General features: G+C 46.2%; 4 protein-coding genes across 4 annotated transcripts in view; 2 read left to right on the plus strand and 2 right to left on the minus strand.

The window, feature by feature from the left end:
* tmem170b (transmembrane protein 170B) overlaps window positions 1-13088 on the plus strand; it is a 13916-nt gene extending 828 nt beyond the window's left edge. The window contains exons 2-3 of the mRNA XM_072447216.1: window positions 12528-12698; window positions 12824-13088. Of these exons, the coding sequence (XP_072303317.1) occupies window positions 12528-12698; window positions 12824-12954 (302 nt within the window). The 3' untranslated portion in view covers window positions 12955-13088. The remainder of the gene's footprint in view (window positions 1-12527; window positions 12699-12823) is intronic.
* Window positions 13089-52521: 39433 nt separating this feature from the next.
* hivep1 (HIVEP zinc finger 1) lies at window positions 52522-97441 on the plus strand. Its single transcript, XM_072448311.1, has 8 exons — window positions 52522-52631; window positions 79581-79634; window positions 82481-88029; window positions 89230-89360; window positions 90515-90690; window positions 92190-92291; window positions 94572-95077; window positions 95789-97441. Exons 1-8 carry the CDS (start codon window positions 52592-52594, stop codon window positions 96734-96736), a joined length of 7506 nt encoding a protein of 2501 aa, XP_072304412.1. The 5' UTR covers window positions 52522-52591; the 3' UTR covers window positions 96737-97441.
* Window positions 97442-97895: 454 nt separating this feature from the next.
* LOC140361541 (uncharacterized) lies at window positions 97896-102550 on the minus strand. The gene is made up of 4 exons (XM_072447252.1): window positions 102217-102550; window positions 101718-101891; window positions 101217-101370; window positions 97896-100616 (listed from the first exon to the last, which is right to left on the minus strand). Exons 1-4 carry the CDS (start codon window positions 102548-102550, stop codon window positions 98681-98683), a joined length of 2598 nt encoding a protein of 865 aa, XP_072303353.1. The 3' UTR covers window positions 97896-98680.
* Window positions 102551-104302: 1752 nt separating this feature from the next.
* On the minus strand, window positions 104303-105856 carry LOC140362220 (uncharacterized). Its single transcript, XM_072448313.1, has one exon. It carries the CDS (start codon window positions 105805-105807, stop codon window positions 104308-104310), a length of 1500 nt encoding a protein of 499 aa, XP_072304414.1. The 5' UTR covers window positions 105808-105856; the 3' UTR covers window positions 104303-104307.
* Between the last annotated feature and the right edge of the window lie 12868 nt (window positions 105857-118724).

Genomic DNA, 118724 nt, shown 5'->3' on the forward strand with positions numbered 1-118724 from the left:
GTCTCCTGTGTGGTCTCCTGTGTGGTCTCCCGTGTGGTCCCCGTGTGGTCTCCCGTGTGGTCTCCTGTGTGGTCTCCCGTGTGGTCCCCGTGTGGTCTCCTGTGTGGTCTCCTGTGTGGTCTCCCGTGTGGTCTCCCGTGTGGTCCCCCGTGTGGTCTCCCGTGTGGTCCCCGTGTGGTCTCCTGTGTGGTCTCCTGTGTGGTCCCCGTGTGGTCTCCCGTGTGGTCCCCCGTGTGGTCTCCCGTGTGGTCCCCCGTGTGGTTTCCCGTGTGGTCCCCGTGTGGTCTCCTGTGTGGTCCCCCGTGTGGTCCAGGCTGGTGTTTTAGAGTCAGTTTTTTCTGATTTTTCATAGTTGACTTTCCACATTTAGCCAATTAATATTTGCAGCTTTATTATTTCTATTGAACATTGAGATTTTGTTTCACATTTTCAAATAAAGGGTGAAATATGCAGAAGTGTGAGATATTTACATTTTAAGTGCATTATTCATGAAATTCGGAAATGGTTTATTCTGGTGACATTTTGGTGTAATAAGTGTCGTTGTTATAAACGAGTTGTGCACCTGTGTCAGCCTAAAGACAAACTAACTAATAATAATAATAAATATAGCCGCAAGCGGCAATGATCAGCCCTCGCCACGCCGCCGCCACACCGCAAGAGGAGGGGGCGCTGACGCGCCCCAATTGTCCTTTTATTACGCCTACTGCTGAATCTGTGACGCTTTCACATCTTCTCCCCTTTGTTTTACCATCAAAAAGCAATTTTATTTTGAATTCTTGGCAAAATGTGCGGCTTTGCCGCACAGACACCGTGACTCTTTGAATGAAAATGTGGATAACTTTTGATGGTCCACCCCTGAAGTTGAGTCTCACCAAATTTCAGGTTAAAGGCGGTATGGACGATTTTTCGGCGATTTGAGAACGCAGGCGGAAGTGCACATGCCCCTCCCCCGTGTGGACTGATACAACACACACGTGCATCACATCGCTCGTCTCCCGTAGATTTCTGTCCACTTCTGCGTCAGCTCGAACTGTCTTTCTCCATCTTCATTTTGCCCCGTACACTGAGGGAACTATATTATGATAGATCCATGCGCTTAGGCACGCGGAAACGTGGGGACGAGCCTGACGCAGCTGCAGGTGAGCGATAGGTGCGTTTTATGATTGATACGTGGCAGGACAAATGATTTATCCACGCCACGAGGAAATATGATAAAAATTTGGCTGAAAAAAATCGGCCATACCACCTTTAATATGTCTAACGCCCTGGGAGGAGTTTGTGAAAGTCTAAAGTGTAAACATGTTCTGGCAATTTCCCCATTGGAATAACATGGGAGGTTTTGGTCATCGCTACGGCAACGCCATAACAATTATGACATGGGTCTCATTGACTTTTTTGATGGGGCTAAAATTGAGTTGTGTGTCAAATTTCAGATAATTTCGCAAAACTAAACTTTTAACCTCCATATAAAAGCTGTAGGGGGCGCTGTGGCTCCAAATTAATTTATTTCACTTCAAGTAGGTTTAGGGCAAAGAGTTTAACAACTGATTCTAATTTGACGCAATTCGGACTTTATCTGCGCAAACGGCAGAAATGTTAAATTTGGGAGATTAAGATAAGATAAGATATTCCTTTATTGTCCCACATGGGGAAATTTCATTGGTGCAACGCAGGTAGATACAGAGGTAGATCCAGAAGAACAGATCACTTATAGGAAGTCTGAAAAACACTTTCAGTAGAAGATCTCCTATAAATAAATAAAAACTCCCATAGACAAATAAATAATTAAAGAAGATATAAATACATAAATACCATTGCATGTGATCCCGACAGTAATTGCACATGAATATGTGTCACGACAGCACATAGATTGCACATGAATTTCACATGAATTGCACATATGACAGAATTGCACATCAGTATTAGGTTAGGTCAGTATTGCGAGTGTTCAGTACTAACAGTTTTTGTTATAAAGTCTGACAGCAGCAGGAAGGAAAGACCTACGAAACCTTTCCTTCACACAGCGAGGGTGGATCAGTCTCTCACTGAAGCTGCTCTCCAGAGTGGACAGAGTGTCCTGCAGGGGGCGACACTCATGGTCCAGCATAGATGTGAATCTAGCCAGGACCCTCCTGTCCCCCACCTCCTGCACCGAGTCCAGAGCACAGCCCAGGACGGAGCTGGACTTCTTGATGACTCTGTCCAGCCTCTTCCTCTCCCTCTCTGTGATGCTGCTGCTCCAGCAGGCCACACCTACAGGAGCTGATGCCACCACAGAGTCAGAGAAGGTCTTCAGGAGTGGCCCTGTCACTCCAAAAGACCTGAGTCTCCTCAGGAGGTAGAGCCGACTCTGGCTCTTCCTGTACAGTGCGTCTGTGTTATGAGTCCAGTCCAGTTTGTGGTTCAGATGAACACCCAGGTACTTGTATGAGTCACTCTCTCAATGTCCCGTCCCTGGATGTTCACTGGTGAGGGGGCAGTGGGGTGGCGTCTGCGGAAATCCACCACCATCTCCTTGGTCTTCCCCGCGTTGATGAGGAGGTGGTTCCGCTGACACCAGTCCACAAAGTCCTGCTCCAGTCCTCTGTACTCCGCGTCATCGTCGTCCGTGAGGAGTCCGATGATGGCAGAGTCGTCAGAGAACTTCTGCAGGACACAGCTGTCCGTGTCATGTCTGAAGTCTGCAGTGTAAAGGGTGAAGAGAAAGGGCGCGAGGACAGTGCCCTGGGGCGCCCCCACACTGCAGGTCCGAGTGTCAGACACACAGTCCCGGGCTCTCACAAACTGGGGTCGGTCTGTGAGGTAGTCCAGGATCCACTCTGCCAGGTCATACCCCACACCAGCCGTCTCCAGCTTGTCCCTCAGGAGCAGCGGCTGGATGGTGTTGAAGGCGCTGGAAAGATCGAAGAACAGAATCCTCACAGAGCTGCCAGGCTTTTCCAGGTGAGAGAGAGAGCGGTGCAGCAGGGAGATGACAGCGTCCTCCACTCCGATGCCAGACCGATATGCAAACTGCAGCGGGTCCATGGCTGAGCTCACGGTGGAGCGGAGGTGGTCCAGGACTAGCCGCTCCAGTGTCTTCATCAGGTGGGACGTGAGAGCCACTGGCCTGAAGCTGTTGAGGTCTTTGGGGCGCGGTGTCTTAGGCACAGGTACCAGACAGGAGGTCTTCCAGACCTGTGGTACCACCCTCAGCTTCAGGCTCATGTTGAAGACATGCTCCATAACTCCACACAGTTCATCTAAGGACTTAAGGAGCCTGGGGCTGATGCCATCAGGTCCTGCTGCCTTCCTCACTTTAATCCTCTTCAGCTCACTCCTCACCTGTGCTGCTGTGACAGTCAGTGGTTGGCAGGGGGACCGTGTGCTGGGGGGATGGGTGAGTCCAGGCGAAGTGGGGAGCTGATGGTCCGGGGCAGATAAGCGAAGAGGAACAGATGCAGGGCATTGTCCAGCTGTGGAAGAGGGAGCATGCAGCTGTGCAGGGGGAGGGGCGGGTGACCGATCAAACCTCAAGAAGTGAGCATTTAAATCATTCACCCACTGTAGATCCCCCTCTGTCTGGGCAGGGGGGATTTTGAAGCCCGAGATGGTTTTCAGGCTCCTCCACACTCCCTGAATGTTCTTTTGCTGCAGCTGCTCCTCCATCCTCCTCTTGTAGCCGGCCTCAGCCTGCCTGATCTTCCTCCTCAGCTCCTTCTGCACAGTCCTCAGCTCCTCCTTGTTCCCTGACCTGAAGGCTCTCTTCTTCTCCTTCAGCAGAGCCTTCAGTTCACGGTTAATCCATGGCTTGTTGTTTGGAAAACAATGTTCTCAAAACAGAAGTTGATGTAGTCCGTGATGCACTCTGTGATGGTGTTGATGTCCTCCCCATGTGGGTCATAAAGCTCAGTCCAGACAGTGGTGCTGAAGCAGTCCCTCAGAGCCTCCTCGCTCTCAGCAGACCACATCCTCACCTCACGGGACACCACAGGCTGCCTGCGCACGATGGGTTCATACACAGGCCTCAGATGTACAAGGTTGTGGTCCGAGCTGCCCAGGGGAGGGAGGGGGGAAGAGGAATAAGCCTCCTTGGTGTTGGCAAAAAACAAGTCCAATGTTCTATTCTCTCTGGTGGGGCAGGTAACATACTGGGTGTATGTTGGGAGAACAGAAGAGGGAGAAGCGTGGTTAAAGTCACCAGAGATGAGGAAGAGAGCCTGTGGATGCTGTGTTTGCAGCCTACAAGTGCAGGAGAGCAGTGCTTCACAAGCATTTTCAGCATTGGCAGACGGGGCCACATAGACTGCGATCAAAATCACATGTGAGAACTCCCGGGGCAGATAATATGGCCTCATGCCAATAGCCAATAGTTCAATATCCTTGTTACATAGCTGCTCCCTCACTGTGCAGTGTTCGGGTTTGGACCAGCTCGTGTTCACATACACCGCCAGACCTCCACCTCTTTTCTTCAAGCATTCTTTCGTTAAAATTATGAAATTCTAGCTAAAGTTTGCGGCTTCGCCGCTCAGAGACCGTGACAGGTATCAATGTAATTTGAATAAGTTTTGATGTCCCACTCCTCAGTACCATTTTCACCAAATTTCAGCTTTTTAGAGCCAACGCCCTGGGAGGAGTTCGTAAAAGTACGACGTTTGGAAAAACTCCTGAATCATGCTTAGCCATTTTTGAACCAATATGGCCGACATTTGGTTGGGTGGACGGCGTTGCCGTAATAATATTTTTTACTTCTCTTGTCACCATCTACCTCTGCGCCAAATTTCATGATTCTAGGATCAGATTTTTTTTGGGTCATTTCCTATCTCAATGCATTTTTGGTACATTTGGGGGCGCTGATGCGCCAATTTTTTTTTTATTTTAGAAAAGAGAAATAGCCAGAATGTAGAGAGGCACGATTTTTATAGGTGTGCAAATTTTTGTGACTTTTCGTCAATGTTCACTGGGTGAAAAATAGGGGGGTTGGTCCCGAGAAGAAGAAGAAGAAGAAGAAAGAAAGAATAATATTCCGATGCGAAAACAATGTTTCCCATTTCTCAAATATCATAAACTATACATTTTCGGAAAGCGCTCGCGCTTTCCTACCTCATGGTGTGGGTCCCTGGTCACTGACGGGTACTTTCGTTAATTTTGAGTGGGCTCCGCCCACTTTGTGTTTTGGCCCTCTATACAGTAATAATGTTCAATTTTTGCATTACATGCTTATATGCACGGAACATGCAAGAGATGGGGAACGTATTCGTGAGCTACTTAGGGCAAATGAGTGCTTTATAAGGGGATGACGACCGCGATCGTCTGCACGGGGCGTGCGTGAGTGAAGGAGTGCGTTAGTGAGTGCCTGGAAGTGGGCGAGCGCTTCGCGCTCGATTTTGTGCATACAACGTGCGCACTTTCACAGCCGTGCTTCGCACGGCCTTACGAGATTAATAGGCCTCTCGCCAGCTTGTGGCGCTCGGGCCTAATAATATTAATAACTATAGCCGCAAGCAGCGATGATCGGCCCTTGTCACCGTGATGCTGTCGCGTCTTCTTCCCTTTGCTTTACATATAAATGGAAAGTTTGCGGCTCCGTCGCACAGAGACCGTAACTCTTGCAATAAAAATGTTGATATTTTTTGATGGACCTCCCCTAAAGATGAGTCTCACCAAATTTCAGGCTAATCGGGCTAACGCTCCTGGAGGAGTTTGTAAAAGTATGAAGTGTAAGTATGTTCAGATTTGGCGATTTCCCCATTGGAATAACATGGGAGGCTCCTGTCATCGCTACGGCTACTCCGTAACAAATATGACATATGTCTCATTGACTTTTGGATCGGGATGCCAAAATGGAATTTTTGTGCCAAATTTTGTAAAATTTCAAAAAAGTAAATATTTTACCCTCCATGTAAAATTAAATTTCACTCTGTAGGGGGCGCTATCGCGCCAAAATAATCAGCTTCACCTCAAGTAGGTTTTGGGAAAAGTGTTTAACAATTGATTCAAATTTGACACAATTCAGACTTTATCTGCGCAAACGGCAGCAAATTTAAAATTCGGGACATTTCTGAAATTCTAGCAATAGCTTGCGGCTTAGCAAATTTTGATCCAATATGGCCAAAATTTGGTTGGGCGAACGGCGTTGCCTTAATATTATTTTTTACTTCTCTGTTCACCATCTACCTCTGCGCCAAATTTCATGATTCTAGGATCAGATTTTTTTTTTGGCCATTTCCTATCTCTCGATGCATTTGTTCATTTGGGGGCGCTGACGCGCCATTTTTTTAAAATTTTAGAAAAAGGAGATTTATAGAGGTTTGCAATTTTTTTGTGACTTTTGGTCAATGTTCACTGGGTGAAAAATACGGGAGTTGGTCCTGAAGAAGAAAGAATAAAATTTCGAGGCGAAAATAATGTTTCCCATTTTTCAAATATCATAAACTCGCGCTCGCGCTTTCCTCCCTCATGGTGCTGGCCCCGGGTCACTGTCGGGTACTTTCGTTAATTTTGACTGGGCTCCGCCCACTTTGCGTTTCTGGCCCTCTAAACAGTAATAATGTACATGTTTATATGCACGGAAAGTGCAGGAGATGGGGAACATATTCGTGAGTTACTTAGCGCAAACGAGCGCTTTACGTGGAGATGACGACCGTGTAAAGCGCTCGTTTCGCACGGGCTTTGCCCGTTTACAACAATAATGTTCCATTTTCCTATTGCTAATTAGTCTGCACGGGACGTGCTCCGCACGGCCGACAGAACTAAGAGGCCTCTCGCCAGCTTGTGGTGCTCGGGCCTAATAATTTAATTAAAACATAGTAATAATAATAATAATAAGAAGAACATATTAATAATGATGATAATAATAATAATAATAATGAGCTGATGTAAAGAAGTCAGTCATTTTAGAGGAGAAGAACTTTACAAACATGGAGGAGCACTTTGTTGATGTGTAAATAAAGACACAAGGAACAAAAGGACTGTTCTTCTTCTTCTTCTTCTTCTTCTTCTTCTTCTTCTTCTTCTTCTTCTTCTTCTTCTTCTTCTTCTTCTTCTTCTTCTTCTTCTTCTTCTTCTTCTTCTTCTTCTTCTTCTTCTTCTTCTTCTTCTTCTTCTTCTTCTTCTTGGTTGACCACTTCCTCTCGGCTCAGCACATTCTATTTGTGTCTGAAGCGTTTCTTATTCCGCAGCAGCTGTTAAATAAATGTTCGCACACGTAAGCGCGACAAACACGAGCGAGAAATAAGTTTCGACGTGCAAATTCTGTGACCCTGTGGGGCTGTCTGACCCTGTGTGGCTGTCTGACCCTGTGTGGCTGTGTGACCCTGTGTGGCTGTCTGACCCTGTGTGGCTGTGTGACCCTGTGTGGCTGTCTGACCCTGTGTGGCTGTGTGACCCTGTGTGGCTGTCTGACCCTGTGTGGCTGTGTGACCCTGTGTGGCTGTGTGACCCTGTGTGGCTGTCTGACCCTGTGTGGCTGTGTGACCCTGTGGGGCTGTCTGACCCTGTGTGGCTGTGTGACCCTGTGGGGCAGTGTGACCCTGTGTGGCTGTCTGACCCTGTGGGGCTGTGTGACCCTGTGTGGCTGTCTGACCCTGTGGGGCTGTGTGACCCTGTGTGGCTGTCTGACCCTGTGTGGCTGTGTGACCCTGTGGGGCTGTCTGACCCTGTGTGGCTGTGTGACCCTGTGGGGCTGTCTGACCCTGTGTGGCTGTGTGACCCTGTGTGGCTGTCTGACCCTGTGTGGCTGTCTGACCCTGTGTGGCTGTGTGACCCTGACCCTGTGTGGCTGTCTGACCCTGTGTGGCTGTGTGACCCTGTGTGGCTGTCTGACCCTGTGTGGCTGTGTGACCCTGTGGGGCTGTCTGACCCTGTGTGGCTGTGTGACCCTGTGGGGCTGTGTGACCCTGTGTGGCTGTCTGACCCTGTGTGGCTGTGTGACCCTGTGTGGCTGTCTGACCCTGTGTGGCTGTGTGACCCTGTGGGGCTGTCTGACCCTGTGTGGCTGTGTGACCCTGTGGGGCTGTTTGACCCTGTGTGGCTGTGTGACCCTGTGGGGCTGTCTGACCCTGTGTGGCTGTGTGACCCTGTGGGGCTGTGTGACCCTGTGGGGCTGTCTGACCCTGTGTGGCTGTGTGACCCTGTGGGGCTGTCTGACCCTGTGGGGCTGTCTGACCCTGTGTGGCTGTGTGACCCTGTGTGGCTGTCTGACCCTGTGGGGCTGTGTGACCCTGTGTGGCTGTGTGACCCTGTGGGGCTGTGTGACCCTGTGTGGCTGTGTGACCCTGTGGGGCTGTCTGACCCTGTGGGGCTGTGTGACCCTGTGTGGCTGTCTGACCCTGTGGGGCTGTCTGACCCTGTGGGGCTGTGTGACCCTGTGGGGCTGTCTGACCCTGTGGGGCTGTGTGACCCTGTGTGGCTGTCTGACCCTGTGGGGCTGTGTGACCCTGTGTGGCTGTCTGACCCTGTGGGGCTGTGTGACCCTGTGGGGCTGTGTGACCCTGTGTGGCTGTCTGACCCTGTGGGGCTGTGTGACCCTGTGTGGCTGTCTGACCCTGTGGGGCTGTGTGACCCTGTGTGGCTGGTCAGTCAAAGACACGTCTCGGCTCTGAACGAGTGTCCCACAGGACGACGTCACAAATGAAGATTTGCGCAGCAGCTTCTTCTTCTGTGGAATTCAACAAAGGCTTTGGGAGTTTGCAGTGATTGAAAAGGACATGACGCTGCTTCACTGCAGCTGGAGCAGTTTTACAGAAACGCTGCACATATTTGTGCCAACGAACATTCTCAGTCATGAACTTTAACTTTGACTGAGGTCAAGGATAAGTGACCCCCAGTGACCTCTTTCCTTAGATCTAGACCTCAGTATCACTCTTCACATTAGTGTCATACGCCCCCTGGAGGACACGCCCTCTGGAGGACGCTCACATGTGACACGCCCCCTGTAGGACGCTCACATGTGACACGCCCCCTGTAGGACGCTCACATGTGACACGCCCCCTGGAGGACGCTCTCACATGTGACACGCCCCCTGGAGGACGCTCACACATGTGACACGCCCCCTGGAGGACGCTCACATGTGACACGCCCCCTGGAGGACGCTCACATGTGACACGCCACCTGTAGGACGCTCTCACATGTGACACGCCCCCTGGAGGACGCTCTCACATGTGACACGCCCCCTGGAGGACGCTCTCGAATGTGACATCCCCCTGGAGGACGCTCTCACATGTGACACGCCCCCTGGAGGATGCTCACATGTGACACGCCCCCTGGAGGATGCTCACATGTGACACGCCCCCTGGAGGATGCTCACATGTGACACGCCCCCTGGAGGACGCTCACATGTGACACGCCCCCTGGAGGACGCTCACATGTGACACGCCCCCTGGAGGACGCTCACATGTGACACGCCCCCTGGAGGACGCTCACATGTGACACGCCCCCTGGAGGACGCTCTCACATGTGACACGCCCCCTGGAGGACGCTCTCGAATGTGACATCCCCCTGGAGGACGCTCTCACATGTGACACGCCCCCTGGAGGATGCTCACATGTGACACGCCCCCTGGAGGATGCTCACATGTGACACGCCCCCTGGAGGACGCTCACATGTGACACGCCCCCTGGAGGACGCTCACATGTGACACGCCCCCTGGAGGACGCTCACATGTGACACGCCCCCTGGAGGACGCTCACATGTGACACGCCCCCTGGAGGACGCTCACATGTGACACGCCCCCTGGAGGACGCTCTCACATGTGACACGCCCCCTGGAGGACGCTCTCGAATGTGACATCCCCCTGGAGGACGCTCTCACATGTGACACGCCCCCTGGAGGATGCTCACATGTGACACGCCCCCTGGAGGATGCTCACATGTGACACGCCCCCTGGAGGACGCTCACATGTGACACGCCCCCTGGAGGACGCTCACATGTGACACGCCCCCTGGAGGACGCTCACATGTGACACGCCCCCTGGAGGACGCTCAACAGTTAAAGCGAGTCTCAAACCAGAGGAACACGGACGGAACAGGCCTGTCCCTGATTGGCTGATCCACCTGTCAATCACGTCGATCTGAACTCTCGGATCCTGGCGACTGTAACTTAAAGGTGGAATGGACGATTTTTTCCAGCAAATTTTTATCATATTTCCTCGTGGCGTGGATAAATCATTTGTCCTGCCACGTATCAATCATAAAACGCACCTATCGCTCACCTGCAGCTGCGTCAGGCTCGTCCCCACGTTTCCGCGTGCCTAAGCGCATGGATCTATCATAATATAGTTCCCTCAGTGTACGGGGCAAAATGAAGACGGAGAAAGACAGTTCGAGCTGACGCAGAAGTGGACAGAAATCTACGGGAGACGAGAGATGTGATGCGCTCCGTTGCGCTAATAAACAAACGCACGTGTGTGTTGTATCAGTCCACACGGGGGAGGGGCATGTGCACTTCCGCCTGCGTTCTCAAATCGCCGAAAAATTGTCCATACCGCCTTTAAAATATAACAGTGCAATTTAAAAAGCAGTTCCAACGCCGCTCTAAAGCCATTCCAAAGCCATTCCAAAGCCATTCTAAAGCCGCTCCAAAGCCGTTCTTGTGTGCTGTGTCCGAGGCGGTCGAGGCGTTCAGAAAAGCACAATATACTTTAAACTATTGTCTATAGATATTTTAGTATGAGAATCGATACTTGTACAAATATACTATGTTGGTATTACTTCGCTCATCACAATCTGAACCTTAAAGCCTTTAGTAAGTGGCACGACTGTACCTCTGTTACACCTGCAGCTCCTGCAGCTGGTCTCTGAACTGCTGCAAGAGCAAATATCACTTCATGCCCTTGTGAGTGTACTTCACATACTGTGTTCTTAATGTACAAATATTTGACTCATCTTTGATATCGTTCCAGTTAAAATGTTAAACACCGTTTCACAAACTGTGGTTCTTGTTTCTTCTGATTATTGATGGAAAATTACTTCCTGTTTATAGTTTGAGTCTTAAAGGAAAAAGAAAAAAGAGGATCAAACGTGAGCTGAACTTTGGCCTGGTTTCGAAATGTACCAAATGTACAAAACAGAAGTAAAGTACATTTACAAGTCAATACTCGTGATGGATGTGTGAGGGCGGAGCTTCCTGTTTGTATTAAAGCCGCTCCAAGTCTGTTCAAAAGCCGCTCTAAAGCCGCGTGTGTGTGTCTTTCAGAGATGTGGTACTGGGTGTTCCTGTGGACGCGCTAAAGCCGCTCTAAAGCCGCGTGTGTGTGTCTTTCAGAGATGTGGTACTGGGTGTTCCTCTGGACACTCTAAAGCCGCTCTAAAGCCGCGTGTGTGTGTCTTTCAGAGATGTGGTACTGGGTGTTCCTCTGGACACTCTAAAGCCGCTCTAAAGCCGCGTGTGTGTGTCTTTCAGAGATGTGGTACTGGGTGTTCCTCTCGCCTCTCTAAAGCCGCTCTAAAGCCACTCTAAAGCCGCTCTAAAGCCTGTGTGTGTGTCTTTCAGAGATGTGGTACTGGGTGTTCCTCTCGCCTCTCTAAAGCCGCTCTAAAGCCACTCTAAAGCCGCTCTAAAGCCTGTGTGTGTGTCTTTCAGAGATGTGGTACTGGTGTTTCTCTGGACACTCTAAAGCCGCTCTAAAGCCACTCTAAAGCCGCTCTAAAGCCGAGTGTGTGTGTCTTTCAGAGATGTGGTACTGGGTGTTCCTCTGGACCCTCTAAAGCCGCTCTAAAGCCACTCTAAAGCTGCTCTAAAACCGCTCTAAAGCCACTCTAAAGCCACTCTAAAGCCGCTCTAAAGCCGTCTGTGTGTGTCTTTCAGAGATGTGGTACTGGGTGTTCCTGTGGACGCTCTAAAGCCGCTTTAAAGCTACTCTAAAGCCGTTCTAAAGCTGCTCCAAAGCCGCTCCATAGCCATTTCAAAGCCGTTCTTGTGTGCTGTTTACCAGGCGGTCAAGGCGCCTGTGTGTCTTTCAGAGATGTGGTACTGGGTGTTCCTGTGGACGCACTAAAGCCGCTCTAAAGCCGTGTGTGTGTGTCTTTCAGAAATGTGGTACTGGGTGTTTCTTTCGCCGTTCTAAAGCCGCTCTAAAGCCACTCTAAAGCCGCGTGTGTGTGTCTTTCAGAGATCTGGTACTGGGTGTTCCTCTGGACACTCTAAAGCCGCTCTAAAGCCGCTCTAAAGCCGCTCCAAAGTCGCTCTAAAGCCGCTCTAAATCCGCTCTAAAGCCGCTCTAAAGCAGTCTGTGTGTGTCTTTCAGAGATGTGGTACTGGGTGTTCCTGTGGACGCACTAAAGCCGCTCTAAAGCCGCTCTTGTGTGTTGTTTTTGTGTCTTTCAGAGATGTGGTACTGGGTGTTCCTGTGGACGCACTAAAGACGCTCTTAAGCCGCTCTAAAGCCGCTCTAAAGCCACTCTAAAGCCATGTGTGTGTGTCTTTCAGAGATGTGGTACTGGGTGTTCCTCTCGCCGCTCTAAAGCCGCTCTTAAGCCGCTCTAAAGCCGCTTTAAAGCCGCTCTAAAGCCGCTCTAAAGCCGCTCGTGTGTTGTTTTTGTGTCTTTCAGAGATGTGGTACTGGGTGTTCCTGTGGACACTCTTCTCGTCGCTCTTCGTCCACGGCGTGGTCGGGCTCCTCATGTTCTTCATGTTACAGAGACACAAACGAGGACGTCTCATCACTGTCGTCCTCATCAGTGTCGGCTTCATCGTTTCTCTGTGCGGAGCCGTCATCACCAGTGAGGAACCAAGCTCTGATCCCCTCTGACCCTTTGACCCTCTGACCCTTTGACCCTCTGATCCTCTGACCCTTTGACCCTCTGATCCTCTGACCCTCTGACCTTCTGACCTCCTCTCTCTTCAGGTGCGGCTGTAGCCGGCGTTTACCGCGTGGCCGGTAAAGACATGGCGGCGATGCAGGCTCTGGTCTTCGGCGCGGGTCAAACCACTTTGTCCATCATCATCTCCTTCTCCCGCGTCCTGGCCACGCTCTGACCCCCAACTCAAGCACAGGCAGAACATCTAACGTCCTGACCAAGAGCTGGACCGAGAGCTGGACCGAGGTCTGGCCCAAGAGCTGGACCGAGAGCTGGCCCAAGAGCTGAACCAAGAGCTGGACCGAGGTCTGGACCGAGAGCAAGAGCTGGACCAAGAGCTGGACCAAGAGCTGGCCCAAGAGCTGAACCAAGAGCTGGACCGAGGTCTGGACCGAGAGCAAGAGCTGGACCAAGAGCTGGCCCAAGAGCTGAACCAAGAGCTGGACCGAGGTCTGGACCGAGAGCAAGAGCTGGACCAAGAGCTGGACCAAGAGCTGAACCAAAAGCTGGACCGAGGTCTGGACCGAGAGCAAGAGCTGGACCAAGAGCTGGACCAAGAGCTGAACCAAGAGCTGGACCGAGGTCTGGACCGAGAGCAAGAGCTGGACCAAGAGCTGGACCAAGAGCTGAACCAAGAGCTGGACCGAGGTCTGGACCGAGAGCAAGAGCTGGACCAAGAGCTGGACCAAGAGCTGGACCAAGAGCTGGACCGAGAGCAAGAGCTGGACCAAGAGCTGGACCAAGAGCTGGACCGAGAGCAAGAGCTGGACCAAGAGCTGGACCGAGGTCTGGACCGAGAGCAAGAGCTGGACCAAGAGCTGGACCAAGAGCTGGCCCAAGAGCTGAACCAAGAGCTGGACCGAGGTCTGGACCGAGAGCAAGAGCTGGACCAAGAGCTGGCCCAAGAGCTGAACCAAGAGCTGGACCGAGGTCTGGACCGAGAGCAAGAGCTGGACCAAGAGCTGGACCAAGAGCTGGACCGAGAGCAAGAGCTGGACCAAGAGCTGGACCGAGGTCTGGACCGAGAGCAAGAGCTGGACCGAGAGCTGGACCAAGAGCTGGACCGAGAGCTGGACCGAGGTCTGGACCGAGAGCAAGAGCTGGACCGAGAGCTGGACCAAGAGCTGGACCAAGAGCTGGACCGAGGTCTGGACCGAGAGCAAGAGCTGGACCGAGAGCTGGACCAAGAGCTGGACCAAGAGCTGGACCAAGAGCTGGACCAAGAGCTGGACCGAGAGCTTGACCGAGAGCTTGACCCTCAGTTGACCCTCAGTTGACCCTCAGGCTGCCCCTCAGGCTGCCCCTGGCGGCTGTGACCAGAGACACTGAACTTCTCCTCTGACATTAAACTTTTATTAAACTGTCATTTAAACTCAGTGCTGGAAAGTGGAACAAAGTACAAAAGTAAAAGTACTGCACTCAAGTATCATTGTTAGGTCTCTGTACTTTACTGAAGTATCTCTGGATCCTTCTGAGATCAGTGCTTTCGTCTCCATGGTGACAAACTTCTCCCGTCGACCAAAAACAGCACAATTCATCGAGTCTTGATGAAAATCGCCGCATTTTACGCACAATCCAACGATTCTCCAAATATATGTGAAAACTTTTTGTTACTCATCAAGTACTTTTTAAACCTTTTTGTTTTGGGGAGAGCTAATTTTCTGGTTTCATACGGGTTGTGACCGCCAGGGGGCATTGGCAAGAATGCACTGGGAGAGATGATCCAGGGTTTTCTCTTTATTAAAGTTTTTAGTCAAATAATACTGGTGGTTGGTATTTACAGAGCAGTTATTGATCATGCAAATATGTGTGTGGTTCTGTAATATAAACAAGGAGAATATAAATTATAATAAAATCTGTAAAACAATAACATATAATGCACAAATATACATGAGCTCCGTCGGAGCTACTGCTGTTAGCGCTTAGCTCGAGGCACTTAGCATTCACAAATACAAAACAAGGTAAATATATAACTTTAACTACACTATAAAACAATTCGAATAGCATGCAACACTTTATACACTCATGGAACAAATGGTGTGTCTATGTCTACTTTTGTTTCTAACAAATACTCACTTTTTATCACGCACACCAAACAACAACCACAAGCTCTACACGATGTGGGGGAAAACAACTAAAACTCTGCAAACTCGTAGCATCCTCAACCTAACTTGCCTATGCTAACGCGTGATTGGCTACTCGACCTGTCAATCAGGCACCTGACAGAAACGGGGCGGGTCCTTCGTCACACTTTTACTCAAGTCGATTTGTACCAGAAACTTTAACTTTCACTTGAGTTGTTTTTGCTCTTGTTTGTGTACTTTTACTCATGCGGTCGAGTACTTTTACTCATGGGGTCGAGTACTTTTACTCATGGGATCGAGTACTTTTACTCATGGGGTCGAGTACTTTTACTCATGCGGTCGAGTACTTTAACTCATGGGATCGAGTACTTTTACTCATGGGGTCGAGTACTTTTACTCATGGGATCGAGTACTTTTACTCATGGGGTTGAGTACTTTTACTTATGGGGTCGAGTACTTTTACTCATGGGGTCGAGTACTTGAGTACTTTTACTCATGGGGTCGAGTACTTTTACTCATGGGGTCGAGTACTTTTACTCATGGGGTCGAGTACTTTTACTCATGCGGTCGAGTACTTTTACTCATGGGATCGAGTACTTTTACTCATGGGGTCGAGTACTTTTACTCATGGGGTCGAGTACTTTTACTCATGGGGTCGAGTACTTTTACTCATGGGGTCGAGTACTTTTACTCATGGGGTCGAGTACTTTTACTCATGCGGTCGAGTACTTTTACTCATGGGATCGAGTACTTTTACTCATGGGGTCGAGTACTTTTACTCATGCGGTCGAGTACTTTAACTCATGGGATCGAGTACTTTTACTCATGGGGTCGAGTACTTTTACTCATGGGATCGAGTACTTTTACTCATGGGGTTGAGTACTTTTACTCATGCGGTCGAGTACTTTTACTCATGGGGTCGAGTACTTTTACTCATGGGGTCGAGTACTTTTACTCATGGGGTCGAGTACTTTTACTCATGCGGTCGAGTACTTTTACTCATGGGATCGAGTACTTTTACTCATGGGGTCGAGTACTTTTACTCATGCGGTCGAGTACTTTAACTCATGGGATCGAGTACTTTTACTCATGGGGTCGAGTACTTTTACTCATGGGATCGAGTACTTTTACTCATGGGGTTGAGTACTTTTACTCATGCGGTCGAGTACTTTTACTCATGGGGTCGAGTACTTTTACTCATGGGATCGAGTACTTTTACTCATGGGGTTGAGTACTTTTACTCATGGGGTCGAGTACTTTTACTCATGCGGTTGAGTACTTTTACTCATGGGGTCGAGTACTTTTACTCATGGGATCGAGTACTTTTACTCATGGGGTCGAGTACTTTTACTCATGCGGTCGAGTACTTTAACTCATGGGATCGAGTACTTTTACTCATGGGGTCGAGTACTTTTACTCATGGGATCGAGTACTTTTACTCATGGGGTTGAGTACTTTTACTTATGGGGTCGAGTACTTTTACTCATGGGGTCGAGTACTTGAGTACTTTTACTCATGGGGTCGAGTACTTTTACTCATGGGGTCGAGTACTTTTACTCATGGGGTCGAGTACTTTTACTCATGCGGTCGAGTACTTTTACTCATGGGATCGAGTACTTTTACTCATGGGGTCGAGTACTTTTACTCATGGGGTCGAGTACTTTTACTCATGGGGTCGAGTACTTTTACTCATCGGGTCGAGTACTTTTACTCATGGGGTCGAGTACTTTTACTCATGCGGTCGAGTACTTTTACTCATGGGATCGAGTACTTTTACTCATGGGGTCGAGTACTTTTACTCATGCGGTCGAGTACTTTAACTCATGGGATCGAGTACTTTTACTCATGGGGTCGAGTACTTTTACTCATGGGATCGAGTACTTTTACTCATGGGGTTGAGTACTTTTACTTATGGGGTCGAGTACTTTTACTCATGGGGTCGAGTACTTGAGTACTTTTACTCATGGGGTCGAGTACTTTTACTCATGGGGTCGAGTACTTTTACTCATGGGGTCGAGTACTTTTACTCATGCGGTCGAGTACTTTTACTCATGGGATCGAGTACTTTTACTCATGGGGTCGAGTACTTTTACTCATGGGGTCGAGTACTTTTATTCATGGGGTCGAGTACTTTTACTCATGGGGTCGAGTACTTTTACTCATGGGGTCGAGTACTTTTACTCATGCGGTCGAGTACTTTTACTCATGGGATCGAGTACTTTTACTCATGGGGTCGAGTACTTTTACTCATGCGGTCGAGTACTTTAACTCATGGGATCGAGTACTTTTACTCATGGGGTCGAGTACTTTTACTCATGGGATCGAGTACTTTTACTCATGGGGTTGAGTACTTTTACTCATGCGGTCGAGTACTTTTACTCATGGGGTCGAGTACTTTTACTCATGGGGTCGAGTACTTTTACTCATGGGGTCGAGTACTTTTACTCATGCGGTCGAGTACTTTTACTCATGGGATCGAGTACTTTTACTCATGGGGTCGAGTACTTTTACTCATGCGGTCGAGTACTTTAACTCATGGGATCGAGTACTTTTACTCATGGGGTCGAGTACTTTTACTCATGGGATCGAGTACTTTTACTCATGGGGTTGAGTACTTTTACTCATGCGGTCGAGTACTTTTACTCATGGGGTCGAGTACTTTTACTCATGGGATCGAGTACTTTTACTCATGGGGTTGAGTACTTTTACTCATGCGGTCGAGTACTTTTACTCATGGGGTCGAGTACTTTTACTCATGCGGTTGAGTACTTTTACTCATGGGGTCGAGTACTTTTACTCATGCGGTCGAGTACTTTTACTCATGGGGTCGAGTACTTTTACTCATGGGATCGAGTACTTTTACTCATGGGGTCGAGTACTTTTACTCATGCGGTCGAGTACTTTTACTCATGGGGTCGAGTACTTTTACTCATGGGGTCGAGTACTTTTACTCATGGGATCGAGTACTTTTACTCATGGGGTTGAGTACTTTTACTTATGGGGTCGAGTACTTTTACTCATGGGGTCGAGTACTTGAGTACTTTTACTCATGGGGTCGAGTACTTTTACTCATGGGGTCGAGTACTTTTACTCATGGGGTCGAGTACTTTTACTCATGCGGTCGAGTACTTTTACTCATGGGATCGAGTACTTTTACTCATGGGGTCGAGTACTTTTACTCATGGGGTCGAGTACTTTTACTCATGGGGTCGAGTACTTTTACTCATGGGGTCGAGTACTTTTACTCATGGGGTCGAGTACTTTTACTCATGCGGTCGAGTACTTTTACTCATGGGATCGAGTACTTTTACTCATGGGGTCGAGTACTTTTACTCATGCGGTCGAGTACTTTAACTCATGGGATCGAGTACTTTTACTCATGGGGTCGAGTACTTTTACTCATGGGATCGAGTACTTTTACTCATGGGGTTGAGTACTTTTACTCATGCGGTCGAGTACTTTTACTCATGGGGTCGAGTACTTTTACTCATGGGGTCGAGTACTTTTACTCATGGGGTCGAGTACTTTTACTCATGCGGTCGAGTACTTTTACTCATGGGATCGAGTACTTTTACTCATGGGGTCGAGTACTTTTACTCATGCGGTCGAGTACTTTAACTCATGGGATCGAGTACTTTTACTCATGGGGTCGAGTGCTTTTACTCATGGGATCGAGTACTTTTACTCATGGGGTTGAGTACTTTTACTCATGCGGTCGAGTACTTTTACTCATGGGGTCGAGTACTTTTACTCATGGGATCGAGTACTTTTACTCATGGGGTTGAGTACTTTTACTCATGCGGTCGAGTACTTTTACTCATGGGGTCGAGTACTTTTACTCATGCGGTTGAGTACTTTTACTCATGGGGTTGAGTACTTTTACTCATGGGGTCGAGTACTTTTACTCATGCGGTCGAGTACTTTTACTCATGGGGTCGAGTACTTTTACTCATGGGGTCGAGTACTTTTACTCATGGGGTCGAGTACTTTTACTCATGGGGTCGAGTACTTTTACTCATGGGGTCGAGTACTTTTACTCATGCGGTCGAGTACTTTTACTCATGGGGTCGAGTACTTTTACTCATGCGGTTGAGTACTTTTACTCATGGGGTCGAGTACTTTTACTCATGCGGTTGAGTACTTTTACTCATGGGGTTGAGTACTTTTACTCATGGGGTCGAGTACTTTTACTCATGGGGTCGAGTACTTTTACTCATGGGGTCGAGTACTTTTACTCATGGGGTCGAGTACTTTTACTCATGGGATCGAGTACTTTTACTCATGGGGTCGAGTACTTTTACTCATGGGGTCGAGTACTTTTACTCATGCGGTCGAGTACTTTTACTCATGCGGTCGAGTACTTTTACTCATGGGGTCGAGTACTTTTACTCATGCGGTCGAGTACTTTTACTCATGGGATCGAGTACTTTTACTCATGGGATCGAGTACTTTTACTCATGCGGTCGAGTACTTTAACTCATGGGATCGAGTACTTTTACTCATGGGGTCGAGTACTTTTACTCATGGGATCGAGTACTTTTACTCATGGGGTTGAGTACTTTTACTTATGGGGTCGAGTACTTTTACTCATGGGGTCGAGTACTTGAGTACTTTTACTCATGGGGTCGAGTACTTTTACTCATGGGGTCGAGTACTTTTACTCATGGGATCGAGTACTTTTACTCATGCGGTCGAGTACTTTTACTCATGGGATCGAGTACTTTTACTCATGGGGTCGAGTACTTTTACTCATGGGGTCGAGTACTTTTACTCATGGGGTCGAGTACTTTTACTCATGGGGTCGAGTACTTTTACTCATGGGGTCGAGTACTTTTACTCATGCGGTCGAGTACTTTTACTCATGGGATCGAGTACTTTTACTCATGGGGTCGAGTACTTTTACTCATGCGGTCGAGTACTTTAACTCATGGGATCGAGTACTTTTACTCATGGGGTCGAGTACTTTTACTCATGGGATCGAGTACTTTTACTCATGCGGTCGAGTACTTTAACTCATGGGATCGAGTACTTTTACTCATGGGGTCGAGTACTTTTACTCATGGGATCGAGTACTTTTACTCATGGGGTTGAGTACTTTTACTTATGGGGTCGAGTACTTTTACTCATGGGGTCGAGGACTTGAGTACTTTTACTCATGGGGTCGAGTACTTTTACTCATGGGGTCGAGTACTTTTACTCATGGGGTCGAGTACTTTTACTCATGCGGTCGAGTACTTTTACTCATGGGATCGAGTACTTTTACTCATGGGGTCGAGTACTTTTACTCATGGGGTCGAGTACTTTTACTCATGGGGTCGAGTACTTTTACTCATGGGGTCGAGTACTTTTACTCATGCGGTCGAGTACTTTTACTCATGGGATCGAGTACTTTTACTCATGGGGTCGAGTACTTTTACTCATGGGGTCGAGTACTTTTACTCATGGGGTCGAGTACTTTTACTCATGGGGTCGAGTACTTTTACTCATGGGGTCGAGTACTTTTACTCATGCGGTCGAGTACTTTTACTCATGGGATCGAGTACTTTTACTCATGGGGTCGAGTACTTTTACTCATGGGGTCGAGTACTTTTACTCATGCGGTTGAGTACTTTTACTCATGCGGTCGAGTACTTTAACTCATGGGATCGAGTACTTTTACTCATGGGGTCGAGTACTTTTACTCATGGGATCGAGTACTTTTACTCATGGGGTCGAGTACTTTTACTCATGCGGTCGAGTACTTTTACTCATGGGGTCGAGTACTTTTACTCATGGGGTCGAGTACTTTTACTCATGGGGTGGAGTACTTTTACTCATGGGGTCGAGTACTTTTACTCATGCGGTCGAGTACTTTTACTCATGCGGTCGAGTACTTTTACTCATGGGGTCGAGTACTTTTACTCATGGGGTCGAGTACTTTTACTCATGCGGTCGAGTACTTTTACTCATGGGGTCGAGTACTTTTACTCATGGGGTCGAGTACTTTTACTCATGGGGTCGAGTACTTTTACTCATGCGGTCGAGTACTTTTACTCATGGGATCGAGTACTTTTACTCATGGGGTCGAGTACTTTTACTCATGCGGTCGAGTACTTTTACTCATGGGATCGAGTACTTTTACTAATGTGGTCATGTGGTCGAGTACTTTTACTCATGCGGTCGAGTACTTTTACTCATGTGGTCGAGTACTTTTACTCATGGGATCGAGTACTTTTACTCATGGGATCGAGTACTTTTACTAATGTGGTCATGTGGTCGAGTACTTTTACTCATGTGGTCGAGTACTTTTACTCATGGGGTCGAGTACTTTTACTAATGGGATCGAGTAGTTTTACTCATGCGGTCGAGTACTTTTACTCATGCGGTCGAGTACTTTTACTCATGGGGTCGAGTACTTTTACTGATGGGGTCGAGTACTTTTACTCATGGGGTCGAGTACTTTTACTCATGGGTTATCATTTTTAGAACATTAGAGAACATTTGAAAATTTTCAACAAATTTTAGAATTTTTTTAGAAAATATTGAGCATATTTCGAACATTTTTAGAACATTAGAGAACATTAGAGAACATTAAAGAACATTAAAGAACATTAGAGAACATTAAAGAACATTAGAGAACATTAAAGAACATTAAAGAACATTAGAGAACATTAGAGAACATTAGAGAACATTAAAGAACATTAAAGAACATTAGAGAACATTAGAGAACATTAGAGAACATTAAAGAACATTAAAGAACATTAAAGAATATTAGAGAACATTAAAGAACATTAAAGAACATTAGAGAACATTAAAGAACATTTGAGAACATTAGAGAACATTAAAGAACATTAGAGAACATTAGAGAACATTAAAGAACATTAGAGAACATTAGAGAACATTAAAGAACATTAGAGAACATTAGAGAACATTAGAGAACATTAAATAACATTAGAGAACATTTGAGAACATTAGAGAACATTAAAGCACATTAAAGAACATTAGAGAACATTAGAGAACATTTGAGAACATTAGAGAACATTAAAGAACATTAAAGAACATTAGAGAACATTAAAGAACATTAGAGAACATTAGAGAACATTAAAGAACATTAAAGAACATTAGAGAACATTAGAGAACATTAGAGAACATTAGAGAACATTAAAGAACATTAAAGAACATTAGAGAACATTAGAGAACATTAGAGAACATTAAAGAACATTAGAGAACATTAGAGAACATTAAAGAACATTAAAGAACATTAGAGAACATTAGAGAACATTTGAGAACATTAGAGAACATTAGAGAACATTAAAGAACATTAGAGAACATTAAAGAACATTAAAGAACATTAGAGAACATTAGAGAACATTAAAGAACATTAAAGAACATTAGAGAACATTAGAGAACATTAGAGAACATTAGAGAACATTAAAGAACATTAAAGAACATTACAGAACATTAAAGAACATTAAAGAACATTAAAGAACATTTGAGAACATTAAAGAACATTAAAGAACATTAGAGAACATTAGAGAACATTAGAGAACATTAAAGAACATTAGAGAACATTAGAGAACATTAAAGAACATTAAAGAACATTAGAGAACATTAGAGAACATTAGAGAACATTAGAGAACATTAAAGAACATTAGAGAACATTAAAGAACATTAAAGAATATTATAGAACATTAAAGAACATTAAAGAACATTAGAGAACATTAAAGAACATTTGAGAACATTAGAGAACATTAAAGAACATTAGAGAACATTAGAGAACATTAAAGAACATTAGAGAACATTAAAGAACATTAAAGAACATTTGAGAACATTAGAGAACATTAAAGAACATTAAAGAACATTAGAGAACATTAAAGAACATTAAGGAACATTAGAGAACATTAGAGAACATTAAAGAACATTAGAGAACATTAGAGAACATTAAAGAAAATTAGAGAACATTAGAGAACATTAAAGAACATTAGAGAACATTAAAGAACATTAAAGAACATTAGAGAACATTAGAGAACATTTGAGAACATTAGAGAACATTAAAGAACATTAAAGAACATTAGAGAACATTAAAGAACATTAGAGAACATTAGAGAACATTAAAGAACATTAAAGAACATTAGAGAACATTAAAGAACATTAGAGAACATTAGAGAACATTAGAGAACATTAAAGAACATTAAAGAACATTAGAGAACATTAGAGAACATTAAAGAACATTAGAGAACATTAGAGAACATTAAAGAACATTAGAGAACATTAGAGAACATTAGAGAACATTAAAGAACATTAAAGAACATTAAAGAACATTAGAGAACATTAGAGAACATTAAAGAACATTAGAGAACATTAGAGAACATTAAAGAACATTAAAGAACATTAGAGAACATTAGAGAACATTAGAGAACATTAAAGAACATTAGAGAACATTAGAGAACATTAAAGAACATTAAAGAACATTAGAGAACATTAAAGAACATTAGAGAACATTAGAGAACATTAGAGAACATTAAAGAACATTAAAGAACATTAAAGAACATTAGAGAACATTAAAGAACATTAGAGAACATTAGAGAACATTAGAGAACATTAGAGAACATTAAAGAACATTAAAGAACATTAGAGAACATTAGAGAACATTAAAGAACATTAAAGAACATTAGAGAACATTAAAGAACATTAGAGAACATTAGAGAACATTAGAGAACATTAGAGAACATTAGAGAACATTAAAGAACATTAGAGAACATTAGAGAACATTAAAGAACATTAAAGAACATTAAAGAACATTAAAGAACATAAGAGAACATTAAAGAACATTAGAGAACATTAGAGAACATTAGAGAACATTAAAGAACATTAAAGAACATTAGAGAACATTAGAGAACATTAGAGAACATTAAAGAACATTAAAGAACATTAGAGAACATTAGAGAACATTAAAGAACATTAGAGAACATTAGAGAACATTAAAGAACATTAGAGAACATTAGAGAACATTAAAGAACATTAGAGAACATTAGAGAACATTAGAGAACATTAAAGAACATTAGAGAACATTAGAGAACATTAGAGAACATTAAAGAACATTAAAGAACATTAGAGAACATTAAAGAACATTAAAGAACATTAAAGAACATTAGAGAACATTAGAGAACATTAGAGAACATTAAAGAACATTAGAGAACATTAGAGAACATTAAAGAACATTAGAGAACATTAGAGAACATTAGAGAACATTAAAGAACATTAAAGAACATTAGAGAACATTAGAGAACATTAGAGAACATTAAATAACATTAGAGAACATTAAAGAACATTAAAGAACATTAAAGAATATTAGAGAACATTAAAGAACATTAGAGAACATTAGAGAACATTAAAGAACATTAGAGAACATTAAAGAACATTAGAGAACATTAGAGAACATTAAAGAACATTAGAGAACATTAGAGAACATTAAAGAACATTAGAGAACATTAGAGAACATTAGAGAACATTAGAGAACATTAAAGAACATTAAAGAACATTAGAGAACATTAGAGAACATTAAAGAACATTAGAGAACATTAGAGAACATTAGAGAACATTAGAGAACATTAAAGAACATTAGAGAACATTAGAGAACATTAGAGAACATTAGAGAACATTAAAGAACATTAGAGAACATTAGAGAACATTAAAGAACATTAGAGAACATTAAAGAACATTAGAGAACATTAGAGAACATTAAAGAACATTAGAGAACATTAGAGAACATTAAAGAACATTAGAGAACATTAAAGAACATTAGAGAACATTAGAGAACATTAGAGAACATTAAAGAACATTAGAGAACATTTGAGAACATTTGAAAATTTTAGAAAAATTTAGGAAAAGTTTTGAAAATGTTTAGAGCATATTTCAAACATTTTTCGAACTTTTTTCGAAATTTTTTCGAACATTTGAGAAAAAAAACGTCCAAAATGTCTGGTGTTTGGAGGTTTGAATGTGACACTAAAACATTCTTTGATGTTGAATATTTAGTTTTTGGATGAACGAGAAAATCTGAGTGAAAAGTGCCAAAAAAATCTGACTCAGAATCAGATCTGAACAAATGTTTCAGAGTCTCAGACTTTATGTGAGCGACTTTATGTCTTTATGATCTTTATGTCTTTATGATCTTTATGTCTTTATGATCTTTATGTCTTTATGTCTTTATGATCTTTATGATCTTTATGTCTTTATGTCTTTATGATCTTTATGATCTTTATGTCTTTATGATCTTTATGTCTTTATGGTCTTTATGTCTTTATGTCTTTATGATCTTTATGATCTTTATGTCTTTATGATCTTTATGTCTTTATGATCTTTATGTCTTTATGTCTTTATGATCTTTATGTCTTTATGTCTTTATGATCTTTATGTCTTTATGTCTTTATGATCTTTATGTCTTTATGATCTTTATGTCTTTATGTCTTTATGATCTTTATGATCTTTATGTCTTTATGATCTTTATGTCTTTATGGTCTTTATGTCTTTATGATCTTTATGTCTTTATGATCTTTATGTCTTTATGTCTTTATGTCTTTATGTCTTTATGATCTTTATGTCTTTATGTCTTTATGTCTTTATGATCTTTATGTCTTTATGTCTTTATGTCTTTATGATCTTTATGTCTTTATGTCTTTATGTCTTTATGATCTTTATGATCTTTATGATCTTTATGTCTTTATGTCTTTATGTCTTTATGTCTTTATGATCTTTATGTCTTTATGATCTTTATGTCTTTATGTCTTTATGATCTTTATGTCTTTATGATCTTTATGTCTTTATGTCTTTATGTCTTTATGTCTTTATGATCTTTATGTCTTTATGTCTTTATGATCTTTATGTCTTTATGTCTTTATGATCTTTATGTCTTTATGATCTTTATGTCTTTATGTCTTTATGTCTTTATGATCTTTATGTCTTTATGTCTTTATGTCTTTATGTCTTTATGATCTTTATGTCTTTATGTCTTTATGATCTTTATGTCTTTATGTCTTTATGATCTTTATGTCTTTATGATCTTTATGTCTTTATGTCTTTATGTCTTTATGATCTTTATGTCTTTATGTCTTTATGTCTTTATGTCTTTATGTCTTTATGATCTTTATGTCTTTATGATCTTTATGTCTTTATGTCTTTATGATCTTTATGTCTTTATGTCTTTATGTCTTTATGATCTTTATGTCTTTATGTCTTTATGTCTTTATGTCTTTATGTCTTTATGTCTTTATGATCTTTATGTCTTTATGTCTTTATGATCTTTATGTCTTTATGATCTTTATGTCTTTATGTCTTTATGTCTTTATGTCTTTATGATCTTTATGTCTTTATGTCTTTATGATCTTTATGTCTTTATGTCTTTATGATCTTTATGTCTTTATGATCTTTATGTCTTTATGTCTTTATGTCTTTATGATCTTTATGTCTTTATGTCTTTATGTCTTTATGTCTTTATGTCTTTATGATCTTTATGTCTTTATGATCTTTATGTCTTTATGTCTTTATGATCTTTATGTCTTTATGTCTTTATGTCTTTATGATCTTTATGTCTTTATGTCTTTATGTCTTTATGTCTTTATGATCTTTATGTCTTTATGATCTTTATGTCTTTATGTCTTTATGTCTTTATGATCTTTATGTCTTTATGTCTTTATGTCTTTATGTCTTTATGTCTTTATGTCTTTATGATCTTTATGTCTTTATGATCTTTATGTCTTTATGTCTTTATGTCTTTATGTCTTTATGTCTTTAACACTTTAAATCCAAACGAGAACAACATAAACTCGACTCATTTCACATTTGTTCGTTGTTAATTTACAGGTTTATTCTGTTTTTCTGCAGCTTTTCTTTGCTCACTCCTGGTTCTGATCTGAGCCTGGTGAGTTTGTTCTGTTTGTTCTGTTTGTTTGTTTGTTTGTTTGTTTGTTTGTTTGTTTGTTTGTTAGCAGGTGGTGAACATCAGAGTATTCTCAGAGTTTATGTAATCCACGTGCCAGCGCCAGTGCCAGAACCGGCCACCAGAGGGCGCCACCAGCTTTACTAAATATGTTTTATACTTTTTTGCCCCACGATTTGTATTAAATGTTTTTGTCTTTATGATTTATCTAATACAAACCAGGTCTAAGCCAGGACTAAATCAGGACTAAACCAGGTCTAAACCAGGTCTAAACCAGGTCTAAACCAGGACTAAACCAGGACTAAACCAGGACTAAACCAGGTCTAAACCAGGACTAAACCAGGACTAAACCAGGACTAAACCAGGTCTAAACCAGGACTAAACCAGGACTAAACCAGGACTAAACCAGGTCTAAACCAGGACTAAACCAGGACTAAACCAGGACTAAACCAGGTCTAAGCCAGGACTAAATCAGGACTAAACCAGGACTAAACCAGGTCTAAACCAGGACTAAACCAGGACTAAACCAGGACTAAACCAGGTCTAAACCAGGACTAAACCAGGACTAAACCAGGACTAAACCAGGTCTAAACCAGGACTAAACCAGGACTAAACCAGGACTAAACCAGGACTAAACCAGGTTTAAACCAGGACTAAAACCAGGACTAAACCAGGACTAAACCAGGTCCAAACCAGGACTAAACCAGGTCTAAACCAGGACTAAAACCAGGACTAAACCAGGACTAAACCAGGTTTAAACCAGGACTAAAACCAGGACTAAACCAGGTCTAAACCAGGACTAAACCAGGTCTAAACCAGGACTAAACCAGGTTTAAACCAGGACTAAAACCAGGACTAAACCAGGACCTAAACCAGGACTAAACCAGGACTAAACCAGGACTAAACCAGGTCTGGATCAGGATAGTCCTGGTTTAGTCCTGACAGTGGATCAGATTAGCCCTGGTTTAGTCCTGGTTTAGTCCTGACGGAGGATTAGATTAGTCCTGGTTTAGCCCTGGTTTAGTCCTGGTTTTAGTCCTGGTTTAAACCTGGTTTAGTCCTGGTTTAGTCCTGGTTTAGTCCTGACGGAGGATCAGATTAGTCCTGGTTTAGTCTTGGTTTAGTCCTGACGGAGGATCAGATTAGTCCTGGTTTAGTCCTGACGGAGGATCAGATTAGTCCTGGTTTAGTCCTGACAGAGGATCAGATTAGTCCTGGTTTAGCCCTGGTTTAGTCCTGGTTTTAGTCCTGGTTTAAACCTGGTTTAGTCCTGGTTTAGTCCTGACGGAGGATCAGATTAGTCCTGGTTTAAACCTGGTTTAGTCCTGGTTTAGTCCTGGTTTAGTCCTGACGGAGGATCAGATTAGTCCTGGTTTAGTCCTGACGGAGGATCAGATTAGTCCTGGTTTAAACCTGGTTTAGTCCTGGTTTAGTCCTGACGGAGGATCAGATTAGTCCTGGTTTAGTCTTGGTTTAGTCCTGAGGGAGGATCAGATTAGTCCTGGTTTAGTCCTGACGGAGGATCAGATTAGTCCTGGTTTAGTCCTGACGGAGGATCAGATTAGTCCTGGTTTAGTCTTGGTTTAGTCCTGACGGAGGATCAGATTAGTCCTGGTTTAGTCCTGACGGAGGATCAGATTAGTCCTGGTTTAGTCCTGACGGAGGATCAGATTAGTCCTGGTTTAGTCCTGACAGAGGATCAGATTAGTCCTGGTTTAGCCCTGGTTTAGTCCTGGTTTTAGTCCTGGTTTAAACCTGGTTTAGTCCTGGTTTAGTCCTGACGGAGGATCAGATTAGTCCTGGTTTAAACCTGGTTTAGTCCTGGTTTAGTCCTGGTTTAGTCCTGGTTTAGTCCTGACGGAGGATCAGATTAGTCCTGGTTTAGTCCTGGTTTAGTCCTGACGGAGGATCAGATTAGTCCTGGTTTAAACCTGGTTTAGTCCTGGTTTAGTCCTGACGGAGGATCAGATTAGTCCTGGTTTAGTCCTGACAGAGGATCAGATTAGTCCTGGTTTAGCCCTGGTTTAGTCCTGGTTTTAGTCCTGGTTTAAACCTGGTTTAGTCCTGGTTTAGTCCTGACGGAGGATCAGATTAGTCCTGGTTTAAACCTGGTTTAGTCCTGGTTTAGTCCTGGTTTAGTCCTGGTTTAGTCCTGACGGAGGATCAGATTAGTCCTGGTTTAGTCCTGGTTTAGTCCTGACGGAGGATCAGATTAGTCCTGGTTTAAACCTGGTTTAGTCCTGACGGAGGATCAGATTAGTCCTGGTTTAGTCCTGACGGAGGATCAGAATAGTCCTGGTTTAGCCCTGGTTTAGTCCTGACGGAGGATCAGATTAGTCCTGGTTTAGTCTTGGTTTAGTCCTGACGGAGGATCAGATCAGTCCTGGTTTAGTCCCGGGTTATGAATTCATTCATAACTTGTTGTTTCATGGTGTGGACTTCTCTCTCCCTCCAGCAGAGGGCGCTCTCCTCTCTCGTGGCTCTTCCTCGGGGATTCCCTTGGGGTCTTCCTCAGTTAAAGTCACGACACGATTTGAGGCTGATTCAAATGCTGCATCTGTCATCAAGTTAGTCTAGTTTTAGTCCTAATTAGAGTTTGTTTACTTGTCCTGGTTTAGTTCTTCTGAGCCTTTTAGACCCTTTGACCTGAGATGGACAAGTCCTGGTTTAGTCCTGGTTTAGTCCTGGTTTAGTCCTGGTTTAGTCCTGGTTTAGTTCTGGTTTAGTCCTGGTTTAGTCCTGGTTTAGTCCTGGTTTAGTCCTGGTTTAGTCCTGGTTTAGTCCTGGTTTTGTCCTGGTTTAGTTCTGGTTTAGTCCTGGTTTAAACCACACATTGAGATGAAGTCTTTCCTCAGATGTTGAAGTCTTTCCTCAGATGATGAAGTCTTTCCTCAGATTATGAAGTCTTTCCTCAGATGATGAAGTCTTTCCTCAGATAATGAAGTCTTTCCTCAGATGATGAAGTCTTTCCTCAGATGATGAAGTCTTTCCTCAGATGATGAAGTCTTTCCTCAGATGATGAAGTCTTTCCTCAGATGATGAAGTCTTTCCTCAGATGATGAAGTCTTTCCTCAGATGATGAAGTCTTTCCTCAGATAATGAAGTCTTTCCTCAGATAATGAAGTCTTCTCAGATGATGAAGTCTTTCCTCAGATGATGAAGTCTTTCCTCAGATGATGAAGTCTTTCCTCAGATGATGGAGTCTTTCCTCAGATGATGAAGTCTTTCCTCAGATGATGAAGTCTTTCCTCAGATGTTGAAGTCTTTCCTCAGATGATGAAGTCTTTCCTCAGATAATGAAGTCTTTCCTCAGATGATGAAGTCTTTCCTCAGATAATGAAGTCTTCTCAGATGATGAAGTCTTTCCTCAGATGATGAAGTCTTTCCTCAGATGTTGAAGTTTTTCCTCAGATGATGAAGTCTTTCCTCAGATGATGAAGTCTTTCCTCAGATGATGAAGTCTTTCCTCAGATGATGAAGTCTTTCCTCAGATGTTGAAGTCTTTCCTCAGATGATGAAGTCTTTCCTCAGATGATGAAGTCTTTCCTCAGATGATGAAGTCTTTCCTCAGATGATGGAGTCTTTCCTCAGATGATGAAGTCTTTCCTCAGATGATGAAGTCTTTCCTCAGATGATGAAGTCTTCTCAGATGATGAAGTCTTTCCTCAGATGATGAAGTCTTTCCTCAGATGATGAAGTCTTTCCTCAGATGTTGACGTCTTTCCTCAGATGATGAAGTCTTTCCTCAGATGATGAAGTCCTTCCTCAGATGATGAAGTCTTTCCTCAGATGATGAAGTCTTTCCTCAGATGATGAAGTCTTTTCCTCAGATGATGAAGTCCTTCCTCAGATGATGAAGTCTTTCCTCAGATTATGAAGTCTTTCCTCAGATGATAAAGTCTTTCCTCAGATGATGAAGTCTTTCCTCAGATGATGAAGTCTTTCCTCAGATGATGAAGTCTTTCCTCAGATGTTGAAGTCTTTCCTCAGATGATGAAGTCTTTCCTCAGATGATGAAGTCTTTCCTCAGATGATGAAGTCTTTCCTCAGATGATGAAGTCTTTCCTCAGATGATGAAGTCTTCTCAGATGATGAAGTCTTTCCTCAGATGATGAAGTCTTTCCTCAGATGATGAAGTCTTCTCAGATGATGAAGTCTTTCCTCAGATGATGAAGTCTTTCCTCAGATGATGAAGTCTTTCCTCAGATGATGAAGTCCTTCCTCAGATGATGAAGTCTTTCCTCAGATGATGAAGTCTTTCCTCAGATGATGAAGTCTTTTCCTCAGTTGATGAAGTCTTTCCTCAGATGATGAAGTCTTTCCTCAGATGATGAAGTCTTTCCTCAGATGATGAAGTCTTTCCTCAGATGATGAAGTCTTCTCAGATGATGAAGTCTTTCCTCAGATGATGAAGTCTTTCCTCAGATGATGAAGTCTTTCCTCAGATGATGAAGTCTTTTCCTCAGTTGATGAAGTCTTTCCTCAGATGATGAAGTCTTTCCTCAGATGATGAAGTCTTCTCAGATGATGAAGTCTTTCCTCAGATGTTGACGTTTTTCCTCAGATAATGAAGTCTTTCCTCAGATGATGAAGTCTTTCCTCAGATGTTGAAGTCTTTCCTCAGATGATAAAGTCTTTCCTCAGATTATGAAGTCTTTCCTCAGATGATGAAGTCTTTCCTCAGATAACGAAGTCTTTCATCAGATGATGAAGTCTTTTCCTCAGTTGATGAAGTCTTTCCTCAGATGATGAAGTCTTTCCTCAGATGATGAAGTCTTCTCAGATGATGAAGTCTTTCCTCAGATGATGAAGTCTTTCCTCAGATGATGAAGTCTTTCCTCAGATGATGAAGTCTTTCCTCAGATGATGAAGTCTTCTCAGATGATGAAGTCTTTCCTCAGATGATGAAGTCTTTCCTCAGATGATGAAGTCCTTCCTCAGATGATGAAGTCTTTCTTCAGATGATGAAGTCTTTCCTCAGATGATGAAGTCTTTTCCTCAGTTGATGAAGTCTTTCCTCAGATGATGAAGTCTTTCCTCAGATGATGAAGTCTTTCCTCAGATGTTGAAGTCTTTCCTCAGATGATGAAGTCTTTCCTCAGATGATGAAGTCTTTCCTCAGATGATGAAGTCTTCTCAGATGATGAAGTCTTTCCTCAGATGATGAAGTCTTTCCTCAGATGATGAAGTCTTTCCTCAGATGATGAAGTCTTTCCTCAGAATACAGTTGGGCAAAAACAGGAGGATCTAAAAATAGCCGCGCTCTGTATGACTCACTGTTCACGAGGATATAAATACATGAATGTGCTTATGTAAAGTGAGACCAGGGGAAGACCAGACGGAGTCCTGGTTTAGTCCTGGTTTAGTCCTGGTTTAGTCCTGGTTTAGTCCTGGTTTAGACCTGGTCTAGTCCTGGTTTAGTCCTGGTTTAGTCCTGGTTTAGACCTGGTTTAGTCCTGGTTTAGTCCTGGTTTAGACCTGGTTTAGTCCTGGTTTAGACCTCGTTTAGTCCTGGTTTAGACCCCGTTCAGACCTGGTCAGTCCTGGTTTAGTCCTGGTTTAGTCCTGGTTTAGACCTGGTTTAGTCCTATTTTAGTCCTGATTTAGTCCTGGTTTAGTCCTGGTTTAGTCCTGGTTTAGTCCTGGTTAAGTCCTGGTTTAGTCCTGGTTTAGTCCTATTTTAGTCCTGGTTTAGACTTGGTTTGGACTAAACAAGGACTAGAACCACAATTACCAGAACCAGAACTAAACTAAACAACCAGAACTAAAGAACTGGAAGTAAAGAACCAGAACGAGACAAGGACTAGAACCAGAACCAGAACTAAACTAAACTAAACTAAACTAAACCAAACAATATAAGTATAAGTATAAGTATAAGTATAAGTATAAATATAGTTTTTGTTGTCTCCTTTGTGACCAGGTCAGATTTTAGTTTTGGACTTTGGACTCAAGACCAGGATAGACTTAATTTAGACCCGGTTCAGCCCCGGTTCAGCCCCGGTTCAGACCCGGTTCAGACCCGGTTCAGACCCGGTTCAGACCCGGTTCAGCCCCGGTTCAGCCCCGGTTCAGCCTCACACACAGAGACAGTTACATAAAGACGAGTGGGAGGAATCTGCTGCAGCCAGAAAGCATCAACATCAACCACTGAGTTAGAGGTTTAGTCCTGGTTTAGTCCTGGTTTAGTGCTGGCTGGTTTAGAGCTAGTTTAGAGCTGGTTTAGAGCTGGTTTAGAGCTGGTTTAGTCCTGGTTTAGTCCTGATTTCGACCTGTTTTGGACCTGGATTAGACCTGGTTTAGACCTGGATTAGACCTGGATTAGACCTGGTTTAGACCTGGTTTAGTCCTGGTTTAGTCCTGGTTTGGACCTGGTTTAGTCCTGGTTTAGACCTGGTTGAGTTCTGGTTTAGTCCTGGTTTAGTCCTGGTTCAGATCTGGCGGCGTTGTCATGGAAACAACCTATTTTTTAAGTTGAGTCCTCAAGTCTCAATTATTATAATTTCACTCTGATTTTAAGATTTTTAGAGTGGAACTTGTTTTTTTTACCTGTGTCTCTTATTTTAGTTTCTTTTTTAGCTATAAAGTTCCGTACTGGGGCTTTAAGAGGTCCTGTCGTTAGTTTACCCACAGTATTGGACCGCCCAGTCTCTTTTCACTGGTTGAAGCCGGACATCAACGCCCCCTGTGGTCCCGCCCCCTGCAGTCCCGCCCCCTGCAGTCCCGCCCCCTGCAGTCCCGCCCCCTGTGGTCCCGCCCCCTCCAGGAGGTACTGCAGGCGCGCGAGAGTAAAACGACCCCGGTTCATGGTGCGTCTGGCACGTTTCTGTCGTTCACGTTCGTCAGAAAGTGTCCAAACAAAAACGAGAGGAACAAATAACCTTCTGTCGGAGTCGAGCTTGAATGAAAACGACTTTGAACCAGGTGAAACGGAGCAAAGGATGAACGAGTCACGGTCCAGAAGAAGAGGCAGGACCGTCCTTCAGAGTCGCTCTGCGTCCACTCGTGACCACGTTCAGAGCTTCCATCCGCCGAACCGCGATTAGTCTGAGACGAGAGAACAAAGAAGGGTTTTTCAGAGAGAAAGAGCCGTGAAAGGAAAAGTTGCGGACGGAACGTGAAATCGTGGAGCCGGAACGTTCCACGCCGTGACACCAACGTTACGCTGAAGAAATTCGAAACGGACGCGTTTAATGCCGAGAACATTCCGGAAAAGATACACCGTCTGCTGTTCAAGAAATATTGCTTTTTTTTTTAGCTTTGACGCCGTTTTAACTTCGTTCTTCGATTGTTCACGAGCTCATCCTCTCTGAGCCTCGGTTGTGTGTTTGAGGCGTGGCTAGAGTAAACAGGAAGCTAGAGGAAACAGGAAACTACAGGAAACAGGAAAAACAGGAAACAGGAAACTACAGGAAATAACAGGAAACAACAGGAAACAAGAGTAAACAGGAAACTAGAGAAAACAGGAAACTACAGGAAACGGCAGGAAACAGGAAAAACAGGAAACAGGAAACTACAGGAAACAACAGGAAACTAGAGTAAACAGGAAACTAGAGCAAACAGGAAACTAGAGAAAACAGGAAACTACAGAAAACAACAGGAAACAAGAGTAAAGAGGAAACTACAGGAAACTACAGGAAACAACAGGAAACAAGAGTAAAGAGGAAACTAGAGAAAACAGGAAACTAGAGGAAACTACAGGAAACAGGACACTACAGGAAACAGCAGGAAACCGGAAACAACAGGAAACAACAGGACACAAGAGTAAAGAGGAAACTAGAGAAAACAGGAAACTAGAGAAAACAGGAAACTACAGGAAACGGACGGAACGTGAAATCATAGAGCCGGAACGTTCCACGGCGTGACACAAACGTCACGCTGAAGAAATGCAAGACGGACGTGTTTAATACCGAGAACATTCCGGAAAAGATACACCACCTGCTGTTCAAGAAATATCGGGAAAATGTACGTTTTTTTAAGCTTTGAAGCCGTTTTAACTTTGTTCCTGGTTTGTTCACGAGTTCTTCTTCTCTGAGCCTCACAAAAACACTCCTGCACTGTTTTTAAATCCATAAATTATTAAATGTCTTGGATTATTATGCTCATACAACACAAATATGTTTTTAAAAACTCTAAACTTTAGAGAGACTACATGCCTTTTTTTCCTTTTGTTTTGAACGTTTTTTGTGTGTTTTATGTTTTACTTTAGATGTTTTAAGATTGTTGTGTTTGCAGCTTATTATACGATTTATAAAAGCCTCTTATTTTCATATTTCGTGTCATTTTCACTTTTACCACACGGGCGGATAATGGCCTTTGTTGCTGTGGGGCAAGCTAGCTTTTGTACTTCCCTCTGCCGCCAGTAGATGGAGCGCTAAGACAAATCCTGATGAAGGCTGGAAAGAGACGACTGTTTTACGTTCGAAACCACGAGACGCCAAAAGCAAAAGAACGAGTTTGAAGGACGAGAAGAATGTGACGTTCCAGAGAGTTCATCAATATTTCACGGCACTTCAGTTACGTAAAAGGTTCAGCGCGAGTTTCATGGAGCTTTTCTCTTAGAGTTTCATGAAGCTATTCACTTAGAGTTTCATGGAGCTATTCACTTAGTTTCATGAAGCTATTCACTTAGAGTTTCATGAAGCTATTCACTTAGAGTTTCATGAAGCTATTCACTTAGAGTTTCATGGAGCTATTCTCTTAGAGTTTCATGGAGCTATTCTCTTAGAGTTTCATGGAGCTTTTCTCTTAGAGTTTCATGGAGATTTTCCCTTAGAGTTTCATGAAGCTATTCACTTAGAGTTTCATGAAGCTATTCACTTAGAGTTTCATGAAGCTATTCACTTAGAGTTTCATGAAGCTATTCACTTAGAGTTTCATGGAGCTATTCACTTAGAGTTTCATGGAGCTATTCACTTAGAAGAAAAAGCTTCATTTGTAGTCATCTGGACTCAGTTTGAAAAAGTAGACGTTTCGACTCTCATCCAAGAGTCATTGTCAATAACAGAATTTAGGAAACCTACACACACGGACCAGTATCTGCTCTTTGGTTCCAACCACCCACTACAGCACAAGCTGGGTGTGATCAGAACCTTACAACACAGAGCTCAAGGTGTGCCCACCAGCTCAGAGGGCAAGAAGAAAGAGGAAAAACATGTCCGTAATGCCCTCTCAGCCTGTGGTTACCCCGCTTGGGCTCTCAACAGAGTGAAGAGAACCAAGAAGCAGGACAAAAGGGAAACTGAACAGAGAAGGAAGGGTGTTTCTATCCCTTATGTGTCTGGCCTCTCGGAAAAACTGCAGAGAATTTTTAGACAACACAAAGTCCCTGTTTATTTTAAACCAAGAAACACTTTAAGACAAAAACTGGTTCACCCTAAGGACAAGTTGCCGACTCAAAAACAGAGCAATGTAGTTTATTCGATCCAATGCAGTGAAGAAAGCTGTAAAGAACGTTACATAGGTGAGACCAAACAGCCTCTACACAAGAGGCTTTATCAGCACAGAAGAAATACAAGTTCAGGACCTCAGAGTGCCGTGCATCTCCATCTTGAAGCCTCTAATCACTCGTTTGAAGACGGTGAGGTGAAGGTTTTAAGCAGGGAGAAAAGATGGTTTGAAAGAGGAGTCAAGGAAGCTATTTTTGTTAAAAAAGAAAGACCTTCTTTAAACAGAAATGGAGGGCTTAGGTTTAATCTTCCTGTTATCTATAATGGGTTACTGAACCCCTGGAAAGGTAAAGGACCAGGGCATTCAAATGCTAATCAGGTACTCAGGGTGGTTGAGCCAGGGTCTCACTAAGACAAAGAGGTTTTAACAGCCCATTAAGATTCTGAATAGGCTAGCTCGGTAGATACAAGGGGGGAGTTTCTGTTGAAACCAACAACTCCTTCTACTTCAGGAAGGCTCCTCCCAATGGGCGGGTCTTACCACAGAACAGTATTAATATCGGAGTTCTCGATCTAAATTCTTTTATTGACAATGACTCTTGGATGAGTCGAAACGTCTATTTTTTCAAACTGAGTCCAGATGACTACAACTGAAGCTTTTTCTACTATGGAACACGCCTGGACGAATGAGGGATTACACCGACCTATTCACTTAGAGTTTCATGGAGCTTTTCTCTTAGAGTTTCATGGAGCTATTCTCTTAGAGTTTCATGGAGCTTTTCTCTTAGAGTTTCATGGAGCTTTTCTCTTAGAGTTTCATGGAGCTATTCACTTAGAGTTTCATGGAGCTTTTCTCTTAGAGTTTCATGAAGCTATTCACTTAGAGTTTCATGGAGCTATTCACTTAAGAGTTTCATGGAGCTATTCACTTAGAGTTTCATGGAGCTTTTCTCTTAGAGTTTCATGGAGCTTTTCTCTTAGAGTTTCATGGAGCTATTCTCTTAGAGTTTCATGGAGCTATTCTCTTAGAGTTTCATGGAGCTTTTCTCTTAGAGTTTCATGGAGCTATTCTCTTAGAGTTTCATGGAGCTTTTCTCTTAGAGTTTCATGGAGCTTTTCTCTTAGAGTTTCATGGAGCTTTTCTCTTAGAGTTTCATGGAGTTATTATCTTAGAGTTTCATGGAGTTATTATCTTAGAGTTTCATGGAGTTATTATCTTAGAGTTTCATGGAGCTTTTCTCTTAGAGTTTCATGGAGTTATTTTTTTAGAGTTTCATGGAGCTATTTTCTTAGAGTTTCATGAAGCTATTTTCTTAGAGTTTCATGGAGCTATTCTCTTAGAGTTGCATGGAGCTTTTCTCTTAGAGTTTCATGGAGCTATTCTCTTAGAGTTCCATGGAGCTTTTCTCTTAGAGTTTCATGGAGCTTTTCTCTTAGAGTTTCATGGAGCTATTCACTTAGTTTCATGGAGCTATTCTCTTAGAGTTTCATGGAGTTATTTTTTTAGAGTTTCATGGAGCTATTCTCTTAGTTTCATGGAGTTATTCTCTTAGAGTTTCATGGATTTATTATCTTAGAGTTTCATGGAGCTATTCTCTTAGAGTTTCATGGATTTATTATCTTAGAATTTCATGGAGCTATTCACTTAGAGTTTCATGGAGCTTTTCTCTTAGAGTTTCATGGAGCTTTTCTCTTAGAGTTTCATGGAGCTTTTCTCTTAGAGTTTCATGGAGTTATTTTTTTAGAGTTTCATGGAGCTATTTTCTTAGAGTTTCATGAAGCTATTTTCTTAGAGTTTCATGGAGCTATTCTCTTAGAGTTTCATGGAGTTATTTTTTAGAGTTTCATGGAGCTATTCTCTTAGTTTCATGGAGCTATTCTCTTAGAGTTTCATGGAGTTATTTTTTTAGAGTTTCATGGAGCTATTCTCTTAGTTTCATGGAGCTATTCTCTTAGAGTTTCATGGATTTATTATCTTAGAATTTCATGGAGCTATTCACTTAGAGTTGCATGGAGCTTTTCTCTTAGAGTTTCATGGAGCTTTTCTCTTAGAGTTTCATGGAGCTATTCACTTAGAGTTTCATGGAGCTATTCTCTTAGAGTTTCATGGAGCTATTCTCTTAGAGTTCCATGGAGCTTTTCTCTTAGAGTTTCATGGAGCTTTTCTCTTAGAGTTTCATGGAGCTATTCACTTAGTTTCATGGAGCTATTCTCTTAGAGTTTCATGGAGTTATTTTTTTAGAGTTTCATGGAGCTATTCTCTTAGTTTCATGGAGTTATTCTCTTAGAGTTTCATGGATTTATTATCTTAGAGTTTCATGGAGCTATTCACTTAGAGTTTCATGGAGCTTTTCTCTTAGAGTTTCATGGAGCTTTTCTCTTAGAGTTTCATGGAGCTATTCACTTAGAGTTTCATGGAGCTTTTCTCTTAGAGTTTCATGGAGCTATTCTCTTAGAGTTTCATGGAGCTTTTCTCTTAGAGTTTCATGGAGCTATTCTCTTAGAGTTTCATGGAGCTTTTCTCTTAGAGTTTCATGGAGCTTTTCTCTTAGAGTTTCATAGAGTTATTCTCTTAGAGTTTCATGGAGCTTTTCTCTTAGAGTTTCATAGAGTTATTCTCTTAGAGTTTCATGGAGCTATTCTCTTAGAGTTTCATGGAGCTATTCTCTTAGAGTTTCATGGAGCTTTTCTCTAAAAGTTGAATTCTGTTCTTGAAAAATCGAAACTAAACTATATCTTCTAAATGATACTTTAAAGATCATGAGGCCGATGTCAGCCAATCACAAAAAGACATTTAGTAATGACACGCTTGTGTGTTTGAGGCGTGGCCAGAGCAAACAGGAAACTAGAGTGAACAGGAAACTAGAGTAAACAGGAAACTAGAGTAAACAGGAAACTAGAGTGAACAGGAAACTAAAGTAAACAGGAAACTAGAGTGTACAGGAAACTAGAGTGAACAGGAAACTAGAGTAAACAGGAAACTAGAGTGAACAGGAAACTAGAGTAAACAGGAAACTAGAGTGAACAGGAAACTAGAGTAAACAGTAAACTAGAGTGTACAGGAAACTAGAGAAAACAGGAAACTGGAGTAAACAGGAAACTAGAAAAAACAGGAAACTAGAGTGAACAGGAAACTAGAAAAAACAGGAAACTAGAGTGAACAGGAAACTAGAAAAAACAAGAAACGAGAGAAAACAGGTAACTACAGGAAACAAGAGAAAACGGGAAACCACGAGAAACAGGAAACTACGAGAAACAGGAAACTACGAGAAACTACGAGAAACAGGAAACTACAGGAAACAACAGGAAACAACAGGAAACAAGAGTAAAGAAGAAACTAGAGTTAACAGGAAACTACAGTAAACAGGAAACTGGAGTAAATAGGAAACTAGAAAAAAACTGGAAACTAGAGTAAACAGGAAACTAGAAAAAACAAGAAATGAGAGAAAACAGGAAACTACAGGAAACGAGAGAAAACGGGAAACTTCGAGAAACAGGAAACTACGATAAACAGGAAACTACAGGAAACAACAGGAAACAACAGGAAATAACAGGAAACAACAGGAAACAAGAACCCACATGAAACCACAGGAAACAACAGGAAACAAGAGTAAAGAGGAAACTAGAATAAACAGGAAACTACAGGAAACTGGAGTAAACAGGAAACGGGAGTAAACAGGAAACTAGAGTAAACAGGAAACTAGAAAAAACAAGAAACGAGAGAAAACGGGAAACTACGAGAAACTACAGGAAACAACAGGAAACAACAGGAAACAACAGGAAACAACAGGAAACAACAGGAAACAAGAAACCACATGAAATCACAGGAAACAACAGGAAACAAGAGTAAAGAGGAAACTAGAGGAAACAGGAAACTACAGGAAACTACAGGAAACAAGAGCAAAGAGGAAACTAGAGTAAATAGGAAACTGGAGTAAACAGGAAACTGGAGAAAACAGGAAACTAGATTAAACAGGAAACTGGAAGAAACAGGAAACGAGAGTAATCAGGAAACTGGAGTAAACAGGGAAACTGCAGTAAACAGGAAAATAGAGTAAACATGAAACCAAAGTAAACAGGAAAATAGAGTAAACAGGAAACCAAAGTAAACAGGAAAATACAGTAAAGAGGAAAATAGAGTAAACAGGAAACCGGAGTAAACAGGAAACTGGAGTAAACAGGAGACCACTTCCTGCCCTCCTGACTTCCTGCTCTGTCGCTGTTGCTTGGCGATGCTCTGGAGGTTTTTTCACATTTAAATCAGAGGTTATTTCCGTCTCTAATGTTCCTTAAATAGCTCTTTAGCTGAGCGAGTTTGACAGGTAAAACGCTGACCAGAGGAAGTGTCGAGGGCAGCGCTGGACAAGACGAGGCTCGAGGATGGACGAGCGGTCAGAGGAGGACGATACAAAGGAAAATGTATCATCCAAAACTAACGACTATTTTAGTGATGTTAATAATGAACGGTGACATTTTGTAAATACTTTATTCTGTGGAAATAAAAAGTTCAAACATTTACATGGAAATAAGCTGAAGGAGGCTCCTCCAGGACAGATACGAGTCGGGTTTGTGGAAAGGCAATAAAAACATCAAAATAAAATAAATAAAATAAATAAAATAAATAAAATAAATAAAATAAATAAAATAAATAAAATAAATAAAATAAAAATAAGAACTTTGGTTTTAGTCTATTGCTTCTCTTTTTCTATTTCATGGCAAAAAAGTAACACCAAAAATAATCTCATCTCAACCTCCAAAGCCTGAACTCATGAGGACCAGCTTTAGACTTCTGCTTTGAAAACCCTCAAACTGATGGTCAGAATTCTATTAAGAGTGTTTTTTAAACACTTGTTTATCCGTCCTTTTCCTCTGTATCTACCTGCGTTGCAACAATGAAATTTCCCCATGTGGGACAATAAAGGAATATCTTATATCTTATCTTATCTTATAGAAGCGGCTGAATGTGTAAAGTTCTGTTGATTGCGCTGCCCTGGATCACTTTGTGCCGCCCGTCCATCTGAACATCGCGCCGGTGCAGAAGAGAAGACTCCAGGCTGCAGCAGGATGAGTCACGAAACAACTGCAGCTTTTTAGGAGCGTAACCGTTGGCGACGGGGGGATAACGAACATGTTGGTATTTTTAGGACAAGAATCAGATCGTACTTTCGTATTCCATCGGCGATGTTGTGAGAATGTGCGGGTAAAAGTCTTAAGGTTTCGATCAAGAGAACGTGGTGTGGTTGTGTAATTACACCTTTATTAATAATTCACTTTATTAATAATTCACTAAATCATTGTCTATGGACAAAAAACATGCCTTATGTAAAATACTGACTTAACTCTTTAGGAAAAAGCCTGATACTTGATATTGATTTCAATTTCTTTTATACAGTGTGATAATAAATAAAAAACACAAACGAATGATTTTTATACACAAAAACAGTATTTTACATACGATACCGACTAGATATAGTCGGCCTCACCTCCACGCACAGTTTGGGCTCTGGAACTCATCTCCTCGAGAGGGGCTGGACGCTCCACTTCTCTGGTGTTGCCCGCGGGGAGAGGCGGCGGGCTGGTGTGGGCTTGCTGATAGCCCCTCAGCTCAGCCGCCACGTGTTGGAGTTTACCCCGGTGAACGAGAGGGTCGCGTCCCTCCGCCTTCGGGTGGGGGACAGGTCTCTCACTGTTGTGGCGGCCTACGGGCCGAACAGCAGTGCAGAGTACCCGGCCTTCTTGGAGTCCTTGGGAGGGGTACTGGACAGTGCACCGACCGGGGACTCCGTTGTTCTACTGGGGGACTTCAACGCCCACGTGGGCAATGACAGTGACACCTGGAGAGGGGTGATCGGGAAGAACGGCTTCCCCGATCTGAACCCGAGCGGTGTTCAGTTATTGGACTTCTGTGCTAGCCACGGATTGTCCATAACGAACACCATGTTCAAGCACAAGGGTGTCCATCAGTGCACATGGCACCAGGACACCCTAGGCCGGAGGTCAATGATCGACTTTGTTGTCGTGTCATCAGACCTCCGGCCGCGTGTCTTGGACACTCGGGTGAAGAGAGGGGCAGAGTTGTCAACCGATCACCACCTGGTGGTGAGTTGGATCCGCTGGCGGAGGAGGAAGCCGGACAGACTTGGCAGACCCAAGCGCATTGTGAGTGTCTGTTGGGAACGTCTAGTGGAGCCCTCTGTCAGTAGGGTATTCAACTCGCACCTCCGGGAGAACTTCTCCCATGTCCCGGGGGAGGTTGGGGACATTGAGTCCGAGTGGACCATGTTCTCCGCCTCCATTGTGGATGCGGCTGCTCGGAGCTGTGGTCGCAAGGTCTCCGGTGCCTGTCGTGGCGGCAACCCCCGAACCCGGTGGTGGACACCGGAAGTAAGGGATGCCGTCAGACTGAAGAAGGAGGCCTATCAGGCCACTCTGGCTTGTAGGTCTCCGGAGGTCATCGACGGGTATCGGCAGGCCAAGCGAGCCGCGGCTCGTGCTGTCGCAGAGGCAAAAACCCGGGCCTGGGAGGAGTTCGGGGAGGCCATGGAGGAGGACTATCGGTCGGCACCAAAGAAATTCTGGCAAACCGTCCGGCGCCTCAGGAGGGGGAAGCAGTGTCTCACCAACACCGTTTACGGTGCGGGTGGAGGCCTGCTGACCTCAACTGGGGATGTCGTCGGACGGTGGAAGGAATACTTTGAGGATCTCCTTAATCCCTCAGTCACGTCTTCCGAAGAGGAAGTAGAGACCGGGGACTCGGAGGCTGGCTTATCCATCACCCAAGCTGAAGTCACTGAGGTTGTTCGCAAACTCCTCGGTGGCAGGGCTCCGGGGGTGGATGAGATCCGCCCTGAGTACCTAAAGTCTCTGGATGTTGTAGGACTGTCTTGGCTGACACGTCTCTGCAACATCACGTGGTCGGGGACAGTGCCTCTGGACTGGCAGACCGGGGTGGTGGTCCCTCTGTTCAAGAAGGGGGACCGGAGGGTGTGTTCCAACTACAGAGGGATCACACTCCTCAGCCTCCCGGGTAAGGTCTATTCCAAGGTACTGGAGAGGAGAATCCGACCGATAGTCGAACCTCGGATTCAGGAGGAGCAGAGTGGTTTTCGTCCCGGTCGTGGAACACTGGACCAGCTCTATACCCTCCATCGGGTGCTCGAGGGCTCATGGGAGTTTGCCCAACCAGTCCACATGTGCTTTGTGGATCTGGAGAAGGCTTTCGACCGTGTCCCTCGGGGTGTCCTTTGGGGGGTGCTCCGGGAGTACGGGGTCCGGGGCCCTTTGCTCAGGGCTGTCCGGTCCCTGTATGACCGGAGCAGGAGCTGTGTTCGCATTGCCGGCAGTAAGTCAGACCTGTTCCCAGTGCATGTTGGACTCCGCCAGGGCTGCCCTTTGTCACCGGTTCTGTTCATAATTTTTATGGACAGAATTTCTAGGCGCAGTCAGGGGTCGGAGGGAGTGGTCAGGAGTCGGAGGATGTGGTCAGGGGTCGGAGGGTGTCCGGTTTGGGGACCACAGGATTTCATCTCTGCTGTTTGCAGACGATGTTGTCCTGATGGCTCCATCAAACCCGGACCTGCAACATGCACTGGGACGGTTTGCAGCCGAGTGTGAAGCGGCTGGGATGAGAATCAGAACCTCCAAATCCGAGGCCATGGTTCTCGACCGGAAAAAGGTGGCTTGCCCTCTCCAGGTGGGTGGGGAGTCCTTGCCCCAAGTGGAGGAGTTCAAGTATCTCGGGGTCTTGTTCACGAGTGAGGGAAGGATGGAGCGTGAGATCGACAGGCGGCTCGGTGCAGCGGCTGCAGTGATGCAGTCGCTGCATCGGACCGTTGTGGTAAAGAGGGAGCTGAGCCGAAAGGCAAAGCTCTCTATTTACCGGTCGGTCTACGTTCTGACCTCACCTATGGTCATGAGCTTTGGGTAGTGACCGAAAGAACAAGATCGCGGATACAAGCGGTCGAAATGAGTTTCCTCCGCCGTGTGGCTGGGCGCTCCCTTAGAGATAAGGTGAGGAGCTCGGCCACACGGGGGGAGCTCGGAGTAGAGCCGCTGCTCCTCCACGTCGAGAGAAGCCAGCTGAGGTGGCTCGGGCATCTGTTCCGGATGCCTCCTGGGCGCCTCCCTCGGGAGGTGTTTCAGCCATGTCCCACCGGGAAGAGGCCCCGGGGAAGACCCAGGACACGCTGGAGAGACCATGTCTCTCGGCTGGCCTGGGAACGCCTCGGGATCCCCCCGGAGGAGTTAGAGGAAGTGTCTGGGGAGGAGGAAGTCTGGGGGTCCCTGCTCAGACTGCTGCCCCCGCGACCCAGCCCCGGATAAAGCGGCAGAAGATGGATGGATGGATGGATGAAAACAGTATTTTATTTGTATATTACATGTGCTCTTATACTAACACTAGAAGCTTATTAGGATATCACACACAAAAACACATAAAAATGCATCTTCCAATAACTACAGCTGACCAAAAATGAGAACAATAATTCAAAAAAGCATCTTTTACCGGTAAAAAGAATTACAACCCAGACAAAGATGGAAAATAAAGCCAACTTTTGATATTTTTTTATTAACTGAGATCATCGATATGTTACTAAAAACAATAATGATAATAATTAAAAAAACAAAACAAGATATGCTGGTTTGCTCATACAAAGTATCATTTGTGGTCATATTTCTGTAGATAAAAGGAAAAACTCTGTAAACTCTAAAACCAGGATTTTGCCTTTGTCAGAAATGCTAAATGTCATAATCTGCAGTTTAATCTCCAAAATGCAGAAACATCCGGTGTTAATATGTTAAAAGACTCAATCACACATGTTGTTGTTGTTCCACTTTTACTCCATTCTCGGATTTAGATGTTTTTGTTGACACTTTTAAATGATCTAAATTTAAATTACCTTTTTTTTTTTTTAAACCAAAAGTCTATAAAACATAGGGAGAACCGCGAGCGCAGTGGAAGAAGCGCGTGTCCGGCGGGACGTGGGCTCCGGGGGCGGACTTTGGCCGGAGCTCTGGCCGGGGATCGCGCTCCTGCTGCGGCTGCGAACGCGGGGAAGCCCGGCCTCTCCGCCGCCGCCGAGGGCCACGACCACAACGTGACCTGAACCAGGAAACTCCGGGAAAACCGTCAGCACGGAGAGCAGAGAGGGGGCCTGAGGGGAAGTGGGACGGGCGGAGGGACGGGCCCGGAGCAGCGACGAGGTGGCACGGTGACGTCACGAGCCGTTATTGTGTCTGATTTGTCGGACTTCTTTCCCACGTTAACACTTTTAATATCCACCATCGACTCAAAAAAACGCTATAGTATGAGACGTAAAGCGGACGTTTTATTTCCAGGTATTTACGATGAATCTACGTCAAAGAAGATGATTATTTCACATTTCCCACCGTAAACTGCAACGTTGACCTACACATGACATAGAGTCCTACACATGACATGTTAGAGTCCTAAACATGACATGTTAGAGTCCTACACATGAAATGTTAAGAATCCTAGACATGACATGTTAGAGTCCTACACATGACATGTTAAGAATCCTACGTATGACATGTTAGAGTCCTAAAAATGACATGTTAGAGTCCTAAACATGACATGTTAGAGTCCTACACATGACATGTTAAGAATCCTACACATGACATGTTAAGAATCCTACACATGACATGTTAGAGTCCTACACATGACATGTTAGAGTCCTAAAAATGACATGTTAGAGTCCTAAACATGACATGTTAGAGTCCTACACATGACATGTTAAGAATCCTACACATGACATGTTAAGAATCCTACACATGACATGTTAGAGTCCTACACATGACATGTTAGAGTCCTGCACATGACATGTTAGAGTCCTGCACATGACATGTTAAGAGTCCTACACATGACGTGTTAGAGTCCTACACATGACGTGTTAGAGTTCTACACATGACATGTTAAAGTCCTACACATGACATGTTAGTCCTACACATGACATGTTAGTCCTACACATGACATGTTAGAGTCCTACACATGACATGTTAGTCCTACACATGACATGTTAGAGTCCTACACATGACATGTTAGAGTCCTGCACATGACATGTTAGAGTCCTACACATGACATGTTAGAGTCCTACAAATGACATGTTAGAGTCCTACACATGACATATTAGAGTCCTGCACAAGACATGTTAGAGTCCTACACATGACATGTTAGAGTCCTGCACATGACATGTTCGAGTCATACACATGACATGTTAGAGTCCTGCACATGACATGTTCGAGTCATACACATGACATGTTAGAGTCCTGCACATGACATGTTCGAGTCATACACATGACATGTTAGAGTCCTAAACATGACATATTAGAGTCCTGCACAAGACATGTTAGAGTCCTACACATGACATGTTAGAGTCCTGCACAAGACATGTTAGAGTCCTACACATGACATGTTAGAGTCCTGCACATGACATGTTCGAGTCATACACATGACATGTTAGAGTCCTAAACATGACATGTTAGAGTCCTAAACATGACATGTTAGAGTCCTACACATGACATGTTAAGAATCCTACACATGACATGTTAAGAATCCTACACATGACATGTTAGAGTCCTACACATGACATGTTAGAGTCCTGCACATGACATGTTAGAGTCCTGCACATGACATGTTAAGAGTCCTACACATGATATTTTAAGAGTCCTACACATGATATGTTAAGAGTCCTACACATGACGTGTTAGAGTCCTACACATGACGTGTTAGATTTCTACACATGACATGTTAAAGTCCTACACATGACATGTTAGTCCTACACATGACATGTTAGTCCTACACATGACATGTTAGTCCTACACATGACATGTTAGAGTCCTACACATGGCATGTTAGAGTCCTACACATGACATGTTAGTCCTACACATGACATGTTAGTCCTACACATGACATGTTAGAGTCCTACACATGACATGTTAGTCCTACACATGACATGTTAGAGTCCTGCACAAGACATGTTAGAGTCCTACACATGACATGTTAGAGTCCTGCACATGACATGTTCGAGTCATACACATGACATGTTAGAGTCCTGCACATGACATGTTCGAGTCCCGCACATGACATGTTAGAGTCCCGCACATGACATGTTCGAGTCATGACATGTTAGAGTCCTACACATGACTTGTTAGCGTCCTGCACATGACATGTTCGAGTCCTACACATGACATGTTAGCGTCCTGCACATGACATGTTAGAGTCCTGCACATGACATGTTCGAGTCCTACACATGACATGTTTGAGTCCTACACATGACATGTTAGTCCTGCACATGACATGTTAGAGTCCTACACATGACATGTTAGAGTCCTACACATGACATGTTAGAGTCCTACACATGACATGTTAGAGTCCTGCACATGACATGTTCGAGTCCTACACATGACATGTTTGAGTCCTGCACATGACATGTTAGAGTCCCACACATGACATGTTAGAGTCCCGCACATGACATGTTAGAGTCCTACACATGACATGTTAGAGTCCTGCACATGACATGTTAGAGTCCTGCACATGACATGTTCGAGTCATACACATGACATGTTAGAGTCCTGCACATGACATGTTCGAGTCCCGCACATGACATGTTAGAGTCCCGCACATGACATGTTCGAGTCATGACATGTTAGAGTCCTACACATGACTTGTTAGCGTCCTGCACATGACATGTTCGAGTCCTACACATGACATGTTAGCGTCCTGCACATGACATGTTAGAGTCCTGCACATGACATGTTCGAGTCCTACACATGACATGTTTGAGTCCTACACATGACATGTTAGAGTCCTGCACATGACATGTTAGAGTCCTCCACATGACATGTTAGAGTCCTACACATGACATGTTAGAGTCCTGCACATGACATGTTAGAGTCCTACACATGACATGTTAGAGTCCCGCACATGACATGTTAGAGTCCCGCACATGACATGTTAGAGTCCTACACATGACATATTAGAGTCCTGCACATGACATGTTCGAGTCATACACATGACATGTTAGAGTCCTGCACATGACATGTTAGAGTCCCGCACATGACATGTTAGAGTCCCGCACATGACATGTTAGAGTCCTGCACATGACATGTTAGAGTCCTACACATGACATGTTAAGAGTCCTACACATGACATGTTAAGAGTCCTACACATGACATATTAGAGTCCTGCACATGACATGTTCGAGTCATACACATGACATGTTAGAGTCCCGCACATGACATGTTAGAGTCCCGCACATGACATGTTAGAGTCCCGCACATGACATGTTCGAGTCATGACATGTTAGAGTCCTACACATGACTTGTTAGCGTCCTGCACATGACATGTTCGAGTCCTACACATGACATGTTAGCGTCCTGCACATGACATGTTAGAGTCCTGCACATGACATGTTCGAGTCCTACACATGACATGTTTGAGTCCTACACATGACATGTTAGCGTCCTGCACATGACATGTTCGAGTCCTACACATGACATGTTAGCGTCCTGCACATGACATGTTAAGAGTCCTACACATGACATGTTAAGAGTCCTACACATGACATATTAGAGTCCTGCACATGACATGTTCGAGTCATACACATGACATGTTAGAGTCCCGCACATGACATGTTAGAGTCCCGCACATGACATGTTAGAGTCCCGCACATGACATGTTCGAGTCATGACATGTTAGAGTCCTACACATGACTTGTTAGCGTCCTGCACATGACATGTTCGAGTCCTACACATGACATGTTAGAGTCCTGCACATGACATGTTCGAGTCCTACACATGACATGTTTGAGTCCTACACATGACATGTTAGCGTCCTGCACATGACATGTTCGAGTCCTACACATGACATGTTAGAGTCCTGCACATGACATGTTAGAGTCCTGCACATGACATGTTAGAGTCCTACACATGACATGTTAGAGTCCTGCACATGACATGTTCGAGTCCTGCACATGACATGTTCGAGTCCTACACATGACATGTTTGAGTCCTGCACATGACATGTTAGAGTCCCGCACATGACATGTTCGAGTCCCGCACATGACATGTTAGAGTCCTACACATGACATGTTCGAGTCCTACACATGACATGTTCGAGTCATGACATGTTAGAGTCCTGCACATGACATGGGTTAGACATGAACTTATAGCGCCTCCTGCTGGTGTCAGTCAGGACCTGCGACTGAAATGATGTTATCCTCTTAAACAAGTTTTGTGATTTTAATACTTTTTTCCTGTTGTGAAGCGTGTTTCCCTGTGTGTGTGTCAATGTGTGTGTGTCAATGTGTGTGTCCGTGTGTGTGTCAATGTGTGTGTCAATGTGTGTGTATCAATGTGTGTGTGTCAATGTGTGTGTCCCTGTGTGTGTCAATGTGTGTGTCCGTGTGTGTGTCAATGTGTGTGTCCGTGTGTGTGTCCGTGTGTGTGTCAATGTGTGTGTATCAATGTGTGTGTCCCTGTGTGTGTCAATGTGTTTGTCCGTGTGTGTGTCAATGTGTGTGTCCGTGTGTGTGTCAATGTGTGTGTCCGTGTGTGTGTCAATGTGTGTGTCCGTGTGTGTGTCAATGTGTGTGTGTCAATGTGTGTGTCCCTGTGTGTGTCAATGTGTGTGTCCGTGTGTGTGTCAATGTGTGTGTCCGTGTGTGTGTCAATGTGTGTGTCCGTGTGTGTGTCCGTGTGTGTGTCAATGTGTGTGTGTCAATGTGTGTGTCCCTGTGTGTGTCAATGTGTGTGTCCCTGTGTGTGTCAATGTGTGTGTCCGTGTGTGTGTCAATGTGTGTGTCCGTGTGTGTGTCCGTGTGTGTGTGTCAATGTGTGTGTCCCTGTGTGTGTCAATGTGTGTGTGTCAATGTGTGTGTCCCTGTGTGTGTCAATGTGTGTGTCCGTGTGTGTGTCAATGTGTGTGGTGCGTGTGTGTATGTGTCCCTGTGTGTCTGTGCGTGTCGATGTGTGTGATTGTGTCCGTGTGTGTGTGATTGTGTCCGTGTGTGTGGTGCGTGTGTGTCGTTTCGTCGTTGCTCCGGTTACTGCGCTCTCGTCCCTCGCGCACCCCCCTCCCGCGCTGACGCCGCTGTCGCTGGGGGCGGAGACGGGACCCCCGCTGACGTCAGTGACTGTTTCCTGCAATAGAAAGTGAAGCGAGGCAGCGCGAGGCAGCGCGAGAAAACACCTCAGCTCCGACACCGCGACCTGGACTCAAACCGGGCCTCGGACCCCGGCGCCGCGGCCCAGAGCCCTCCCGTGAGTACCCGCGACGCCCCGCAAAGCCCGTACGCACGCTCCGTTTCCGTAGTTTTGCGTCAGTGCGGCTGCGGTGGACGTACGTGCGCCTCCGTGCGCTTCCTACACTTCTTTTAGCTCTAAACTTCCCTCACGCGCGCGCACGGCCCGCTCGGACCCGCGCGCCGTCCTCACCCTCGTCCCCGCGCCTCGCTTTGGCGGAACCCGGCGTCACCCCCGCGTGTCACCGCGCTGCCTGACAGTGCTAACCGTGTGGCGGACGCAGCGCGAGCCGCAGACGCACGGGCAGGGCTCCCGTCTGCGTCGGGCCGGCGCTGGCGCAGTCACCGCGCGCGGCGGAGAGGGGTTTTCCCTGGCTCCTCCCCCTTCTCTTCGCAGGGCGTTCACGTGTTGCAACAGGCACGCGCGTACACGCGCGTACACGCACGTACACGCATGCCCATACACCACATTCACGCACGTACACGCAAATGCACATATATGCACGCACATACATTACACGCACATACACGCACATGCACATTCATGCACGCAGTTAAACGCAAATATTTGTGTGTATTTGAGTCTTAATGTAAATATTTGTGTATTTGCGTGTATTTGTGTACCTGTTGTGTACCTGTACATACACGCAAATACACGCACATACACACAAATGCACGCAAATATTTGTGTGTATTGGTGTCTTAAGGTAAATATTTGTTTAATTGTGTGTATTTCGGCCTTAATGTGCATATTTGTGTATTTGTGTACCTGTTGCAACACAAATACACATGCAAATGCACAAAATACACACAGATACACGCTAATACACACACACACACACACACACACACACACACACACACACACACACACACACACACACACACACACACACTGTTCACCCTGATCTTCTCATGAATCAGACGTACACGTGCGTTTGTCGCTTTGTGACGTGTAAACACCCCACGCCCCGCACTTTACATAACACCGCGTCTCCCGCAGCCGCGCGGGCTTCTCCGCACGTCCTGAGCGCGCCCCGGGACCTGATGCACTCCGCTGGCACGCGTGTCGGGCCCGGGTGTTTCCTCCGCCGCGTGTCCCGAGCCGAGGTCCCCGCACGTCTGGTACGCGCGCGTCCCGCCACATTGTGTTTTGTTTGTGTGTGTGTGGAAAATACGCGCCGCGGGGATGATGTCATCGCCGTGGCGCAGCGGACAGTCGGTTGTAGTAAGAGTTATGTAATACTGGACCCGCGCGGGGGACAGTGATTGGCTGCTGACGCGTCCCCGCCGCGCGTAAAGCGGATGCACTTTGCCGTTTGAAGCCGACGATGCCACGGTAAGAAAGAAGGAAAGAAAGAATGGATTTTTATCAATGAACTCTGGTGGTGCGTGCGTGATGCGTGCGTGTGCGTGGCCGTGACCGCGGGCTGCTGCGGGCTCCGTTTGCTGTGGCGTTTCCCACACACGAGCATCCGCGACGCTTTGGCTCCTGATTATTCAGTAAAAACGCGATGAGAAAATGCCCCAGAGAAGTTGCGTTGGTGCGTGGCGGGTGCGTGGCGGGTGCGTGTGTTCCTGACGCGTGAAAGGGGCAGTTGTGGCTCTGGACGTCGCGGTAACACTGCGCTTATTGTCGCGGAGAAGCGGAGATAGAAATCAGCATTCAGGACCAGGTCAGAGCTCCTGCAGCAGCTGAGGGTCAGACACAAGCACACTCTTCTGACCACAGAATGTGTTTATGACACGGTTATGACACGTTCATCACACGTTTATGACACGTTTATTACATGGTTATGCCATGTTTATGCCACGATTATTCCACGTTTATGACATTTTTATGACGCGTTTGTGACATGGTTATGCCACGATTATTCCACATTTATGACACGGTTATGACATTTTTATGACGCGTTTATGCCATGTTTACGACACATGTACTACCAGTTTTAGTCCTGGTTTAGTCCTGGTTTAGTCCTGGTTTGGTCCTGGTTTAGTTATACATTTAGTACTTTTTAATACTTGATAATCGTACATATTGTGACGTACACTAAAGCCTCTGTGTCACTTTTGCCCGTCGCAGATGTTTCCTGACTCCGGGACTAAACGCGTGGCGAGGTCCGTCCTTTAACTTTCCCACGATGCAACAGTGAACCAGAGCGGGCCAAAGATGCCGCGGACGAAGCAGAACCACCCCAAGAACCTCAAAGGTAAAAGCGGTTCTGCTTCAGCCGGAACGATCCAAGTGCTTCATTTGTTTGTGTCGGTCGTGTTGACTTTTGAATGAGTGAATGATTCATGATGAGCTGCAGGAAGTGGATCTGGTTTAGTCCCGGTTTAGTCCCGGTCTGGTCCCGGTTTGGTCCCGGTCTGGTCCCGGTTTGGTCCCGGTTTAGTCCTGGTCTGGTCCCGGTTTGGTCCAGGTCTGGTCCCGGTCTGGTCCCGGTTTAGTCCCGGTCTGGTCCCGGTTTAGTCCCGGTCTGGTCCCGGTTTGGTCCCGGTCTGGTCCCGGTTTGGTCCCGGTTTAGTCCCGGTCTGGTCCCGGTTTAGTCCCGGTCTGGTCCCGGTTTAGTCCCGGTCTGGTCCCGGTTTAGTCCCGGTCTGGTCCTGGTTTGGTCTTGGTTTTCACTCAATCCAAACAACACCAAGAAAGTGGCAGATTTTAGTCGTGATTTTTCTTTTTCCGTCTAAATTAGCCTTGATTTAATCTGTTTTTTCTCTCTGTAAAGGTTTTATTTTGACACTAAAAAACAAGGTTTTTGACTTGAAACAAGGTTCATGTTTCAAGTCAAATTTTGACTTGAAACATGAACCTTGTTTTTTTTAATGTAACTGAAACGATCGTGTCAAAGTATTTGAAAATATATTCATGACTTGAATGAATGATTTGAGTGAAAACTCATTTTGGACGGATCGCCTCCTGAACGTGACATTTAAATATTGAATTAAATCTCGTGAAAAGTCCTAAAACGCCTTAAGATGAAGCTGAAACGCATAAAACACCAGCTGCTTTTAATAACCACAGTTATTACACATGAAGTTGATGATTATGATTGTTGGATTATTTGACTTACAACTGCTCAAATACAAAATACGCAAAATACAAACTAGAAAAAGCCTCTTATGTGTTTGTCCAGATCTAAACTACAGTTATCGTTTTTTATGCAGAATAAAACTGTGTGTAAGTTGTGTGTGTATGTTTGTTGTGTGTTTTGTGTGTGTTGTGTGTGTATGTTTGTTGTGTGTTTTGTGTGTGTTTTGTGTGTGTTGTGTGTGTTTTGTGTGTGTTGTGTGTGTGTGTTATGTCTAGTTCTTGTGTTTCCTTCTGCAATTGTGTTGGATGTGATTAATGTTTTACACAGATTTATTATTTAAAAAAAAAAAAACAACAACAACAAAACAAAATGTTCATTTGTAGAGCACAATTCATTCAAAAGACAATTCAAAGTGCTTCACACGACAGGAAAAAAATGCATTAAAATCACAGTTTAAGACATGAAAGAAAAGAGTGCAAAGAAGATCCTTTCAGTCATATGTCCTGACTCTGGCACCAGCAGGAGGCCGGTCCATGTTTAGTCCTGACTCTGGCACCAGCAGGAGGCCGGTCCATGTTTAGTCCTGACTCTGGCACCAGCAGGAGGCCGGTCCATGTTTAGTCCTGACTCTGGCACCAGCAGGAGGCCGGTCCATGTTTAGTCCTGACTCTGGCACCAGCAGGAGGCCGGTCCATGTTTAGTCCTGACTCTGGCACCAGCAGGAGGCCGGCCCATGTTTAGTCCTGACTCTGGCACCAGCAGGAGGCCGGTCCATGTTTAGTCCTGACTCTGGCACCAGCAGGAGGCCGGTCCATGTTTAGTCCTGACTCTGGCACTAGCAGGAGGCCGGCCCATGTTTAGTCCTGACTCTGGCACCAGCAGGAGGCCGGTCCATGTTTAGTCCTGACTCTGGCACCAGCAGGAGGCCGGCCCATGTTTAGTCCTGACTCTGGCACCAGCAGGAGGCCGGTCCACACACTGATCTGTTGGATGCAGTGACAGAGTGAATCCACTGGTCCAGATTCACCTGCGACAGTGAAACATAGATCTGACTCGTCTGCATCAGTGTGACACATTTTCACTTGCTTATCATCTGACCTAACGGCAGCTTGTAGAGGTTGAACAGAAGAGGTCCCAGGACTGACCCTTGGGACACTCCACAGGTCAGGGGCATGTGGTCTGAGACACAAAGTACTTCCTGTCTTCCAGATAGGACCTTAACCAGTTTAGGGCGGGGCCAGTGATGCCCACCCAGTCCTCGAGTCTCTGTAAGAAGATGAGGTCTAGAATCTGTCCAGCTGCCTGTATTTTGGCACTAATTATTGTTGGTCCTTCACCGTTTATAGTAAAATCTCCAACAGTTAGTTCAAAAGAGAACGTAGCCTTGTGGGTTTGGCCTTCTTTTTTTTAATCTCTAGACTCGGCTGGTAATCCAAGTTTAGCTGCGAGTTCAAAAACCTTGCAGACTTTGGTCTTGTAGTCGACATCCAGTTTTTTCAACAAAGTCGAGATGTATTTCTTTTTCTTATCTTCATTTTTAGGCTTATTTGAATTTAGTGACAGGGTTTATTTGAATAGTTGACAACTGTCTCTGCTTCTTGATCTGAGAGTATATAGTTGAAATGGACTAATGGGGTAATGACGGGCGGGGTATTCCGAGACGTGGAAGGACTGGTCTCTGGTCAAAAACTGGCGCATAGCCATATTGACCAGTGCTGGATATGGAGGACGAGAACGATGGCTCAGTTTCTGAGGAGGAGTCCGGTGGTAGAGCTGGAAGACCAAAGGCTGCAGGCAAAGCTATGGCTTCTCTAGCAGCTAAATCAGAGGATATGCTAGCATGTCTTTGTCTTTCTGGACAGTTTCTTCAGACCTTTGAAAGCTGCCGCAGCATGCGCCCCTGGCCAATCATTAGACACAGCTGGATGGATTACTGTATAGTTTACAAACTTCACAGGCTTTTTCATTAACTTTCAAAACTGCATTAATGACATGTGCAGGGCCGGTGCACACAGCTACCAGAATTGCTTGGGTGTTTTCACATAGAGCATGGCTGTACTTCAGCTTGATAACTCCCCCTGCTCCTCTCCACCCAGCAGACACGTCCACTGACTGGAGCTCACATCTCTCAAGTAAATCCTCGTTCGAGCATCAGCAACAGACTGCGGGAGGCGAGGATCGTTCTCAAGGTCTTTATTTGATGAAAACAGGGAAAAACAGGCAAAACAGAAGCATGTTGTTCGTCTCGCAGCTGCGAGCCGACTTCACAAGATTTAACTGCATTTTATAAAGCTGTTGCTTGGGTTTGATAAAATGGCATGACGTCAGCTTTAAGATTGTTTGTACCAGTCCCCAGATTATCAGAAAGTACACAGAAAGTTCATCGTGATCCATATGCAGTAAGATCATTGTGACCCATGATCAATAGGACACAGAAATATAACATAAATGCATGACAAAAATTTGATCAAAATCCACAATTCCCCCTTTTGATCACATCCACATGTAATCACACAAAGAGGCGCCAGACGCAACCTCACAAAATAACAGATCGTACAACCCCAAAAAACATTAAATGTTCAAAAATCAAATTAAATCATTTTATATTTCAGCAAATCAATAAAAGAAAATATTTAATAAAAATAACCCATCATGGACATAAAACGGTGTGAGACAAGAAGCATGGTGGTTGTAGACCAGATTTTCAGGTGTAGGCTTAAGATATGTCAGTCTTGTCATTATCAGAGTCAGATTCTTGATTAACAGAGTAATAGTCAGCGTGTGTCATCAAGGCTAGAACATGTACAGGTTGGTTAGTAAGAGCAGTTGCTTTTTTTCATAGCAGAGGGAGAAAAAAGGCTGCCAAGAAGAGATGCACGCAGAAGCCGAAACCCAGTCCTAGCCCGGGGTATTGGTCGGTACTCCCATTCTGCCATGTATGCAGTTTAGTCTATAACAGACTGCGGGAGGCGTGGATCGTTCTTCTTTCAAGGTCTTTATTTGATGAAAACGGGAATCACAAGATTTAACTGCGTTTTATATAACTGTTGCTTGGGTCTGATAAAATGGCTTGACGATGGCAGGACGTCAGCTTTAAGAATGTTTGTACCAGTCCACAGATACACAGAAAGTTCATCGTGACCCATGATAAATAGGACAAAGAAATATAATATAAATGCATGACAATAATTTGATCAATATCCACATGTCCAACCACAATGATGGCATCACAAGGACTTGTGCTGAAAGAGGAGCTTGACCATCTTCTGCTTGTCTGCATAACATGGGCTCCCAACTGGGGATGACCTGTCGAGACTCCAACAACAGGAGTCTCAACAGGTGCCTTTTAAGGATATGCTGAACTCTGTGTTTGGACTCGGGCCCTGTGAAGGCAGCAGTGTCTGCCTGATATGGTCTGCAATCTCTGATAAAGTCGGGTCTTCTTCAGGAAGCTCCACACGGCTGGTCTGCCTGTTGAGCAAATATTTCGTGAAGACAGTGTTATTTCCATGAGAAGAGTTTCATTTCTCGTGCTAACGTCACAGTCAATCGAGCTGTATTTCTGTGGAGTTTCCACGACTCATGCTCTGACAGTTGATGTCTCCGTTTGCTGCAGTGAAAGGTCGTCTCTCAGTTGCTCGCTTTGCTCTCAGTGAAATGTGCCTTGTCTCTTCAGAAGGCCTTCTGAAGAGAATGGTTGTTGTTGTTGTTGTTGTTGTTGTTGTTGTGGTTGTGGTTTTATGGCGGTTGGCATCCAAGTGTTGCATTAACGCCAGACTTTATTCTTCAGACTTCATTTTCCCGAGTCCGACCGGCTTCATTCCAGGACCTTCCTCTCCTTCTTTGATGTTCGGTGCTTCCGCTGTACAGCTTTATTCTTTAGGCTTGATTCTTTAGGCTTTGATATTTCCACTGACGTCGTTGCTTGGCAGCCGTGCATCTACGAGACTGGGCGAGGACAGGAGACCGCCCCCACCTCCAGTTCTTCACTCTGATCACTCTGATTCCCAACAAGTAGACCTGCGTCACTCCGACTCCCATTTAGCGCCTTTAGCCTGTTTTCTATTTCTGCCCATTCAAGCTCTTTTGTTCCAAGGAATCTCCCTGCAGCTTTAGCAATGATCCTGATCCTTTCAGTTCTCCTCTGAGTTTAAGCAGCACAGTTTATAACATCCACCATAAAGAGCACAAAATCCTCTCTATCCACAACCAAGGTATTCTCATTAGTTCTGGAACCTCTACACTTGGAACCTCCACTCTTGAAACCTTCACACTTCTTGGGAGCCACGCTGGCCCTTCTCATTTCGCCCTGGCTGGGAGCAGCGCTGGCTCCTCTCTCTATATTTACTCTAAACTCGTTACTTGAAACTTTCTTGACTGCATCTGCATAGGATATACCTTGAGAGACCTTTATTTTCTGCACCTCAGCAGCTCTTTTGCTAAACCTGCATCCCCGTAGGCAGAGCTATGTTCTTCCCCACAGTTACAGCACTTCAGTTTTGCACCCACGTCACACTTCCCATACTCATGATCTCCTGCACATTTACCACATCTTTGCCTCCCTCTACAGACCGCTGCAATATGCCCAAAGCGCTGGCACTTAAAGCAACGCAGGGGCGGCGGAACATATGGCCTGACGCTACAGCACATGTACCCAATGAACACCTTACTAGGCAGGCACCTCCCTTCAAGTGTTACCATTACCGACAAGCTGTCACATCTTACCCCAAACCAGGTCACCTTCAAACGCCTAGCGTCCACCACCGTAGCTCCAGTCAAATTCTCCTTAACTTCATCCACAGACGTCGCCGTAGGGACACCTAGGATAACTCCTCTGACCGTGTTTCTTTCAGCATTAGACACAAGAATGTCCTTTCCACCCAGACGTTTAGTTCCAATCGCCTTCCGTTGCTGAGCCGCGTCCTTGCACACGACCAGCAGCGAGCCATCTCTAAGGACACTCGCACTCTTGATCACTCCCACAGCTACAGTTAGGCTCTTTGACAATGTCACTGAATTCCACTCCTTAAAGGATGCACTATCCTGTGCAAGCTTTATGATCACCTTACAGTCTCTGCTCTCACCCCGGATATCAATAGCTTCAGCCTCATCCTGCTGCTCATTCCCAGAACCCTCGGACGAGCTAAGGGACTTTTTACGTTTCCGGGCACGTGCAGGCAGAAAAGGCTGCTCCTCCACGCCGTCCAGAACGTCTTCCATCCCCGATCCACTCTCCTCCGCCATCTCCCGTCTCTCCAGACCGGGTGTTGAGCAAGGTCTCCTCACAGTTGTTTCGCTGTTGTTATTGCATCCAATTGTTGCATTACCGCCAGCGTTTCGTAGTTGTTGTTGTTCCTGCTTTTAATGACGGCTGGCAGTCAACAGCAAAGGTCAATATAGTGTATCCATAGCGACATTAGGCATTATTTTTTCTTTTATGAATCAGCGTTCTTTTTGCCTTTATGAATCCTCTTTGTGACATCAGCATTCTTTTCCTGCTAAATACAAGACGAGGCCGTTACAAGTTTGGCGGTCTCTGAAACAACAACTATTCTAGTCACAAAGACATATCATGACCTCATGGGCTTTGTAACACCAAAAGCAATGGAAGGAGTACTTTTACGGACTACGACAGAGTCTGAGGACAAAGCACTGGAAGTCAAGGCACTGGAAGAAGAACTTTTAGGACTACGACAAAGTCTAAGGAATAAAGTCTGGCGGTAATGCAACACTCGGATGTCAACCGCCATAAAACAACAACAACAACAAGTTTGGCGGTAAAGTCTGGCGGTAATGCAACAATTGGATGCCAACCGCCATAAAACAACAACAACAACAAGTTTATAGAGGTGGGGGGTGTTGGAGACTGAGCCGAGGATGAGGAGCAAGAGGATGTTCTAACGCGCTTTGACTTCATGGGCCTAGAAACGCCAAAGTGATGGAAGAAGGACTTCTAAAGGATAAAACGACAAAGACGTCCCATGACCTCATGGGCTTTGTAAAACAACAAAGACGTCCCATGACCTCATGGGCTTTGTACTTCCAAAGCACCGAACGTCAGAGAGGGAGAGGAAGATGAAGAAGAGTCTCCCTGGAATAAAGCCGGTTGGTCTCTGAAACAACGACTATTCTAGTCACAAAGACATATCGTGACCTCATGGGCTTTGTAACACCAAAAGCAATGGAAGGAGTACTTTTACGGACTCCGAAAAGTCTGAGGAATAAAGTCTGGCAAGTTATGCAACACTCGGACGACGACGACGACGACGACGACGACGACGACGACACGATTCAGAAATTCGAAGACACGAGCAGCAACCGAACCCGAGAGCGTTGAACTATGTCGAAAAGCTGGTGCGACTACACTTTAGAAGACAACGAAGCACTTTACAAAGGCGACTTCAACCTGGAGGAGGAGCTTGGATGGTCGACCGACGAGGAGAACAGACCCTATGCAAAGACCTACAGAGAGTCAAAGGCCCAAAGGAAGGAAAGGAGTCTGTTGAAAGAGAAGCTCAGACAACCAGAGAAGAAGGATCTTTCTAGAGAGCTCAAAATCCCTCAAGAGCAAAACAAGAGGCTCAAAAATGAGCTGAGCATCAAAAACAACAAAGGGGATTCACAGCACAAAATGAAGCAGACGATCGACACTCATAAGACTGAAGTGGACAAACGGGCCAGAGAAACACAGAAGGTCCAAACTGAAGTGGACAAACGGGCCAGAGAAACACAGAAGGTCCAAAGTGAACTGGAAAAGATTCCTTCTTGACAAGTTCAAGAAACTGAAAAAACAGATTGCCGATATTAAAGACAGGGCCAAAAGGGTGAGGCTGAAATGGATGAGATGAAGGCCACTGCTTTGAATCTGTGTGCAGAAGAGCGCCATCTACTGGAGAAGAACAGTGCACAAGAACAAGAACTGAGAAGGGTCGGCTGTGATCCGACCTGTTCGTCCCAGAGCCCTGGAGACGTACAGGTCCTGCAGAGATGAAAGTCTGCAGCCGATCATCTTCTCAGCAGAGGGCGCTGTAGTCTCTGTTTGTCCTTGGCTGTGGCTCCAGCGTACCACACGGTGATGGAGGAGGTGAAGGAGGTGATGAAGGAGGTGATGAAGGAGGTGATGAAGGAGGTGATGGAGGAGGTGATGGAGGAGGTGAGGATGGACTCAATGATGGTCGTGAACTGCACCATCATCTGCGCTGTCACCTTGTCTTTCCTCAGCTGCTGCAGGAAGTACATTCTCTGCTGGACCTTCTTGATGAGGAGCTGATGGTGGCTCCCACTTGAGGTCCTGGTGATGGTGGGCTCCCACTTGAGGTCCTGGTGATGGTGGCTCCCACTTGAGGTCCTGGTGATGGTGGCTCCCACTTGAGGTCCTGGTGATGGTGGCTCCCACTTGAGGTCCTGGTGATGGTGGCCCCCACTTGAGGTCCTGATGATGGTGGCTCCCACTTGAGGTCCTGGTGATGGTGGGCTCCCACTTGAGGTCCTGGTGATGGTGGGCTCCCACTTGAGGTCCTGGTGATGGTGGGCTCCCACTTGAGGTCCTGGTGATGGTGGGCTCCCACTTGAGGTCCTGGTGATGGTGGCTCCCACTTGAGGTCCTGGTGATGGTGGCTCCCACTTGAGGTCCTGATGATGGTGGCTCCCACTTGAGGTCCTGGTGATGGTGGCTCCCACTTGAGGTCCTGATGATGGTGGCTCCCACTTGAGGTCCTGGTGATGGTGGCTCCCACTTGAGGTCCTGGTGATGGTGGTGCTGAGAAAGTGGAGGGAGTCGGTGATGGTGAGGGGGGCCTGGGGGCTAACGTGGATAAAAGTTCAATTCAATTTATTTTTGTAACACCCAAAATCACACCAACGGTTGCCTCTGAGGGCGACAGTGAAAAACGGATTAAGCAATGTCTGTGGGGACGAGGGACGATGTCCCAGAGTCCTCTGTCCTTAGACCCTCCTTCTCGGCCAGGAAAAACTACAAAATCCTCTTTCGGAAAAAGTATAAACCTGGAGGAGTTCCAAAGTGAAGGAGAGATCTGACTCCATCAGACGGACGCGAGAGAAACAGTGGAGCTGGAGCCACTCAGGAGGAGAACCAGCTCATCAGGAGGAGAACCAGCTCATCAGGAGGAGAACCAGCTCATCAGGAGGAGAACCAGCTCATCTGGAGGAGAACCAGCTCATCTGGAGGAGAACCAGTTCTTCAGTATGGGAACCAGTTCTTCAGGAGGAGAACCAGTTCTTCAGGAGGAGAACCAGTTCTTCAGGAGGAGAACCAGTTCTTCCAGGCAGATAAAGAACCGTTCATATGGAGTAGAGATGTTTCTCCGGGAGAGGATCATCTGGATCCACATCATCGATGAGTCTGTTCCACTCTCGACAGGAAGTGAGAGAAGAAGAAGAAAAGACAATAAACAAACACAAGTGAAATTAAATATGAAATATAGTTTGATAGAAAAAGTGTTTATCAGAGGAACGTGCTCAAGCTGCCATACTTCCCCTCTCTCTCTTTCTCTCTTTCTCTCTGTCTCTGTCTCTGTCTCTGTCTCTGTCTCTGTCTCTGTCTCTGTCTCTGTCTCTGTCTCTGTCTCTGTCTCTTTCTCTGTCTCTGTCTCTGTCTCTGTCTCTGTCTCTGTCTCTCTCTCTGTCTCTGTCTCTGTGTGTGTTTCCGGCTCTTTCTTTGTAAACGGAGAGGGAACTTCTCTGTCCTCGGGCGCTGGCTCCGCCTTTTAGCTTTTAGCAACAGTCGCTACAACAAACTCCACGTCCAAACCGGTTCAGGAGGCTGACGCTCGCCTCCGGAGCAGGTTTATGACTCTAATCACTTCAATCTCTCAAACCAAACCAAACTTTATTTGGTGTATTAATACCTGTTGTACATATAAATTATAGTTTTACACCAATCGAGCAGCAAAATTGACAGGAAGTGACATCACACCAGGGAGTCGCGATTGTGACAATAACAAATAATATCACATAAAAGTATAAGTATAAATACAACTAAGTCGCACCCCGGCCAAAACTATGAAAAAAGGTGCCACTTATAGTCCGGAAAATACGGTAATCAGTTTGGCTCTAATGCTACTTTTTGGACATGAATTCAACAAAATAAAGTCTCATATATTTTCCTTTGTCAAATAAAAAAAAGTGTGACATTAGATGAGTTTTGGCCCAGTGTTTGCTGGGTAATTACAAACAGGAAGTGAAAGGATAAACCTTAAAAATGTGCTGTTCTCTCATCACATTTTCATCATTTTTAGGTAAATTCAAAATATATTTATTTGAACCGCATTTTAGTTCAATGAGTCGTCCGACCTGTAGGGGGCGCTTTAAACTCGCAATGCAAACAGATGTAAACATAAAGTAATGTACATAAACTGCTCTCATCTCTCTCGACCAATCACGCTAACGACGTGTGAGAACGACTTAAGCGTTTTTTTAACCATTTTGTACATTTCAAAGTCAGCGACAGTTTGTCTTTATTTTCTCGCTTGATGATTTCTGTCTCAAAGTACTTTCAAGTTTGTTTATTAAATTATTACCGTATTTTCCGGAGTATAAGTTGCACTGAAGTATACGTTTTTAGTGAAATGTATTTCTTAAAATCCAAGACCAAAAACAGACATTTCCTCTTGAAATGCAGTTTAAAATAATAACAGATGAGAGAACATGGTGAATAGGTGTACGTATGTTAACGCTAACACCTTCAGCTACATGACGTATGCTAACGCTAACACCTTCAGCTACATGACGTATGCTAACTCTAACACCTTCAGCTACATGACGTATGCTAACACCTTCAGCTACATGACGTATGCTAACGCTAACACCTTCAGCTACATGACGTATGCTAACGCTAACACCTTCAGCTACATGACGTATGCTAACGCTAACACCTTCAGCTACATGACGTATGCTAACGCTAACACCTTCAGCTACATGACGTATGCTAACGCTAACACCTTCAGCTACATGACGTATGCTAAAGCTAACACCTTCAGCTACATGACGTATGCTAACGCTAACACCTTCAGCTACATGAGGCACAGACAGAACTGTGGTAAGTGTCTGGTATGTTAACGTAACATATGAACAGTTATTCAGATAACTATAGCATAAAGAACATGCTAACAAGTTTAGCAAAGCATCAGATTTACCCCAAATCACTAAATCCACTGAATTCTTCTTCCTCTGTGTCACTTCTAAACAACTCCACAAACTCCAGAGGAAGAGGAAGTGCAGATTCTTCTTCTGCGTCGCTTAGAGCCTAGCGCGCCCTCTTGTGGTCGTCAGTGTGAAAATAATGAATAATATCACATATAAGTTGCTCCGGAGTATAAGTCGCACCCCGGGATAAACTATGAAAAAAGGTGCGACTTATAGTCCGGAAAGTACGGTATTTATTTGAATGGCAAACGCCAAAAGAGACGGCACATTGAGTTTATCGGTCTGCAGTGTCAAACGAGTAGAAATAAAAGGTTAGACTGTTGAAAAAGGCTGAAAATAAGTCGGCGTAATCTTTCAAAATGAGGTAAATAAGTGATATTCCTGCACATTTCTCATGGTTTGCCAAGAATGTTGTCGTAATATCGTCATTGGGACGTTAATATCGCCCACGTTTACGGTTTGTACACCAAATAGCTTTGTATCGTAAGTTTAAAAAAAAGGCTGAAGTTCAAGCAAATAGCTCCGTGTCTCAGTGAAGGTGCTGATGGAGGATCTGGAGCTCGAAAATGTTCCACAAAACGACATAAAAACAAGTCAAATCCCTTGAAACGCCACAAAACCGAGTCAGACCTTTTGTTTTTGGGCGGTTCTCGTGTAAAAAAGAACCCGCCAGGACGACCAAAGACCAAAGTCGGCGGTGAAATCTCTTAAAACGGGAAAGTGTCCGCGCGATGACCTCAAAAGCCACTGTTAAAACACTGAAATGTCGCACATTTATTTGTCCGAACGGCAGAATAAACTCCAGCGTTCTCCATAAATCTTTAATATCAATAAAAGTATCTCGTGATCGTCTCGTAAAAATCTCCACGAGAGACTTTCGCGCCACGTTCCGGGCAAAAAACGGGAAAAGTGACGCGGTGCGGCTTTAAACCACGTCTCGCTTTTGCACGTTCGTTCATTTCCGTTGCGACTGTGTAAATCATGGTTTAAAAGAAGCGAAAGCAGAGGCGCCGCGTGGACAGGAGGGGGCGCCGTCTGCAGCTCGTGCACGTGTGTGCGCGAGGGCGGCGTTACCATGGAAACGCTCTTAGAACGGGGTTTGAGGGAAAGACTTCCAAACCTTTCATGTTCCAGTGAAATGTTGATGTTGTTTCTAAATAAAATAATGTTCTTTATTTTATCACATTTTATAAAGTGCAACAGTTTTATGTAAAAAAAAAAAAAAAAAAAAGGCAGATCCACCAGAAAAATATTAAAACAATTAAACTAATAAAGCCAAAAAAGACGATGCACAATCATAAGTTATAAACAGATTCAATAAATTAAAATGTATCAAAAAATATGATGTAAAAAAACTTTCAAAATGGCTTCTTTTTGTAGAGAATTATTTCAGAAGTTGTGCTTTAAATAATAATAATAATAATAGTAACGCGTCTGGTTCTGAAGATTGTGTTTGTGTCGATTTAATCGTAGTTTGACTTTTGGAGCAGAAGAACTGGAGACGTTTCTGTTCCAGTGACGTTTCTGTAGATGTTAAAATGTTGTGGGCGAATTCAGCTAAAAAAGAAACACCTCATCCTCTCTCTCCCTCTTTCACTCCCTCTCTCACTCTCACTCTCACTCTCACTCCCTCTCTCACTCTCACTCTCACTCTCACTCTCACTCTCACTCTCACTCTCACTCTCACTCTCTCTCACTCTCACTCTCACTCTCACTCTCACTCTCACTCTCACTCTCACTCTCACTCTCACTCTCACTCTCACTCTCACTCTCACTCTCACTCTCACTCTCACTCTCCCTCCCTGACTCTCTCTCTCCCTCCCTGACTCTCTCTCTCCCCATCTCCCACCCTCTCTCCCTCCCCCCTCCCTCTCTCTCTCGCTCTCTCTCCCCCTCCCTCTCTCTCTGCGTGGGCCGTGCACTTTCGTCACGACCCGCACCGTCCAATCGCAGCGCAGCGTGGAGGCGGTCCAATGAGGGTCCGGCGTGCGTGCGAGCGGGACCACCGCGACACGGAGCAGGCTTTCCCTCCGACGCTATTTATAACTCTGTGTCCTGGAGTTCAATGTGAACGGGAAGAGGAGGTCCTGCTGTCGAGGGACGCACCTCGACAGCAGGACCTCCTCCTCCCGATCCCCACCTCCTGAAGACATGTCGGACGTATCGGACGTATCGGACATATCGGACATATCGGACGTGTCGGACGTATCGGACGTGTCGGACGTGTCGGACGTATCGGACGTATCGGACGTATCGGACGTATCGGACGTATCGGACGTATCGGACACAATGTTTGGATTGATTCATGCTCTGTAGAAAGCCTTTTGTTGTCCTGACGCTGATCTGTGTGATTTATGATGCGGTCACTTGGTTTAATCTGTTTTTTTTTACATGTTTTTAAAATGTGACTATGTTTTTAAAATGTGACGTATGTTTTTAAAATGTGACATATGTTTTTAAAATGTGACATATGTTTTTAAAATGTTACATATGTTTTCATAATTCTAGGCGTGAAACAGCTTCTGAACGTCTTTCATCCTTCTTTAGTTTTATACAAAGCTTTTATGACTTATAAATAATAATAATAATAAATGGTTATGGATCCATTCAGCGACTGGTTTATGGTTCATGCCTCCACTTAACCATCCTCTGTGATCTTTTAAAGCTGCGCTGTGGAGCTTTTCTGCTTGTGGTCATGCTTTTGCTAGAATGTTCCACAGTTTGGCATTAGACGTACCCGTCTCCATGGAGACGAGCGGGCGGAGGCACCAGGCCGAGGAAGAGAGAGAATCCTGTTGCGTAAGAGTGACTTCTGCTGTTGCCGCGGGCGACGAGGAAACAAACACCAGCTCAGGGCAAACTGAAACTAAAAACAGGAGCAGCAGAACCACCCGCCTCCTCAGCTCCCCCTCCTCAGCTCCTCAGCTCCTCAGCTCTCCCTCCTCAGCTCCTCAGCTCCTCAGCTCCCCCTCCTCAGCTCCTCCTCCTCAGCTCCCCCTCCTCAGCTCCTCAGCTCCTCAGCTCCCCCTCCTCAGCTCCTCCTCCTCAGCTCCCCCTCCTCAGCTCCTCAGCTCCTCAGCTCCTCAGCTCCTCCTCCTCAGCTCCTCCTCCTCAGCTCCTCCTCCTCAGCTCCCCCTCCTCAGCTCCTCAGCTCCTCAGCTCCCCCTCCTCAGCTCCTCAGCTCCTCAGCTCCTCCTCCTCAGCTCCTCCTCCTCAGCTCCTCCGCTCCTCCTCCTCCGCTCCTCCTCCTCAGCTCCTCCTCCTCAGCTCCTCCTCCTCCGCTCCTCCTCCTCAGCTCCCCCTCCTCAGCTCCTCCTCCTCTGCTCCTCCTCCTCAGCTCCTCCTCCTCAGCTCCTCCTCCTCAGCTCCATTGATGCGTCACCTTTAAGTCCACATAACTAATATTTAACCCACAAGGCGCCACAAATAATAATACAAAATAATAATAATACAAACTAATTATAATAAAATAAAATTATAAACAATATTATTAGGCCCGAGCGCCACAAGCTGGCGAGAGGCCTATTAATCTCGTAAGGCCGTGCGAAGCACGGCTGCGAAAGTGCAGCCGTCCAAACACTCACTAACGCACTCCTCCACTCACGCACGCCCCGTGCATACTAAGCGGTCGTCATCCCCATATAAAGCACTCATTTGCGCTAAGTAGCTCACGAATACGTTCCCCATCTCTTGCATGTTCCGTGCATATAAGCATGTAATGCAAAAATTGAACATTATTACTGTATAGAGGGCCAAAAACACAAAGTGGGCGGAGCCCACTCAAAATTAACGAAAGTACCCGTCAGTGACCAGGGACCCACACCATGAGGTAGGAAAGCGCGAGCGCTTTCCGAAAATGTATAGTTTATGATATTTGGAAAATGGGAAACATTGTTTTCGCATCGGAATATTATTCTTTCTTTCTTCTCGGGACCAACCCCCCTATTTTTCACCCAGTGAACATTGACGAAAAGTCACAAAGATTTGCACACCTCTAAAAATCGTGCCTCTCTACATTCTGGCTATTTCCCTTTTCTAAAATAAAAAAAATTGGCGCGTCAGCGCCCCCAAATGTACCAAAAATGCATTGAGAGATGGGAACTGACCCAAAAAAAATGTGATCGTAGAATCATGAAATTTGGCGCAGAGGTAGATGGTGACAAGAGAAGTAAAAAATATTATCACGGCAACGCCGTCCGCCCAACCAAATGTCGGCCATATTGCTTCAAAAATGGCTAAACATGACTTCGGAGTTTTTCCAAACGTCGTACTTTTACGAACTCCTCCCAGGGCGTTGGCCCTAAAAAGCTGAAATTTGGTGAAAATGCTACTGAGGAGTGGGACATCAAAAGTTATCCAAATTACATTGATACCTGTCACGGTCTCTGTGCGGCGAAGCCGCAAACTGTAGCTAGAATTTCAGAAATCTCCCAAATTTAACATTTCTGCCGTTTGCACAGATAAAGTCCGAATTGCGTCAAATTAGAATCAGTTGTTAAACTCTTTGCCCTAAACCTACTTGAAGTGAAATAAATTAATTTGGAGCCACAGCGCCCCCTACAGATTTTATATGGAGGTTAAATATTTAGTTTTGCGAAATTATATGAAATTTGACACACAACTCAATTTTGGCCCCATCAAAAAAGTCAAGAGACTCATGTCATAATTGTTATGGCGTTGCCGTAGCGATGACCAAAACCTCCCATGTTATTCCAATGGGGAAATCACCAGAACATGTTTACACTTTAGACTTTCACAAACTCCTCTTAGGGCGTTAGACATATTAACCTGAAATTTGGTGAGACTCATCTTCAGGACCATCAAAAGTTATCCACAATTTTATTCAAAGAGTCACGGTGTCTGTGCGGCAAAGCCGCACATTTTGCCAAGAATTCAAAATAAAATAGCTTTTTGATGGTAAAACAAAGGGGAGAATATGTGACAGCGTCACAGATTCAGCAGTAGGCGCAATAAAAGGACAATTGGGGCGCGTTAGCGCCCCCTCCTCTTGCCGCGTGGCAGCGGCGTGGCGAGGGCCGATCATTGCCGCTTGCGGCTATATTTATAATATTATTATTATATTTTTTTCAATTACTATTAGTTGTTTGACACTAAAATCTATGTTTTGATTAGAGTTTCAGGAAATTTCCAAATGTCTTACCAAAGTTTACTTTTTACCTATTAATTTTGTTTCTGCTCCTCTCTGCTCCTGTCCCCTCCTCTCTGCTCCTGCCTCCTCCTCTCCGCTCCCGCATGCTCCCGCCTCCTCCTCTCTGCTCCCGCATGCCCCTCTCTGCTCCTGCCTCCTCCTCTCTGCTCCCGCATGCTCCTCTCTGCTCCTGCCTCCTCCTCTCTGCTCCTGCATGCTCCTCTCTGCTCCTGCCTCCTCCTCTCTGCTCCTGCCTCCTCCTCTCCGCTCCCGCATGCTCCCGCCTCCTCCTCTCTGCTCCCGCATGCTCCTCTCTGCTCCCGCATGCTCCTCTCTGCTCCTGCTTCCTCCTCTCTGCTCCTGCTTCCTCCTCTCTGCTCCTGCCTCCTCCTCTCTGCTCCTGCATGCTCCTCTCTGCTCCTGCCTCCTCCTCTCTGCTCCTGCATGTTCCTCTCTGCTCCTGCCTCCTCCTCTCTGCTCCCGCATGCTCCTCTCTGCTCCCGCATGCTCCTCTCTGCTCCCGCATGCTCCTCTCTGCTCCCGCATGCTCCTCTCTACTCCTGCATGCTCCTCTCTGCTCCTGCCTCCTCCTCTCTGCTCCTGCATGCTCCTCTCTGCTCCTGCCTCCTCCTCTCTGCTCCTGCATGTTCCTCTCTGCTCCTGCCTCCTCCTCTCTGCTCCCGCATGCTCCTCTCTGCTCCCACATGCTCCTCTCTGCTCCTGCTTCCTCCTCTCTGCTCCCGCATGCTCCTCTCTGCTCCCGCATGCTCCTCTCTGCTCCCGCATGCTCCTCTCTGCTCCCGCATGCTCCTCTCTGCTCCCGCATGCTCCTCTCTACTCCTGCCTCTTCCTCTCTGCTCCTGCATGCTCCTCTCTGCTCCTGCCCCCTCCTCTCTGCTCCTGCATGCCCCTCTCTGCTCCCGCATGCTCCTCTCTGCTCCCGCATGCTCCTCTCTGCTCCTGCCTCCTCCTCTCTGCTCCTGCATGCTCCTCTCTGCTCCCGCATGCCCCTCTCTGCTCCCGCATGCTCCTCTCTGCTCCCGCATGCTCCTCTCTGCTCCCGCATGCTCCTCTCTGCTCCCGCATGTTCCTCTCTGCTCCCGCATGTTCCTCTCTGCTCCTGCCTCCTCCTCTCTGCTCCCGCATGCTCCTCTCTGCTCCTGCCTCCTCCTCTCTGCTCCCGCATGCCCCTCTCTGCTCCCGCATGCTCCTCTCTGCTCCTGCCTCCTCCTCTCTGCTCCCGCATGCTCCTCTCTGCTCCTGCCTCCTCCTCTCTGCTCCCGCATGCCCCTCTCTGCTCCCGCATGCTCCTCTCTGCTCCTGCATGCTCCTCTCTGCTCCTGCCTCCTCCTCTCTGCTCCTTCATGTTCCTCTCTGCTCCTGCCTCCTCCTCTCTGCTCCCGCATGCTCCTCTCTGCTCCCGCATGCTCCTCTCTGCTCCTGCTTCCTCCTCTCTGCTCCCGCATGCTCCTCTCTGCTCCCGCATGCTCCTCTCTGCTCCCGCATGCTCCTCTCTACTCCTGCCTCTTCCTCTCTGCTCCTGCATGCTCCTCTCTGCTCCTGCCTCCTCCTCTCTGCTCCTGCATGCCCCTCTCTGCTCCCGCATGCTCCTCTCTGCTCCTGCCTCCTCCTCTCTGCTCCTGCCTCCTCCTCTCTGCTCCTGCATGCTCCTCTCTGCTCCCGCATGCCCCTCTCTGCTCCTGCATGCTCCTCTCTGCTCCCGCATGCTCCTCTCTGCTCCCGCATGTTCCTCTCTGCTCCTGCCTCCTCCTCTCTGCTCCCGCATGCTCCTCTCTGCTCCTGCCTCCTCCTCTCTGCTCCCGCATGCTCCTCTCTGCTCCTGCATGCTCCTCTCTGCTCCTGCCTCCTCCTCTCTGCTCCTGCATGCCCCTCTCTGCTCCCGCATGCTCCTCTCTGCTCCTGCCTCCTCCTCTCTGCTCCCGCATGCTCCTCTCTGCTCCCGCATGCTCCTCTCTGCTCCTGCCTCCTCCTCTCTGCTCCCGCATGCCCCTCTCTGCTCCCGCATGCTCCTCTCTGCTCCCGCATGCTTCTCTCTACTCCTGCCTCTTCCTCTCTGCTCCTGCATGCTCCTCTCTGCTCCTGCCTCCTCCTCTCTGCTCCTGCATGCCCCTCTCTGCTCCCGCATGCTCCTCTCTGCTCCTGCCTCCTCCTCTCTGCTCCTGCATGCTCCTCTCTGCTCCCGCATGCTCCTCTCTGCTCCCGCATGCTCCTCTCTGCTCCCGCATGCTCCTCTCTGCTCCTGCCTCCTCCTCTCTGCTCCCGCATGCCCCTCTCTGCTCCTGCCTCCTCCTCTCTGCTCCCGCATGCTCCTCTCTGCTCCTGCCTCCTCCTCTCTGCTCCTGCCTCCTCCTCTCTGCTCCTGCCTCCTCCTCTCTGCTCCTGTCTTCACACAGCGTCATTAGCAGACTAATTAGCCTCAGTGCCAGCTCCTGTCGGCTCACAGACGACGCTAACGGTCAGGGGGATATTTTTAGCCCGGTGCCGCGCTACAAGCAGGTTAGCCGCTAATCTGGCATGCTGACGCCAGCTTCCTCTGCACTGGAACACGCATCTGTTTTTAGACGCTTTGTTTGGGCTCGCAGCGTGAGAGCGAGAGCGAGGGGAGGAGGTGCGAGGAGGGGAGCAAGGGCTTTCCCTGAGCTCAGAAAAGGGAGGAGGAAAGTGCTAGGAGGGAGGAGAGGAAGCGACGAGGAGGAAGAAAATGCTTGTACAGTACAGAAGTGAAACCGGAGCGCGCCGAGGAGGAGATCGACTTGTTTGAATGCACTTCATGTGTTCGAGGAGGTAGGGAAGGACGCTAGGAGGTAGGAGGAGTCTAGGAGATAGGAGAAGGAGTCCAGGAGGGAGGGAAGGAGTCTAGGAGGTAGGAGAAGGAGTCTAGGAGGTAGGGGAGGGAGTCTAGGAGTGAGGGAAGGAGTCTAGGAGTGGGGAAGGAGTCTAGGAGTGGGGAAGGAGTCTAGGAGTGGGGAAGGAGTCTAAGAGTGAGGGAAGGAGTCTAAGAGTGAGGGAAGGAGTCTAGGAGGGAGGGAAGGAGTCTAGGAGGTAGGAGAAGGAGTCTAGGAGGTAGGAGAGGGAGTCTAGGAGGTAGGAGAGGGAGTCTAGGAGGTAGGAGAGGGAGTCTAGGAGGTAGGAGAGGGAGAGGAAGGAGTCTAGGAGGAAGGAGAAGAGTCCAGGAAGTAGGAGATGGATTCCAGGAGGTAGGAGAAGGAGTCTAGGAGGTAGGGAAGGAGGAAGTGTACGAGGTATTCCCCCGGCTGCGTGTTTTCCGAGCGCCTGAAGCAGAACGGAGCGATAACGCGCTGCGCGGTAAGGCACAAGTCGTTTTATTTTTAGTTACTGCAGTTTTTATTTCCTGCATTACATCATCCACTTGTTGATTCTTTTTGTAATTCACGTTTTGTTTATTGTGCGGTTTAGTCTTCGCGATGACGTGTTTACATCAGCGCAGTGGTAAATATGTTTGTTTGTTGGTTTTTGACAGTTTTTTACCGCGACGAACAAAAAACAGACACAAAAGAAGATAAAAAATGTGCGACAAATGTTTGGTTTTTTTATCAATTTGCGATGCTTATTTATTTATTTTTGCTTTTTTTTGCGTTACATCTGCCACTTGTTGGATTGTTTTACTCATTTACGCAGTATTTCACGTATTTCTTTTTTACCATCATCGTTTTATATCAATGTCTTTTTCAAATTGTACTTATTTTTCTTAATTTAATTGTGTTTATTTATTAGAAATATCCTCGCATGATTCTTTGTGAGGCTAATTTCGACTTTTATATAAAATGTTTCTACGGCATTACATCATCCATGCACTTCTGCTTTATTTATGTATTTTTATTTTGTGCATTTTATTTCCCACCATCACTTTACAGTGTTTTGGCTTCAATCGATTATTATTTAATTGATAATTTTTTATTATAATATTTAGTTTTAGTATTTTTTTTGGGCATTACATCATTATTATACATGTATTTACTGAACACTAGTCTTCTTCCTTCTTCTTCTTCTCTTTGTAAGGACATGTTTACACCGTTGTCGTGGTTTCTGTCGACTGCAGTTCCTCGATCCACCATTAGGCGGCTCACGTCTGATCTATGGCGTTTGCGCTCTTACATAATTCAGTTGAACGAGTTACATCTTAACGAACAACAAATATTGAATCAGGAATTATGTTTTCCATCAGTCGACTTTTCGATACGTCTATCGAACATTGAGACTTCATAAATACATTTTAAACATCATTTGTCGTTGTCGACTGCAGCCGTACTCAACACTATAATGAAATGACATCATCAGAATAATCATAAAGTTATTGAAGCCGGTTTCCTCTGTGGAAAATGTCTTCTCTGGAAAGAAAAAGACATGGAATAATTTTGTGAATGAAACGGTGGAAAAAAGGAAATGATGTCAGAGGAAATGATGTCAGAGGAATATAAACACTCTAGAATATAAGTTCAAAAGAATAAAACGCGGTCATTTACTTATATTTGAATGATTATATTACTGTGTGCGTAGGGTCGCCCCCTTGTGGTAGCTTCATTAATGGCAGCCTCGTGTAAGGACTCACGTGAGGAGAATGAAGACCACAAGGGAAAGTTTATACAATCATGTTGATTATTGGTAACACAACGCAGTAACGTAACACCTAGAGGTACTTTTAAACGTTACGCTACACAACACTGGTTAGAGGACGTCCTCGGCGGGTGGAGGCGTATGTTAGCGTGTCTGTGACGTCGTGGCGGTTAGAGGACATCCTCGGCGGGTGGAGGCGTATGTTAGCGTGTCTGTGACGTCGTGGCGGTTAGAGGACGACCTCGGCGGGTGGAGGCGTATGTGAGAGTGTCTGTGACGTTGTGGCGGTTAGAGGACGTCCTCGGCGGGTGGAGGCGTCTGTGAGAGTGTCTGTGACGTCGTGGCGGTTAGAGGACGTCCTCGGCGGGTGGAGGCGTCTGTGACGTTGTGGCGGTTAAAGGACGTCCTCGGCCGGTGGAGGCGTCTGTGACGTTGTGGCGGTTGGAGGACGACCTCGGCAGGTGGAGGCGTCTGTGAGCGTGTCTGTGACGTTGTGGCGGCTAGAGTACGTCCTCGGCGGGTGGAGGCGTCTGTGAGAGTGTCTGACGTTGTGGCGGTTAGAGGACGTCCTCGGCGGGTGGAGGCGTCTGACGTTGTGGCGGTTAGAGGACTTCCTCGGCGGGTGGAGGCGTCTGTGAGCATGTATGTGACGTCGTGGCGGTTAGAGGACGTCCTCGGCGGGTGGAGGCGTCTGTGAGCATGTATGTGACGTCGTGGCGGTTAGAGGACGTCCTCGGCGGGTGGAGGCGTCTGTGAGCGTGTCTGTGACGTCGTGGCGGTTAGAGGACGTCCTCGGCGGGTGGAGGCGTCTGTGAGCGTGTCTGTGACGTCGTGGCGGTTAGAGGACGTCCTCGGCGGGTGGAGGCGTCTGTGAGCGTGTCTGTGACGTCGTGGCGGTTAGAGGACGTCCTCGGCGGGTGGAGGCGTCTGTGAGCGTGTCTGTGACGTCGTGGCGGTTAGAGGACGTCCTCGGCGGGTGGAGGCGTCTGTGAGCGTGTCTGTGACGTCGTGGCGGTTAGAGGACGTCCTCGGCGGGTGGAGGATGGCGTTCTGGGCCCGTGTTATGTAAAGCGCCCACAGCCGCAGGTGGAGGCTGTGCTGCAGTGGAGGAGCTGAGGGGGCGGCGGCCAAGCAAACTCCAGCTCAAACTCACACGATCGCCGCGGCAGCCACAGACGGTTTAATGCTTCGGGTGTTCAGTGTCTCGTTCTAATCATGACCACGACTGTCTGAAACACACACAAACCTTTTATAACAAAAAACCTGTCTAAATGTCAAAACAGAATACATTATATATAAACTATTTTTCATCAATAAAGCACTTCATATTCATTCATCGAGTCCAAATCACAATATTTCAGCTTTTATTCTGTTCAAATGTATTTTAAAAGTCTATAATAATACACGTTTCTTGTAAATATGCTTCAGTTTTTATATTTCAATCTTTGGTTTAGAATGTGTTTAAAAGTACAATAGAAATACTATAGAACTCGAGTCTTTTTAATGCCGAGTTCTAAAGACAATCCTCCGTCAGTTCAAGTGGTTTGGAGTTTGTTTTTCCCCCAACGGACGAAAAAATGTTCAATAAGGAAAATGTTCTTCTGGAGTTTCTCTTTATCGTTAAATGAAGCCGTAATTAACCAAACCAAACGACTAATCATTTAACATTAGCAGGACTCGTACGCTAACGCTAACGCACTTAGCCTGTGTTTGCGTTAGCTTCACGGCCGCTCGCTCGGTGTGATCGCAGGTCGTATCCGCTAACGCTAACGTGTGGAGGAGGCGCGCACCGTTGACTCATCGGGTTTGTTTTGAAAAGTCGTCTGTTCGGGATGGTAAAAGGCTTTGTCATCGGGTCTAAAGTACATTCTGTTCTCTGAGTACACGTGCACCCGGGTCATGCGCGCGCAAACTCGTTAGTCACCATGGAAACGTTAGTCGGGAATACGTGGAATCTGTCACAGGTGAACCACGTGACGCTGGGGAAAAGAGTGAAAACAAGTATCAAATGTACATGATTTTAAACGATTTATTATCAAGAATATGACATAAGAAAGCCTGGCCACGCCCCTGAATGTTCCACTTTATCTCTTTTTCTTCCCCTCTCTCTCCCCTCTCTCTCTCTCGCCCTCTGCAGCAGAACCGCTCTCGTATTCATCCCTCTCTCGTCTCCCACGCAGAGATATAATCACTGTCCTCTGCGGCTGCTGCTCCGCCCACAGCCTCCTCTCTCCCCTTCTCCCTCTCTCCCCTTCTCCCTCTCTCTCTCGCTCTCTCTCTCCCTCCTTCTCCCTCTCTTCCCTTCTCCCTCTCTCCCCTTTTCCCCCTCTCTCCCTCCCTCCTTCCCTCTCTCTCCCTCTTTCTCTCCCTTTCTCTCTCACCTTCTCCCACTCGACCTCCTTCCCTTTCTCTCCCCCCTCTCCCTCTCTCTCACCTTCTCCCTCTCTCCACCTCTCTCCCCCTCTATCCCTCCCTCCTTCCCTCTCTCCCTCCTTCTCTCTCGCTCTCTCTCCCTCCTTCCCTCTCTCTCTCCCTCCCCTTCTCCCTCCTTCCCGCTCTCTCTCCCTCCCCTTCTCTCTCCTTCCCTCTCTCCCTCCTTCTCTCTCTCTCTCTCCTTCCCTCCCTCCCACTCTCTCTCTCTCCCTTCATTTTGGATGTTTTTATTGCACTTAAACACAGACAAACTTGTCTTCTTACGTCTTGCGTCTCGTACTGGTCCGGAGCCTCTTTCTTCTTGTGTTTCCATGGAAATCATGCAGCTCCACAAAGTTACATACTGTTACTTTAAATACCATGTGCGTGTTTCATTAATATATAATGATTGTAATCGTATATTTGTAAATCAGTTATTTTAACCACAGTTAAAACCTAAATACCATGCCTACTTAATTTTATTTATTTTATTTTTATTTATTTTATTTATTTTATTTATTTTATTTATTTTATTTATTTTATTTATTTTATTTATTTTATTTATTTTATTCATCTTATTCATCTTATTCATCTTATTTATATTAAAGGTGGTATGGACGAATTTTTCCAGCAAATGTTTTATCATATTTCCTCGTGGCGTGGATAAATCATTTGTCCTGCCACGTATCAATCATAAAACGCACCTATCGCTCACCTGCAGCCGCGTGCGGCTCGTCCCCACGTTTCCGCGTGCCTAAGCGCATGGATCTATCATAATATAGTTCCCTCAGTGTACGGGGCAAAATGAAGACGGAGAAAGACAGTTCGAGCTGACTCAGAAGTGGACAGAAATCTACGGGAGACGAGCGATGCGATGCGCTCCGTTGCGCTAATAAACAAAAGCACGTGTGTGTTGTATCAGTCCACACGGGGGAGTGGCATGTGCACGGGGGAGTGGCATGTGCACTTCCGCCTGCGTTCTCAAATCGCCAAAAAATCATCCATTGCGCCTTTAATTATTGTATTCATCTTATTTTATTTATTTTATTTATTTTATTTATCTTATTTATCTTATTTATCTTATTTATCTTATTTATTTCATTTAATCCTCACCCACCTTCATTTAACCAGGACGAGAGCCTCATTTGAGCCTCGACGTGAACGACCAACGCCGACGTTCACAGAAGAGTTCACGTCAAATCCCCAAAACAAACTGTTCACATGTGCCTCATTCTCCGGCCTCCAGGTGGCAGTGTTCGGAGTTAAATGTTTCCAACGGCTAATCATTCTAAACGTGAACGGCGAGAGCGAAGCGTGAAGAAGAAGAAGAAGCTGCAGGAGAAGAAGAACCAAGCTTCCTGCAGTACTGCTCAGCGGCCTGTAGAGGCTTCATCAGCAGAACTGAGGGGAAAACGGGCTTATTTGGAAGTGTTTCGGACCAATTTAAATATAGATCTTATTTGGTCAACCACTATTTCAACCTTTATTTGGTATTGGAAGAACAATCATCATATTTGTCCGGTTGACATGAGCAGGACGTGTAACTCTCGCCTCGATGTGACTGTGACTCGAGCTGCTGCTGCTCATCGCTCTCCGTCTGAAGCTGTGACTCGCTGCATATGCCACGCTCGGCCGGACCCAGCGGGATTGTGGGAAATGTGCGAGTGACAGTGTGACGCCCTCAGCCGCGGCACGGGGCTCCAGATGACCACGGAGTCGAGCGGTCAACGAGCGACTAAACCGAGACTAAACCTGGTCTTAACCAGGAGTTAACCGGGACTAAACCAAGACTTAACCGAGACTTAACCAGGACTTAACCGGGACTAAACCGGGACTAAACTGAGACTTAACCGGGACTAAACCGAGACTTAACCGGGACTTAACCGGGACTAAACCGAGACTTAACCGGAACTAAACTGAGACTTAACCGGGACTAAACCGAGACTTAACCGGGACTAAACTGAGACTTAACCGGGACTAAACCGAGACTTAACCGGGACTAAACCGAGACTTAACCGGGACTAAACCGAGACTTAACCAGGACTTAACCGGGACTAAACCGGGACTAAACTGAGACTTAACCGGGACTAAACCGAGACTTAACCGGGACTTAACCGGGACTAAACCGAGACTTAACCGGAACTAAACTGAGACTTAACCGGGACTAAACCGAGACTTAACCGGGACTAAACTGAGACTTAACCGGGACTAAACCGAGACTTAACCGGGACTAAACCGAGACTTAACCGAGACTTAACCGGGACTAAACCGAGACTTAACCGAGACTTAATCAGGACTAAACCGAGACTTAACCGAGACTTAACCGAGACTTAACCGAGACTTAATCAGGACTAAACCGAGACTTAACCGAGACTTAACCGAGACTTAATCAGGACTAAACCGAGACTTAACCGAGACTTAATCAGGACTAAACCGAGACTTAACCGGGACTTAACCGAGACTTAACCGGGACTTAACCGGGACTTAACCGGGACTAAACCGGGACTTAACCGGGACTTAACCGGGACTTAACCGAGACTTATCAGGACTAAACCGAGACTTAACCGAGACTTAATCGGGACTAAACCGAGACTTAACCGAGACTTAACCGGGACTTAACCGGGACTTAACCGAGACTTAACCGGGACTTAACCGGGACTTAACCGGGACTTAACCGGGACTAAACCGGGACTAAACCGGGACTTAACTGAGACTAGCCCAAGAGGAAGAGGAGGAGGATGAGGAGAGAGAGAGGAATGGAAAAAGAGAGGAGACGGGAGAGTGGGAAAGCGGGAGATGAAGCTGTGGTCGCCATGGCAGCGAGGGCAGCCCGCACGACGACGCCTCCGATTGGGACACGCCTCCCGCACGACGACGCCTCCGATTGGGACACGCCTCCCGCACGACGACGCCTCCGATTGGGACACGCCTCCCGCACGACGACGCCTCCGATTGGGACACGCCTCCCGCACGACGACGCCTCCGATTGGGACACGCCTCCCGCACGACGACGCCTCCGATTGGGACACGCCTCCCGCACGACGACGCCTCCGATTGGGACACGCCTCCCGCACGACGACGCCTCCGATTGGGACACGCCTCCCGCACGACGACGCCTCCGATTGGGGCACGCCTCCCGCACGACGACGCCTCCGATTGGGACACGCCTCCCGCACGACGACGCCTCCGATTGGGACACGCCTCCCGCACGACGACGCCTCCGATTGGGACACGCCTCCCGCACGACGACGCCTCCGATTGGGACACGCCTCCCGCACGAGCCCCTCCTCCTCAAACAAACGAGACTCTAAAGCCATCTCGAACATTAAACCTAATCACTTGTTTAGGTGTCAAGAATGTTGTTGTACTTGTTGTTGTTGTTGTTGTTTTGTGCGACTTGGTTTGTAGAAGACGTGAAAAAGTTAGATTGGAACGTTTTTTTGCGGCGACGGCGTTCGTTTGGCGTGGGCTAATATCTGTGATCATTGAGGTTCAGTTGTATAAAACGCTCTGTTTGTGTCGTTAGTCCTGCAATATCGATATTATTTTGAAATTTGACTGAACTTATTCTTTTTTTTTACACAATGATTACAAAAAAATGGGAAGCCGTGAGCGACATCTGCTTTTTTCATTTTTTTCAATCATTATTAGTTTTTTTAAAATGTTTTAAATCCAACGTTTTTCAATGTTTTGTACGACGTCGCATGCGTTACTCTCGTATATTCACGTTGTTTCGATAAAGTTTCTGCTTTAACCGATATCGTGCTTCAGCTGATTTCTCTTTTCTCTTTCTCTCGTCGCAGATAAAATTGAAGAAGCACAAAAGGAGCTGAAGGATCCCGAAGGCGCTCAGAAAGGTACAAGGATTTAACGCCAAACGACTTCTACGAGAAAAGCCCCGGAAATCACGGCCCCTTCGCCGAAACGTCGGGACACGTATCGATATCAGCTGACGCAATAATCGACATAAAAACAAACTAAATATGTCGCAATGTTTGGCCCTAAAATGCAATTCAAATCACAAAAACTGTCTAAAAGAGTAAACTCTGACACGTGATAATACACGTGTGTAAATACTCTGACACGTGATAATACACGTGTGTGTAAATACTCTGACACGTGATAATACACGTATGTAAATATTCTCTTGAGTCGTTCGTTACAAACGGTTTGTATTAGAATCCTCTCTCCCTCTCCCCCTCTCTCCCTCTCCTCCTCTCCTCCCTCTCTCCCTCTCTCCCTCTCCTCCCTCTCCTCCCTCTCTCCCTTTCCCCCCCTCCTCCCTCTCCTCCCTCTCCTCCCTCTCCCCCTCTCCCCCCCTCCTCCCTCTCCTCCCTCTCCTCCCTCTCCCCCTCTCCCCCTCTCTCCCTCTCTCCCTCTCTCCCTCTCCTCCCTCTCCTCCCTCTCTCCCTTTCCCCCCCTCCTCCCTCTCCTCCCTCTCCTCCCTCTCTCCCTCTCCTCCCTCTCCTCCCTCTCCCCCTCTCCTCCCTCTCCTCCCTCTCCTCCCTCTCCCCCTCTCCCCCTCTCCTCCCTCTCCTCCCTCTCCTCCCTCTCCCCCTCTCCCCCTCTCCTCCCTCTCCCCCTCTCCCCCTCTCCCCCTCTCCTCCCTCTCCTCCCTCTCCTCCCTCTCCTCCCTCTCCTCCCTCTCCTCCCTCTCTCCCTCTCCTCCCTCTCCTCCCTCTCTCCCTTTCCCCCCCTCCTCCCTCTCCTCCCTCTCCTCCCTCTCTCCCTCTCCTCCCTCTCCTCCCTCTCCTCCCTCTCCTCCCTCTCCCCCTCTCCCCCTCTCCTCCCTCTCCTCCCTCTCTCCCTCTCCTCCCTCTCTCCCTCTCCCTGTGGTTTGTGTGCTGTTTGTTGACTCTGGATCACAGTTATGTAAAGCCTGAGGCGTTTCCCGCTCTCGTTCTGCGACTCAGAGGGAATCCTGTGTGAGCTCATGGGGAAACTCCTCCTCTTCCCTGGAAACACACACACCACACCACACATGCACACACAGACGCACGCACACACACACACACACACACCCCACATACACACACGCACGCACACACACGCACGCACACACACACACACACACACACACACACACGCACACACACACCCCACATACACACACGCACGCACGCACACACACACACACACACACACACACGCACACGCACACACACACCCCACATACACACACAGACACACGCACACACACACACGCACACGCACACACACACACCACATACACACACAGACACACGCACACACACACACACACCTGTGTGTGTGTGTGCAGTTTTACTACAAAGACTGCAATTCCACGAACAAATCAGCTTTTATTTGATTTTGTTGAACTTCAGACGAGTCGTTAAGGCAACGACTCGACAAAACCTCGTTAGAGAAGACGCAGCTTGGATGAATTTGTTTGTAGAGCAGTTTGTCGAGTACAATTCATTTTAAAAGAACTCTCTCGGTCTTTAACGTGCACTTGACCGTTTTTTCATGTTTTCCTGATTGTTACTCGGTTTGGTGCTTTAGTCCCTGTGGTAAGTGTTTATCACAGTTGAAAATGACAGGAATCCCTCTGTGATGTCATCAGTAAGTGACGTCCAGCCGACGGACACAATTTTCTTACAGTTTCAACAATCATTTTCACAAAATGAAGGCGTTATCAGCTAATATTTATTGTCAAATCATAACCAATGTGTAATTTTATGTCTTTTGGCACTTGTTTACAATGCGGTTGCTGCTCATGAACCAGGAAGTGACGTTACAAACTTCACCAAAATTGTCAAAATGGTGAAAGCAATTTTGGTAAAATCGCACAATGATCAGGTTTTTGTAAACACAGCTACTTAAAAAAAGATTTGCAACATGAATTTAGAATAATTTACTTACTCAACACGTCCCAAAGGGAGAATTCTCCACGACGGGATTCAAATAATTTAGCGTGAAATAAGAATTGCGGTGAATTGAAAACCATCAGATAACAGTGATTGAATGATGACGGTGATAAAATACACACCAAAGCTTCGGTGTGGATATAAATTACGTTATAATGAGGTGTAATCCTGCGGCCGCCCAACGCCACGCCCAACACTAGACCTGACTGAGAAACGATTTGACGTCTTGTTCCGTGGACTGAATGAACGGGCGTTGGCTCGTGTCTCGCTCATAAACGCTCCTTGGCTCCGGGCTTTACAACGTCTCCGGTTGCCAAGTCAACGCTGCCAGTTATTTTCACGCGCTCTAATGGTTTGTACAGTGTCGTCCACAAACAACTTATGAGTTCGACATCTGCGTGAAACCAATTAGCACGGCCTTCGATTAATCGCCGTTATTATAGTCGCAGTTGGCAAACGACGTGACGTAATGACCTTTGCAGACAACAAATCTTCTATTATTCTTATTTTGTAAAAACGTCTGTGGATCCTGTATGGTAAGGGCAATTGTTCAGCCCTATTGGCCTTCTCAAACTTCAACACAATCATTTCTACATTACGATTTTCTTTTATTTAAAAACTTTGGCACATTATTGTTCTTGGCGTCTCCTCAACATGTGACAACGTGTCATTTTAAATGTTTTGTGTATCTATATATGTGCAATGAACATGAACAGTTTGAAATAAATGAAGTAATGGTTGAAAAACTCTATAACGTCTGTGAATTGAGTTCTAGGTTCTAAGTTGGCTAACGTTACCTTTCTTCCTCTCCTCAGGCGTGTCCGAAAGCAGCAGTCGAAATGTGGACAAGTCCCAGAGCCTGAAGAGGAAGAAGGTCGTCGCCGGCAACCAACTCAAGAAGATCCCCAAATCTCCGGTGAAAAAACCCCTACAGTCGAAGCCATCCGTCTCCCCCGTCCAAGAAACGCCACCGGACAAACCTACTCCACCGTGCGCCTCCTCCTCATCATCAAATAGTCCCGTCCACCTCCACCCCGCACCATCCAGTGGACAAGCGGACGTCGAAAATGCCAATACTGCAAAATCCCCAAAAGGAGCGGTTCCGGAACAAGAGCGGATTGTAAAAGAGCCAAAATCAGCACCCGCAGAACCACTTCAGGTCGAGAAAACCTCTCTAGATACATCTCCACCGCCTCCTCCGTCTGAAATTAGCAAAACGCAATCCCCTAAACAAGAGGAAGAACCTTACCATAGCAGTGCGCCGCTGGATGTTTTACTAAAAGCTATGGAGCCCGATTTTAGCACTTTAGCGGAAAGGAAAAATCAGCCGATTGGAAAAGTTAGCACGCAAGCTAGCATTGGGGAAGTTCAAGCAATGCCTGCGCTTAATGTCGGGATCCAGTCTTCACACACGCAAACATACTATATTGACGAACAGGGGAACTTTATCGGCATATCGGCGCCCATACAAGGAGCAGTGCAAGCAGGGACACAAACTTTGCAAAGTGCAACTCATTTTTTACCCGTCGCAAATCAAGAAAAGCCAAGATTGCAAATGAGTTTTAACCCTGGACCCGTGGCGATGACTCACGGGACAAACGCACTGCCACAAAGCCAACCACCAATTGTCCAAACGTGCCAGTCTTTATCCGCAAGTGTTCCTAGTTCCATCCAAGTTCCGGTAACGCCAGGAAGCAACCAAGTGCAAATGGCAACTGTCATGAACTTTGGAGATCAGATTTCCAAAGACCAAAAGCCGAAGAAGCCGGGAAAGTACGTTTGCGAATATTGTAACCGAGCTTGTGCCAAACCGAGCGTGCTGTTGAAACATATCAGATCCCACACAGGTGAGCGGCCATATCCATGCGTGACTTGCGGCTTCTCGTTCAAAACAAAAAGCAATCTATACAAGCACAAAAAATCCCACGCACACGCGATTAAACTAGGTCTGATGGCGAGGTCGGAATTGGGAAGTGGTTCGTTATCTCAAGAGTCGGAAAAAGGCGCAGGGACGCACTCGGAGACAGAAGATACTGGCGAAAGCGACGAGGATGGTAGCAGTCATGAACTAGAACAAGAGTTGAGTCATGTTGTAGCCGTCTCGGAAAGTGGTTTACAAAGTTTGAACCAAGCTTGTCACGGTGAAGCCAACCAATCGAACGTGGTTGATTCTTGCAAAGTTCAACAGAAATCTCACGAACCAAAAGTCACGGCGGCGCTTCCGAAAGTTGTTGTCTATCCTGTAAATGTTTCGCCTTTGAGAGCGGACAGCCCAAGAGTTACCATGGCGGCGCCGGAGCAAGCGGCAGCGCGCCAACGGGAATTTCAGGCGGCAAGTTTGAGATCGAGCGTCACAGTTTTGTCGTCGCTGAGAGAGGTCGATGGTACGAATGCGTCGCTCGATGTAAGTGAGGATGAGGACCAACAATGCAAGTCGCCATTACTGGGAGGGCACGCACAGCTCCAGAGGCAGCAGGCGACTGATTTCTCCCAACAACAGCAACCCAAATGCCTGCTTAGTCCGAGGAGCTTGGGTAGCACCGACTCGGGATACTTCTCCAGATCGGAAAGCGCGGACCAAGCCATGAGCCCACCAAGTCCTTTTGTAAAAATAACGCCGCCTGTAGAAATGGACAAAAATCCCCTCCCTAGCATGCCTCCGGTTGTTGCGACAGTGATGCATGTGCAAAGTGAGCCAGAAACGAGGCCGATCGAGGGGCAGATGCGACCACCACTAGAACCAAAAGCATTATCACTCGAAGAGCGCATTTTGAAGTTGATTTCTGACAACGAAGCCGTGGTCGATAATAAACAACTGGACAGTGTGAAACCAAGGCGAACGTCTCTGTCAAGGCGAGGCAGCATAGACTCGCCCAAGTCGTATATTTTCAAGGATTCGTTTCAGTTTGATCTTAAGCCAATTGGAAGAAGGTCTAGTTCGAGTTCAGATATCCCTAAATCGCCATTCACCCCCACTGATAAATCAAAGCCCGTATTCTTGCTGTCTGTACCTTCTCAATACTCGCCTATGGACTGTTTGCCAATAACAAGAAGCAACTCAATGCCAACTACACCAGGACATTCTGCTTTGCCCGTCAATGTCCCACCTCTTCCACACCCATTACGAATTTGCCAGTCTTTCGATGAGAAAATTGGCACGCTCAACGACGACGTCTTCTCTTCTGCACCTCCGACGCCAAATCCGGCAATGCACGCACGAACGCTGGTAAGGCAAGTAGCTGTAGAAGATTTTTCGACAAGTCATGAAGGACACGGTCTTCCAACTGTAAGGTCCATGGATGAGGGTTATCAAGGGCCACCGAGTAATATGACAGAATTGATGCAGCGTAGCAGGTCGTTTGAACACAACCAAGACAAAACACGGAAACCGCTGCAAAGTAAAGGCACGATGTACGAATGTGAAACTTGCCGAAATCGGTATAGAAAGTTGGAAAATTTTGAAACCCACAAAAAGTTTTATTGCTCTGAATTGCACGGGCCGAAAAATAAGCCAGTTAAAGACGTTGAGACAGAGGTTTTCCATGTACATATGCAACAACCACCTGGGCCTGGAAGTATTGATCAACAGACGTCTTTTAGAAAACGTAGAATGAAAATGAAGAGTGTTGGCGATGAGGATGACCAGTCGCCAACGGATACGGTCCCACCTTGTTCGGTCAGCTTTGATTCCGGACAGTTGGCGACGGCAAATCGGACGTATCCTCCCCACGCCGTAATTGTAGATGTACAACCGAAAAACAGCCAAACTAAGCTACCTCAAATTCAGCTTGTAGCAAGAGGTACTTCTGATGCAAGACTTTCGCCGATACGAGAGACAAAAATGGCAAATAAAGGGGAGTTGCAAAGACAAGGTAGTGAGACATCAGTGATACGACATACGAATTCGTTGAGTAGACCGAATTCAATGGAAAGAGAGTCCATGGACAGAGCTTCTCCAGTGGAAAATCTGGAAAAAGATCTCGCAAACAAGCCCAAAGTTGACCAAGTAGCAAATATTTCAAAAGAATGTTATCATGAAAGTAAGTCTAATTGTGTAGATTTTGGGAAACAAAGAGTTACGCAATATGGCGAAGGAAAGGTTGTGGAAATCCCTACTACTCCCGTGCATCAGTCTCGACTTGTTCGCCAAAACAATATCCAAGTTCCTGAAATACTTGTGACAGAAGAGCCAGATAGAGAAACGGACTCGCAAAATGTAGATTCGTCAGACAAGCCGGTTGATCAATTTAACTGGCCTCAAAGAAGCGAAAGTTTGTCAAAATTGCCAGCGGAGAAGTTACCTCCGAAAAAGAAAAGGATTAGATTAGCGCAAATGGATCACTCTTCAGGAGAATCAAGTTTTGAGTCAAGTTTGTCCAGAAGTCAAAGTAGAGACAGTAGTTTGTCTCGGGGGTCCAGTATTTCAGCGTCTTTTGATCGAGAGGAGTCTTTGAGATCGGAAAGTCCATCCAGAGCGGATTACGTCAATAAAAATACAGATTTACAAGGTTTACCAGCCGCTTTTAACACGCTTAATGTGCCAGGAGTAATGCGCCGCGCAGCTTCTGAACAAATCACATGCACGCAACCATCCGTGGAGGTTTCTACTGAGTACAGAAGTAAGTCTTTTGATTGTGGGAATGTATTGCCAAGCAGGTCCCCATCTCCTGTTGGTTTGCCAAAAACTGGGCATGTATCGCAAGTGCCACTTATTGAAAGAAGGCGTGGTCCATTGGTGAGGCAGATGTCGTTAAAAATTGGCCCCGAAAGCCAGCAGCCCGTTTGGAAAAGTGTCACGCCGCTGGAAAAAGTAGCAAACGTTTACTCGCTAACGCAATCCAAGCCACCACACATGAATATCGCCAACAGGAATACGGTACACCAGCCTTTTGTGCTTCAGACGGGAGAGCAGCCTTTGCAAAAGAATGAGCAACTCGTGCAATGCATCAACTTGGGCAGTCCTACGCTACAACCTCAAATTCACGGTCTTCCGCATCCCTGGCACCAGACGTCAAGAGTTCAAATCTGCCAAAAAACCCAACTGCCTCTCAGTCAGATTCTAGTATGTCGGGACAATTTGCAAAACAAGCCGACGGAAAAAGATGACAAGATTGATTTTGTGCCCAAGTACCAACTCCCTTGTTCGACTCTAAGGTCAAGCCAAACTTTTACATTCTCAAACGCGCCAGGAACTCAAATTGCTCTGCCAGTTTTTACCATACCCATCGTCGGTTCGACTTTGGGTATTTCCAAGTCTTCTGAAGTCATGCGAAACGTCGCTCAACATGCTAGCCAGCCAACTAGCGAGACGCAGCCGCAAGCAAGTGCCATACCGTTACCGCAAATTTTGATAACTCACGAGCAAATTCATCCTGCTCCGACGGTGTCCCACAAAAATATGGTAATGCCAACTCCACCTACAGAAATGAGTGCAAAGAAAGAAAATCGGTCAATACAACCAGTTAGCAGCGTGGAGCTAGCATCTTCAATCGGACCAATGCAATGCACGCAAAAACTAGCATCCGTCTCGCTATGCCCTCAACAAGAGCCAACCGCTTCCAGTAAACGTATGCTATCTCCGGCCAACAGTTTAGATATTTACATGGAAAAGCATCAGAAGCGGGCGAAGGATGAACACGGCGTGGCCTGCCTCACGGACGGGAGATCGATCAATTATCTCAATTCTAAAATGTCCGAAGTCACGAGGCAAAGAAAGCTGATGCTCGTTCGACAGACTTGCACAACCGAACCGGCGGACAGTCCGATCGAAACGGAAGCGCCCCCTTTGTCTCCGCCCAAATCGGAAACGGTGAAAGACGGCGAAGCCAGCGAGGATGACGTTAAACCTATGTCTCCTGACGGCGCCGGGACAGAGAGAGAAACGTGTACTATTATACCCGAAGAGACTTGCACTTTGAATACTACGAGCCAATCTTTGCCAGTTTTAAAGACGCAAGACAAAATTGAGGAACAAAAATGGCTGCCGGCTAAATCTCCAATAAGGCCGTCGAGCTTTAATAGCGGACAAGTCAAGCTAACGACATCGGTGTCTGTCGTTAACACCAGAGATAGCCACCGCTTGTCGTTCCCGAGTCTCAAAACGACCACAACGTACACGTGGTGCTTTTTGATGAAGAGGAAGTGTCTTCACGCGCAGCAGACGGACTTGAAAACGTCGGCCTACTCCGCGTGGGCGGTTTCGCCGATTAACCCGAACCCGCTGGGGCTGCCGACCAAAGTGGCGATGTCGCTGTTCGACTCCAAACAGAGCTCCAAGAAAATCCTCTACACGTCGGCCATAAAGACGAGCGGCGTCAAAGATCTGCTGTCGTACTCCGGGAAGCTGAAGGACGTCATGCCCAAGGTGAGTGCTGTTGAACGTAACGAAACTGTTTCCACTCGTTTGTTGCCCAATGTGGCAGTCCTTTCATCAAGCAGTGGGAAAAACGGCAAAAACTGTTACAAAATATGAATAAATGAACGAATATCTCAACCCTACGACACATTTTATTAGAATTCTAGAACACATAACGTAAACTTAATTTATTTTGCATAGGTATATTTTTGTTAGGCTACCCCAAATAAATGGTCTGTTTGCTGTAACCCGAGTCAACATTTTTTAAGTGGGTCGGTCGGTAGGCAAATTCTTATTTTTTTTTACTTTGAAGGCAAAAAAAAAGATCAAAATTTTGTCATTTTTTGAGGTCGAGTGACCACCAGGGGTCAGGCTTCAACAGTCAATGACGGAAAACGTCTCTATCAACCCGATCAGGAGACTAAATCTCACGATTTTAAGATATTTCAATCGACCTTTTGTACGTCGCTTTCCTTTATTTTGGTAGCTAAGGCGAGCGGGGGGAACATGCGGCGCCGCCATGTTTGTTGTGATGACGCTGCTGGGCGTGTTTCAATCCCAGAATGCATTTGCGTAAGTCAAATTTCACACCCTGACAGAGGGTGACATCACTATGGACATGTCAGTGGCGCCGACAAGGGCAACCCAAAAGCAAAATGACGACTCTTGTGCGCGGTCTGTTTAATTACAGACGCATGTGGAGGACTGAAAATGAAGACGCGCATGCGGTGCACAGTGTGTTATCAATTCTTTGAGATGAAAGTCAGGTTTACCAGCGTGATAAAAATATTCAACACGGTGGTTCAGGAAAGACCGGTCGGTGAGTCGGCGAAATAATTGAAAAATAAAAGATTTTGACGTTTTTTCAACAAAATGCAGATTTTTTTTTTTTCTTCAGTCGGCTAGTTTCTTAGCGGGTCGGGGTTGGGTTACGGCAAACAGCCATATTATTTTGTTCAGCCTTATATTATTTTAATTTTATTCAGAGTTGTAATTTCAACCGAAAACATTTATGATGCAACATAATTTCTCACACGTGAAACAATAATGACTCAATAATTCCATGGTTGGTTAAAAACAGCTCGTCACGTCATCATACTCCATGTCTGGACTAAAACACATACGAAACGGCCCTTTTCCGCCAGCGTATTCGCCTTCCGCGCGTCACTGTGTTCCTCCCGGGGTCGTGACACTCGTTTGCTTCCGCAGGTTCCGTTGCCTCCGAAGTCTAAATCTTCCGGAGCGAGACCCAAACCTCAGCCCGAGCTCCAGAGCAGCCTCGAGTCGGACAAAGAGCCGTCCAAGAACGAGCCGCGGCGGGTCAAGATATTCGACGGGGGGTAAGCGACTGAATCATGACATCGTGTTGTAAAGTCCGGACCGATTTTTTTGCCCCGGAAAACCCTTGTGAACCTGGATGATGATGACGGGTGTCGCATCGTGTTCGGGGGAATTCTTGCAATCTTGACAGTTTAACAGTTACAGTTACGAGATGAGAGCTGAACGACTTAACCACGAGTTACGGGTCAGATCTAGGATGGCGCTGTTCAGGTACGACAGGGATGCAGCGCCTCCTACAGTACGCCGAGTAAAAGACAAACAAACAAACAAACAAACAAACAAACAGGGCAATATATATACTTAACCTCATTCAAGACAAGAGACGAAAGACAAAGACAGAAATGAAGACTAATAATAATAATGATAAGTAAATTAAATTAAGTAGTTTTGGAAGGATCTTGAGCATGACCAGAATGCTCCTTAGCACTGCGATCGAGTTTGAAACGTTTGTATCGTGTCAACACCAGTCAGATCTGTGAAGAAGGCGCACCTTTCACTCTTCTTCCACCAAGACGTCCGGAAGTATTTCACGAACCCTGAATGAGGCCTGAAATTGTTTCTTTCGGACGCCGTTTGAGCTCCGCGTCCTGAAGCCCCGCGTCCTGAAGCCCTGCGTCCTAAGGCCCCGCGTCCTGAAGCCCCGCGTCCTAAGGCCCCGCGTCCTGAAGCGCCGCGTCCTGAAGCGCCGCGTCCTAAAGCCCCCCGGGTCCTGAAGCCCCGCGTCCTGAAGCCCCTGGTCCTAAAGCCCCGCGTCCTAAAGCCCCAGGTCCTAAAGCCCCGGGTCCTCAAGCCCCGGGTCCTCAAGCCCCGTGTTTTGAAACCCCCCGCGTCCTAAAGCCCAGCGTCCTAAAGCCCCGCGACCTAAAGCCCCGCGACCTAAAGCCCCGCGACCTAAAGCCCCGCGCCCTAAAGCCCCGCGCCCTAAAGCCCCGCGCCCTAAAGCCCCGCGCCCTAAAGCCCCGCGCCCTAAAGCCCCGCGTCCTAGAGCCCCGCGTCCTAGAGTTCCGCGTCCTAAAGTTCCGCGTCCTAAAGTTCCGCGTCCTAAAGTTCCGCGTCCTAAAGTTCCGCGTCCTAAAGTTCCGCGTCCTAAAGTTCCGCGTCCTAAAGTTCCGTGTCCTTAAGTTCTGTGTCCTAAAGCTGGGCTCCTCCGCAGGTACAAGTCCAACGAGGATTACGTGTACGTACGAGGCCGAGGGCGAGGGAAGTACATCTGTGAAGAGTGTGGCATCCGCTGTAAGAAGCCCAGCATGCTGCGCAAGCACATCAGGACGCACTCTGACCTCCGACCCTATCACTGCAACCACTGCAACTTCAGCTTCAAGACCAAAGGTACAAGAGCAGCACTAAACCAGGACTAAACCAGGACTAAACCAGGACTAAACCAGGACTAAACCAGGGCTAAACCAGGTCTAAACATGGTCTAAACATGGTCTAAACCAGGTCTAAACCAGGTCTAAACCAGGTCTAAACCAGGTCTAAACCAGGACTAAACCAGGACTAAACCAGGGCTAAACCAGGGCTAAACCAGGACATAACCAGGTCTAAACCAGGACTAAACCAGGTCTAAACCAGGTCTAAACCAGGTCTAAACCAGGACTAAACCAGGTCTAAACCAGGTCTAAACCAGGACTATACCAGGACTATACCAGGACTATACCAGGACTAAACCAGGTCTAAACATGGTCTTAACCAGGTCTAAACCAGGTCTAAACCAGGACTAAACCAGGACTAAACCAGGACTAAACCAGGACTAAACCAGGACTAAACCTGGACTAAACCAGGTCTAAACCAGGACTAAACCAGGACTAAACCAGGTCTAAACCAGGTCTAAACCAGGACTAAACCAGGACTAAACCAGGACTAAACCAGGACTAAACCAGGACTAAACCAGGACTAAACCTGGACTAAACCAGGTCTAAACCAGGTCTAAACCAGGTCTAAACATGGTCTAAACCAGGTCTAAACCAGGTCTAAACCAGGACTAAACCAGGACTAAACCAGGACTAAACCAGGGCTAAACCAGGGCTAAACCAGGACATAACCAGGTCTAAACCAGGACTAAACCAGGTCTAAACCAGGTCTAAACCAGGTCTAAACCAGGACTAAACCAGGTCTAAACCAGGTCTAAACCAGGTCTAAACCAGGACTATACCAGGACTATACCAGGACTAAAGCAGGACTAAACCAGGTCTAAACCAGGTCTAAACATGGTCTAAACCAGGACTAAACCAGGACTAAACCAGGACTAAACCTGGACTAAACCAGGTCTAAACCAGGACTAAACCAGGACTAAACCAGGACTAAACCAGGTCTAAACCAGGACTAAACCAGGACTAAACCAGGACTAAACCAGGACTAAACCAGGTCTAAACCAGGACTAAACCAGGACTAAACCAGGACTAAACCAGGACTAAACCAGGACTAAACCTGGACTAAACCTGGACTAAACCTGGACTAAACCAGGACTAAAGCAGGACTAAACCAGGTCTAAACCAGGTCTAAACCAGGACTAAACCAGGACTAAACCAGGACTAAACCAGGACTAAACCAGGACTAAACCAGGACTAAACCAGGACTAAACCTGGACTAAACCTGGACTAAACCTGGACTAAACCTGGACTAGACCTGGACTAAACCAGGACTAAACCTGGACTAAACCTGGACTAAACCTGGACTAAACCTGGACTAGACCTGGACTAAACCACTCTTATTCTATTGAAATCAGGTTTAAAAACGTTTATGGAGTAAATCCCAGACCTTCGAACAATATTTCAGTGTGAAATACTTTCTAACTTGACGATCGACCCATTGGTTCCTGTTGGTTTCAGGGAACCTGACGAAGCACATGAAGTCCAAGGCTCACAGTAAGAAGTGTCTGGAGATGGGGCTCCCCGAGGGTCTCCATGACGACCAGGACGCTGACGACTCGGGTGAGACGCGCTTTTGTCACACATCTGACCACAACTGTTCTTCTGAAGGACACAAACGAAGACGCTCCCATGAATCACCTTCGTCACGTCTGCGCGCGCACATTAGCACGTCGGGGCAAGCTAGCTTTTGTATGTTCCTCCGCGGTCATTCCCTCTGCTGCCAGTAGATGGAGCGCTCACGTAAAGCCCACATGACTTCATATTAAACCAATCATTTTAAGTTCTAAAACGTGAGATGCAAGAGCAAAGTTTAAAGGACAAAAACAATACAAATTATGCAGAATGTTTGATTTCGACCTGTTTTCACCAATTAACATCAAAAAGAGAAATTCATATCCACCAAATTTAACAAATACATTTATTCTTTACGTTTTGACTGCGATAAATTCAACTTATTCCAGCTTTTCTTTACTTTTTCTCAGAAGACCGGTCCATTTTGAATGAATTGCCCTCTTTTTGGGTGAAATACCTGTGTAAAGTTTAAAACGATGTGTGGGAGGTTTTTATGGAACGCTTCTCCCCAGAACTCATTCACCCTTTGGTTCCGTGTCGCCAGTCTCTGCTTTTTGGCCTTGAAGACTCCGTCCTCCAGGTTTTCCCTCCGGCTGTGGAGCCCTGACGTCCGTCGCCGCGTTCTTCGTCTAAATTTAGCCTCTGCGGTTTCCTCGGCGCTGCGAGTCGCCCACACGCCAGCGCTGCAGGGTCGACGCCGCGTTTGGAAAAGTCCAGTTGAGAACAGGGCGAGCGGCTGTTTAAGGGAGATTCTGCCGCAAACAAACGGCGTGGAATCGGAACAACGGCGTGAAGACGGCGTGTTTTCATTTTTGACGAGTTATGCTTCTGTTAGCGCGGCAGCTAACGATGATTAGCATAGTCTGGATTATGATGATTAGAGCAGTGAAAGAGTCGTTACACGCGTCCTGACTGTGAGCGAGCCGCATCTCCACAAACCTGACTCGTACGTTCTCGTTTCCATGGACACGTTGGTCCTTTGGCTATAATATTCCACAGTACGGCATTCACCTGATCTCAGTGAAGAATGTTCCGTAGTATGTTCTGTCTATTTCTAAAGATCCATTTCACCTCCAGACATTTACATACTGTTAATTTAAGTCATATTATTATGATTATTATTAGGCCCGAGCCCCAGCAGGGCGGAGCAGCCTACTGGTCCTGCAACGCTGCCAAAATAGTACCCTGTTGTACCCTGTCGCCCCTGCCACATACAGTGAACCAGCATGGATCATGCTTTCTTACTCCTGCTATGACACAAATAGTCAGCAATGAGTGAATGGGCGCAATTGGTGTGGGTCCCTGGTCACTGACGGGTACTTTTGTTAATTTTGAGTGGGCTCTGCCCACTTTGTGTTTTTGGCCCTCTATACAGTAATAATGTTTAAGTTTATCTGCACGGAACGTGCAAGAGATGAACGTATTCGTGAGCTACTTAGCGGTCGTCGTCCCCATGTGAAGCGCTCTTTTAGTGAGAACTTTCGTATGGGCTTCGTCCGTTTACAACGGTAATGTTCCATTTTCCTACAACTAATTAGTATGCACGGGGCGTGCAAGAGGGAGGAGTTAGTGAGTGTTTGGAGGTGGGCGAGGGCAGCCGTTCCTTATGGAACTAATGTGGCGCTCGGGCCTAATAATAATAATAATAACTTGGGCTAATTAACTATATCTAACGTGTCTGTATTTGCAGGATTGGTTATATTTATTTATGTAATGACACAATTTACTGACTGATTCTGTCGTTACTTTAAGAATGAACATTTACAAAAACACAATGTCTTTGTAAAAAAATGACCTTCCTCCTCCTCCTCTCCCTCCTCCTCCTCCTCCTCCTCCTCCTCCTCCTCCTCCTCCTCCTCCTCCTCCTCCTCCTCCTCCTCCTCCTCCTCCTCTCCCTCCTCCTCCTCCTCCTCCTCCTCCTCCTCCTCCTCCTCCTCCTCTCCCTCCTCCTCCTCCTCCTCTCCCTCCTCCTCCTCCTCCTCCTCCTCCTCCTCCTCCTCCTCCTCCTCCTCCTCCTCTCCCTCCTCCTCCTCCTCCTCTCCCTCCTCTCCCTCCTCCTCCTCCTCCTCTCCCTCCTCCAACTCCTAAAGTGAAGGTAAAATAAAGATAAAATAAAGGTAAAGTGAAGGTAAAATGAAGAAGTTAAATGCTCTGGTGGCGATCAAATGAAGTGTCGGCAGATGCTTATTGCCATGGTAACCACATCCGGATCGGAAGCGTCTCAGATTCGCGGCGTCGTAACTCTCGCTCTGTCTGATTTTCCCGCAGGCGACCGAAGCCACGTGGGCAGCGCCGACCGGCCCGACTCCGACGCCGACGATTCGGACGACGAGAACGAGGACGAGGACGAGGAGGAGGACAGCCAGGCCGAGTCGGGACTGTCCACGAACCCGTCCGTGTCCGCCAGCCCCCAACACTTCCCCTGCAAAGAGTCTGACGTCCCGCCGAGCGCCCTTTTGGCCCAGATGTCCATCAGCTCCGTGCTCCCGCTGTGCCCCGCCCCCTCGGACACGGACTCGTTCGCCATGTTGAGCCCGAAGGAGCCGACGGCGAGCGGCGGCGTTAGCGTTGCACCGGGGCCCTCGGGTGTGCAGGAGTCGCCCTCAGCAGCAGCGGCGGCGCCCCCTGCGGGTGTAACGGAGGCGTCGGACACAGAGTCGGTCCACATGATGAGTCCCGTGTCGCCCTGTCGGCAGATGTCCATTGACTTCCCGGACTTCGAGGGTCCGCCCAGTCCTCCGGCGCCCGGCAACAAGGCGGCCAGGAGTGGACAGGTACGCGCCGGGTTTAGGGCTCTGAACGGTGTCATAACAAGTGGGCGGTGACTTTCTCTTTGCTGGTTTGCCGTCCCCAAAACCGCGACATCGCACGGTTTCAAACGATTGTTACTGAAACGGACCCGAGCAGCTTTTACTGCCAACACGGCCGCTAACCTGTAACGCTAAAGCTAACCTGTAACGCTAACCCTAACCTGTAACGCTAACGCTAATCTGTAACGCTAACGCTAAAGCTAACCTGTAACGCTAACCCTAACCTGTAACGCTAACGCTAATCTGTAACGCTAAAGCTAACCTGTAACGCTAACCCTAACCTGTAACGCTAACGCTAACCTGTAACGCTAACGCTAATCTGTAACGCTAACCGCTAACCCTAACCTGTAACGCTAACCTGTAACGCTAACCTGTAACGCTAACCTGTAACGCTAACGCTAACCTGTAACGCTAACCAAAAACTAACCCTTTCCATAACCCTGTCCCTAAACCTAATATGACTCTGTATAACAGTAAACATTTCCCTCACTGAACGATGTCCAGCGAAGAGGCCGGAGTTTACAATTAACGTAAACTCAGGATTTTTTGCGTTACGGCAAAATAGCGTGGAATAAGTGTTTTGTGTGTAATGCATCGCCGGTCGTTCCAAGAGTAAAATACACCTAATACTGGGTCATGAAACAATAATACTTGATATTTCCTCTCTCTCCACAGGCGCCCTCTCCTGCCCTGACCTCAGAGCTGTCCCTGCCGGTCGACCGCGGGACACAGACTTCCATATTCCCGACCCACACGCCGCTCCTTTTCCCCCAAAACCCCGCCGCGACTCTGCCTCTGTCCCACCCGCCGGCCGCCGAACAAACTCACCTCTTCAGCCACCTCCCGCTCCACTCCCAGCAGCCGCCGCGCCCCTCGTACAACATGCTGCCAGTAGGGGGCATCCAGCTCGTGCCCGCCGGTCTAGCCGCTTATTCCGCCTTTGTTCCGATCCAGGCCGGGCAAGTTCAGCTCACTATCCCCGCCGTGGGCGTCATCCACCGCGCGGCGAGTCCCGCGCCGGCACCGCACATGTCGCCGCAGGCCGGAGAGCGCGTCCAGAATCGACACGTTCTGTTGCAAGACCCGAGCGGCGGCGTTCCCGGCTTCGCCGTCGCGCAAACGCTGCAACCGCTCAACTTGGAAGCGCTGAACATCTTGGGGATCGCCAACGCCGGGCTGGCGTCGACGCAGCTGCTCCAACAGCAAGGCCTGACGCTCGGTCTGCAGGTGCTAGCGGCGGCGGCTAGCCCCACGTCGCAGAGCAGCGCGGGTTTGCAGATCGTTAATATAGCGTTGCCGGCGATCATTCCGTCGATGAGTCCGATTCTGAGTCCGCTTCCGGAATCGCAGGCCGAACGCGGGCAAAGTCCGGCAAAAATGCCCATGTCGCCCGTCCCGGTGGCGGCCGGCGGTCCTCCCACGTGGAGCGCTGGCCCCGCGATCGCGAGCGGTGACGCAAACAAATCGACAAATGTAGATAAACGGGAAGTAAGCGACGCGTCAACGGAGCAGAAAACGCTCGAAAGCCAAACGACAAAAGCGTCAAAAATGTGGCAAATATCGAGGGACGACTTCAGCGAAGCGTCCAGCGACGACGAGGACCGACTGGTCATCGCCACCTGAACTGGACAAACCTGTACTTTTTGTAACTTTTGTCACTTTTAAAAACACACTTCTTCAGGGGTTTGTTTGTTTGTTTGTTTGTTTGTTTGTTTGCAAATGGCCGTGGAAAAGCACAGACGCCGACGTTCGGAACAGAACGGTGCAATCTTATCAAATGTTATTATTATTAGGACCAATTCTTCAGACTTTTGCGTGTTCTTTTGTACATGTTGTACAGACGGTGCCTTCAGGAGTGACACTTGTACATACTTTCGTTCCGTGTTATTTCCGTGGATATTGATGGATTGTCGTGATTGTACATTTCTATGGATCGGGGGCGGGGTCTGTACAGATGTGGTCTTAAATATTTATTCTGCGCCTTCGAGTGTCTGAGTCCATAGGTCGTGTGCGTCATGGCGACGGTGGCTGTATCAATATTCTTCAATGTATCGGTCAATATTTGGTCATAAAAAAAAACAAGTGACATCACGGCCTCGACTCGTCTCTGTTTTCACGTCGGTTGTCGTCTTCTCGTCGCCATGGAGATGTTCGCTTAGTTATTCATACAATCTGCACAATACAGAAAGTGACAGTGAACACTTTTTACAATGAATTTAAATGAGTATTTTTGTAAATTGCTTGAGAAGTTCCTTTGAAACTGATAATCGCTCAAATCCACGTGAAATAATTCTAAATAATCCAATCAAATTAGCATTACTAATTAATGAGCAAACTGTGATAATTAGAAAATATTGCATGATAAAGAAAAGTCGCCAGTTTAAACGTCGTTAGCGTTTCTGCTCCTCCTGAAATGTGGGCGGGTGAAGGAGCGGAGAGCAGTGATTGGACCAAATGATCAATACACAATAAATATGATCAATACACAATAAACTAAATGAAGTCTTTATGTGATGAAAATATGAGCTATATATTTAGACGGTTGCTGCTCGGCCGTGTGCGTTTCAGATGGAGAGGCTCAAATATCAGCAGAAAGTTAAAAATATTCACTTTAACGTTCAGGACGTTTTGGGAAAAATTACTTTTGGACTTGTAACCGAGTAAAATGTCATTAAATTCAAAATTATATTGACATGATCAGTCAGATCTATGTTTCCCTGACGACAGGTGACATTAGGTAAACCATAACGAGTGAGTCTGTGGTGAGAAGAAAACCTTTATTTGTCCCACAAACTGTATTTTAGAACAAAAGGCAGAAGTAGAAAGACAAAAAGCATCAAACAAACACTAAATACACAAAACTCTCCCAGCGTAATGAGCAGAGCAAACACAAGTGCTGCTGTAAATGGAACATAGAACCCAAGGTTCAGGTTGTTCTCCTGAGTTTGCACTGATCAAAGGTTCTATTACAGACTGAACAACTGTAAGGTTCGTCTGCTGCGTGAACGTGAACACTGTCACTGAAGGAACAGCTGCAAGAGCCACAAACACTCAAAAACTCAAGAGAAACAAAAGAACTCATGAACTTTCAGCAATATTTCTATATGTCATCTGCCTGAAGAGTGGGTCCAGTTCGCCTCAGTCGGTCCCTCTTCTGCCTGAAAAGTGGGTCCAGCTCCAGTCTCCCTCGTGTCCGTCTGTCCGTCTGTGAGAGTCGGATCTCTCCTTCACTGGAACTCCTCCAGGTTTCTACGCTTTTTTCCCAAAGAGGTTTTTTTGTAGTTTTTCCTGGCCGAGAAGGAGAGTCTAAGGACAGAGGACCCTGGGACATCGTCCCTCGCCACCACAGACATTGTTGATTCATTTCTCCCTGTGGCCCTCAGAGGCAACTGTTGTTGTGATTTTGGGCATTACAAAAATAAATTGATTTGATTTGAATATTAATTAAGGAATGTTTTCTTGGTGTTACTTCAAGAGTTCATGGTTCTTCTGGTCAGGTGTTGTGGAGGAACTGGTTCTGGTTCCTCTGGAGAACTCAGCTGAAGGTTCCTGTTCAGTGTCAGAACGTTACGGTCTGTCTCTGTGAAGGCGATTGTGTCTGATGAGAGAACTTTGGTGGACAAATGTTTTCTTACAAACTGAACAGCTGTAAGGTCTCTCTCCAGTGTGAGTGGTCATGTGGTCGCTGAGGTTACATTTGTGGGTAAATGTTTTCTTACAAACTGTATAGCTGTAAGGTTTCTCTTCAGCGTGAGTGTTCATGTGGAGCCTGAGATGACCTATACGTGCAAAAGTTTTCTTACAAACTGAACAACTGTAAGGTCTCTCTCTTGTGTGGATTCTGGAGTGTGTTTTTAGCTTCAGTTTAGTCTCAAATCTCTTCTGACAAACAGAACATTTGTGTTTCTTCCCTCCTGCTCCTCCTTCAGCTCCTCCTTCAGTCCCTGACACGTGTCCCTCTGTGACAGTGGCTCTGCTCTCTGCTCCACACTTGTATTTGCTGAATAGACCTGAGTTGTGTGCAGATGTACTTGTGTCTTTTATCTGGACTTGGTTGTCGTGGTCTCCATCAGCCACTGTCTCCATCTGTGCAGTTGAACTTCTGGCTGGAGGTTCCCAGTCTTCATCATTGTCAGTGTAAGAAGAGTTCTCAGTGTGTTCCTCAGTGTCTGAGTGTAACTGTGGGTCTGAGCTGATGTCTCCTCTTGCTCCTCCTCTTGCTCCTCCTCTTGTTCCTGTTCCTCCTCCTCCTCCTCCTGCTCCTCCACACTGCTCTCCCTGTGTCTCTCTGTGCTCTTGTTGTTCCTCTGAGTGGAAATGCTTTTCTCTTTTGTGCTGGCTTTTCTTTCTGCTTGTTCGTGTCTGGAGCAGTGAAGAGCTGTTGGCGGTTTGACTGCGAGTCTTAAAACGTGTCTTGGGAAGTTCTTTTATATCAGAGGTTTTATTATCGACTGGACAGCTGAAGGGTTTGTCTGCTGAATGGTCAGTTTTAGCACCACACAGTGAAAATACATCACTAATAATAATGTCTGGAGTCTCTGATCTCAGTTCCTCTGCTTCCTCTTTAATCTGAGGAATCTCTGGGTCTTCCTGCTTCACACTGAGCTCCATCTGAACACCTGCAGGACCGGTCTCCACCTGAACACCTGCAGGACCGGTCTCCACCTGAACACCTGCAGGACCGGGCTCCACCTTAATGTCTCTACGGCCGGGCTCCACCTGAACACCTGCAGGACCAAGCTCCACCTGAACACCTGCAGGACCAGGCTCCACCTTAATGTCTCTACGGCCGGGCTCCACCTGAACACCTGCAGGACCAAGCTCCACCTGAACACCTGCAGGACCAGGCTCCACCTGAATACCTGCAGGACCAGGCTCCACCTGAACATGATGAGGACGATTCTGTTCCACTGAGCGCACTGCAGTTGATGGCTGCACCATGAGGCCGTTTGTATGGTGTGTGGTACCAGCGCCGGAGATGGTTTCCTCAGCTGTTAGTCCAAGGGCCAGTGATTTTGGTGTTTGTTTATAGCCATCAGAAGCAAGATAGACTATATCTTGGCATATGGACAGAAGCTCGAGTTCAATCTGTTCTGACACTTCTTGTAATTCGCCCAAAGTAGGATCTTCTGATGCTCCCACTATCCAGGCAAGGAGGTTAAAAAGTTCTTGAGGCACGACATTACGGACACTGGTGACATTAAACTCCTCAGAAGTAGGAGGCCGTGTCCACTGAACACCTGGCTTTTGTTTAACAGCATTCTTGATTGCAATTCCAGCAGAGAACAGTGTGTGGAGGAGGTCTCTTGGCTCCTCGTCTAGTCCTGAAGTCACATGCTCTGAAGATCCTAAGTCACTTTCTGATGCAGAGTCTAAATCATCTAAAACAGTCCCAGTTGAAAGTGTTTCCACAAACACAAGTTCACTCTTATTTCTCAGAGTTGGCTGATGAAAGGTGATCTGAGGATAATCAGCTTGAGTCCTTGACTTGAGCTGGTCGTTCCTGTAATTAAAAAGTACTGGTAAGTGTCATGTACAACAATTCTGTGGAATGCTGGAGAATGAGATTTCAAAGATAAAAACATATATTGACTTCAGATATTCCCAGGTCAAGGCCCATTCCTACAGAACTGCATTGATGATGCTCCAATGTGTTTTGGATTAGGAACATGTTTCATGGAGCCACAAGTTCATTATTCAGTCCAAAACTAAATCTTACAATTGAGGCTCTTTGAAAAAGGACTTTTTCCTGAGCCGAAAATCAAAATCAATTCAATCGAAAAATATCTCTTTACTACTAGTTATATTCAATAATTCTCTAATAAAATGATGTGTCCCTTTAATTGGAGGCATCTAATGACTCAAATAATGGTCTTCTGACTCTGTAAAATGCATCATAGAATGACGATTAGTTTACAAGTAAATAACACTGGTCAATAATTAAAGCAACATCTCAGGACAATAAGAGGATAAAAATATCAAGATTCAGTGGCTTGATTAAAATTGAAATATTCCATAATATAAATAGTTGAATTCTATCAGGTGTAAGTTCACCTTCTGTAACTAAATGTTTTGGGGATGTAAATGTCTCATGAATACAAACCTTCCTGTTTCAGACTGATTCTCAGAAAGGAATCTAGTATATGCTTTGTAGCAGCTGTAGTGATATCTGGCCTCCACTGCTACACAATCTTTCCCACGGATCTGCATCAAAATGGTCTCGTCGTGCTTCAGCTCTGCTGCCTCCCGTAGTCGTCCTGAAAAATGTCATTCAAATTCAATAAGGACTAAGCCCACTATTAATACAAGTGTATGTATAAATAATCCCATGTGGGCCTAGTGGAGACATAGGGGTCTGGACTACCACTACTAGAGCTCAGTCTAAATGTGTTTGAAGTCTGCTGTAGGCCTTAATGTGACTGCCTCACTTACAACAACATCACAAGTTTTCATCTACTTTTGCTAGAATTTATGATTGTTTTTATTGAGGGAAGAAAATACATTAGAATAGTAAACATATACCTCTGTACCAACAAACATTGGAATACGAGACTAAAACATTGGAGATATTCAAAGATTTAATGACACAAAAATACAGACTTACCGCAATTTTCTGTTTCTGCTTTGGCCAATTTCTCCTTCGCTCTCGTTCCCTCGACCGTTGTAAATCTTTCCTTTTTCTTACAGACCAAACAGACTTCAGGAAGAATTGATGAAGATCCCTGAATTTCAGATTTCAAACACAATCTCTCAGGGGAAGGTCCTGCAGCAGCACTCTCTGGAAATAATATTGATATAGTTTATTATTGATGCACTTTTCAACTTTACATTTTGACATCATTGTATCATCATTACTGAAAATGAACATGATGACGTGTCCCCAATATTTGGAATTTGATTTCCCCCAGGCCTATAAGACAGCAGAGCTACACTAGGCCTAGTCATAGAAATGCATTTTAACTTATTATTTCTATATCTTTGGACTTGTTGGACAAGACGTCACGACTGCCACTTCTACTGCAGACTAGGCCAGGGTGCAGGGGACACACGTGTTATACAAAGAACACGAGCAGTGTAGCAGACATAAACTGAGGTCTACTCACCAGTACAACCCGAGTTCTGTTTCTCTAGTCTCTGCTTGGCACAGAGCAGCTGTCTTTTGTCAGTAAAACGTTTGTAGCAGGAGGGATGATAGCAGGGGAGCGTTTCCAGTTCACCGTACTCACTGTCCAACATGTGGACCATGTGCAACACGGCGTTGTTCTCTCTCCCTTTCAGCGAGATCCACTCTTTTGCGATCTTCCTGAATGTGTCCCATCTTGTTTGAGTTATAACGCAGCTATTTTCCTCACAATGATCTAAAATATGCATACAGCAAGCAGGATTTTCACCTGGATTCAGCGATGCACGCCGCCGCTTTGGACCGGGCGCCGCCATCTTTGTTTACCATCAGACCGACTCACTGACGTCATAATCGTGGTCGCTGATTGGTCGGAACTGGGTCTTCTTCTTCTTCTTGGTTTTGTTTCATGGCGAGTGGCGTCAGCATTAGGTGCATTTACGGCATGATTTACGGCACCTGCTGTATTGGAATAATCTTCTTCTATTGGAGTCTTATGGCGGTTGGCAACCTTAAAAAGCGCATTACCGCCACCTGCTGTTGCGAATATGCTAGTTCCAGGTGCTCATGCTAACAATGTATGAAAAAGATAAGCAAAACAAAAGATAATATATCCTTTTATTGTCCACACGTGGGGAAATTTCATTGTTGCAACGCAGTAGATACAGAGGAATAGGACAGAAAACACACTCTTAATAGAAGAACTCGTATAAACAAAAAACATATAAAACAAAACCATGTATTCAGTTCTTTAAATTCTCTGGTCAGTTCTGGTCACTAAAGTTCTCCTTAAGCGTGTTGTTTAGATCGTCCCCAGTGTCTTCACCTTTAGGACTCTTTTAGCAGCTTCAAGGACAATTCTGTCCCACTTCTTTTTTAGACCAACTGAGCAATTTAAGAATCATTGTAATAAACGCCAAGAAAGAGTTTGATAAAGTCATGTCTCCTCACGCCATGTCTCCTCACACGGTGTCTCCTCACACGGTGTCTCCTCACACGGTGTCTCCTCACGCCGCGTCTCCTCACACTGTGTCTCCTCACGCCATGTCTCCTCACGCCATGTCTCCTCACACAGTGTCTCCTCACGCCGTGTCTCCTCACACGGTGTCTCCTCACGCCGTGTCTCCTCACACGGTGTCTCCTCACGCCGTGTCTCCTCACGCCGTGTCTCCTCACACGGTGTCTCCTCACGCCATGTCTTCTCACACGGTGTCTCCTCACGCCGTGTCTCCTCACACGGTGTCTCCTCACGCCGTGTCTCCTCACGCCGTGTCTCCTCACACGGTGTCTCCTCACGCCATGTCTTCTCACACGGTGTCTTCTCAAACGGTGTCTCCTCACACGGTGTCTCCTCACGCCATGTCTTCTCACACGGTGTCTTCTCAAACGGTGTCTCCTCACGCCGTGTCTCCTCACACGATGCCAAACGACAAAAGCGTCAAAAATGTGGCAAATATCGAGGGACGACTTCAGCGAAGCGTCCAGCGACGACGAGGACCGACTGGTCATCGCCACCTGAACTGGACAAACCTGTACTTTTTGTAACTTTTGTCACTTTTAAAAACACACTTCTTCAGGGGTTTGTTTGTTTGTTTGTTTGTTTGCAAATGGCCGTGGAAAAGCACAGACGCCGACGTTCGGAACAGAACGGTGCAATCTTATCAAATGTTATTATTATTAGGACCAATTCTTCAGACTTTTGCGTGTTCTTTTGTACATGTTGTACAGACGGTGCCTTCAGGAGTGACACTTGTACATACTTTCGTTCCGTGTTATTTCCGTGGATATTGATGGATTGTCGTGATTGTACATTTCTATGGATCGGGGGCGGGGTCTGCACAGATGTGGTCTTAAATATTTATTCTGCGCCTTCGAGTGTCTGAGTCCATAGGTCGTGTGCGTCATGGCGACGGTGGCTGTATCAATATTCTTCAATGTATCGGTCAATATTTGGTCATAAAAAAAAAACAAGTGACGTCACGGTAATCACTGTAATGCAGCGCTCGTCCTGGTTCTCACTGAAGGAACAGCTGCAAGAGCCACAAAAGAACTCATGAACTTTCAGCAATATTAATTAAGGAATGTTTTCTTGGTGTTCCTTCAAGAGTTCATGGTTCTTCTGGTCAGGTGTTGTGGAGGAGGAACTGGTTCTGGTTCCTCCGGAGAACTCAGCTGAAGGTTCCTGTTCAGTGTCAGAACGTTCCGGTCTGTCTCTGTGAAGGTGCTTGTGTCTGATGAGAGAACTTTGGTGGACAAATGTTTTCTTACAAACTGAACAGCTGTAAGGTCTCTCTCCAGTGTGAATGGCCACGTGTCTGTTGAGATAATCTCTTTGGGCAAATGTTTTCTGACAGACTGGACAGCTGTAAGGTCTCTCTCCAGTGTGAGTGGTCATGTGTTTGTTGAAATCATTTTTTTGAGCGAATGTTTTCTTACAGAATGAACAGCTGTAAGGTCTCTCTCCAGTGTGAGTGTTCATGTGGACCCTGAGAGTACGTTTACGGGCAAATGTTTTATTACAGAATGAACAGCAGTAAGGACTCTCTCCGGTGTGAGTGGTCATGTGGACGCTGAAATTACTTTTGTTGGCAAATGTTTTCTTACAAACTGAACAGCTGTAAGGTCTCTCTCCGGTGTGAGTGGTCATGTGGTCGCTGAGATTACATTTGAGGGTAAATGTTTTCTTACAAACTGTACAGCTGTAAGGTTTCTCTTCAGCGTGAGTGTGCATGTGGTTGTTGAGAGTACCTTTTTGCGCGAATGTTTTCTTACAGACTAGACAGCTGAAAGGTCTCTCCCCAGTGTGACTGTTCATGTGGCGCCTGAGATGAACTTTACAGGCAAAAGTTTTCTTACAAACTGAACAACTGTAAGGTCTCTCTCTTGTGTGGATTCTGGAGTGTGTTTTTAGCTTCAGTTTAGTCTCAAATCTCTTCTGACAAACAGAACATTTGTGTTTCTTCCCTCCTGCTCCTCCTTCAGCTCCTCCTTCAGTCCCTGACACGTGTCCCTCTGTGACAGTGGCTCTGCTCTCTGCTCCACACTTGTATTTGCTGAATAGACCCGAGTTGTCTGCAGCTGTACTTGTGTCTTTTATCTGGACTTGGTTGTCGTGGTCTCCATCAGCCTCTGTCTCCATCTGTGCAGTTGAACTTCTGGCTGGAGGTTCCCAGTCTTCATCATTGTCAGTGTAAGAAGAGTTCTCAGTGTGTTCCTCAGTGTCTGAGTGTAACTGTGGGTCTGAGCTGATGTCTCCTCTTGCTCCTCCTCTTGCTCCTCCTCTTGTTCCTCCTCCTGTTCCTCCACACTGCTCTCCCTGTGTCTCTCTGTGCTCTCGTTGTTCCTCTGAGTGGAAACTGCGAGTCTTAAAACGTGTCTTTGGATGTTCTTTTATATCAGAGGTTTTATTATCGACTGGACAGCTGAAGGGTTTGTCTGCTGAATGGTCAGTTTTAGCACCACACAGTGAAAATACATCACTAATAATAATGTCTGGAGTCTCTGATCTCAGTTCCTCTGTTTCCTCTTTAATCTGAGGAGTCTCTGGGTCTTCCTGCTTCACACTGAGCTCCATCTGAACACCTGCAGGACCAGGCTCCACCTGAACACCTGCAGGACAAGGCTCCACCTTAACATCCGCAGGACCAGGCTCCACCTTAATGTCTCTACGGCCGGGCTCCATCTGAACACCTCCAGGACCAAGCTCCACCTGAACACCTGCAGGACCAGGCTCCACCTGAATACCTGCAGGACCAGGCTCCACCTGAACATGATGAGGACGATTCTGTTCCACTGAGCGCACTGCAGTTGATGGCTGCACCATGAGGCCGTTTGTATGGTGTGTGGTACCAGCGCCGGAGATGGTTTCCTCAGCTGTTAGTCCAAGGGCCAGTGATTTTGGTGTTTGTTTATAGCCATCAGAAGCAAGATAGACTATATCTTGGCATATGGACAGAAGCTCGAGTTCAATCTGTTCTGACACTTCTTGTAATTCGCCCAAAGTAGGATCTTCTGATGCTCCCACTATCCAGGCAAGGAGGTTAAAAAGTTCTTGAGGCACGACATTACGGACACTGGTGACATTAAACTCCTCAGAAGTAGGAGGCCGTGTCCATTGAACACCTGGCTTTTGTTTAACAGCATTCTTGATTGCAATTCCAGCAGAGAACAGTGTGTGGAGGAGGTCTCTTGGCTCCTCGTCTAGTCCTGAAGTCACATGCTCTGAAGATCCTAAGTCACTTTCTGATGCAGAGTCTAAATCATCTAAAACAGTCCCAGTTGAAAGTTCACTCTTATTTCTCAGAGTTGGCTGATGAAAGGTGATCTGAGGATAATCAGCTTGAGTCCTTGACTTGAGCTGGTCGTTCCTGTAATTAAAAAGTACTGGTAAGTGTCATGTACAACAATTCTGTGGAATGCTGGAGAATGAGATTTCAAAGATAAAAACATATATTGACTTCAGATATCCCCAGGTCAAGGCCCATTCCTACAGAACTGCATTGATGATGCTCCAATGTGTTTTGGATTAGGAACATGTTTCATGGAGCCACAAGTTCATTATTCAGTCCAAAACTAAATCTTACAATTGAGGCTCTTTGAAAAAGGACTTTTTCCTGAGCCGAAAATCAAAATCAATTCAATCGAAAAATATCTCTTTACTACTAGTTATATTCAATAATTCTCTAATAAAATGATGTGTCCCTTTAATTGGAGGCATCTAATGACTCAAATAATGGTCTTCTGACTCTGTAAAATGCATCATAGAATGACGATTAGTTTACAAGTAAATAACACTGGTCAATAATTAAAGCAACATCTCAGGACAATAAGAGGATAAAAATATCAAGATTCAGTGGCTTGATTAAAATTGAAATATTCCATAATATAAATAGTTGAATTCTATCAGGTGTAAGTTCACCTTCTGTAACTAAATGTTTTGGGGATGTAAATGTCTCATGAATACAAACCTTCCTGTTTCAGACTGATTCTCAGAAAGGAATCTAGTATATGCTTTGTAGCAGCTGTAGTGATATCTGGCCTCCACTGCTACACAATCTTTCCCACGGATCTGCATCAAAATGGTCTCGTCGTGCTTCAGCTCTGCTGCCTCCCGTAGTTGTCCTGAAAAATGTCATTCAAATTCAATAAGGACTAAGCCCACTATTAATACAAGTGCAATGTATAAATAATCCCATGTGGGCCTAGTGAAGACATAGGGGTCTGGACTACCACTACTAGAGCTCAGTCTAAATGTGTTTGAAGTCTGCTGTAGGCCTTAATGTGACTGCCTCACTTACAACAACATCACAAGTTTTCATCTACTTTTGCTAGAATTTATGATTGTTTTTATTGAGGGAAGAAAATACATTAGAATAGTAAACATATACCTCTGTACCAACAAACATTGGAATACGAGACTAAAACATTGGAGATATTCAAAGATTTAATGACACAAAAATACAGACTTACCGCAATTTTCTGTTTCTGCTTTGGCCAATTTCTCCTTCGCTCTCGTTCCCTCGACCGTTGTAAATCTTTCCTTTTTCTTACAGACCAAACAGACTTCAGGAAGAATTGATGAAGATCCCTGAATTTCAGATTTCAAACACAATCTCTCAGGGGAAGGTCCTGCAGCAGCACTCTCTGGAAATAATATTGATATAGTTTATTATTGATGCACTTTTCAACTTTACATTTTGACATCATTGTATCATCATTACTGAAAATGAACATGATGACGTGTCCCCAATATTTGGAATTTGATTTCCCCCAGGCCTATAAGACAGCAGAGCTACACTAGGCCTAGTCATAGAAATGCATTTTAACTTATTATTTCTATATCTTTGGACTTGTTGGACAAGACGTCACGACTGCCACTTCTACTGCAGACTAGGCCAGGGTGCAGGGGACACACGTGTTATACAAAGAACACGAGCAGTGTAGCAGACATAAACTGAGGTCTACTCACCAGTACAACCCGAGTTCTGTTTCTCTAGTCTCTGCTTGGCACAGAGCAGCTGTCTTTTGTCAGTAAAACGTTTGTAGCAGGAGGGATGATAGCAGGGGAGCGTTTCCAGTTCACCGTACTCACTGTCCAACATGTGGACCATGTGCAACACGGCGTTGTTCTCTCTCCCTTTCAGCGAGATCCACTCTTTTGCGATCTTCCTGAATGTGTCCCATCTTGTTTGAGTTATAACGCAGCTATTTTCCTCACAATGATCTAAAATATGCATACAGCAAGCAGGATTTTCACCTGGATTCAGCGATGCACGCCGCCGCTTTGGACCGGGCGCCGCCATCTTTGTTTACCATCAGACCGACTCACTGACGTCATAATCGTGATCGCTGATTGGTCGGAATCAAGCCCCCAGAAGGCAAGATGAACGCCCATTGAAGCCAATGGAGCGTGCTCATTGGCGCATGTCGCCAAAAAAGTTTCTTACTTCCGCATTACTTCCTGCATTTGGTCAGCACTAGATCATACACTCATAACTCACGGAAGTGGTGAATTCTGACCCCCTGATACATTTCAGGCAATAATTTTCTCTCTAAAAAGCTTTTTTTTCATTGCATTTCAGTCTGTTCCACTTCACACGTAGTATATTTTGTGTTGTGCTTGAATGTTGAGCGCTTTTTGTTTTTGACCAAACCACACCAAAAAAAAGGGTTAACCCTTAATCCTAAACCCTAAACCCTAAACCCTTAACCCTTAACCCTTAATCCTAAACCCTAAACCCTTAACCCTGAATCCTAAACCCTAAACCCTAAAACCCTTTGTAGTAGTTAGTAGACGAGGGGGAAACATTTAACATACTAGACTGTACAATTTATAAGTTAACAAATGTAAACACGAAAAAAATTAAGGGTCGGAGCCGGAGTCAAACCTAAAACCTACTGCATGGCACGCGGTGATTCAAACCACTGGGGCAAATATTCTGGAAGTTTTCTGCTGCAAGACAGGAAATAAGAAAATATACCTCGCATGTGATCTGCCCACCACGAGGGCCGCTATATTGGATTTGTAACTTCCAATTTGTCACTTCTGTGAGTTATGAGTGTATGATCTAGTGCTGCCCCTGACCCTCCTGGCTCCTCCCACTTCCACATAAACTCCCATAGCTCCCATAGCTCCTGCTGATTGGCCAAACAGAGGCTACTTTTAAAAATATATATTTTATTTAAACATCACAAACAACAGTGCAAATACAAGATAACAAACATTGCTGCATGTCTATGATCTTACAATTGTTTGGTTGAGGAAATCAAACATTAAAACAAAATGGATACATCATATTCATAAAGTGCAAATAGAACAAGGGGGTTCACATTCAGCTCGAGCCCAGAGAGTCCAAGGGGATTTCACACATTGTTTGTCACATAGTTCATACACTTCAAGGATTTTATATATAATTCAATCTCATTTTTAAAGAAAGCAAAGTTGGGGGCACAACTTTTGGATTTTGGATTTATGGATAAAAAAAAATAGCAAGACATAAAATTGAATTTACACAGAGTTCCTCTTTTTTATATTTAATTAACATACCAAAGATGATGTCATCCCTAGTTCATGAAAATGATGATGATGGAAATATGGAATTGATCCAATTTTGTATTTCCAGCCAGAAAAAATGGACTGTAGCACAATAGAAAAAAGATGATCAGAGCTTTCAATGTTCTCCACAGAAACTACACCTGTTTTATTCAAGTGTGAATCGTAACTGGAGGAATTCTGTGGAAGGGTAGATATCCTTCATTATTTTGTCTTTCTTTTACTTTGGGAGCGACAGGAAACGCCATGTTCATAGTTCTACGTTTTGTTACGGACTTTTTATTGAATTTATTAAGAGTATTTTTATTATTTTGCAGACCTGGGAAAGTTTGTTCACATAAGCACTTTCTAATAAAAAAGTAACTACATTTTTTGTCTCTAATCAATATTCCTTGTGTTGAAATGGTAAATATGGGTTTATGGTTTGCCAAAGTATTACTTGATAAAAACACATTCTTCATGGAGGACTTTGAGGAGACGCAAGGCTAAAAAAGAGAGGTTAAAATCATGTTTTGTGCAGAATTGATAGTATTGTTGTCGCTCTAGTGTTTCTCGTGTCTTCGCGGTCGCTCTAGTGTTTCTCGAGTCTTCGCGGTCGCTCTAGTGTTTCTCGTGTCTTCGTGGCCACTCTAGTGTCACTTGTGTTGTCTCTCCAGTGACTTGTTTCGTCGCTCTAGTGTCTCTCGTGTTGTTGCCGTCGCTCTAGTGTCACTCGTGTTGTCGCTCTAGTGTCTCTTGTGTTGTCGCTCTAGTGTCTCTTGTGTCGTCGCTCTAGTGTCTCTCGTGTCGTTGCGGTCACTCTAGTGTCTCTCGCGTCGTCGCTCTAGTGTCGCTCTAGTGTCTCTCGTGTCGTTGCCGCCACTCTAGTGCTTCTTGTGTCGTTGCTGTCGCTCTAGTGTCTCTCGTGTTGTTGCCGTCGCTCTAGTGCCTCTCGTATCGTCGCAGTCACTCTAGTGTCTCTCGTGTCTTCGCAGTCAGTCTAGTGTCTCTTGCGTTGTCGCTCTAGTATCTCTCGTGTCGTTGCCGTCGCTCTAGTGTCTTTCGTGTCTTCGCTGTCACTCTAGTGTCACTCGTGTTGTCGCTCTAGTTTCTCTCGTTTTGTTGCGGTCACACTAGTGTCTCTCGTGTCGTCGTTCTAGTGTCTCTCTTATCATCGTTGTAGTGTCTTTCGTGTTGTCACTCTAGTGTCTCTCGTGTCGTCATTCTACTGTCTCTCGTGTTGTTCCTCTAGGTTCTCTTGTGTCGCCCCTCTAGTGTCTCGTGTGTCATCGTTCTAGTGTCTCTCGTGTCATCGTTCTTGTGTCTCTCGTGTTGTGACTCTAGTGTCACTCGGCGTCTTTCGTGTCGTAGCGGTCGTTCTAGTGTCTCTTGTGTCGTAGCGGCTGCTCTAGTGTCTCGGTTTGTCCCTCTAGTGTCTCTCGTGTCGTCGCTCTAGTGTCTCTCGTGTTGTCGCTCTATTGTCTTTTGTGTTGTAGCGGTCGCTCTAGTGCTTTTTGTGTCGCTCCGGTCACTCTAGTGTCTCTCGTGTCGTTGCGGTCACTCTAGTGTCTCTCGCGTCGTCGCTCTAGTGTCGCTCTAGTGTCTCTCGTGTCGTTGCCGCCACTCTAGTGCTTCTTGTGTCGTTGCTGTCGCTCTAGTGTCTCTCGTGTTGTTGCCGTCGCTCTAGTGCCTCTCGTATCGTCGCAGTCACTCTAGTGTCTCTCGTGTCTTCGCAGTCAGTCTAGTGTCTCTTGCGTTGTCGCTCTAGTATCTCTCGTGTCGTTGCCGTCGCTCTAGTGTCTTTCGTGTCTTCGCTGTCACTCTAGTGTCACTCGTGTTGTCGCTCTAGTTTCTCTCGTTTTGTTGCGGTCACACTAGTGTCTCTCGTGTCGTCGTTCTAGTGTCTCTCTTATCATCGTTGTAGTGTCTTTCGTGTTGTCACTCTAGTGTCTCTCGTGTCGTCATTCTACTGTCTCTCGTGTTGTTCCTCTAGGTTCTCTTGTGTCGCCCCTCTAGTGTCTCGTGTGTCATCGTTCTAGTGTCTCTCGTGTCATCGTTCTTGTGTCTCTCGTGTTGTGACTCTAGTGTCACTCGGCGTCTTTCGTGTCGTAGCGGTCGTTCTAGTGTCTCTTGTGTCGTAGCGGCTGCTCTAGTGTCTCGGTTTGTCCCTCTAGTGTCTCTCGTGTCGTCGCTCTAGTGTCTCTCGTGTTGTCGCTCTATTGTCTTTTGTGTTGTAGCGGTCGCTCTAGTGCTTTTTGTGTCGCTCCGGTCACTCTAGTGTCTCTCGTTTCTTTACCCTAATTTTTCTCGTGTCGTTGCTGTCGCTTTAGTGTCTCTCGTGTCTTTGCGGTCACTCTAGTGTCACTCCTGGTGTTGCTCTAGTGTCTCTCGTGTCTTTGCGGTCACTCTAGTGTCTCATGTGTATTTGCGGTCACTCTAGTGTCTCGTGTTGTCCCTCTAGTTTCTTGTGTAATCCCTCTAGTGTCTCTAGTGTCCCTCTAGTGTCTCTCTAGTGTCTCTCTAGTGTCTCTTTAGTGTCTCTTTAGTGTCTCTTTAGTGTCTCTCGTGTCGTCCATCTACCGTCTTTCGTGTTGTGAGGTCGTTCTAGTGTCACTTGTGTCGTAGCTGCCGCTCTAGTGTCTCTTGTGTCGTAGCGGTCACTCTAGTATCTCGTGATGTCCCTCTATTGTCTCTCGTGTTGTCGCTCTAGTGTCTCTTGTGTCATCCATCTCGCGTCTTTCGCGTCGTAGCGGCCACTCTAGTGTCTCTCGTTTCTTTTCCCTAGTGTTTCTCGCGTCGTTGCTGTCGCTTTAGTGTCTCACGTGTCTTCGCGGTCACTCTAGAGTCACTTCTGTTGTCGCTCTAGTGTCTCTCGTGTTGTAGCGTTAGCTCTATTGTCTCTTGTGTTGTCGCTCTAGTGTTTCTTGTGTCGTCGCTCTAGTGTCTCTTGTGTTGTCGCTCTAGTGCCTCTTGTGTCGTTGCTGTCGCTTTAGAATCTCTTGTGTCTTCGTGCCACTCTAGTGTCACTCGTATTGTCTCTCTAGTGTTTCTCGTGTTGCCGCTCTAGTGTCTCTTGTGTTGTCGCTCTAGTGTCTCTCGTATCGTTGCCGTCGCTCTAGTGCCTCTCGTGTCATCGTGGTCACTCTAGTGTCTTTCGTGTCTTCGCCGTCACTCTAGTGTCACTCTTGTTGTCGCTCTAGTGTCTCTCGTGTTGTTGCTGTCACTCTAGTATCTCTCGTGTTGTCATTCTAGTGTCTCACGTGTTGACCCTCTAGTGTCTCTCGTGTTGGCCTTCTAGGTTCTCTTGTGTCGTCCGTCTAGTGTCTCTTGTGTCATCGTTCTAGTGTCTCTCGTGTTGTCCCTCTATTGTCTCTCGTGTTGGCCTTCTAGGTTCTCTTGTGTCGTCCGTCTAGTGTCTCTCATGTCATCGTTCTAGTGTCTCTCGTGTTGTCGATCTAGTGTCTCTCGTGTTGTCCCTCTTGTGTCTCTTTTGTCGTCTCTCTAGTGTCTCTCATGTCATCGTTCTAGTGTCTCTCGTGTTGTCCCTCTATTGTCTCTCGTGTCGTCGCTCTAGTGTCTCTCGTGTTGTCTCTCTAGTGTCTCTCGTGTCATCGTTCTAGTGTCTCTCGTGTTGTCCCTCTATTGTCTCTCGTGTCGTCGCTCTAGTGTCTCTCGTGTTGTCGCTCTATTGTCTCTCGTGTCTTCGCTGTCACTCTAGTGCCTCTCGTGTCATTGCAGTCACTCTAATGTCTCTCGTGTCCTAACAGTCACTCTAGTGTCTCTCGTGTCGTCGCTCTAGTGTCACTCATGTCGTAGCAGTTGCTCTAGTGTCTCTCGTGTAGTCCCTCAAGCGTCTCACGTGTCGTAGTTGTCGCTCTAGTGTTTCTAGTGTCTACGTAACTACTGTAGTGTCTCTCTTGTTTTCACTCTAGTGTCTCTTGTGTCGTTGCTGTCGCTCTAGTATCTCTCGTGCCTTCGTGCCACCCTAGTTTCACTCGTATTGTCGCTCTAGTGTCTCTCGTGTCGATGCTCTAGTGTCTCTCGTGTCGTCGCTCTAGTGTCTCTCGTATTGTCCTTCTAATTCCTCTCGTGTCATCGTTCTAGTGTCTCTCATGTTGTCCCTTTAGTGTCTCTCGTGTCTTCGCGGCCACTCTAGTGTCACTCGTGTCGTCGCTCTAGTGTCTCTTGTGTTGTTGCTCAAGTGTCTCTCGTGTTGTCGCTCTAGTGTCTCTCGTGTCGTTTCTCTAGTGTCTCTTGTGTTGTCCCTCTAGTGTCTCTCGTGTCATCGTTCTAGTGTCTCTCATGTTGTCCCTTTAGTGTCTCTCGTGTCTTCGCGGCCACTCTAGTGTCACTCGTGTCGTCGCTCTAGTGTCTCTCGTGTTGTTGCTCTAGTGTCTCTCGTGTTGTCGCTCTAGTGTCTCTCGTGTCGTTTCTCTAGTGTCTCTTGTGTTGTCCCTCTAGGTTCTCTTGTGTCGTCCGTCTAATGTCGCTTGTGTCTCGTTCTAGTGTCTCTCGTGTTGTCACTCTAGTGTCTTTTGTGTCGTCCCTCTAGTGTCTCTTGTGTCATCGTTCTAGTGTCGTCGCTCTAGTGTCTCTCGTGTAGTCGCTCTATTGTCTCTTGTGTTGTCGTTCTAGTATCTCTTGTGTTGTCGTTCTAGTGTCTTTCGTGTTGTCCCTCTAGTGTCTCTTGTGCAGTCCCTCTAGTGTCTCTCGTGTCATCGTTCTAGTGTCTCTCGTGTTGTCCCTCTAGTGTCTCTTGTGTCGTCGCGGACGCTCTAGTGTCTCTTGTGTCTCGTTCTAGTGTCTCTCGTGTTGTCACTCTAGTGTCTCTTGTGTCGTCCCTCTAGTGTCTCTCGTGTCATCGTTCTAGTGTCTCTTGTGTTGTCGTTCTAGTGTCTCTCGTGTCTCTCGTGTTGCCCCTCTAGTGTCTCTTGTGTCGTCCCTCTAGTGTCTCTTGTGTTGTCCCTCTAGTGTCTCTCGTGTCATCGTTCTAGTGTCTCTCGGGTTGTTGTTCTAGTGTCTCTCGTGTTGCCGTTCTACTGTCTATAATGTTGTCGCTCTAGTGTCTCTCGTGTCGTCGCTCTAGTGTCTCTTGTGTCTTGGCAGCCACTCTAGTGTCACTCGTGTCTTCGCTGCCACTCTAGTGTCTCTCGTGTCATCGTTCTAGTGTCTCTTGTGTTGTCGTTCTAGTGTCTCTCGTGTCTCTCGTGTTGCCCCTCTAGTGTCTCTTGTGTCGTCCCTCTAGTGTCTTTTGTGTCGTCCCTCTAGTGTCTCTTGTGTCATCGTTCTAGTGTCGTCCCTCTAGTGTCTCTCGCGTCGTCCCTCTAGTGTCTTCGCTGTTGCTCTATTGTCTATTGTGTCTTCGTTGCCACTCTGGTGTCACTCGTGTTGTCATTCGAGTGTCTCTCGTTTGGTCCCTCTAATGTCCCTGCTGTCGTCCCTCTAGTGTCTCTTGTTTCTGTCCCTCTTTTGTCTCTCGTGTGGTTCTTCTTGTGTCTTTCGTGTCTTCACTCTAGTGTTTCTAGTGTCGTCGCTCTGGTGTCTCTCAAATAGTCACTCTAGTGTCTCTCGTGTTGTCGCTCTAGTGTCTCTCGTGTTGTCGCTCTAGTGTCTCTCGTGTAGTCGCTCTAGTGTCTAATGTTGTCGCTCTAGTGTCTCTCGTGTTGTCGCTCTAGTGTCTCTCGTGTAGTCGCTCTAGTGTCTAATGTTGTCGCTCTAGTGTCTCTCGTGTTGTCGCTCTAGTGTCTCTCGTGTAGTCGCTCTAGTGTCTCTCGTGTTGTCGCTCTAGTGTCTCTCGTGTTGTCGCTCTAGTGTCTAATGTTGTCGCTCTAGTGTCTCTCGTGTTGTCGCTCTAGTGTCTCTCGTGTTGTCGCTCTAGTGTCGCTCCACAGCACGAGAGACACTAGAGGGACAACATGAGACACTAGAGGGCCGACACGAGAGACACTAGAGCGACAACATGAGACACTAGAAACGTCAACACGAGAGACACTAGAGGGCCATCACGAGACACTAGAGGGCCGACACGAGAGACACTAGAGCGACTACAAGAGACACTAGAAACGTCAACACGAGAGACACTAGAGGGCCATCACGAGACACTAGAGGGCCGACACGAGAGACACTAGAGCGACACCAAGAGACACTAGAAACGTCAACACGAGAGACACTAGAGCGACAACCCGAGATACCAGAACGACGACACGAGAGACACTAGAGGGCCATCACGAGACACTAGAGGGCCGACACGAGAGACACTAGAGCGACAACAAGAGACACTAGAAACGTCAACACGAGAGACACTAGAGGGCCATCACGAGACACTAGAGTGACGACACGAGAGACACTAGAGCGACAACCCGAGATACCAGAACGACGACACGAGAGACACTAGAGGGCCATCACGAGACACTAGAGGGCCGACACGAGAGACACTAGAGCGACAACAAGAGACACTAGAAACGTCAACACGAGAGACACTAGAGGGCCATCACGAGACACTAGAGTGACGACACGAGAGACACTAGAGCGACAACCCGAGATACCAGAACGACGACACGAGAGACACTAGAGGGACAACATGAGACACTAGAGGGCCGACACGAGAGACACTAGAGCGATAACATGAGACACTAGAAACGTCAACACGAGAGACACTAGAGGGCCATCACGAGACACTAGAGGGCCGACACGAGAGACACTAGAGCGACAACCCGAGATACCAGAACGACGACACGAGAGACACTAGAGTGACAACACGAGAGACACTAGAGGGCCATCACGAGACACTAGAGGGCCGACACGAGAGACACTGGAGCGACAACAAGAGACACTAGAAACGTCAACACGAGAGACACTAGAGGGCCATCACGAGACACTAGAGTGACGACACGAGAGACACTAGAGCGACAACCCGAGATACCAGAACGACGACACGAGAGACACTAGAGGGACAACATGAGACACTAGAGGGCCGACACGAGAGACACTAGAGCGATAACATGAGACACTAGAAACGTCAACACGAGAGACACTAGAGGGCCATCACGAGACACTAGAGGGCCGACACGAGAGACACTAGAGCGACTACAAGAGACACTAGAAACGTCAACACGAGAGACACTAGAGGGCCATCACGAGACACTAGAGTGACGACACGAGAGACACTAGAGCGACAACCCGAGATACCAGAACGACGACACGAGAGACACTAGAGGGCCATCACGGGACACTAGAGGGCCGACACGAGAGACACTAGAGCGACAACAAGAGACACTAGAAACGTCAACACGAGAGACACTAGAGCGACAACCCGAGATACCAGAACGACGACACGAGAGACACTAGAGGGCCATCACGAGACACTAGAGGGCCGACACGAGAGACACTAGAGCGACAACAAGAGACACTAGAAACGTCAACACGAGAGACACTAGAGGGCCATCACGAGACACTAGAGTGACGACACGAGAGACACTAGAGCGACAACCCGAGATACCAGAACGACGACACGAGAGACACTAGAGGGACAACATGAGACACTAGAGGGCCGACACGAGAGACACTAGAGCGATAACATGAGACACTAGAAACGTCAACACGAGAGACACTAGAGGGCCATCACGAGACACTAGAGGGCCGACACGAGAGACACTAGAGCGACTACAAGAGACACTAGAAACGTCAACACGAGAGACACTAGAGGGCCATCACGAGACACTAGAGTGACGACACGAGAGACACTAGAGCGACAACCCGAGATACCAGAACGACGACACGAGAGACACTAGAGCGACAACACGAGAGACACTAGAGGGCCATCACGAGACACTAGAGGGCCGACACGAGAGACACTAGAGCGACTACAAGAGACACTAGAAACGTCAACACGAGAGACACTGGAGGGACATCACGAGACACTAGAGTGACGACACGAGAGACACTAGAGCGACAACCCGAGATACCAGAACGACGACACGAGAGACACTAGAGCGACAACAAGAGACACTAGAAACGTCAACACGAGAGACACTAGAGGGCCATCACGAGACACTAGAGGGCCGACACGAGAGACACTAGAGCGACAACAAGAGACACTATAAACGTCAACACGAGAGACACTAGAGGGACATCACGAGACACTAGAGTGACGACACGAGAGACACTAGAGCGACAACAAGAGATACCAGAACGACGACACGAGAGACACTAGAGGGCCATCACGAGACACTAGAGGGCCGACACAAGAGACACTAGAGCGACAACAAGAGACACTAGAAACGTCAACACGAGAGACACTAGAGGGACATCACGAGACACTAGAGTGACGACACGAGAGACACTAGAGCGACAACCCGAGATACCAGAACGACGACAAGAGAGACACTAGAGGGCCATCACGAGACACTAGAGGGCCGACACGAGAGACACTAGAGCGACAACAAGAGACACTAGAAACGTCAACACGAGAGACACTAGAGCGACAACCCGAGATACCAGAACGACGACACGAGAGACACTAGAGGGACAACATGAGACACTAGAGGGCCGACACGAGAGACACTAGAGCGATAACATGAGACACTAGAGGGCCGACACGAGAGACACTAGAGCGACAACAAGAGACACTAGAAACGTCAACACGAGAGACACTAGAGGGCCATCACGAGACACTAGAGTGACGACACGAGAGACACTAGAGCGACAACCCGAGATACCAGAACGACGACACGAGAGACACTAGAGGGACAACATGAGACACTAGAGGGCCGACACGAGAGACACTAGAGCGATAACATGAGACACTAGAAACGTCAACACGAGAGACACTAGAGGGCCATCACGAGACACTAGAGGGCCGACACGAGAGACACTAGAGCGACTACAAGAGACACTAGAAACGTCAACACGAGAGACACTAGAGGGCCATCACGAGACACTAGAGTGACGACACGAGAGAC

This window comes from Eucyclogobius newberryi, unplaced genomic scaffold, assembly GCF_026437365.1.
Source record: "Eucyclogobius newberryi isolate DKJ021-1_F unplaced genomic scaffold, fEucNew1.0.hap1 SCAF_16, whole genome shotgun sequence".
Lineage (NCBI taxonomy): Eukaryota > Metazoa > Chordata > Actinopteri > Gobiiformes > Gobiidae > Eucyclogobius > Eucyclogobius newberryi.

What these genes read in the sequence shown, in the direction of transcription:
- hivep1 (XM_072448311.1), top strand. Translation starts at nt 52,592, where the DNA reads ATGCCGCGGACGAAGCAGAACCACCCCAAGAACCTCAAAG. An exon ending in CCACCCCAAGAACCTCAAAG is followed by an intron (nt 52,632 to 79,580) that starts GTAAAAGCGGTT and finishes CTCTCGTCGCAG; the next exon opens with ATAAAATTGAAGAAGCACAA. An exon ending in AGGCGGCCAGGAGTGGACAG is followed by an intron (nt 95,078 to 95,788) that starts GTACGCGCCGGG and finishes CTCTCTCCACAG; the next exon opens with GCGCCCTCTCCTGCCCTGAC.
- LOC140361541 (XM_072447252.1), bottom strand. Translation starts at nt 102,550, where the DNA reads ATGGCGGCGCCCGGTCCAAAGCGGCGGCGTGCATCGCTGAATCCAGGT. An exon ending in AGCAGAAACAGAAAATTGCG is followed by an intron (nt 101,371 to 101,717) that starts GTAAGTCTGTAT and finishes GACATTTTTCAG; the next exon opens with GACGACTACGGGAGGCAGCA. An exon ending in AATCAGTCTGAAACAGGAAG is followed by an intron (nt 100,617 to 101,216) that starts GTTTGTATTCAT and finishes TTTTAATTACAG; the next exon opens with GAACGACCAGCTCAAGTCAA.
- LOC140362220 (XM_072448313.1), bottom strand. Translation starts at nt 105,807, where the DNA reads ATGGAGCTCAGTGTGAAGCAGGAAGACCCAGAGACTCCTCAGATTAAA.